Source organism: Schistocerca piceifrons, chromosome 1 (genome assembly GCF_021461385.2).
Source record: "Schistocerca piceifrons isolate TAMUIC-IGC-003096 chromosome 1, iqSchPice1.1, whole genome shotgun sequence".
NCBI classification, from domain to species: Eukaryota; Metazoa; Arthropoda; class Insecta; order Orthoptera; family Acrididae; genus Schistocerca; species Schistocerca piceifrons.
In genome coordinates, this window is record NC_060138.1 from 1,072,958,579 (window position 1) to 1,073,102,757 (window position 144,179).

General features: G+C 40.9%; 1 protein-coding gene across 1 annotated transcript; it reads right to left on the minus strand.

Moving 5' to 3' along the window:
- Positions 1-32,130: 32,130 nt before the first annotated feature.
- LOC124797972 (loricrin-like) lies at positions 32,131-90,779 on the minus strand. The gene is made up of 4 exons (XM_047261145.1): positions 90,676-90,779; positions 59,392-59,487; positions 48,171-48,819; positions 32,131-32,635 (listed from the first exon to the last, which is right to left on the minus strand). Exons 1-4 carry the CDS (start codon positions 90,758-90,760, stop codon positions 32,623-32,625), a joined length of 843 nt encoding a protein of 280 aa, XP_047117101.1. The 5' UTR covers positions 90,761-90,779; the 3' UTR covers positions 32,131-32,622.
- Positions 90,780-144,179: the final 53,400 nt, after the last annotated feature.

The following is a 144,179-nucleotide window of genomic DNA, read 5'->3' on the forward strand; positions in this document are numbered from 1 at the left end:
TTCTTTGGATCTTCTCCATCTCCTCTGTCAACCCGACCTGTTACGGATCCCACTCTGACGAGCAATACTCAAGTATAGGTCGAACGAGTGTTTTGTAAGCCACCTCCTTTGTTGATGGACTACATTTTCTAAGCACTCTCACAATGAATCTCCCAGAAGTGCCGTGCGACATCTGCATGCATGGGGAAAGTTCAAATATCGAGTGTGTGGGTACCGCATGCTCTAAGCCAAAATCACAGAAATCACCAGGTGCATCTCTGCTTGCTTGCCATTAATTGGTTCACAAACATCGACCATTCCTATCCTATATAGTTACTGTTGATGAGAAATGGTGTCTTTATGCTAACCTAAGGAAAAAATTAAGGGTTGAACCGAAACAACGCAGCGACTCCCGGTACGAAGACCTGCAAGCATCGACAAAAAATAATGTTATGCATCTGGTGGAACAGCGACGGTGTTGTGTACTAAAAATTGCTTCCTCGAGGTATAACCATCACTGCTGACATTTATTATCAACAACTGAGACGTCTTGCAGACACAATACAAGAACAACAACCAAGAAGCCTGCGTGAAGTGATACTACTCACGACGACAACCCTCCACAGTACGCTAGACTGACAAAAAACACTACACAGGAGTTGGGTTGTGAAGTCATTCCGCACTCACCTTATTCACCTGACCTTGCGTCATCATATTTTTCACCTTTTCTTCTCTCTATCGAACAACCTCCAAGAAACTTCCTTCCCGAATGAAAATGAGCTCTGAACATGGCTCAATGAGTTCTTCGTCTCAAAACCACGTGATTTCTTCTGTCGCGGGATCAAGAAGTCACCCCAGCGTTGGTACGCTGTTATAAATAGTGAAGGAGACTGTATTATTAACTACTAAAGTCTCTGTCATGTGTATCTGTTGTGCTTATTAATCTTACGGAAAACGTTACGAACTAATGCACCGACCCAATATATGCCGAGCAAAATTGTGGTGGATGGAAAAGACCGGCTGCGGTTCGACAATCGTTTTAGAAAGTTTCCGCAAAACCAAAGAGGGTGTCACTGCGAATTTAGATCTACCTAAAGCGTCAAAGAAAAACAGTAACCAAGCAAAGCCAAAACTAGCGTAAAGAGAGCCTTGTGTGAAGAGTTGAAGGAATTCGAAAGCAAAATTCTAACTACTGACTTGAGAGAATATCCGAAGAAGTTTTAATGAGTTAAATGCGGAAAAAGGTTAAAGCCATTTGTCCAGACATTCTGTGTCAATAAGGCATCGAAACAGAAGATGACAAGGAGAGGGCCGAAATAAGTACTGTCTTTTAAGCAATAGTTTCACCCAGGAAATTCCTACTTTCGTCACTCCTTTAAATTTCTGCACGTAAGTCAAAACTGACATGTATCGAAGTTAATGACCACGGGATGGAAAAGCAGCTGAAATTGCACATTAGAGGAAAGGCCACTAGACCTAGCAAGATACCAATACGATTCCAGACAGAGAAAGCTAAAGAACTTGCTCCTCTTATAACGGCAGTATGCCGTAGGCCACTGGAGCACAATGAAACAAAAAAGCATAGATCATTCCAGTTCTCAGGAAGAGACGTTGAAAAGACCCTCAAATCTGTAGTCCTATTTTTCTGTCTGCTGTACTATTTCGGAACCTTTTTTATGCTCGCATGTTGTGACGTTTATGGAGACTACTGAACTTCATTGTAGGAATAACCACGGGTTGTGAAGACAACGATCGTATGAAACCCAACTCGCTATGTTCGTCCACGAGACCCAGCTAACGGCGGCCAAGCTGATGCCGCGTCCTTGACTTCCGCAAGGCGTTCGATACAGATCCGAACTGCCGCCTAATGAACAAAATAAGACCGGACGGAGTATCAGACTAGCTGCGCTACTGGTTTGCAGAGTTCATAGCAAACAAAACACAGAATATCAATCTCAATGGAGATAAACCTTCAGACGTGAAAGTATCTTTATGCGTGCCCCATGTGAGTTTTAGACAATAATTCGTCTATGGAACTCCTGGTTCACGACATATGTAACTGAATAACTGATGTGGAACGAATGGAAAGGAAACAGGATAGGAAGAGATAGGAAAGAACCAGCCGCACGGGGTATTGCGGGAACGCAGCGGACACAGCAGACGGCGACTCGAACCCTGATGTTCCGCTTGTCTCGAACTGTTGCCTTAACCACCTCAACAATCCGAACCAGGGTCCCGTGCGAATCAAACTGCAACGCACTCCCACTGCAACGATTCCCACTTTTTAACCCCCTACTCGCAGAACTGATTCCTGTAGGAGCTGGGACGTAGGTTGTGCATCCACTCTTAAACATTTTCATCAAACAACTGTCGGGCCCATATAATTATACACTGAAGAGCCAAAGAAACTGGTACACCTGCCTAATATCGTGAGGGCCCTTGCGAGCATGCAGAAGTGTGACAACACGACGAGGCATGCACTCGACTAATGTCTGAAGTAGTGCTGAAGGAACTGACACCACGAACCCTTCAGGACTGTCCATAAACCATAAGAGTACGAGGGGTGGAGATCTCCTCTGAACAGCACGTTCCAAGGCATCTCAAATATGCTCAATAATGTTAATGTCTGGGGAGTTTGGTGGCCAGAAAAAGTGTTTAAACTCAGAATAGGGTTTCTAGAGCAACTCTGTAGCAATTCTGGACGTGGAGGGTGTCGCATTAACCTGCTGGAACTGTCAAAGTCCATCGGAATGCACAATGGACGTGAGTGGACGCAGGTGATGAGACAGGATGCTTATTTTTGTGCCATCTGTCAGAGTCGTATCTAGACATATCAGGATCCCATACCACTCCAACTGCACGCGCCTCACACCATTGCAGTGAATCCACCAGCTTGAGAAATCCCGTGCTGATCTGCAGTATCCATGGATTCATGAGGTTGTTTCCATACTTGTCCATCGGCTCGATACCATTTTAAAGAAGACTCGTCCGATCAGGCAACATATTCCCAGTCCAAAGTCCATTGTCGGTGTTGACGTGCCCAGGCGAGGTGTGTAGCTTTGTGTCACGCAGTCATCAAGGATACACGAATTGACCTTCGGCTCCGGAAGCCCACATCGATGATGTTTCGTTGAATGGTTCGAAGGTTGTCACTTGCTGAAGGTCCAGAATTGAAATCTGCAGCAGTTTGCCGAAGGGTTGCACTTCTGTCACTTTGAACGATTCTCTTCAGTCGCCATTGGTCCGGTTCTTGCAGGATTTTTTCCGACCGCAGCGATGTCGGAGATGTGGTGCTTTACCGGATTCCTAATATTCACGGTACATTCCTTAAATGGTCGTACGGGATAATCAGCTCCTCATCGCTACCTCGGAGATGCTGTGTCCCATCACTCGTTTGCTGACTATAACACCACGTACAAACTCATTTAAATGCTGATAACCTGCCATTGTAGCAGCAGTAACCGATCTAACAACTGCGCTAGACACTTGTTGTCTTCTATACGCGTTGCTGGCCGCAGTGTTGTATTCTGGCTGTTTACATATCTTTGTATTTGAATACGCATGCCTATACCAGTTTCATTGGCGCTTCAGTGTAGATATGAGTGGAGTCTTTTCTGTCTGGACTCCTTGACAGAGGAGACACCACTTATAAGTATATACAGGATGGTCCATTGATAGTGACCGGGCCAAATATCTCACGAAATAAGCATCAAACGAAAAAACTACAAAGAACGAAACTCATCCAGCTTGAAGGGGGAAACCAGATGGCGCTATGGTTGGCCCACTAGATGACGCTGTCATAGGTCAAACGGATATCAACTGCGTTTTTTAAATAGGAACCCCCATTTTTATTACATATTCGTGTAGTACGTAAAGAAATATGAATGTTTTAGTTGGACCACTTTTTTCGCTTTGTGATAGATGGCGCTCTATAGCCACAAACGTATAAGTACGTGGTATCACGTCCATTATCTGAAATGACTTTGCTAACGTGTCCAACTTCATGTAAGAAATTTTTAACAAAGGCGTTGTATACAGACCGTGTAGTGGCTTTACGTAATGGTGTGAAAGAAACAAATTTTGAAGTAAATTCAACAGCGACTAGAACGTACGAAAATCCATTCGATGTTCTGACAAGGGGTCCCAAGAGATCAACAGCAGCAAATTCTTTTAATTTAGAAGGATTGATAGGAGACAACGGAGAACGATGTGAGATGGTAGATGGTTTAGCTATTTACAAAGTTTACAAATAGACAAGACTCTTCGAATTCTCTTTTCCATTTTATTAAAATAACAAGTCGTCCAAAGAATATGATAACATTTTCGTGGACCAAAATGTGCGTAGCTGAAATGAATGTATCAATGAGCTTATTAACAAAATCGTCAGGAATGCAAAGTACCCATAGCTTGTCATCAACAGTGCAGCGTTTGAAGAGTGTGTTGTTTCTAACCAGATGATAATGGCGAATCTGTGTGTGTGTCTATTCATGTCATTTACTTTTAATGTCTTTCCAAATCGGATCTTTATCTTGTTCATGAGCAATGTCCTTTAAAGATATGGTGATGACGTTTTCAAAGGCGACTTTCTGAATGTAAAGAATACTGAATTTTTTTTCGAGGTTGCCACCTTCTGTGTTACTTTTCTCAAGCCCAGCCGGTGCGTGTGACAGTGCGTCCGCAACAATGTTCTCCTTGCCGGGAATGTAGACTATTATGAACTGGAATTCTTGCAGAAACAATGCCCATTGTTTTAACTTGTCATGATTTAATTTTGAAGTCATAAGAAACTGTAATGCACCATGATCACTGTATACGTTACGTGCTTACCAGAAAGAAGGAAAAGGAATTTGTTATATGCCCAAACGATAGCAAAAGCTTCTAATTCAGTAATGGAATAATTTTTTTCAGATTTTGTTAGCACTCGGCTAGCAAAAGCAATGGTTTTCTGAACGGTAGTGTCATTTTCTATGGCTTCTTGAAATAAATTGGCACCTAGACCGACTTTAGAAGAATCCGTGCTAAGGCAGAAATCTTGTGACAGATCTGGATGAGCTAGTACTGGCGCGTTTAAGTAGCGATTCATTCAAAGAACTGAATTCCAACTGTGCTTTTTCGTCCCAGTTCCAAATAGTATTTTTTCCAGTGAGAGAACAAAGTTTTGGTGTAACTAGAATTTGCACATTCAGAAAACGACGGTAAAAATTTACGAGACCTAGAAGACTGCGGACTTGTTTTTTGTGGATGGAACTGGAATGGCTCTGATTGGTTCTAACTTTTCAGGATCCGGCTGAATACCTTCAGAAGAAATAATATGTCCCAAAAACCCCACCTTTGACCTACCGAATTCAAACTTTTCCAAGTTAACTGTAATTCCAGATTCTGCAAAAATACGTGACAAACTGTTGAGGATGCGATTATGTTGTTCCCATTAGGCTTCTGTTATTAGAATATTGTCCACATACAAAGTGATGTGACGTTTCAAGAATATGGAATTTAGCCCGCGAATGAATGCTGCCGAAGAAATGTTCAAACCAAAAGGAAGTTACCGAAACTGATAACAAACGCCGAAACAAAGAAAAGCTGTGTATTTTTTACATTCTGGATGAAGTTCGATGTGATAAAAGCTGGATCTGAGATCAATAGAAGACAACACTTTTACACCATTAAAATTTTGAAGAAGTTCTTCTAACGTTTGCGGCCTGTCTGTTTCAGGAATGATGATACTATTGATTTGTCTCGAATCTAAGACAAGCCTGATCGATCCATTTTTCTTCTCAACAACATGTAATAGATTGTTGTATGAGCTTACTGCAGGCTCAATAATGCCCTCGTCATGCATAGACTGTATTTATGTTCTAACACGGTCCCTATAATGTGCCGGAATTACGTATGGTCTAACACAAAATTTAGTATGCTCACGAACACAAAATTGGTGTTGAAATCCCTTGATTGTTCCTGTTTTGAGAGTAAAAACTGTGGAATGTGCTTGTAAAATCTCAAAAAGGTCCTGCCTATCAGTGTCATTACAATTCTCAATTGCTTGAATTTTATTCTGAATTAACTCATTAGTATCAAATACGCCGTCGATGTCATCCCTGTCAGTACTTGCAGAGTGATTGTTAGTGTCTAGTTCCGTCGAAAATTCCGAACTGTTGTCTAACAGAAGGTAAAGCCGATTAATTTCCTCGTCATGGTTTGAGAGCAAATCTTCAAATTTCAAAGCTATTGACTTACTTTCTTTCTCTAAACTTATTTCAGCATTGTGAAAGTTTAAGATTGCTTTGTATTAATTCAAAAAGTCTACTCCCTATATAATTTCCGTCGACAATAATGGAACAATAAGAAAGTTCGTAGAGAAGCTATGACTTGGACAAAAGAATTATAAGTTGGTTGTTGGCGTACATCTACACTTTTTCCAAAAATTGCACCTTGTCATTTACTTTTACGTAAAGGAAGTGTGGGGCAATCGTTCGATTTGTTGCATTTGCTAAAAGTTGTTTCATTAATTACTGAAATGGGACTGCCAGAGTTAAGTACTGCCGTAAATTTTACGTCATTTACCGTAATGTGAATTACAGGATAAGCAATGTTGTTATGTTTTATGTTGTTTTACTGGAGTAAGATGTCTCTAACGTCTTCCATTTTTACGTAATTACTATCCACGGCAGCTACGTCGTCACCTTCATAAGTACGTTTTGTGGCTGCCAGCGGTGTCAGTCATTGCCTACTGTCTCTTTGTTGGCGCGCATCGTTATTGGGATTTGGAGATCTAACTTCTACAAATTTACCTTGTCGTGAGGGCCCTGCCCTGTCTGAATCCCACCAGTTCTGATGACATTCAGGTCTGTCGTTATGTCGATAGTTTCCGTAGTTTCTTTTTTTGTGGTGGAGAAATTCTCCCGGAATCGTAACTGCGCGGTGGACCGTTGCCTCTGAAGTTATTCTGTCTCCCTTGATAATAATTATTTTGGTTCCCATATTGTCTGTTTCTCTCACTGTCTCTGTCATAGCCATTACCACGGAGAGGTGATCTTTCCTTGTAAGTATTACTACTCTGCCAACGGTTGTCATACGGCTGGTGTCTGTTTTGGTCACGATCCGCGTAGTAAGAATAGCCTTGTCGTGTCCAGTTATTATTTCTTTCGTCGCGAAATTGTGACGGATGTGACCTGTGATTGTTGTGTTCCTGTTTTCGCATACCGCGGTTGTCAATGTCAATTTCCAGTTCTTGTAAGAGTCCCTGAAAAGCTTCAATGTCGTCTTTGCAACGTCCTGCCAAAATAATATGTCGTAAATGTTCAGGTAATTTGATTAAGCAAACGCGGATGAATTCTGAGGGGCTGTATGGGTGTGACAGTTACTGATTCTTGTGCAACATGTCTTCAAAATATTTCACAAGACTGGAAAATTCAGATTGTTCGAAATGTTTCATCATTATGATGCTATGTTTTACTCGTTCTTGTGTAGCTCGAGACCAATATGTTGAGAGGAAGCCATGAAAAATTCTCCTTCACTGTGACAATCGTGAATGATCGATCGCATTCTTATAGCTGGTTCATTCTCTAAGTAGCCACACATAAATTCTAATCTGTGCTCCAATGACCAGTTGGGAAGAAAACAATGAGAGAATTAATGAAGCCACGCTTGTGGATGAATGTCGTTGCCAGAATTCATAAATGTTTTAAATTTGCGTGTAGTAATGAACAGCTAATAGTCAAAGTCATCGTGTCGGCGAGTCGCATATCGGTCACTGTTAGTCGTGTCGGCGGTTCCATCTCAATATTCGGTGCCCCTTGCCAATTTCTTTCATAATTTCGGAAATGCCCTACGTTATTATTTTGTGGCTTTTCCGTATTTCTAAGTCCCTCTTCCCTTGTTGGAGCGCTAGTCTCCTCTGAAGTATGTAATTCTTGTATTACTTGTGCCAACTGATCCTGTACTTCCCGGATTTCTCTTTTGTGTTGCGTATTAATTTGATTCTGATTTTGTTTAAATTTCCTAATTTGATCGTACTCTTCTGTGTCATTAAAGACTACCGGTCTTCTATCATTCAGATTATCATCTACCTTCGTAGATAAATTATTTATCTGATCCGAAAGTTCGACTACTTTCTCTGATAATGAACTAATTTCCCCCATGTGTCTTTCTGAACCAATTTCCAGAGTATCTACTGTGTCCTTTAAGTTTTCCTGAGTTTTTGCAAGTTGCGTAACCGAATCGGTAGATGCAACTGAGTCAGTTTTAACCCTCAAGGTCTCGTGATTTTTATGAACAATAGTTTGCAGTTCTTTTATGGCTGTTTCGTGATTCTGTAATGCATTTTCATGCCGCGAAAAAATAGGTTGAAAATGCTCACAAATTTGTGTTTTTACGTCATTACAGATTTTTTGACATTTCGATTCGATGTTATGTAACTCAGTAGTTAAATCATCATGTGTTTGTTGAAGTGTTTCTTTAATTTGTCTCTGATTTTGTTCCATTTGTTGCTGTGACTGTTTTTGATTTTGTTCCATTGCGTCTGTTGCTGTGTTTGTCTCTGATGTTGTTCCATTGTGTCTAACTTTTGAAGCTTTTGTCCCATTTGTTTCTGATTCTGTTCAAGCGTCGTGTCGAACTACTGCAATACAGCGAGCGCCAATACTGCCAGCTAAATAAAAGATTCTAACTACGGAAGGCACTAACTACTGATAGGCATAGTTAGCAAATGAAAGATTTTTATAGAAAACAAACAATGTATTTACCTTAATAATGTTCAAAAGTTGTCATATATATATATATATATATATATATATATATATATATATATATATATATATATATTAGTTCATGATATCCAGTATTACAAATTTACTCTTTCTGGTGGACATACGTCCAGATCGTCCGCTCTCAAAATTCTGCCATCTCTCTCCGCACATCCACCACTGCTGGCGGCTCACCTCTAACTGCGCAACGCTACGCGTTGTTCACATCTAACTGCCCAACACTACAATAGCAAAAATTCCAACAGTGCAAACCAGCCACAGACTGCACACAGCACAGTCTGTGATTTTCATACAGAGCGCTACGTGGCGTTACCAACATAAAAACCTAAACAGCCTACTTACAAAGTGTTCAGCCACATGTGAAACGTCAACCACAACCTGCAACAAATGATGATGACCAAGTAGGTGTTTTAGCTGCTGTCACGGCTAATCCGCACATCAGTAGCAGACAAATTGCGCGAGAATAGGGAATCTCAAAAACGTCGGTGTTGAGAATGATACATCAACTTCGGTTGCATCCGTACCATATTTCTATGCATCAGGAATTGCATGGCGACGACTCTGAACGTCGTGTACAGTTCTGCCACTGGGCACAAGAGAAATTACGGGACGATTACAGATTTTTTGCACGCGTTCTATTTAGCGACGAAGCGTCATTCACCAACAGCGGTAACGTAAACCGGCGTAATATGTACTATAGGGCAACGGAAAATCCACGATGGCTGCGACAAGTGGAACATTAACGACCTTGGCGGGTTAATGTATGGTGCGGCATTATGGGAGGAAAGATAATTGGCCCCCATTTTGTCGATGGCAGTCTAAATGGTGCAATGTGTGTTGATTTCCTACGTAATGTTCTACCGATGTTACTAGAAGATGTTTCACTGCATGACAGAATGGCGATGTACTTCCAACATGATGGATGTCCGGTACATAGTTCGCGTGCGGTTGCAGCGGTATTGAATAACATATTTCATGACAGGTGGATTGGTCGTCGAAGCACCATACCATGGCCCGCACGTTCACCAGATCTGACGTCCCCGGATTTCTTTCTGAGGGGAAAGTTGAAGGATATTTGCTATCGTGATCCCCCGTCAACGCCTGACAACATGCGTGAGCGCATTGTCAATGCATGTGCGAACATTACGGAAGGCGAACTACTCACTGTTGAGAGGAATGTCGTTACACGTATTGCCAAATGCATTGAGGTTGACGGACATCATTTTGAGTATTTATTGCATTAATGTGGTATTTACAGGTAATAGAGCTGTAACAGCATACGTTCTCAGAAATGATAAGTTCACAAAGGTACAAGTATCACATTGGAACAACCTAAATAAAATGTTCAAACGTATCTGTGTTCTGTATTTTAATTTAAGAAACCTACCTGTTACCAACTGTTCGTCTAAAATTGTGAGCCATATGTTTGTGACTATTACAGATTTAAGTGTCAGGAAGTCCTTTATGAAAGTATTTGTATGAGTGTAGCCATGTATAGAAGTGAAACATGGCCGATAAATAGTTTAGACAAGAAGAGAACAGAAGCTTTCGAAATGTGGTGTTACAGAAGAATTCTGAAGGTTAGATGGGTAGATCACGTAGGTAATGAGGAGGTACTGAATAGAATTTGCGAGAAGAGGAATTTGTGGCACAACTTGACTAGAAGAAGAGCTCGGTTGGTAGGACACGTTCTGAGGCATCAAGGGATCACCGGTGTAGTATTGGAAGGAAGCGTGGAGGGGAAAGATTGCAAAGGGAGACCAAGGAACGGGTACACATTATTTTATAACAGTTCATAACACATGTGGCTCATATAGGAAGCCGTAGTACACGTGAAACTATCGACGTTGAGTAACTGCTGAAGACCACAGGATGACTTAAACAGAATTTCTACTTAGTGTGACGAACGACAGCTTGCTCTAAATATAAAAAATGTAAGTTAATGCAGATAAGTGGGAAAACAATCCTGTGAGATTCGAATAAGTGTTAGTGGTGTGCTGCTTGACACAGTCACGTCAATTAAATATCGCTCCAAAGCGAAATGAAGCGAGCATGAAAGAATGGTACTTGGGAAGACGAAAGGTCAACTTCGGTTTGCAGAGAGAGTTTTCAGAAAGTATTGGTTATCTACAAAGGAGACAGAACATTTGGGGACCCATTCTTGAATATTATTCTTGTGTTTGTGATCCCCACACGATCGGATTAAAATATGACAATGAAGTTATTTAGAATCGTACTGTTAGATTTTTGGTCGGTAAATTCGGTCAACATGGGGGTGTTTTGGAAATGCTTCGAGAACTCAAGTGGGATTCCATGAACAGAAGACGACTTTTGTTCTTTCTTTCCGAACCGCTACTGAGAAAATTTAGAGAACAAGCATTTGCAGATGACTGCAGAACTATTCTACTGTCGCCAATGTATATTTTAGGTAAGCACCGTGACTATCGTGATATATCAGAGGCAGATAGACAATCGTTTTTCCCTCGCTCCATTTGTTACTGGAATAGGATAGATAATGACTAGTACCTGCACATGGTACTCTTTGCCATACACCACACAGTGGTTGCGCGGTATATATTTAGATGTAGAAGTAGGTATGAAATAAAGTTTGCTATGTTTTCAAATATCCACTTTGAATATCTTTTCAAAATCACGCTACTACTCATTTTCAGCTATTCTTCGAGATCACTATCCATAAGAGACATGTAGATTATTGTGAAAAGAAGACCATTTCATTACTTTTCGCACGGTAACGAATAAGAAAACAAATATTCTTGTACTAAATATATTTTGACTTTTTGTTATGCGTTACACACTGAAAAAATTCTTTCTTTTTTGTGATTGGAGTTGATTTAATAATGTCTAGCTTCATTCTTAATTTAACTTTAATGACCCAAGATGGTGGAACTTCCAGTCCTATGATGATGATGTAATTAACATTCTAGTGTACGTGCAGGGTCGTACGATGTGTCTGTTACGTGTCGCAGTGCTGAGGGTTAAGCGATATTGAACTTGATTTTGCACTTGAAGGACAGCCCCACACAGCCTTTTAAATTTAGAGGGCGTAAAAGGAAGTGACACTATGATCACGTAACTGGAAGTGCCGTCATGTTGGTTCTTAAAGTATACAACAAGCCTTGATAGCCGCAAGTGATCTATATTCTGTGGCATTGGGAAGTGTCAGCATGGTTTCCTCCATTATGCTTAAAATCCTTCACCTATTAGGCTAGAAGACGAGACCAAGCGATGAGCACTTAGGTTTGTGTTTATTACTAGAGAACCTGGATAATCTCATCACTGACGTTGGTAACATAAATTACACCGTCAATGGTGCACTTCTTGCCAAGAAGACTTTAAATGTGCTTGCGCCCATTGTAGAACCGTTTTGTGACATGATAACATTAAAAAATGGTTAAGGCTTTCGTGACCACTTGTTGAGAAACTGCCTGTTGGCCTCTGTATGGAGTTCTTCGGCCGACGTTTGTTTGATGATTTTTCTGACGTTTCGCCAGCAAGAATGGCTAGCATTGTCGGAGCTTAATCTTCCATTGCTGGTGGTGGATTGGAGTCGAGCTCGCGACCGCAGATTGTATGTACCTGGCGCGCCAATGTCCAGGGGCTTTTCCGTGGTCGTTTCCGGTGTTGTTCTCTTCTTGTTACCTGCAACGGTCTTTCGATGCAGCATGGGAATGTACGATCCGTTCGCTTTGAGGCTTTCTTCTTTCTTGTTTAAACTTTTCACATGTTTGTGTTCTTGTTTAGCTTCTCTGAACATCCAGGTGTGATAGCTCTTTTCTATAACCAGAACTTCCGCGCCGACGAATTTTACTAGGTCGTCTGCGTCACACAGGATTGATCGTTGTATGTTGGCTTAGGTGGAGAAATCGGCCGTGATAGAGCATGTGCTGTGGGAGTAAAATTCGCCGACACGGAAGTTCTGGCTGTAGAGAAGAGGTACCTCCTGCACTTGTTCAGAGAAACTCTAGAAGTACACAAACATAAGTATAACTTCAACAATGAAGAAGAAGCCTCAAGGTGAACGGAACATGGATTCCCGTGCTGCAGCGAAAGACTGTTGCAGGTAACAAGAGGAGAACCGCACCGGACATGACCACGGAAAAGCCCTTGGACGTTGGCGCGCCAGGTACTTGTAATCTGCGACCGCAAGCCCGACCATAATACACCACCAGTAATGGAGGATGACGCTTTACTTCACCAAATTATAAGGATAATAAAAAATGAAGTAGATGAGCTGATAATGTGTTTAGATGATCTCAAAAATAAGAATGAGATTGATATACTTTGTCTGTTTGACTACCATGTAACTGTGGGGATGGAAAATATCAGTATAAATGGGTATCATTTAGCATCTTACTCTTGTAGATCTAGTATGGATAAAGGAGGAGATGACACTTTTCATAAAACAAGGGTATAAATACAGAAATCTTGAAGTTAGCAAATTTTGTGCATGTGAACTTCAGCTAGATAATGTTGTGTTGATATTAGCAACAATGTACAGGTCTCCAATAGGGGATTGGGAGCTACTCATAAAAACGTTTGACTCCCTATTATACTGTCTGTCAGACAAAAAGAAGAAGTTATTAACCTGTGGTGATTTCAATGTTAACTTTCTAAGCAATTCTGATAGGAAAAGTGAACTAGAAGTGTTGTTAACAACATATAACTTAGAATCAGTGATCAGTTTCCCTACAAGTATAGCTCAGGACAGTAGTACTCTAATAGATAACGTATTTGTACAGCAAGAGCATGTAGAACAAACACATGGTCTCCCTGTGGTAAATGGATTATCTGACCATGATGCACAACTGATTAACTTACAAAACCTAACAGGGTGTACACTTCAGAAACCATTAAGTAAAAGTGTGAAGGTGCTCAACCCAGTATCTATAGATCACTTCAGAGAAAGTTTAGGAAATGGAAACTGGGAAGATATATATAATGAGCCAAATGCTAATGATAAATGCAGCGTATTTCTTCATAAATTTATATCTCATTTTGAACATTGTTTTCCAAAGAAAATTGCTAAATGTAACACCACAAACTTTTCAAAGAAACCTTGGATTACTACAGGTATTATGTAAGTAGGCTGTTTATGTTTTCTCTATGTAAGTAGGCTGTTTATGTTTTCTCTATGTAAGTAGGCTGTTTATGTTTTCTTATTGGCAACGTTACGTAGTGCTCAATATGAAAATCACTGGCTGTGCTGTGTGCAGTCTGTGGCTGCTTTTCATTGTTGTAATACTCGCCATTGTAGTGTTAGGCAGCTGGCTGTGAACAGCGCGTAGCGTTGCGCAGTTGGAGGTGAGCCGCCAGCAGTGGTGGATGTGGGGAGAGAGATGGCGGAGATTTGTAATTTGTCATGAACTGCTATATTTATATATGATGATATCAAGGTAAATACATTGTTTGTTCTCTACTAATATCTTTCATTTGCTAACTATCCCTATCAGTAGTTAGTGCCTTCCATAGTTTGACTCTTTTATTTAGCTGGCAGTAGTGGCGTTCGCTGTATTGCAGTAGCTTGAGCAGCGAAGATTTTTGTGAGGTAAGTGATTTGTGAAAGGTATAGTTTAATGTTAGTCAGGGCCATTCTTTCGTAGGGATTTTTGAAAGTCAGATTGCGTTGCGCTAACAAAATATTGTGTGTCAGTTTAAGCACAGTCTTGTATAAATTGTTCAAAGGGGACGTTTCAATTATAGTGCCTTCAGAAAGAAAAAGAATACAGTATGAGACAGCAAGAACTAATAAAGATCCAGAAGTAGTTTTACACTATAAAAATTATTGTAACATCCTGAGATAAGTTGTAAGGAAATCAGAAATATGTATGTTAGAGAAGAAATTAACAACTCCAGCAATAAAATCAAATCAATATGGAATGTTGTTAGAAGGGAGACAGGAAAATTAACCACTGGGGTAGGTAGTATTACTGTTAAAGAGAATGAGACCATCAGAACCAACAGTACACAGGTAGCCAATGTATGTAACAATCACTTTTTAAGTGTTGGAGAAAAAATTGGTGAGATTAGTTCAAAAGAAAAAGCCAGGCAGTACATTGAAGAGTCAGCTTTGAAAAATTTTAGTCAGATTAAGTTTCATCTAACAACCTGTTGTGAAATAAGGAAAATTATTAAATCTTTGAAAAATAAATGTTCTGTTGGAGTAGATGACATCTCTAACAAGTTCTTAAAATGCATCACTGACTCAGAGTATTTTTCCAGACAGGTTAAAATGTGCCATTGTCAGGCCTCTCTACAAAAAGGGGGAAACCACAGATGTCAATAATTACTGGCCAGTATCCCTGCTTACAGCATTTTCAAAAATCTTTGAGAAAGTAATATACTCAAGAGTGGTTACCCATCTCAACAGTAATGGGATACTTAGTAAATCACACTTCGGATTTCAGAAATGGTGTTCCACTGAGACAGCAATATACAGTTTCATTGTCCACATAATACAGTCTTTAATTAGTAAAATGTCACCAGTAGGAATATTCTGTGACTTATCCAAAGCATTTGACTGTGTGAACCATGACATTATATTAGAGAAATTACAATTCTATAGTATAAATGGAACAGCATATGAGTGGTTTAATTCGTATTTACAGAACAGGAAGCAAAAAGTCTCTTTACATGCTACATGTGATTCAAAGGAGTTTGCCACTTCATCTAACTGGGGTGAAATTACATTAGGTGTTCCACAAGGTTCGATCATGAGTCCCCTCCTGTTCTTGATATATGTGAATGATCTCCCTTCTTATGTGAACAAGATGCTAAACTGACACTGTTTGCTCTTGGTACAAGCATAATTATTAATCCAGTAACAGAAAATCCAATAGAAAATGATACAAATAAGGTATTTGGAAAAGTTATTAATTGGTTTTCTGCGAATGGCCTTGCTCTGAACTTTGAAAAAATACGGTACATCCAATTTTCTGCTGCAAAAAGTATAATTCCTTCAATAAACATAACATATCAAAAGAGATCAGTAGCCAGGGCACATCATACTAAGTTTTTGGGTGTGCATATAGATGAGAATCTTATTTGGAAAATTTATATAGTGGATCTCCTAAAGCGACAATGTGAAACCTACAAGATGAACAGAAAATAGACACATATCATCACAGAGAGAATCTATCCAAGTTTTTATCCCACATTTAAGTTGTTCATCATGGGCGCCTTTCCTGAAGTGGCACTGCGATAGTCACTATCAGTGACCTTTTAAACAGATGCCTACAAGATGTGTGACTATGAACCCCACACATTATTCTAACTACTTTCTTTTGAGCAGTGAATACCTTTTGCCTATGTGTTGAGTTGCCCCAGAATATTATTCTGTATGACATCAGAGAGTGGAAGTATACAACGCATATTAGCTTACTAATTTCTACATTCTAAACACATGTGACATGTAAACAGGTAAGCAAACATCTAATGGGATATGTGGGTGACTGTAAGTCATACTCTCTATAAACAGTTGAAAACTGTCATTTGTGTATGCAATGCAGCTAACGAAATAATAATATTTAACTGTCAAAGATGAGTTTTACTTCAAATTTTATTCTGAAAAACTTCAAAAACGCGGAATAAAATCAACCACTTCTTTAAATTCCTGTTACTTCTCACCACTTGCATGGCGATCATACCACAGTCAGCATGACACAACAGACCTTCAAATTATTTATTTTCCACATGTATGGTACTTGTCAGATGTCATTTCCCTTCCAGTTCAATATATTTGCAAAAATACGTCAGCAACTCGAAAAAGTAAAATATTCATATCGAATATGACAATGTTATTTTCCAAACACATACATTTACCTCAACTTGATGCCTAAAACATTATTGTGAACTGTAAAATAACTACCTCAACACCATTTCCAAAGCTAAAAAGTACAAACAACCTACTAAACTAAGTAATAAGTCAACTTTAGAAGTTAGGTCTAAAAACTGACGTTTTAGAACTAACCTGTCCAGGCCTACAACTGCAGAATACACGTGTTAACTAAAATAGTACGGTAAGTGGGTGATCACATTAATAACCAGGCAGTCACAATTACTGGAAGTATTTCGTTAATTAAGTCTTCCCTTGGTCGCAATACAGTCTTGTATTATCCATTAAACTGGTTAATAATTATTGCTTTTATTACAAATGATTCAGGCCTGCTAGACGTTATCTACAATAACTACTTTTGATGAAGATTACAATATTTACCTATCTGAAGCGTTGTGCCAAGCCGTTCTAGGACAACTAACTGAGAAATCACTATTTAGCAAGAAAGAAAAAAGTGATTTGACGATTTAATTGCCATATAGAACTTGTAACTGCATATTTTACGTAATGCAGAGTCAGAACTTCTCCTAAGTATGCACACAACACACTCAAGGACAATGATGGAGATGAAAGTTCTCCAAAGAACTTAGTTGATCTCTCAAAGGTAGTCTCTCTCATAAAATTATTTATCATTTATTGAGTACATAAAACACATGAAACCTGCTTGTCATAATATATGAGTAAAAATTCATATTTCAAAAAATAAAACTTCGCACCAAAGCAGAAGTGCATAATGTTGTAAGATTTTGCACACTTTGCAAGCACAATGAGCCTTCAGGTTAAATATTTCCACATCTAAGCCGTTTGTATTACTTGAATCATGATTCGTTAAAAGGTCCTGTAAAGTATGTTGTCAAGGAATTAACACATAAATAAATACATTAGTCTTAAAAAGACTTTCCTCTTACCAATCCCCACCTAGACACCAAGGCTTCAATGTCTTCATGAAGTGTCAGTAGGATTTAAGTCCTTTTAACAGTGAACTGTATGTGGGAACATAATGAAAGCAACTATGTATGGAGATAATAGACTAATCTCTGCCCATGAAGGTAATACAGAAGTAGCTTGATTCTCTTATTTTTTGTATTGCATGATTATTTTATTATTTTAATATGGTTGACTTAGGTGAAATTGTTAATGAAACAACAAAAAAGATAAAAGGGGGAAGGGTGTGAGTAATGACACCATATATTCAAGGAACATAATAAAACACAATCAAACATAAACAGTTGGAAGAAACGAATTCCTCCAAGTAAACTTGGTAACAAATGCTGGTAAACATAAGGGAAAGGTTATGTGTGGAAGCATTATTTGGAAATCAAATACCTGAAGAACTAAATAATGTTAGTTAGTGGTAATGTAATGTAAGCTAACAACAGTGTTTATGATATTTCGTTCGCTTGTAGACTGCACTACTTTGTAAAGCTTAAAGAAGAAACGAGTTGGATATGTTAACCCATTTCAACAATGACTTTGCAAACAAGAACACCCAAGATATACATACTGGTGCTGAATAGAAATGACACGTGTTACTCATAAAAGAAAGAGAAAGATAGATAGTAATAAGCAATGGGGTGCTAGTTTCACCTACAATATATGGTGCTATGGTGAAAAATTTAAAGTTTGTCAGACAGCTTTCATAAGTTTACATGGCAATTCAGAAGTGGTTACCCATCTCAACATTGGTTGACTTTTTGAAGGTTCCTCTAATGCAAGGAAAATTACCAAAGGGCCATTGTGGTAGGCATCCAATCCAGAATGGAGCAGTGGTAGCACAACAAAACAAAATACACAACTGTATTACATTGTATCCAGTGAAAGAGAATCATTGTTCAGGAAGAACATCCAGTACCTTGGCGCTTGACTATCAGTCAGAGCTCTGTATGACATGTTTAAAGAAAAAATCCAGAGAGAAGTGTGAAATATCATTATTACAGGCAGTAGTTTCAAGAACATTTCGAACTTTCATTTGGTCATCCTCAGGTCTTGTATAATCTGTGAGGAATTGAAGCTAAAACATAAAAGGTCCCAATTATCCATGTTGCAGAAAGCATGGCCCCAGCTGAGCTTTTAATGCATACAAGAAGAAATTCTACTGCAGTCCAAAAGTGTCTGAGCAGAAGTGTCAGGACAACAAATGGTTCAAATGGCTCTGAGCACTATGGGACTCAACATCTTCAGGTCATAAGTCCCCTAGAACTTAGAACTACTTAAACCTAACTAACCTAAGGACATCACACATACCCATGCCCGAGGCAGGATTCGAACCTGCGACCGTAGCAGTCCCGCAGTTCCAGACTGCAGCGCCAGAACCGCTAGACCACCGCGGCCGGCTTGTCAGGACAACAGTAACACTCACGCCATAGCGATAGATTACATACAAAATCTGTCTTTGCTGCATATATTTCTATACAAACAGTGTTTCATTTACATCAGCTCTGGGTGAAAGTATTTGTGTAGATGACTGAAAACTGAAGAATCTTGTTTTTGTTTATACCATGAAGATATTGCTGAAAAGGTAGCAAATGAATTTCTTCCTTTGTGATGGATTACATCAATATAAACATTCCCTCTCATGTAAAAGAACTACATATATAAAGGATGGGTGTGTGAGAAAAAACAAGAATCATATGGTTATATGTATGTTTCTATCACTCACTAGTAAAGAGCATTTCAATAAAGTCATACACAGATTTCCTATTTGTGGATGAAATGTGGACTCCTATTCAGTACATATCACTAATGTTACGTAGTTCGAAAAGTGTCACCTCTGTGAAAATCATGTAATTACCTGACAAACTGAATTTTAGTACTTGATGGAGACAATTCTGTAAGAAAACAACACTGTCAATGGAAATCATGAAATGTTCTGTGCCCCAATCTGAAGAAGTTACATTTAAACCTTGGGGTTACGTGGAATTTATGCACTCTTCAGTTCTGAAAGGAAGTGTAGTGACTTCACCACACATATACAGCTGTTTGCATCATACGTTTAAGGTTGCATGGCCTAATAATATGAATGGTGTAGCTTTCTGTAACACCTTAGTATATCCAGATGGCAGAGTTCCTAGCAAAACAAAGGGAGTAGTGGGCATTGAGCAATTAGTGTCATATATTCCTCATGGAGAAGAAGAAGAGATTTTTTACCAAGCAGTTGTTAACTGGAACAACATGGCCGAAGCAGATTATGTTATTGAAGAAGAGTGAAAGAACATTGCTAGACAGTGTTCATAAAATCATTGCCTTCATGCCAGGCTTAAAAATAACAGCGTATGTTCTGTTTATTGTGTGTTTGGTTGTTCTAAAATATTAAATAATTTTCCTTCTGGAATATTGTTAGAAACCTGCAAAAATGTGATAGATAAACTGTTTTACCTGAATTGAAAGTCATTCAGGAAAATATATTGTGTCACTATTGACTTCAAGAAAATAATCTTTATCAGACCAGAAAGTATGATTTTAGTTGAGAATAACAATATCAAAAACAGGAAGAATTACTATTTTAGAAATATTTTACAAGGTAATTGTTAAATGGACTTACATCCATGCACTAAAAACACCTTTAAATACTTCTAAATTGCTTCTGAAATTAGATTAGATTAGATTAGATTAGTACTTGTTCCATAGATCATGAATACGACACTACGTAATGATGTGGAACGTGTCAGGTTAATAAAAAGTGTCTATACAAGATATTACATTAGACAAAATATTACATGACACTCAATAATTTTTTTGTGGAGGTTGGGAAATTACCCACTTATTATATCCAAAAATTCATCTAATTATTAGAAGGAGTTACCATTAAGAAATTCTTTTAATTTCGTTTTAAATGCTATACGGCTATCTGTCAGACTTGTGATGCTATTAGACTTTTGTGGCAGCATAATTTACCCCCTTCTGAGCCAAAGTTAGATTTAATCTTGAGTAGTGAAGATCATCCTTTCTCCTAGTGTTGTAGCCATGTACACTGCTATTACTTTTGAATTCGTTCAGATTGTTAATAACAAATTTCATAAGTGAATATATATATTGTGAGATTACAGTGAAGATTTCTAGCTCTTTAAATAAGTGTCTGCAGGATGATCTTGGATGAGCTCCAGCAATTATTCTGATTACACGCTTTTGTGCAATGAACACTCTTTTACTCAATGATGAGCTACCCAAGAATATGGTGCCATACGTAAACAGAGAATGAAAATAGGTGTGGTAAGCTAATTTACTCAGATGTATATCGCCAAAATTTGCAATGGCCCTAATAGCTTCAGCAGGTCCTCAGTGTGTTTTTTCGAGTTCAACCCCTCATCAGTGCATACACCTAGAAATTTTAAATATTCTGCCTTGGCTACCGATTTCTGATCGAAGTCTATATTTATTAATGGGGTCATTCCATTTACTGTGTGGAGCTGTATATACTGTGTTTTGTCAAAGTTTAATGAGAGCCCATTTGCAGAGAACCACTTAATGATTTTCTGAAAAACATCTTTTACAATTTCACCTGTCAATTCTTGTCTGTTGGGTGTGATAGCTATACTTGTATCGTCAGCAAAAAGTACCAGCTTTGCATCTTCATGAATATAGAATGGCAAGTCATTAATATATATTAAGAACAGCAGAGGACCCAAGACCAAACTTTGCGCTACCCCATTCTTGATTGTTCCACAGTTTTAGAAATCACCAGTTTTTTGCATATTATGTGAACTGTTTATCTAAACTTTCTGCACTAATCCGGTTAGGTATGATTTAAACCATTTGAACACTATCCCATTCATACCACAGTACTTGAACGTATATAGAAGTATTCCGTGATTTACACAATCAAAAGCCTTTGATAGATCACAAAGAATCCCAACAGGTAACTTCCGGTTACTCAGAGCATTTAATATTTCATTAGTGAAAGTATATATAGCATTTTCCGCTGAAAAACCCTTCTCGAAACCAAATTGACATTTTGTTAAAACTTTATTTTTACAAAGGTGTGAACCTACTCTACAATACATTAATTTTTCAAGAATTTTGGATAAGACAGTCAGAAGAGAGATTGGGTGGTAGTTCTTGACATCAGACGTATCCCCTTTTTTATGCAGTGGTATAACAATGGCATACTTCAGTCTATCTGTGAAAATATCCTGCTGCAGAGAGCTATTACATATGTGGCTAAGAATCCCACTTATTTCTTGGGAACAAGCTTTTTTATCCTGCTGGAAATGCCATCAATCCCATGTGAGTTTTTATTCTTGAGAGAGTTTATTATCTTCCTAATTTCAGATGGAGAGATGGGTTGAATTTCAATTGTATCAAATGGTGTGGGTAAGGCCTCTTCCATTAACTGCCTTGTTTCTTCTGATGAACATTTAGATCCTATTTTCTCTAAAACTTTAAAAAAATGATTATTCAAAATGTTTTCGACTTCCGGCTTGTTGTTTATCAAGTGTCCATTCACTTTGATGGTGATGCCATCATCCTGTACGTTTCGTTGTCCTATCTCCCTTGTAACAATATTCCAAATTGTTTTGATTTTGTTATCAGAGGTATTAATCTCAGACATGATGCACATGCTTCTGGACTTTTTAATAACGTTTCTTAATTTAGCACAGTAGTTTTTATAATATTTGGCTGTTTCTGGGTCATTACTCTTTCTTGTTGTTAGATACAGTTCCCTTTTGTGGTTACAAGATACTTTTATTCCTTTAGTAAGCCAAGGTTTTTTTGCAAAGTTTCTTACAATTAGATTTAACTACTTTCTTGGGGAAACAGTTTTCAAATTCTCTTACAAGTGTATCATGAAATAAATTACATTTTAAATTAGCATCGAGTTCCTTCTACAGCTCATCCCAGTCTAACTCCCTAAGATTTTCTCTGAAATTTCTAATTGTTGAGTCATTAATTGAGTGCACAACTTTGGAGGGTAGTTTTGAATTACTGAATGGAGCTATATCATATACTGTAACTAGCTGAGCATCATGATCAGAAAGCCCATTCTCAACAGGACAAGAATTTATGTTTTTAAACCTATCTTGGTCTATAAAAGTGTTATCTATCAATGTGCTGCTCTCCTTTACTACCCGAGTAGGAAAATTAATGACAGATGTCAAATTGAAAGAACCGAGCAAGACTTCCAGGTCATTCCTCCTATTACACTCTTTCAATGAATCAACATTGAAGTCCCCCACAAATAATAATTTGCTTTCCCCTGTCTGACAGATAGCACAACAAAGCACCCAAGTTTTCCGGGAATAATTGAAAGTTTCCTGAAGGGGACCTATATACTGTTAGAATTATAATAGTGCCCTCCTTCAGTTTAAGTTGACAGGCACATGCTTCTATATGTTGCTCTAGACAAGACTTTTTTGTATGTAAGCTTTCTACACAGCGATAACTTTTGACATATGTGGCAACTCCTCCTCCCACCTTATCCTCTCTACTCATATGTGCAGCTAGTTTATAACCACTGATATTTACCTTTTCCGTATCAGACACAATGTGATGCTCAGACAGGCATAGTATATCTATTACATTAATAGATTCAACGTCATCTAAACAAACCAGGAGCTCATCTACTTTATTCTTCAATCTCGGAATATTTTGATGAAAAATAATAACATTATATTTTACTTAACTTTTCTGAGAATCTACTTTTTTCTTTAATCCATCAATATTTTGGTTAAATATGGTAAAATTATTAGTATTCTAATAAACAAGTCCAAGAGTAAGAGTAGAAAGAGTTACAGTAGTCTGAACTGACATCACACAGCTGAACTAGGTGGCAAAAAGTGTTCTTTAGTTTTCTCAAAAGTGGTTCAGTGGACTTATGCCCTTTTAACAAGTCACAATTCACTTGTTAAAATACATGCAGCTCTCTTGCTGGCACTACTGAAATAAATTATTGGTTAGCAGATGAGTGTAGGTCGATCTGCAAACTAAGGGTTAAATTCACACAAATACATAACAACTGACTCTAGAAATACACATTTGCACTACTGCTTAAAGGCTACTTGCCAGCCAGAATTAGCAATGTTTATTCTCACTTCACAAATTCTCCTCTCACTACTCACTCAATATTCGTAGTTTTACGCATATTTCGGATACCGAACTTACTAGAGAGATAAACAAAGTTCCTTCTGAATGGACTTTTCAGTCCTTCGTTAATGCATTAGTTTTTGATGAATGGCATTGAGTACAGGCACCCTGAGAGTGTTTTCAATGAAAAAAGATCTCCTTGCAGATATCAGACAAATAGAAGCGTTTTTAAGAAAAAGGTCATCTGTAGAATCACAGATCTGACAACACAAAACTTTAAAAAATTCAAAATACTTGGTCTGGAATCGGTATTAATGTAAAAGTCAGCGTGGAACAAATGCATAAATTCCCTGAATGCATCCCACACAGAGTTCTATTGGATTTTGAGAAGTAACTGAGACATCTTTCACAACTTCATGCTCCATCATGCAAAATATATAGGGAAAACCATTTATTGATTTGGTAATGTATGTGAATTTGAATTGTCACCTTAGGCATCTAAAACCATCTGTGAAATTTTCAAGTGTCACATCAAGTGTACAATACTATTAAATTTTGGAGCAAGCTGATACATTTTCAGGGCAAGTAGACACATTTTCTCTTGTTGAAACACCATTTCCTGCACATTCACTTTTATTTTTTTGTAAATTAGTATCAACATTAATACTCTGATGTATTCAAGGTCACTGACCTCACATGACATCATTAGGGTTCAAGATAAAAAAATATCCCTCACTGGCACATTAAGCCAATACCTCTAGACCTGAAACAAGGGCTGAGGTTATCTTTATGCTTATATTTTGAAACACATTGCTTATTTCCTATTATAAGCTCATAAACAAGCAAATGCACCAATTTTCTGCTGCTGTCTACTATCTTTGATGTTAGCTGCATAGGTGTATGGTGTGAAGCTTTATCATCTAATTTTTTAATTTTTATTTTTATTTTGGGTGTGTTCATTTATCAGGAGAGAGCTGTATCCATTGGCTGAGGCAGTGGTTTTTAATGATATTAACTTCTTTACGTTGTTCGACTGGTTCAGTCGGTATTGTATGCAGGAGTTTCAGTGTGAATCTAAAACATACCATTTTATGATGTGCTGTTTTAGAATAATGTCTATGGTCTTTTTCTGGAGATGTTTAATTCTAAAACGTTAACACTGAAGGCAGTAGGAAACAACAGAAAATGTGTTGCACCTTTCTTTAATAGAACTTATCCTACAAAATAAGCAATATATTCAAAAATATAAACATAAAGAGAAGATTCCACATAACAAGAAACTTTAGCAGATAATCATTTATAATTTAAAGAATAATAATCCTGATTCAAAAGAAATCTGGCATATACGAATTCAGCTGACGTAGTTTTCCTCCTGTTATATGGGAAAAACTGGGAGAATCTTCTAGACTCAGTTCAAAAAGAATTTAGATGCATTACATTTAAACAACATACCGAAATCCTCACATGAAATGAGCACTTCTCTCAACAGACATGGAATAAAAACACTGAACTTGATCTTGATACTCAATCATGCTGAGAAATGTAGCCTTCTAAATCTACTCGAAAAGATAGAAATATATGAACGTAAAAGCAAATCGCCATATCATTTCATCAGTGAAGAGACTGAGTTAGGCAATGCAGCATTTCTACATAATTTCATTTACCTGCTTTCCAATCCGAAGCACACATCAACACTACTCAATTTGACAATAATAACATGCAGGGAGTAACCCAACATGAAACATTTCACTAAAACATAACAGCCCACTTAGTCCTTTGTTAGTAAAATAGTTAAAATTAATTTAAATTACAACTACATATAACATGTTAATATAACATCCACTGCTGCAATATTATTTATTTAGGTACAACTGTTTCCCATCAATTATTTTGTTCCCCATGTATACTACAACAATTACATAATATTATTTCTGTAACATTTGCTAACAAACTGACTACTTTATCTGTTTACTTCATTTCTAAGCAAAGCTCACTAAATGTAAATTATTTGTAATGAATCGTCTGTACTTTGTAAATTTCCTACTGTCGCATCAGTATACAGAGTGTAACAGAGAAACTCTTTGGCACATGGACATTTATATTTGTGGTATCACCATCTTTTAATACAGTCTTCAACGGGGCAAAATCTTTTCGGTGTGGGTATATGTGTGTGTGTGTGTGTGTGTGTGTGTGTGTGTGTGTGTGCCCTACTGTATTTCATGTCAAGGCAAGGCAATCTAGCGAGCAAAAACGATATCTCTCCCGCTGCGAGAATCATACGATTTGCATGTGAACACTATCTATGAGACGTTGACAGTAGAACATATGGACGTTTTATTCTGGTTGTAAGTCGTGCAGAGATAGTCAATGCACTTAAGGCGACCGCTCGTGTGAAGCAGGAGATCTGGGTTCGACTACCGGCACAATACAGATTTTTATATGTTACTAGTAAATAGTAGAGCAGGTGTACAATCGGATTCACAGTTTGGAAATACATTTCGCAATGCGTAAGATGTGTTGTGCTTTGTTCTGCCTCATCTGTATTACTGAAACACTATTCCAGGAACCGGTACCAGTTGCTGCATTGGCACAATAAAAATCCGATTTTGCGTAATTATTGACCGAACTTAAAAATGTAAAATGCTGACATAATCTGCTCATTAAGAGGTATAATGTCATATTAAGATTTTAACACAATAAGACAAGACTTACAGTTAGAAACAGTATGTGTTTTTCTTGAGGCAGCGTAATTGACGGCGTGTCAATGTGCAGTATTTTAGAATGAGAGCGCTTAGTGACTACTAACAAACTTTACACATAATTTTGAACCGATATGAAATTTTTTCTCCCTGAAACCTCTCACAGAATGGTGAAGGAGAAAAGGGCTATCGGTTACTACATTTTCACTGTTCATGCAGTGAAACTTCAGCAATAAGAGTGACGCTATAATTTATTAATTCTTTACTACTAGCTCTATTCAGGAGCAATTTTTAGACAGTACCCACATACGAGTATGTCACTGAACATAACTGCACAATTATATTACTGTGCGACACGTACACTACTGGCCATTAAAATTGCAACACCAAGAAGAAACGCAGATGATAAACGGGTATTCATTGGACAAATATATTATACTAGAACTGACATGTCATTACATTTTCAAGCAATTTAGGTGCATAGATCCTGAATAGTCAGTAACCAGAACAACCACCTCAGGCCGTAATAACGGCCTTGGTACGCCTGGGCATTGAATCAAACAGATCTTGGATGGCGTGTACATGTACAGCTGCCCATGCAGCTTGAACACGATACCATAATTCATCAAGAGTAGTGACTGGCGTATTGTGACGAGCCAGTTGCTCAGCCACCATTGACCAGAAGTTTTCAATTGGTGAGAGATCTGGAGAATGTGCTGGCCACGGCAGTAATCGAACATTTTCTGTATCCAGAAAGGCCCCTACAGGACCTGCAACATGCGGTCGTGCATTATCCTGCTGAAATGTAGGGATTCGCGGGGATCGAATGAAGGGTAGAGCCACGGGTCGTAACACATCTGAAATGTAACGTCCACTGCTCAAAGTGCCGTCAATGCGAACAAGAGGTGACCGAGACGTGTAACCAATGGCGGCCCATACTATCACGCCGGGTGATACGTCAATATGGCGATGACGAATACACGCTTTCAATGTGCGTTCACCTCGATGTCGCCAAACACGGATGCGACCATCAAGATGCTGTAAACAGAACCTGGATAATCCGAAAAAATGACGTTTTGCCATTCGTGCACCCAGGATCGTCGTTGAGTACACCATCGCAGGCGCTCCTGTCTGTGATGCAGCGTCAGGGGTAACTGCACCCATGGTCTCCGAGCTGATAGCCCATGCTGCTGCAAACGTTGTCGAACTGTTCGTGCAGATGGTTGTTGTCTTGCAAACGTCCCTATCTGTTGACTCAGGGATCGAGACGTGGCTGCACGATTCGTTACAGCCATGCGGATAAGATGCCTGTCATCTCGACTGCTAGTGATACGAGGCCGTTGGGATGCAGCACGGTGTTCCGTATTACCCTCCTGAACCCACCGATTCCATATTCTGCTAACAGTCATTGGATCTCGACCAACTCGAGCAGCAATGTCGCGATACGATAAACCGCAATCGCGATGGGATACAATCCGACGTTTATCAAAGTCGGAAACGTGATGGTGCGCATATCTCCTCCTTACACGAGGCATCACAACAATGTTTTACCAGGCAACGCCTGTCAACTGCTGTTTGTGTATGAGAAATCGGTTGGAATCTTTCATCATGTCAGCACGTTGCAGGTGTCGCCACCGGCGCCAACCTCGTGTGAATGTATTGAATAGCTAATCATTTGCATATCACAGCATCTTCTTCCTGTCGGTTAAATTTGGCGTCTGTAGCACGTCGTCTTCGTGGTGTAGCAATTTTAATGGCCAGTGGTGTAGTTCAGGAGATTTGTCGTCATAAACATTCATATGCGTGAAAAACTAGCTTATGTTTGAAATGGCGTGCAGTAAAACTTCAGAATCAGAAATCCAGGTAGATGTAGATGTATATGTAGAATTAATTACTTCTTTACTACTAATTCTGTTCTAAACACATTTTGGATGCAATATCTACATATATCACTCAACGTACCTGCCAAATTTTACAACTGTATGACTCATAGTTCAGGAGATATGACGTCGTAAATATTGACAGGCGTTCGAAATTAGTTATTGCTTAAAATGGAGAGCAAATTTAAGACCTATATTCATCTAGTTTTTCATAAGGAGAGCACTTAGTGACTTCCAACAAACTTCAAGAATAATTTGAAGCTTTTCTTAAACTGTTTGTTGCTTGCATGCTTAAAGGCATGAATTTAACACATTAACTCATTTGTAAAATAATCAGTTGTTTTATACATGGGAGTTCGATTCCTTAAAGAAGCGGTGATTACTGCTATATTATAAATTTTCCGTTCATATTCGATATAGATCTTATTAATGTTTATGTTTGCTTCCACATGTGACTGATGGATTATTCATATGTCACATCCGTTGTTGCGTAGTAATGATTTGTATGTTGCTTGGTATTGATTACACAGTCGAAATTGGCCAATAGCAAATAAAATAAACTGAAAAATGTACAGCCCGTTACAGACAATGCTTTATTTTATTTTTTTTTTTTGAAAAATATGTCTAGGCTGTGGACTGGTGTACAAACAAGATTAGCTTTAGTTTACTTCACTTGCTAACTTATTGTTATGTGTAATATGGAGGTTTCTATCAGAAGGCATTATCCCCACGAAAACATAACATTGTTTTCAACGAAAATATCACAAATGTAACTAGTTATTCATTTACAGTGCTAGGTGTTCTGTTTTTTCTCTAAGCCTGTTAATAATAAAACGTAATTAATATTTCTTTTAAATACAGATCTTTGCTATAGAGCACCACCCATGAGATAAATATCAGCTCAGCTGGAAATAGACAACATCTGAGTCAAAACATGTGGAAATGTGAGATAAACGTGACCAGCTGCATGAAGAGAACCTTTCGGTTCGAATCAAGTTGGTGAGTTATCTTTTTTAGTAAATGGAACCATCAACAGTAGCTGGTTACTCGTTTTACTTTCTGTAATAAATTTGTACGTATAATACAAAGTTTAATCGTGGCACTCAGTCTTAAGAAACTAAATGAATCTTGCTTACATAGGCTATCTGACCAAAATCCCCACACACCCTAACAAATTCACTATTTGTGACGTGAGACTAGCTATAAATTCAGATGTGTGATATGGAAGGACCTCAACCCTGGCACGTATATAGGGACAGAAATATTTACCCAGACAGTAACACTTCAATTGACGTGTTTGTTGTTGTAATGGCCAAAAATACGATGATGACTCAACTCGAAGGCTCTTGTCCGTGAATACAGCCGGTAACAAAACAGTAGAACAGGCAGTCTACGGAACCTGGAAGGATTTATATCGCAACAGGACTTGGAGTTTGCAGACTTACATTTATTAAGCAATACTAAAAAAAAAAAAATGAACGCTTTTAGACACGAAAAATTTGGGCAGGTGAGTGTGTTTCAGCATGGGTGTTACGCGATAGCAACGAAAATTTGATTCGGCAGACAAAGAGTCCAGATGTAATGACACGGACAGAAAATGTTCCGTAGACGTGTGGCACGGTTGCTACTGATGGCTTTACTGCTAGGTCTAATGTATGACGAGTTCTGGTGAAAACTCTCTTGATATTAACTCTGAGTATCAGACAAGACTGTGAGCAAGACGCCCGACCGAGTTCAACCTTCTCACCACCACCACCATAGCTGGAAGATGCCTACACAAAAGTCTCGTGACATCAACTCATAACCATACACCAAGTGGTAATGACTACAGAAGTTCCCTAAAAGTCCACCTGCAAGTATCCTGTTTGTCTTAAAGTAAATCCATATTTCTCTTCTGTCCTCAGGTGTGTCTAGGTATCAACGCATTACAGTTCCTTGGACATCGACGTCTCAAGTAAATAATAATTTCCTCCACTGCTTCATTCAGTAAAGAAAGTATATCAGGACCGATGAACATAACGATAATGTTCTCATAGACCCTCCTGATGAAACTCTACACAGAATAGGAGCGCAGGAGGTTGGATCAACCGATGTACACAATGTAATTAATACTGACGAAAAGTGCCGTCTCAGGTTTGCACATCGACAGCCGGAGAGACTCCTTGTGGGGAGTGGGATCATACGCCATGCTTCCATGAACAATAACTAGTCTAGAGACGCAAAGAAGTCGTCACAGATTAACCACGCTAATAACGAGGATTTGAGATGAGATAGAATATCGCTCATTAAATTTCGAATAAGCTCTTTCGCGAAAAAAATATGCACACTGGACGATAAGTCAATCACCTCCAGCAGACGTCATGCTATTATCGTGTAATACCACCTCTAGCGTTGGTTAATGGCCTACACTGGCGAGGAAGAGGGATCACAAGTTTCTTCAGAGGAATATGTATGCTTTGCACCCCTGCGAACACGGCTGCCGTCATCTTCAAATGGAGGAATGTGCGCAGCAGATTCGTCATGAAAATGTACTCGTAAAAAATTGGGCAAAACATGGTTACCGATAATCTTGAAATAAAGACCCTGGCCCATAGTCATGGCAATCTGAACTGCTGGTTAAACTCCTCATCGAGTTGTCGCTTCACTAAACGATTTGAATCATTTGGAAATAAGCAAAATCGTTCGTTTCTGAGACCACGCCTCCAAAAAGCTACTATGAAGGCTCTGTTTTCTTTGGTCCACTGAAGATATGCAGCTTCTTGTGTCGCTGTGTTGATGGTGGTTTGCAAGGTATCCGAATCTTAATTTTCTCTGCACCCAGTTCTCGGAAACTGGCTGATGTGATCCTACAGACACTGACAGTTGCAATCCCTGTCGTATTTCAAACCGATTGTCATTGACTGGGTGCTATCGGATCCATGTCAGTTACAATATTTTTTTGAACACTGTTCCTACGCCGTGTTAAATGGCTCCGAAGGGTGCAGCATTCCATGTAGACACATTAGAAAGCACACATTCACATGTCAAAACTGGCAGCTTTATTCCCCATGTAGTCATGGAACGTCCAAACACGATAGCCATTTTCTGCCAACCTGTCACGTATCAATCTCGACTTGTCTTCCTCCACTGATTCTATATAACGGAGTGGTGCGCGCACACCACTTTATTCACAAATTTTATCTCAGCCAGGCAGGGTCACATGACCGACTTGTGCAAATTATACACGAATTTCGGAAACTTCGTCGGATCCTTTGCTTCACAACTTCAAGCTGTTGGTAGATATTTGAATCATTTTGATCCAGTCCGAGCCCTTTTTTACTGTTTTCCGCGTTACTCCGCAACTGAACATTATAGGCACGCCCTCCGGATGAGATATTAGTCGCCCCCATAAAAGAGCACACCAGTCACTTTGATAACCCGAGCGCCGACGTGACTTTAAACATGCCACAATAGGTATTTACATTCCAGAATCATCTATTTCGCAGAGTACTATACTTAGGCAAGAATGGCCCAATTCTGATTTTGAAACACACTATTTTTTTTTGCTATTTCTAATTCGATGCTGGTAATTGAGGAAATTACCATAAAAAAAGCAAAATAGTACTACACCTCTGGCTCCCATTTCTTTTTACTTCTGAAAACTTTTGTATTTTTTGCTTAATCACAGCTACAGCACTTAACTCCAGTTTTTTGCTGGTTATTGTGTTTACAATATTGTGGCATAGTGCGAGTTGATGCAGAGGCACAGTATTCACTGAATTCTCATAACATAACCTGCTCACCATTTTCTAATCAGCTAAGCTGAACTATATATTAAATTATGCAAGAAGCAAAAGTATGAGCCGTTTCACGGATGTTAAGCGTCCTTTGAAGGCTATGTGTAGTAGATAGGAAATTTAGTAAATTATCAAATTTTAACGAAATCATACTACTTGTTACACATTTTTAATATTTTTATTCAGTTCTTACACTATTTCGCCTCCAAAATACACAATGCACTACGTGATCCGTTTTACATGTTTCTCAGCAGAATGGAATTTTCAACTTACGTTGGAATATTAACAAATTCATAATTAAGGTCTGAGACGCAGGCAACACTGATAGTTCGGCTGAATCTCTTAGTCTCTGACTCCCTGTCACTCACACAGAAAATATTTTATTATTATTGAGAACGGTAATCAAATATAGTGTCACTGCTAATCGGATGCTGTATAATGGCTGAATAGTTTCTTTTGAGAACACTTTTTGATGTTGTATGTTCGGAGGTCTCTCGAGGGATTACATCAGCTAACAATTTGGCAGTGTACACTTCCAGTCTTCTGGAACGATTCTCTAAGTTGAGTAGTATCTGTTCGGAAAACAGGCAGTGCGTCTTAGAGTCGTCCGGATGTGAAGCATCGTCCATGGTGAAGCTCTCCAGGTGCAGAATATTACTTCTTTCTCCTGAAACAAACAAGCAAATTGCTCATGAAAATATCTTCGTCAGGTCGTGGGTAACAACGCTTCAAATATTTTAGCAAGAATTTATGTTGTAGGAGATACCGTTCTTTGTTCGCATATTGCGTTGTATTTCGTATGAACTCCAACTGTATCTTATTCGATGTGATCTGCAAAGCGATTAGGTCAATTATTTGTTGTTCTCAGAATCACCGCTATGTGTCAAGAGCAACTATCAGAAAATGGTTTCCGAACAAACGACCATGGCTTCATGAAGGATAGAGAAGTATTGTTGATTTATCTTTATTTGCTTCTAAAGTGGGGCTATAAAGTGGTTTGTAGATCCCTGATTCCATTTCTACGAGAGAAAAACAAGTGAAAAGATTTTAGTTCCTCAGAACCATATTTTCTTAGTTGTATTATGTTTTATATGTTGAGTGTCTATGGTGATATTTCGTACATGTATGAGCTGCTGACTTTCGACACCATTTTAGTCTATTTTAGTTTCAACGATATTTTGTTAGTTCTTAGGACTTGTATGTTTACTTTAATAATTGGCATATCATGTATTAGTTTTCATAAGTTTAGGATGTGTTTTAAATAGGGTTACCACATCAGTTTCTCTTATTATTTTCTTTTTCTTACTTCGCTGAATAATGCATTAACTAAAATAACTTTGCACATGAAGAGAATGATAACAGACACATATATTGATATTTATCCAGGTTGGACATTGCCGGAAATCTGATGCACAGTAACGCTGAAAAGGACACACCGTTATAGAAAAACCAGACACTGAGGAAGATGGAAGTGATGAAGGATGAGAGTAAAAGCAAGAGAAAATTAGTTCAACCGCTTGCACCACTGGCCTAAAGATAAGAATGTGCTTTGCAAGTGCCAAAACTGGTTACTCAAAAAGAACAGATCAACATCCAGAGGAGGAAGAATTGGTCAAATATGGCGTATGTACGGTGTACTGAATAGGATATGTTCATTTACTTTACTTCAGCAAGGAATGCTTTTAAGAAGTGTCCTACATAACGACATATCACTATTTTAATATTTATAGTAAATTTGTAATGTCATTTCTTCTTATTTTTAGAGAAATTTTTTGATAACATCGAATGGTACACATTCTTTGAAATTCTGTACGTAGCAATAGTACCTACGACTTTTACACAAATTGGACTGCAGTTACACTGCCGGAAAAAGAATTAGTACACCTGGAAAGACGACGACGATTATATCCGATAATGGAATATGCCACCTGGGGAACAGTAGATGTACTGATAATGGTTTCAGCGTTGCCAGCCAACAGATAGCATAGTGGCGTAGCTATCAGAGCACCGTCTGTATCTACCCTTTAATAGGGAATGCTCACAGCCAGAAGGCTCAGTGTGGTGCAAACGTGTGAAATTACTAGGCAACCATACCACAGAGACGCACTCGTGCCTCATGCAGCCAACTGAGCGAGTTTGAAAGGGGTCAAACTGTGGCCTCCCGAATGGCAGGATAGACATGTTGGACGTGGTGTGTCAGTTGTGCAACGATTATGTCATCAGTTTGTTGTTGTTGTGGTCTTCAGTCTTGAGACTGGTTTGATGCAGCTCTCCATGCTACTCTATCCTGTGCAAGCTTCTTCATCTCCCAGTACCTACTGCAGCCTACATCCTTCCGAATCTGCTTAGTGTACTCATCTCTTGGTATCCCTCTACGATTTTTACCCTCCACATTGCCCTCCAATACTACATTGGTGATCCCTTGATGCCTCAGAACATGTCCTACCAACCGATCCCTTCTTCTGGTCGAGTTGTGCCACAAACTCCTTTTCTCCCCAATTCTATTCAATACCTCCTCATTAGTTATGTGATCTACCCATCTAATATTCAGCATTCTTCTGTAGCACCACATTTCGAAAGCTTCTATTCTCTTCTTGTCTAAACTATTTATCGTCCATGTTTCACTTCCATACATGGCTACACTCCATACAAATACCTTCAGAAACGACTTCCTGACACTTAAATCTATACTCGATGTTAACAAATTTCTCTTCTTCAGAAACGCTTTCCTTGCCATTGCCAGTCTACATTTTATATCCTCTCTACTTCAACCATCATCAGTTATTTTGCTCTCCAAATAACAAAACTCCTTTACTACTTTAAGTGTCTCATTTCCTCATCTAATTCCTTCAGCATCACCCAACTTAATTCGACTACATTCCATTATCCTGGTTTTGCTTTTGTTGATGCTCATCTTATACCCTCCTTTCAAGACACTGTCCATTCCGTTCAACTGCTCTTCCAGTCCTTTGCTGTCTGTGACAGAATTACAATGTCATCGGCGAACCTCAAAGTTTTTATTTCTTCTCCATGTTATCAGTGTCACATGAATATTATCACAACTATAGATGAGGTTCTGGACGTCCACGCAGCACATACGCCCACCAGGATCGTTGTATAGTAAGGGAAATAGTGGTAGATCGTACAGCTACTACAGTACAGATAAGAGGGCTTGTGAGACCAGACGTGTCAACACGAACTGTTGCGAGTCAGTTATTAGCAGTGGGACTACTGGCACGCACGGCTCTCGCCCGTCTTAAACTCACGTCACGGCATCGACGTGCACGCCTCGACTGGTACCGTCAGAGGATCACTTGGAAGATAGAATGGCGCGCTGTGGTCCTCAGCGATGAAAGCAGATTCTGCTTGCACTCAAGTGATGGTGGTTCGGGCATACGACGTAGATCTGGTGAGCGCTGTCTCGTAGAGTACATTCGTCCTAGACTCACTGGCCGCAACCCAGGCGTTAAGGTCTGGGGTACGATAAGCTCCAACTCTCGTTCCCCTTTGGTGTTTTGCAAGGGACGCCCCTCCCACTGCCCATGAAACTCAACGTGCTCTGCAAGACGTGCAGCAACGTCCCTACCGGTAGGATGTTCGGAATTTTCTCCAATCAAGCGCGTGTAGGATATGATGGGATGAGAAGTGGCTCGTGCGACTCGTCAACCAACAGCTCTTATAAAATACGTCAACAGGTCGAGAAAGCGTGGCATAACATATCCCACGACAGTGTTCGCCATTTGTACGAGGCTGCGCCGTATTTCCTGTTTTCAACAGGAATCTTCCTGCACGTCGGTCAGAGGCCTGAAGATGGCGTAGTAAATCGCCGAAACTGGTAGGAAAATAAAATATGTTTGGAAACTAGACGGCTGAAAGGCGTTTGATTTGACATCCTGTATTCTAATATGGGTGTTTGAGCGTGGTTCGATACATGGTAGCTCAAAACCGCTTGTGCTATTGATCTGTAAATGTAATCATTTCATGTACTCCATGTACACTGTTGCAACAATAGATCTTGAATTAATTGGAAAATTTTAAAAGGGAGTATTAGTTTTTTCAGCCCATGTACTCGTAACATCTTGATAATGTTAAATGGGATAAGATGTTTGAGGTACTCAAAAAAGTAGGAATAGACTATAAAGATAGAAAAATGATATGGAACATGTACAAAAACGAGACAGCAGTTATCCGTGGACGGACAAACCAAGAAGAGGTGCAGATACCGAAAGGGGTCCGACAAGGTTGTGCATTATTCCCCGTCATCTTTAATCTGAACATTGAAGAGGCGCTGATAAAAGTAAGGGAAAATTCACCGACCGGAGTAGTAATTCATGGCCAACGAATAGATGTAATAAGATATGCCGATGATATAGCTGTCCTAGCTGAAAGTGAAGAATATTTTGTAGTCCTACTGAATAGAATGGATAAAGTTATGGAGGAAGAATATAATGTGAGAATTAATCAAACAAAAACAAAAGTAATGGAATGCGACAAAAAAGATCAAGTGAAAGTCCAAGTTCATGTAGGCAATGAACTGCTTGAACAAGTTGATGAATTTACTTACCTGGGCAGTGATATTACCAGCGATGGAAGGAGTAAGGCAGAAGTGAGAAGTAGAATTGCTAAAGCAAAGGCTGCTTTTAACAAGAAAAAAAAAACATCTTAACATCTAAGAGCATCAGCCTTGAAATCAGGAAAAGATTTTTGAAATCATATGTGTGGAGTGTGGCATGCTATGGGTGTGAAACATGGACGCCCGGGACAGAGGAAGACCAGAAGCTAAATTCTTTTGAAATGTGGTGCTATAGACGCATGCTCGAAATAAAATGTATCGACAAGGTCACAAACGAAGTGGTTCTGGAAAGAGCAGGTGAGAAGAGAAGCTTCTGGAGTTTCATTGTTAAAAGAAGAGTGCAATTTACAGGCCATCTATTAAGACATAAAGGACTCCTGAACACAATCATAGAGGGACACGTCGAGGGAAAAAGACCAAGGGGAAGACCACGGCTGAGGTACATGAATCAAATCGTGAAAGATGTGGGATGTAACACCTATAAACAAATGAAGACAAAAACTGAAAGACGCACATAATAGAGACAAACTGCCATTGTAGCTGTTGCAAACCAATCCTTGGATTGACCACTACAGAAGAAGACTCGTATAAGGGCCGAAAGCCGTGAAAGGGAGGAGGAGAAGGGGTTAAAACACGATTGTAGCCTCTCGCCGATGTTATTCAATCTGCACTTTGAGCAAGAAGTACAGAAGAACCCGTAGAAGTTTAAAAAGGGAACAAGGCTTCGAAGAGAAAAACAAAACTTTGCAGTTTCTCAATAAGATTCAGTTTCTATCAGAGACAGCAAAGAACTTGTCGAGTCAGCTGAACGAAATGAATAATATCTTCAAAAGAGCTGTAAGACGAACACCCAACAGAATTAAAAAATAGATTTAATCAGGTGATGCTGACAGAATTATAGTAGGAAATGAAATGTAAAATGAGGTATGTGACTTTTGCTATTTCTGATGCCAAGTAACTAATGGTTACTTAGTAAATGAATCGACTTCATTTACTTCCGGTACGATGGACGCGGAAGAATTATGGGCAAATTTTAAACACATTGTAAATCACGCATTGGAGAAGTATGTGGCGAAAAAGTGGGTTACAGACTGAAAAGACCCACCGTGGTTTAACAGCGCAATTCGGAGAATGCTCAGGAAGCAAAGACAGTTGCACTCGCGGTACAAGAAAGATCGGGAGAATGAGGACAGGCAAAAGTTTGTAGAGATTCGTGCTGCTATAAAAAGAGCGATTCGCGAAGCATACAACCACTACCATCGTCATACCTTAGCAAAAGATCTTGCTGAAAACCCAAGGAAATTCTGGTCTTACGTAAAATCGGTAAGCGGGTCGAAGGCTTCCATCCAGTCACTCACTGATCAGTCTGGCCTGGCAACGGAAGACCGCAAAATGAAATCCGAAATTTTAAATTTAGCATTTGAGAAATCTTTCACACAGGTGGATCGTACAAACATACTGCCGTTTGAGTCTCGTACAGATTCCCGTATGGAGGACATAGTGATAGACATCCCTGGGGTTGTGAAGCAGCTGAATGGGTTGAAAGTAAATAAATCGCCAGGTCCTGATGAGATTCCAGTTCGGTTTTACAGAGAGTACTCTACTGCATTGGCTCCTTACTTAGCTTGCATTTATCGCGAGTCTCTTGCCTAACGTAAAGTCCCGAGCGACTGGAAAAAAGCGCAGGTGACGCCTGTATATAAGAAGGGCAGAAGGACGGATCCTCAAAACTACAGACCAATATCCTTAACATCGGTTTGTTGTAGGATTCTCGAACATATTCTCAGTTCGAATATAATGAATTTCATTGAGACAGAGAAGTTGCTGTCCATGCATCAGAACGGCTTTAGAAAGCATCGCTCCTGCGAAACGCAACTCGCCCTTTTTTCACATGATATCTTGCGAGCCATGGATGAAGGGTATCAGACGGATGCCATATTCCTTGACTTCCAGAAAGCGTTTGACTCGGTGCCTCACTGCAGACTCCTAACTAAAGTACGAGCATATGAGATTGGTTCCCAAATATGTGAGTGGCTCGAAGACTTCTTAAGTAATAGAACCCAGTACGTTGTCCTCGATGGTGAGTGTTCATCGGAGGTAAGGGTATCATCTGCATTGCCCCAGGGAAATGTGGTAGGTCCGCTGTTGTTTTCTATCTACATAAATGATCTTTTCGATAGGGTGGATAGCAATGTGCGGCTGTTTGCTGATGATGCTGTGGTGTACTTGAAGGTGTCATCGTTGAGTGACTGTCGAGGATACAAGGTGACTTGGACAGGATTTGTAACTGGTGTAAAGAGTGGCAGCTACTCTAAATATAGATAAATGTAAATTAATGCAGATGAATAGGAAAAATAATCCCATTAGTAGTGTAGCGCTTGACACAGTCACGTCGATTAAATATTTGGGCATAACATTGCAGAGCGATATGAAGTGGGACAAGCATGTAATGGCAGTTGTGGGGAAGGCAAATGGTTCAAATGGCTCTGAGCACTATGGGACTTAACTTCTAAGGTCATCAGTCCCCTAGAACTTAGAACTACTTAAACCTAACTAACCTAAGGACATCACACACATCCATGCCCGAGGCAGGATTCGAACCTGCGACCATAGCGGTCGCGCGGTTCCAGACTGTAGCGCCTTTAACCGCTTGGCTACCACGGCCGGCGTGGGGAAGGCAGATAGTCGCCTTTGGTTCATTGGTAGAATTTGGGGAAGATGTGGTTCATCTGTAAAGGAGACCGCTTATAAAACACTAATACGACCTATTCTTGAGTACTGCTCCAGCGTTTGGGATCCCTATCAGGTCGGATTGAGGGGGGACATAGAAGCAATTCAGAAGCGGGCTGCTAGATTTGTTACTGGGAGATTTGATCATCACGCGAATGTTACGGAAAAGCTTCAGGAACTCGGGTGGGAGTCTCTGGAGGAAAGGAGGCGTTCTTTTCGTGAATCGCTACTGAGGAAATTTAGAGAACCAGCATTTGAGGCTGATTGCAGTACAATTTTACTGCCGCCAACTTATATTTCGCGGAAAGATCACAAAGATAAGATAAGAGAGATTAGGACTCGTACAGAGGTATATAGGCAGTTATTTTTCCCTCGTTCTGTTTGGGAGTGGAACAGGGGGAGAAGATGCTAGTTGTGGTACGAGGTACCCTCCGCCAAGCACCGTGTGGTGGATTGCCGAGTATGTTTGTAGATGTAGATGTTGTCGAAGTACAGAGTAGCAAAAGCAAGAAATTCGATTCCAGTATAGAGAAATTTGTTAACACCGAATGCAAACGCAAACTTTAGAAAGTGTTTTTTGAAGGTACTTGTATGGAGTGTACGCTCGTATGGTAGTGATAAAAGGACGATAAGAAGTTCACACTGGAAGAGTCTTGAGTCTGAATAGTGTTGCTAGAGAAGAATGTTGAAAAGTAGATGGGTAGATCAAGTAACTAATGAGAGGCATTGAATCGCGTTGAGGAAAAATGAAATATGTGGCACAGACTGACTAAAATGAAGAATCGATTGACAGGATACATACTGAGGTATCGAGATCGTCAGTTTGGTAGTGGAAGTAAGAGCTTTTAATACAAACCCCTTTTGGAATCCTGTATCCTATTCTAGTCTCATCTCCACTCTCCCGAAGAGGGCATATATGTAGTATTAGTAAGTTATATCAATTTATACTGTTGCTTTGACTTTGTCTACCTTGTGTCTCACCAATATATGGAATGAAGGAGACACTTTTCTGGTTATCTGGATTCGAATACTGAGAGACACTGAAGATTCTTCGTGCAGCAGCTTAGTAATTTACACTAATTTAAACTGTTGTTTTGACGTTGTTTACATTGGGCGTCACCAGTATTTAGCATGAAGGGAACATATTGGATTAAATACTAATGTACCATCGTAATTTACACACAATAAGAACTACAGGCACATAGTAGGAATAAACTTGCTATTGTAATTATGGAGTAATTAACGATTAAAGTTGCGATACTTCATGTCATCGAGAGAGAGCTATTTTTATGATTTTTTATGTCAGAAATTGTTTATTCTCCTAAAAGAAATATGGTATGACGATTTTTCAGTCAGAACCAAACATGTTTATGTTCTCATTGGTGTTAGTGAAGAGAACTGTAATTACGACCATATAGAAATGTAAAATTTTGCTTATCGAAAATTTTAATTAGTTGAATCTAGGCTTTTCATTCAATAAAACTAATCGCTCTATTCACCTGAACATAATAATATTACTTTAAGGCAGTAAAATAATATATGCAAAATAACGATATATTTTGTTGCAATGATAAAACATGTAATTTATAGCCTTAATAGAAACAGATCCTCTCCTGTCTTTGTATGAAATTATTCACTGTTATTTCATGTAATTTTCTACGTAGTTTGGGAAGACGTATGTAAAAACTTTAATTGTTAATATGCAAAAATTGAATATGTAAAAATGACAGTTGTTTGAAATCATATAAATAGAGGATATTTGTACGCCGCCATAAGTCAGTTTTAGGTCACTCTTAAGTCAGTCTTTAAGTCAGTCTTCGAGCGAATTTTGTATCAACAGCATGCAGCCAGACTTTGTAAGTTCGCCACCGGACATCTAGTGTGCGAAATAAAATGTATGGTGAACATGAAGTACTGAAACGTATTGAATCCATTGCATAGATCCCATGTGGCGATGTAGCAACATCAAAACGAACCTATGTCAGCATCGAGAAGCAGCACCCTGGATTACACAAGATATGTTTTTTTTTGTTTTTTTATGTTTTTGTGGAGAATATCCGTAATAAGACGTGGTATGTTGAACACTGCTTTTCTTGTGTTTAGCAATTATGAATATCCCAAACTTCACGAAAACATTTTCGTCACGTTTTATTACAAGCAGGAATGTGGGAGGAATTGTGGAGGGAGACCAAGCCTTAGAAACAGTAGTCAGGTTCAAATGTATGAAGGTTGCAGTAGTTATGTAGATATGTACAGTCTTGTACATAACAGATCAGCGTCGAGAGGTGCATCAAAAGACCACAACACATTTTGGAATGTGTGTTGACATTTTTTGTTTATATTAATAACAATGCTAGGACAACATTAATCAATCATGTGCACTTTACAGCATGAAAAGATGTTTGTATTTCGTTGGTAAACTACAATTAATAATAATTCTCTTTTCCAAGTGTAGCTTTGTCTTGTTAGCAACCGTATGTATTATGGTGTGATACGTTGGCTGTAACAGTGTGTAAATACAATAAAATATTCATAAATATATTGTTATTAATGGTGTCAGTCGAGGCGATTTCCTTCAATTTACTTTACAAATTTACCAAGCATTTATGTCATGCAAGTGAGACAGAACAAATTTATATATACAGGGTGAGTCACCTAACGTTACCGCTAGATATATTTCGTAAACCACATCAAATACTGACGAACCGATTCCACAGACCGAACGTAAGGAGAGGGGCTAGTGTAATTGTTTAATACAAACCATACAAAAACGCACGCAAGTATGTTTTTTAACACAAACCTACGTTTTTTTTAAATGGAACCCCGTTAGTTTTGTTAGCACATGTGAACATATAAACAAATACGTAATCAGTGCCGTTTGTTGCATTGTAAAATGTTAATTACGTCCGGAGATATTGTAACCTAAAGTTGATGCTTGAAACCCCCGACATTCAGTTGCGTGTTGTAACAAACACGGGCCACGGTCGGCGAGCAGTGTCATGCGCATACTGCATCGTCACCGCTTTCAGCCGTTTCATGTGTCGCTACATCAGCAATTACATGGTGATGACTTTAATCATCGAGTGCAATTCTGTCAATGGGCATTAACAGAGAATGTGTTGCAGTTCTACCTGTTTACCGATGAAGCGGGTTTCACAAACCACGGGGCAGTGAATCTACGGTACATGCATTACTGGTCCGTGGACAATCCTCGCTGGCTCAGACAGGTAGAGCGACAGCGACCGTGGATTGTAAATGTATGGTGCGGAATCATTGGCGACCACCTCATTGGTCCTCACTTCATTGCAGGGGCCCAAACAGCTGCAACATACATCGCGTTTCTACAGAATGATCTGCCAACGTTGCTCGAAAATGTCCCACTGGAAACGCGTCGACGTATGTGGTATCAGTATGATGGTGCACCTGCACATTCCGCAATTAACACTACGCTGACCTTTGACAGGATGTTCGACGGGCGTTTCATAGGACGTGGAGGGCGCATAAATTGGCCAGCCCGTTCTCCTGATCTTACACCTCTGGACTTCTTTCTGTGGGGTACGTTAAAGGAGAATGTGTACCGTGATGTGCCTACAACCGCAGAGGATATGAAACAACGTATTGTGGCAGCCTGCGGCGACATTACACCAGATGTACTGCGGCGTGTACGACATTCTTTACGCCAGAGATTGCAATTGTGTGCAGCAAATGATGGCCACCACATTGAACATCTATTGGCTGACATGTCGGGACACACTCTATTCCACTCCGTAATTGAAAACGGAAACCACGTGTGTACGTGTAACTCACCCCTCATGGTAATGTACATGTGCGTCAGTGAAACCGAGCGAGGTGGCGCAGTGGTTAGCACACTGGACTCGTATTCGGGAGGACGACGGTTCAATCCCGTCTCCAGCCATCCTGATTTAGGTTTTCCGTGATTTCCATAAATCGTTTCAGGCAAATGCCGGGATGGTTCCTTTGAAAGGGCACGGCCGATTTCCTTCCCAATCCTTCCCTAACCCGAGCTTGCGCTCCGTCTCTAATGACCTCGTTGTCGACGGGACGTTAAATACTAACCACCACCACCACCACTGTCAGTGAAAAAGACCAATAGAAAGGTATTAGCATATGGACGTAATGTGCTGTTCCAGTCTGTTCTGTAGCTAAGATCCATCACCGTTCCCTTTGGATGCCTACGTAATTCGGTGCTCTCCGATACACACGATCGAACAGCGGAGGAGTGGTACTCAAGCGTCAACTTTAGGTTACAATATGTCCGGATGTAATTAACATTTTACAATGCAACAAACGGCACTGATTACGTATTTGTTTATATGTTCACATGTGCTAACAAAACTAACGGGGTTCCATTTAAAAAAACTTACGTTTGTGTTAAAAAACATACTTCCGTGAATTTTTTTATGGTTTGTATTAACCAATTACACTAGCCCCTCTCCTCACGTTCGGTCTGTGGAATCGATTCGTCAGTATTTGATGTGGTTTACGAAATATATAATATATCCAGCGGTAACGTTAGGTGACTCACCCTGTATATATATATATATATATATATATATATATATATACATATATTTGTTGTTGTGGTCTTCAGTCCTGAGACTGGTTTGATGCAGCTCTCCATGCTACTCTATCCTGTATATATATATATATATATATATATATATATATATATATATATATATATATACTCTTCTGTAAACTCTCGCGACGGAATGCCGACCGTTGCTTGAAACTGCTCCTGATTCCAGCAGAATAATGCCTTGCCTCAGAAGACAAAGAGTTCCAGATCTCTACAAAAGTGCCCACAGTTCCTTGATAATAACATCCCGCTGTTAGGAACTCAGCTTGTGAGAGATGTGTTTAGGTCAAAAATTATGGTACGGTAGATACCTGTTCCTAACAGACTCCAGTTCGTTTCCTACGTTTTCTACAGTTATACGAGTTTTTGGAACTACTCGTAAGGAATCACTCATCATGTAATTGTTCTGTTAGTTTATTTAGAAATAAATTTATAGGTACAATATTTTTTTACGCAGTTTGCAACGTCACTAAAGCAAGGTGACTTTCAATAAGTGTTCTGCATTAACGGTACAGAAGCTCAGAATGCAAGTATGTGTTTGTCACGATATATTTCGAGAGAATATTGTATAGGATACGGTTTTTGGAAAGGGTGGGATTTAAAAATCTAACTACTTAACTCGAAACTGACGGTAACCCAACAAGTTCTAAAAAGCGGAGACGTGCAAGAGTTTCATATTCAGAAAGTTAATCTGGCAGTACACGGATGTGTAAGTTACGAAGCAGTCGTACTCGACTACACGCGACGAGCCTTGAAGATCAACAGTACTAAATGGATTTCAGGAAAAAAAGTCAAGAAGGATGCTGGCGCAAAGAGGCTGATGAAGCAACAGGTTACGAAAGACGATCGCTAATGACACGTTTAGTTTAATTGGTGGCAGTTGACGTTTTTTATACCGACCGGCAGGAATTGCTGCGGTTACAGCTTTGAGCAGACTACTACTGTTAAGAGGAAGGGCAAGAAGGTATGATGACGTAGACAGTGGTTGGCATTTACTTCGTTTTCGAATGAGAATCATCACTTGGAGATCGGAGTGAACCATCTGAGACAATTTTCTGTATGCATGTACCTACACACAGGGTGACAATTATTGAAATATATGAAAAAAATGTAAAACAGTTACAAACTACGGCGTCCACACATTTTATTCAACATGTAAACGTCACTACAGATATTCGGTTCTAGCTTATGACATGTTCGATATGCCTGCCGTCATTGGCGATGATGTGGCGCAGACGAATACCGAAATTCTGCACGACCCGCCGACGTCTTGGAACATCGTTTCTGTCGATGATCTCCTGAATGGCTGTTTTCAGCTCAGCTGTGGTTTTGGGGTTACTTCTGTACACCTTCTACTCAGACCCGGAGAACATGGCGGACAGAGGAGCCCATACCAGTAGCCTCTGGCTACCCCAGAGCCAAAACGCGACCCCCAAGGTACTCCTCCAGGACATCAAACACTCTTCTGCTTCGATGGGGTCGAGCTCCATCCTGCGTGAGCCACATCTTGTCGAAATCAGGGTCACTTTGAATAATGGGGATGAAATCATCTTCCAAAACCTTCACGCACCGTTCGGTAGCCACCGTGCCATCAAGCAATATCGCTCCGATTGTTCCGTGACTGGAGATTGCACACGACACATTCACCTGTTGAGGGCGAAGAGACTTCTCGATCGCGAAATGCGCATTCTCAGTCCCCAAAATGCTCCAATTTTGCTTATTGACGAACCCATCCAAATGATTGTGGGCTTCGTCGCTGAACCAAACCATGCATGCTCATACTAATTCCCATCATGCTCCGCGGCCAACTGTGAAGTTTTAGCGTCCTAACGCAAGTCGTTCAGAAGTTACGACGATTTTATTTCATATAGTTCAATAATTGTCACCCTGTAAGAAAGACATAGAAATTAATGTAGGATTGGCGTCCTTATATTCAGTCTGATGAAAGTAGATTCGTCCGTAAACTAACTAATCATGTAAAAGATTAATAGGTCAGGCATAATTTCAGGGTATAAATTGTGGTACTCATATCCAACATTCTTACAAGTACCACATTCCATCCCTAAAAGCTTCTCGAAACTCTTCGTCTCACACATCGACAGCCTTGCAGTACGAAATATTTCCTTTCTCATTAGCTCTTTTCATGACTTCGTTCTGTTGCATATATCTACAGCATGCCACGAAGATAATCGCCACTTAAGTTCTTCAGATTTATTAACCTATCAGTTTTCATGCTGTGTCTTCTATTACATTCACAATATCTGTACATAATACGTTCTCTGTCCATAAATGTGCTGTTCCCTCCTGATTATTCTAGTAGAGAACATACCTTCACTTTCCCCTTTTCCATTCCCCGAAAAATCCTTATTTCAACACAATGAATTGCTCCATACTTACTAATTCGGGAACTTTTTCTAAATTATGATTGGTAACAGCAGACTTTAAATGTCAGTGTTTGTTAAAAAAAATCCTATGTTTGATCTCATCATTGCTGCTCTGTTCTTGCATGGTTCTGCTTTCCTGATTGAAAAATTCTTCTGTCATTCTACCGAGCTATCACTGCTTGTAAACCTTCTTCTTAGCAAACTCTTCTTATTTCTACTATTTTTATAGGGTTTTTCAACTTACAATTACAGACTCTGTGAGAAGAAGAAAGCAAATTCCTAGAACTGATAACTCAATAGTAACTATTCCGTACACATCTCCCTTTACCTCATTTCGAGCTCACTAGTATTCACTTAAAGGAGGCGAGAATACTACAATAGGCTGTCCTGCCCTGTTGAGTAGGGAATGAAAGTTCCAGAGACTGAATTCAACATTTCGTCCTAATAACGTTCTTTACTTTCGGTCGGAATGACACCATCATCCAAGAAATCTGGTACTGGTAAGTGTTCAACTTGCACTTGTATTCCTGGCCGGAAATTTTCTATCACTTTTCAGTCTGCTTCTTAGAAATTCAACAGACAATGTGCCTTATGTCCTCCTTGGCAGGAGATTGTCTTTATTGTTCCACTACCATTACTGTCACCTGTGAAGAAAATGAACTCATGTGGCTCACCGGACATGAAATACAGTTTTTATTATTGTGGTATGTGGCTTGTATATCAAGCGCCTTAGGTGTAAATGTCTCGTCCACAGGGTGTAGAATATAATAACACCTGGAAACCAGACGTCATGTCGAATCGAGTAAAATGCTGCAAACAACTGTAACGCACCTTTGTGGAACTACGGCCATATCTACAACTTCATCTACACCTACATGATTGCTCTGCACCTCACACTTAAGTGTTTATCAGAGGGTTTATCGAACCGCCTTGAAGCAATATCGCTACCGTTTCACTCTCCCATGGCACGAGGGAAAAACGAACATATACATCTTTACGTGCGGGCTCTGATTCTCTTATTCTATCACAATTATCGTTTTTTCCAATATATGTGTACATCGACGAAACATTTTCGTATTAGGGAGAGAAAGCTGATGATTGAAATTTCGTGAAAAGCTCTCGCCGCAACGAAAAACGCCTTCATTAAGCGAATGCCAGCATAACTTGTATATCATGCTCTTGGCACCCTCTCCCCTATTAGGCAATAATACAAAACGAGGTACCGTTCATTGAACTTTTTGTATGTCACCTGTCAGTCACATCTGGCAAGGATCCCATATCCGGCAGCAACACTCCAGAAGAGGACTGTTGGCAGTCTCTTTTTTGATAGACCACTTGCAACTTTCAAGTGTTCTGCGATAAAACAACAACTAATCAACAATGAGCAAACGGAAGTTTGTCCGCTAAGACAACGGGTTTGTCCGATTAAACTGCTGCTGTGGTATGCTGTGGATGTTGTTCATTACCGTATTTTCAGCGTAGTTGGTGTAACAGTTAAGCTGTACCCAGCAAACATTGCAGAATATTATCCCCTAGCGTAAGCAACCGCAGGTTTGCGTAGAGTTGAGTGTTAAGCAGGAACCGTTGTATTCAGCTTATTTAGTTAGTCACTGCACTCTTTAGCATATCAGGTGCTAGCTGGGGCGTGTCAGTCCACTCGCACGCACCTCCACGCACTCGTTCTTGATTGGCCGTCGCTTTATGTCCGTAACTGTAAGTCGGTGCATTTTAGAGCTATGGTTGTCTGGAAAATTATTCTCAATTCGACTTCCCTTAGCTTGCGCTGAACTTATATTTTCTTCATGCTCTATAATACTGTAGCGAAACTACCACTTATTTCTTGCGGGAAACTGTAAATATAGTTGTAAGTGGGAAGGGTCTGTGGATAAAAGCCAGTAACAGATGGACGACTTACCAGCCGGAGCTGTAGCTGGAGCTGGACGCTTGGCTGGAGGCCTGGCTGTACGAGTGGCTTCCTCCGCCCCCGCCGCCTCCGCAGGTGGAACAGACCTGGGGCTGCGGGTTGCAGCCGCCACCTCCGCAGCCAGAGGGCGGGTAGTGCACTGGCGGCGGCGCAGGCTGGAAGCAGCCTCCCGTCGGACATCCGCCCCCGCTGGGTGGGTAACGAGGGGGCGGAGGGCGAGGAGGCGGCTGATAACAGCCTCCCGTCGGGCAGCCGCCGCCGCCTCCGCTTGGCACCACAGTGATTTTGACAGGGACCTTCACTTCCACTGGCTGGGTGATCTGCTTGTAATTGCCGCCACCGCCCCCGCAGCCGCCGTATCCACAGCCGCCGCCTCCGCTGGGCACATATCCGCCTCCGCCACCGCAGCCTGGATGGCCGCAGCCGCCGCCGTCACCCCCAGAATAGACGGGAACAGGTACGGCCACAGGGACCGGGACAAAACCACCCCCGCCGCCTCCGCAGCCGCCACCACCGCAACCGCCACCTCCTCCGCCGAAGCCACCAAGTTTCTTCCCCAACAGACACTTGAGGCAAACTGTCCGTTTCTTCCTCTTTCTAGGATCAGGTTGTGCTTCGGTATCTTCTTGGTTGTTGGTAGCTGGAAGGAAAGGGAATGAAATTTGTTAGAATACATCCAGCATCGAACACGTTATCAAAATAGCAGTTGAATAAATGTAATTTGCGCTACTGCACGCCAGAAATCTAATGGGTCTTAAATAGACTGCTCTTCAGCAAAACAAAGAATTTTGAAAAATGGCGATAAAAGTTTTAAAATATACTACTGGCCATTAAAATTGATACACCGCGAAGATGACGTGCTACAGTCGCGATATTTAACCGACAGGAAGAAGATGCTGTGATATACAAATCATTATCTTTTCAGAGCATTCACACAAGGTTGGCGCCGGTGGTGACACCTACAACGTGCTGACATGAGGAACGTTTCCAACCGATTTCTCATACACAAACAGCAGTTGACCGGCGTTGCCTGGTGAAACATTGTTATGATGCCTCGTGTAAGGAGGAGAAATGCGTACCATCACGTTTGCGACTTTGATAAAGGTCTGATTGTAGCCTATCGTGATTGCAGTGTATCGTATCGCGACATTGGTGCTCGCGTTGGTCGAGATCCAATGACTGTTAGCAGAATATGAAATCAGTGGGTTCAGGAGAGTAATACGCAACGCCGTGCTGGATCCCAACAGCCTCGTATCACTAGCGGTCGAGATGACAGGCATCTTACCCGCATGGCTGTAATGGATCGTGCAGCCACGTCTCGATCCTTGAGTCAACAGATGGAGACGTTTGCAAGACAACAACCATCAGCACGAACAGTTCGACGACGTTTGCAGCAGCATGACCTATCAGCTCGGAGACCGTGGCTCCGGTTACCCTTGACGCTGCATCACAGACAGGAGCGCCTGCGATGGTGTACTCGACAACGAACCTGGGTGCACGAATGGCAAAACGTCATTTTTTCGGATTATCCAGGTTCTGTTTACAGCATCTTGATGGTCGCATCCGTGTTTGGCGACATCGCGGTGAACGCACATTGGAAGCGTGTATTCGTCATCGCCAAACTGGCGTATCACCCGGCGTGATGGTATGGGGTGCCATTGATTACACGTCTCGGTCACCTCTTGTTCGTATTGACGGCACTTTGAACAGTGGACGTTACATTTCAGATGTGTTACGACCCGTGGCTCTACCCTTCATTCGATCCCTGTGAATCCCTACATTTCAACAGGATAATGGACGACCGCATGTTGCAGGTCCTGTACGGGCCTTCCTGGATACAGGTAATGTTCGACTGCTGCGCTGGCCAGAACATTCTCCAGATCCCTCACCAATTGAAAACTTCTGGTCAATGGTGGCCGAGCAACTGGCTCGTCACAGTACGCCAGTCACTACTCTTGATGAACTGTGGTATCGTGTTGAAGCTGCATGGGCAGCTGTACCTGTACACGCCATCCAAGCTCTGTTTGACTCATGCCCAGGCGTATCAAGGCCGTTATTACGGCCAGAGGTGGTTGTTCTGGGAACTGATTTCTCAGGATGTATGGACCCAAACTGCGTGAAAATGTAATCACATGTCAGTTCTAGTATAATATATTTGTCCAATGAATACCCGTTTATCATCTGCATTTCTTCTGTATCAAGGCCGTTATTACGGCCAGAGGTGGTTGTTCTGGGTACTGATTTCTCGGGATGTATGCACCCAAATTGCGTGAAAATGTAATCACATGTCAGTTCTAGTATAATATATTTCTCCAATGAATACCCGTTTATCATCTGCATTTCTTCTTGGTGTAGCAATTTTAATGGCCAGTAGTGTAAGATTATTGGAAAGAGATTTAACGGTTTGAAATATTCTTGGATGGTGGGTGGCGTTGATGTTGGAAGGAAAAACGCAGTGAAAAAACTGCAAAATGTATTGGTATGTGATAAGTATAGTAGGGGCATGGAGCTGTTAAAGGAAGGATGTTCGACATGCTGAGAACATAGATTACCAGAGGTAAGCTATTATGCTTATGAGCTCCCTGCGATTGAAGATGAGTGAATGAAAACGATTTTTTTAGGGATGGATTAATCCGTTCAGAGATGAGTGCGCTGTAACATTGTGCTTCAGTGCGCTCATTCGTGTGCCGTTGAGCCGCTCCATGCCGCACTCCCGGCCGTTGTGGGTACGATATGCGCTGAGTACTGCGGTGTCAGCTGCGCTGAGTTATCACCACAGACTTCTCAGCATTCATTCTCACCTATCTGTTTTTAAAATAAAGTATAGTTTGGATATTCTTCATTTCGGAAGTTTCTGAAACTATATAACATTACAAAGAAGCACAAATCGGAAATTTTATTCTTGTGTGATATACACCGACGGGAAAAAATCGCAGCACCAAGAAGGAGTTGTGAGACACAGACGAAATGGCAGGTGTCTTTTACATCTGAAAGAGGACGTCTATTCAAATTTCGCGCCAGTCGATTAATGGTGGCACTAGAAGCGCCACTATGAGACTGCAAATATGGTTTGCTTTAAATACACGGTGTAACGGTCGTGAGCGTTAGTTACCTCAGAGATTGGCCGTGATGAGTTGATGTTAGTCAAGAATGCCTTTATGGCGACAAAGACGCCGGTATCAGCACTTCATGGAGTTTGAACGAGATCGTGTAATAGTGCCGCAAGAAGCTGGATGTTTCTTCTACGATACTGTAGAAACACTTGGCAAGAATGTAGCCACTGTACATGATTTCTGCCAGCGGTGGTCACGAGAGTATACGATCGCAAGAACACCGGGCTCCGGGCAACCACGGGGCACTACTGAGAGAGCAGACCATCGTGTGTGGCGTATGGCTCTGGTACGTCGTACTGCACCTGCAGCAGCAATCTGAGCAACAGTTGTCACCACAGTGACGCAGCGAATGTTACAAATCTGCTACTTCAATGCTTGCTCCGAGCCAGACCCCCTGTAGCGTGTATTCCACTGACCCCAAGACACCGCCGTTTGCTACTTCAGTAGCGTCATTAGAGAGCTGATTGGAGGGTCGGGTGAAGGTCTGTTGTGATTTCTGCATTCAACTTCTTCTTTCTTCTGGTAGACAAAACAAAAGGCACACTAGGAACAAGAGTGCCATAAGGCTGTTTAGCCAACATGTAGTCATGTAGTCTCAGCAATACTCCAAGTCTTACATGTAATAATATTGGCATCTGGAAATGCTTCAAGGCCACCATAATCTGCATGATTGGCCCAAACAACAGCCAGTGACAGCCATGTACTGCCTCCAAACACTGCTTGCACATCACAAGTGAAGTTCAGACGCAGTCCACGAAACACATTGGGACCTCCAAATTAATTGCTGTTTATTAAATTATCCAGCCAAGTCAATATCAATTGCTTTTAAGCTCCGTTACACAGGTACACTGCGCCGCCAGCGATGACGGTAACCTAGACGTCGCAGAGGCATTGCTGAGGCACGTTAACACACAGTGAACGTAGGAAGCCAACGTCCAGCGAGACCCAGTGCTATGCGTCCGCACTCCTCGATGTTCGCAGAGCGAATAACGCTCCGTGCACGTGATGGACATGTCTTGAATAGAAATAGCAGAATCGGGGGTCTGTAACCAACCTGTCTGCGTACTAGGCGCACTGAACCTATACATGGAATTGTGGTCTGGTGATGCAAAACTGTTCGTCAGTCTGATGATTCGACCTATTGTGCTGCCATTCAGAACAGAATTCCAGGGGATGTTTTCCAACAGGATAACGCTCGCCTGCATACCACTGTCGTAAACCAATATGCTACGCGGAGTGACGACATGTTGCCTTAGCGTACGAGACTAGTGTCCAATACAGCGCATAAGGGACATCATCGTGCATCACCTTCATTGTCATCCATAAACTACATTAACCGTCCCTGCATTGACCGACCAGGTGCAACACCATGGAGCTCCGTTCTACAAATGGACATCCGGCACCTGTACAGCTCAATGCATGAACTTTTATACGCTTGCATTCAACATTCTGACTGTTATAACGGTTATTACTGTATTAGAAGTTCACATTTACAGTGGCTTATTTCGGGCCTGCATTAACGTGTGATCTTGCAATATAAATCATGGAAATGTGTTCCCTAGACAAATGTATTCCAGAAATTTCAATACCCTACATTAATAATGTTTTGGTGTTGCGACTTTTTTGCGTCAGTGTATTTCGAAACAAGGCCAAACACACAGCTCCCCTTCACAGTGTTTATAGCAGTCACACTGATTCCTTTTCTTTCTCCTTCTCGCTGCGTTCGATGCGTATTCTTATCCGTCTTGTGTTTTACTGACGATTCAGTAACGCATAGGAAGTTCCTTTCTCGAAGCAGCAGTGGATTTTCCGTGTCTAATCGACGAACTCCGTATGCTTTCATTTCTTGGTGGTCTCTTTCTAAAATCTCCCAATGAAGCTGACACGAAATTCGGAGATTGAAGTATTCTTTCCCGTATGATCTTGTAAACAACGTGGGAATTTAGCACAGATATGTCTAAGCAGTGAAAATAGAGCTATTTGTATCATTTTAGTGTTTTGCCAACACATTCCATTGAGGAAAGTAGCGCGTCGCATTTGTCCAATGCATCCTTAAACTTGTAATTCAGCACAAAATGCGGGAACATGATCTTTATCTTAATTATTTCTGTCAGTTGTACTTCTGGAAGGGGAAGGTATGCAAGTATTTCCAGTCCCAGAGATTTCAAAGATGAGAAACAGGAGGCAGAGTATTCTCAATTTGAGACGAAGGATGAGAAAAGTCATTCTCACTATCATTTCCCATGAGAATATCTTCTCTTTATTCGTCGGACAGCATGGATATACACATTTTCAAATACAATGAAACAATGCTAAGCAAGCCACGAGGTCGACAAACCGCCACTTTTGCGAATCTGAGCCACATCAAGGAACTACTAGTAATTCTTTAAACTGCCCAGTGCACTGTAAGTAATGACGTGTTATTACGCTTACTTTGAAAACCTCGGAACGGATATATCCAACGTTAGCACGCCTGGTATTCTCAGCTCCCGTTTCATATACAACGTGATTCAGCTGCCCCTGCCCACGGGTTTTCTACAACCCGCAACACTTTCAGATACCACTGCCAAGGTCTTCTTATTCTCTCGTACGCTGTGTGCAAATTATTAGAAAAAAATTCTTGTCGCAACTACTGTTTCTTTAAATCAAACTTTTCTAAAATCTAGGCTATAATTATGGTCGTCCTAGAGACACTACTTAATTTTTTGCTACCACCTAACTAAAACAGTGATACACTTTGACTGAAACTAGATTATGAATTAGTCCACCCCCACAACCCACTAACCATTCAGCATTAATAAGTTACAGCAGATGAAGCTGGTGATTAATAAGTTACAGCTGATGAAGCTGGTGATTGTACACCTCAACTACCAGAGGTTGTTGTTTTAGAATTATTCGAGAAAAATGTACAAAAGTGACCTTAAAACGCGTTTTTTAATGACTCGAAAACCGAGGCCTCCAACAAAAAAAAAAAAAAAAAAAAAACAAAAAAAATGCCACTACGACATTTAACTTTATTACATTTCCTGCAAGAAGATCCTGTTAATTTTTTATTTAGAACTAATAGTTTACACGTAGGGAGCGAGAGAATATGAAAATCTCAAATGCGGTTTTTGACGGCGTCGCTGGGTACATAAAACCCAGGGCTTGTGACAACTGAATGCCACTGCATGTACAATATTGGCGATTAAAATTGCTACACCAAGAAGAAATGCAAATGATAAACGGGTATTCATTGGACAAATATATTATACAAGAACTGACATGTGATTACATTTTCACGCAGTTTGGGTGCATAGATCCTGAGAAATAAGTACCCAGAACAACTATCTCTGGCCGTAATAACGGCCTTGATACGCCTGGGCATTGAGCCAAACAGAGCTTGGATGGCGTGTACAGGTACAGCTGCCCATGCAGCTTTAACACGATGCCGCAGTTCATCACGAGTAGTGACTGGCGTCTTGTGAAGAGCCAGTTGCTCGGCCACCATTGACCAGACGTTTTCAGTTGGTGAGAGATCTGGAGAATGTGCTGGCCAGGGTAGCAGTCGAACATTTTCTGTATCCAGAAAGGCCCGTACAGTACCTGCAACATGCGGTCGTGCATTATCCTGCTGAAATGTAGGGATTCGCAGGGATCGAATGAAGGGTAGAGCAACGGCTCGTAACACATGTGAAATATAAAGTACACTGTTCAAAGTGCCGTCAATGCGAACAAGAGGTGACCGAGAAGTGTAACCAATGGCACCCCATGCCATCACGCCGGGTGATACGCCAGTATGGCGATGACGAATTCACGCTTCCAATGTGCGTTCACCGAGATGTCGCCAAACACGGACGCGACCATCATGATGCTGTAAACAGAACCTGGATTCATCCGAAAAATGACGTTTTGCCATTCGTGCACCTAGGTTCGTCGTTGAGTACACCATCGCAGGCGCTCCTGTCTGTGATGCAGCGTCAAGGCTAACCGCAGCCATGGTCTCCGAGCTGATAGTGCATGCTGCTGTAAACGTCGTCGAACTGTTCGTGCAGATGGTTGTTATCTTGCAAACGTCCCCATCTGTTGACTCAGGGATCGAGGCGTGGCTGCACGATCCGTTACAGCCATGCGGATAAGATGCCTGTCATCTCGACCGCTAGTGATACGAGGCCGTTGGGATCCAGCACGGCGTTCCGTATTACCCTTCTGAACTCACCGATTCCATGTTCTGCTAACAGTCATTGGATCTCGCCCAATGGGAACAGAAATGTCACGATACGATAAACCGCAATCGCGATAGGCTAAAATGCGACCTTCAGCAAAGTCGAAAACGTGATGGTACGCATTTCTCCTCCTTACACGAGGCATCACAACAACGTTTCACCAGGCATCGCCGGTCAACTGCTGTTTGTGTATGAGAAATCGTCTGGAAACTTTCCCGATGTCAGCACGTTGTAGGTGTCGCCACCGGCGCCAACCTTGTGTGAATGCTCTGAAAAGCTAAATCATTTGCATATCACAGCATCTTCTTCCTGTCGGTTAAATTTCGCGTCTGTAGCACGTTATCTTCGTGGTGTAGCAATTTTAATGGCCAGTTGTGTATAGTACTGGAGGTACGACTATTTTGTGCTGGTGCGTTAGCTCGTAGCTAGCAGTTAAATGGTCAATAATAGTAAAGTTAAGGACACAGTCCTTTTATATTTTAAGAAAAGGAGGAGGAGAAGGAAAGGAAAGAGGTTAAATGAGAGATGGAACATAAGAGTTTATAGTATAGATGTCAGGATGTAGTTCGGGTTAAGAAAGATGGTCTTTGTCGAAACTGTGTTGGGATACAATGTGAAGTGAGTAAGGTACAGGTTGCCACTGAGCAGAGTTGGGTGAGAATTAGAAATTTAAAAAGTGCGACATCTGGTTTAAATCTTAGATTTGTAAATGTACAGTTGGGACATCTGGTTTAAATCTTAGATTTGTAGATGTACAGTATGAGTGGGAAGGGAGTAAATCTGATGTACTGGTAAGGAAGATTTAACGTGCTCAAAGTTATGTTGACCATATGGCGCACAAGATGATGCCAAGAGTGATGGAATTTCAGGTATACAGAAATACGAACGATAGGGGCAGGTGTCTGAAAAAAGTATATGATATCTGAGAGGTAGAATCACTAGCTTCATTGGCTGTAGCCTATTAATGTTTAATGCTTAGTAGGTCGCGGGGGTGGTGAGGAGTTTGCATACTAGCTCATAATCGAGTTTTACTCCAAGTTCTCAATATAGTAGTTGGATAGGTGGTTGTAAAAAATTAATCAGTGTCTCTGGAACAACTAGAATTATAGTCTATATTTTAGCAAAATTTTGATTAAGAAAAGGACTGGTTGCAACAAGACATGAAATAGGTGTGGTGTAGCAGGAAATATTATTGGAAATTGTGCAGAAGATGATTAGGAATGTGATGCCCTAACTGAACAGGAGAAGACAGATGGGAGGAGACGTTTTGGATATGTTATCGGACCTGAGTTTCGACGGTACAGTTCCGATGGTACTTTTAATTCTGACCTACGATGGGGACTGGGAAAACGAATGGAAAAAGACGGACATGAATACTAAGTGCCGTAGTCTGGAGCGTTAGACGGAGACTGACATGCCATAAATACTTGTAGGCTTCTTTTAAGTCAACAAACACAGAACTGTTGTAACAGGAGATGGGTGTGGCCCAGGAATTCCTGATCAACATAGATGTTGCGAGAATACACATATGATTAACACGGGGATACATGAGCTTGTTAGATTTTTTGTGGATGTATGGATGTGTTGGGCGAGGGCAAATTCGTAAATCTAGCTGAACACTGAGGATGGGGTGCTAGATTGGTTGGAGAAAATTTCGCTGGTAGGTTTTGTGAGATTCACAAAAATCGGGATTCTAGAAGCTTTACACGGTTTAGCAAAATAAACTTCACAGACGTTCATGTTTTGAGGACAGTCACGTGTTACTAAGAAGGCTTCAGTTTGCAATGAATCTGGTCAAGGAACGATTCTGATACATTTCTTTTTAATTTTTATTTTCATTAATTTTTATAGTACTTATTCAGTTTTGTGGTCTAAAGTCAAAGTATGAATCGTTCGGATATAATAAAGTATCGAAGTTCCCTTTGTTAAGGTTGATAGTTAGTACACAGAGGGAATAAGAGAACACGCACTGCAAAGCAGTGGCATGGTTTCTTGTGCTTAAAAGAGCTTATGTACACTGTGTCAGGCACTTTGTTTGGTGCAATTTTCACACCAGTCCCAACGTTTTCCTGCGGCACAGAGATTTATGTGTCATGGTTTTCTTGGTGTGGCACTTTGAGTGGCGAGTCAGCTGTGGCAAAGAAGTAATTATGCAGTTTACAAGAATGTCAGATAATGAGTATAGCTGTTGGGGTGGATGATATCGATAGATTTGATTGGAGTGTGACTCCATACAGTGTCGGACGACTTGTTCTGAAGGAAGAATGCGGGGTGAGGAATATCAGTGAGTTTCTGAGGGCTAGACAACTTGGTACTGATCTAGATGAAAGTATTAGGATCAGGTTTTAATTATCACAGAGTCGAGAGTGGGATCGTTAGAGATGGAATTTAATATCGAATTGGGCAAGGACAGCGAAGGATATTGCCACGCCGTTTCGAAAGAAACAAAATCGAATTTCATCGTTAGCGATTGAAAGTAAACACGAAAAATCTAAAACTCTATAAGTAGGCTATTATATAAATTCCACCCTTACCAAGCGCTTCGGTACTGATCTCTCTGTCTGTGACTACGACAGGTATACCACTCTGGACGAAGTGGTCTTGTATATGTTAAGCAGGAGTTCTGCGGGGTGGGTGTGAGTGTGGATTGGAGTGTAAATGATGTTGAGAAAGGGATGTAGGTAGTCACAACTTCGTTGAGGAGTCATGCAGTGTTATCCCCAAGAAGGAAAACCAAAGCGAAGATGACCTCTGCCTTAGACTTCTCAGAGGTGACTATTCCATGGAATATACTCTATAGTTTCGTACTGCGCATCATTAAATCGACAGCACTCTTATAATTCTGTTTGGGACCAGCTATGTGCGGTAGGGTTTGAGCAAGAAGAGTGGAACTAAGAGGGCTTACGAGACATGATTATTTAGTTGTATATGGTGCACGCTAGATTTAATGTCATGATAACCTCAGAGACTCAGTGGCTCCATGTGCAATTAGTTTTAAACTATACATGAAAGGTAACACTAAGTATGCAATGCCTACTACAAGTCACAGAAATCTCTAAGGAGCCTGTAGCAGTTGAAGAAGCAGAACTGTCACATATATATTATTTCTCAAATCAACACCCCTTTTTCTCAATACGTATTAATCGTACAGGTCTGAATGAGGTATCATTACAAAGGTTTTTTAACCGTCTTCTGACATTGAATACTGATTTTGCGCTGGAACTTACCAACATAAAAGAGGCTTTTAACTGCCAGCTTCATACCTGTATTGTACGAAGCTATTTTATTAAAAAAACTGTTTTGTTTGTTTAGAAGTACTTATTAACTGGTAAATTTGTATGAAGCATTAAAAACAAATAATAACCATGACCACTGCAGTAGTCCATTGTCTCTGCCCGTTGTACCAGCCGGCATAAATATTCAGAATGCAAAACACATTTTTAGACACATAGTAATGTGTATAAAGGGATGTATCATAACTTTATGAGCATTATTTCACATCGTCGGTTCATCTGTAAAGATGTTTTCTCTTCATTCCCACAACTACCCTCGTCGCAACGGCTACACTTATTCAAAATATTATTATTATTATTATTATTATAAAAGTGTGGAAGTTTCTCACTGATTCCCTGATTAATATAATACTAGAACAGCGCTGCAATTATGGGCATCAAAGGTAAATACGTACTTGACAATTTGTAAAATGTGTTTATAGTATTATGGTTTTTGCTAGAAGCTCATTGGCACCACCACGTTAGCGAAAAGTAAGACATCTACGCTGTTGTCTTTGAATTCACTAGTTTGATTTCGTAGATACAGCATATTTACCTATAGGATAGTTTCAAGAAGATGCTTCCTTAATATAACTCACTCACACATAAAAAACATACTTACGAGAAACGGCGTCAGCCCGCGACTTAACGAAATCGGCGACAGTTCCTCGCTGAGGTTCTGGTGGCTGCTGACTAATTACTTCAGCATCATTTCCACCTGAAAAACACCATGTTGTTTATGATGAATTCATTTTTCTTCTAAGCCTATTTATTACGATATACTATCACTATGCCAAGTATTAGGGTTAATCAAGAGAAGAAAGAGCAGTATTGCGTCCGAACGCTTAAATACGCCAAGACGAGCTAGAGATGAGATTTAATATGCATTTTGACTTCTACCAACACCCAAAACAAATATTCATAAAAAAATTTTGAAGACATTTGTGATTGGGAGGGATTTTAACAAGATAAGGAGAATTTTGGTAGCAAACAAAACGTAACTTTTCTTTTCAGAGAACTGTATGGCATATTGGTTAACTTTCTCACACTCAGACGCAGAGAAGTTTAAATATCCATCAAGCCATCTCTTATTTGGTTTATATTTGTTTCCCTAAATCACTGCAGGAATATGCCGGATGGTTCCTTTTATGATATGCAGAAAAGCAGTGATCTGTTTCTTATTCATGTCACCTATAGCTTAGCCGTAATTCAATCCTTTCGTGATTTTTGTAACTCTAAGCTTTAATAATAATATTTTTAGCTTTTAAAAGGAGAAAAATGACAGATAGTGCGTATACCACTCACAGAACGCATGTCGATCCGACCGATGGATCAACCGTCGTAATTCTTCCATATATGCGTTGCTGAAACACGCAAACTGATACGATGTTTCGCGGCTGCGCAGCCATTGCTGTTTACATTACACCAATCGTATTTCGTCAGTCCCATACAATGAAACGTCCTCAGCTATTTGAAGGACATATTCCAATCTCTGTCTTCCCCTACTGGTTTTACTCTCTACAGCTCACTCTAGTATCATGTAAATTATTCCTTGATGTCTTAATACGTGTCCTTACATCCTGTCTCTCATTTTGTCAACGTCTTCCAATTATTCCGCTCCTCGTCAGCTCAGAGTATCTCCCAATTTCTTATTAGTTCACGTAATTTTCAATATCCTTCAACAGCATAACGCCCCTAGCGCTTAGGTCCTCTAATTTTCCGTTTCTTTTTCACAGTACAGCATCCATCTGCATACAATGCTATGTTCCAGACGTACATTATTAGAAATTTCTTCGTCAAATCAATGCCAATGTTTGGTACTAGCTGACTTCTTCTGGTCAAGAATGCTCTCTTGATTTGTGGTAACGTACTTCCTATGTTCCTCTTGATTCGTTTGGCACACATGTAATATGCTCTCATAGGTTGATGAATACGTGTTCACTGATGGAGCTGAGAGTTTAGTCGAAGGTCTTCAACTAGTTCTTCATACCGAGAGAGCAATCATTTCCCTGCGAGAAGCATTTGAGATTTCCTTGTTACGAAAACAATTCTACTGACAGTGAAACTCCGGAATGGGTATATATATCTGAGTTTCTCTTTCTTACTGTTTAATACGTTCACGCCAGTCTGTACTGCTGGTGGCACTCGCTGGAACCTCCCACCTAGCGGCATTTACCACTGGTGGCTCACATTCGACTCTGCTAATGACGCTACCAGCAGCACACTAACGTATGATGTGTTACCTGTCAACCAGGCGCAACGAACAGCTGTGCATATACACTCCTGGAAATTGAAATAAGAACACCGTGAATTCATTGTCCCAGGAAGGGGAAACTTTATTGACACATTCCTGGGGTCAGATACATCACATGATCACACTGACAGAACCACAGGCACATAGACACAGGCAACAGAGCATGCACAATGTCGGCACTAGTACAGTGTATATCCACCTTTCGCAGCAATGCAGGCTGCTATTCTCCCATGGAGACGATCGTAGAGATGCTGGATGTAGTCCTGTGGAACGGCTTGCCATGCCATTTCCACCTGGCGCCTCAGTTGGACCAGCGTTCGTGCCGGACGTGCAGACCGCGTGAGACGACGCTTCATCCAGTCCCAAACATGCTCAATGGGGGACAGATCCGGAGATCTTGCTGGCCAGGGTAGTTGACTTACACCTTCTAGAGCACGTTGGGTGGCACGGGATACATGCGGACGTGCATTGTCCTGTTGGAACAGCAAGTTCCCTTGCCGGTCTAGGAATGGTAGAACGATGGGTTCGATGACGGTTTGGATGTACCGTGCACTATTCAGTGTCCCCTCGACGACCACCAGTGGTGTACGGCCAGTGTAGGAGATCGCTCCCCACACCATGATGCCGGGTGTTGGCCCTGTGTGCCTCGGTCGTATGCAGTCCTGATTGTGGCGCTCACCTGCACGGCGCCAAACACGCATACGACCATCATTGGCACCAAGGCAGAAGCGACTCTCATCGCTGAAGACGACACGTCTCCATTCGTCCCTCCATTCACGCCTGTCGCGACACCACTGGAGGCGGGCTGCACGATGTTGGGGCGTGAGCGGAAGACGGCCTAACGGTGTGCGGGACCGTAGCCCAGCTTCATGGAGACGGTTGCGAATGGTCCTCGCCGATACCCCAGGAGCAACAGTGTCCCTAATTTGCTGGGAAGTGGCGGTGCGGTCCCCTACGGCACTGCGTAGGATCCTACGGCCTTGGCGTGCATCCGTGCGTCGCTGCGGTCCGGTCCCAGGTCGACGGGCACGTGCACCTTCCGCCGACCACTGGCGACAACATCGATGTACTGTGGAGACCTCACGCCCCACGTGTTGAGCAATTCGGCGGTACGTCCACCCGGCCTCCCGCATGCCCACTATACGCCCTCGCTCAAAGTCCGTCAACTGCACATACGGTTCACGTCAACGCTGTCGCGGCATGCTACCAGTGTTAAAGATTGCGATGGAGCTCCGTATGCCACGGCAAACTGGCTGACACTGACGGCGGCGGTGCACAAATGCTGCGCAGCTAGCGCCATTCGACGGCCAACACCGCGGTTCCTGGTGTGTCCGCTGTGCCGTGCGTGTGATCATTGCTTGTACAGCCCTCTCGCAGTGTCCGGAGCAAGTATGGTGGGTCTGACACACCGGTGTCAATGTGTTCTTTTTTCCATTTCCAGGAGTGTAATTTTGTGTGATCGTTCAATGAGGGATCTTTCTGAGCTAATGAGATCACATAACTTTTGATTAATGTAGTGTGAACTTATTTATGTGATCTCCGTCGATTTAAAACAACGGACTTATAACTTATAATGGACTTTTTTTCGTAGGAAAATAGCCAAACAACCGTACGTTTTGATGAGTTATTTTATTTTATTTTAACAAGCAGTTTCCGCATTTAAATATACCATCCTCAGACCCCAATGCATTTCATGTATATGTTGAAACGCTGAAATTGGTTGTTAAAATAAAATAGCTTCTCAAAAGGGTACGGCTCTTTGACGATTTTCCATGTAAATATTTGACCACCCGCTGTCCCGCGTCCACGATGGAACAACAGAGACTCAGAATAAAATATGAATATATTAAAATACGAGGCCTATTGGGAAAATAAGGAAAGATCGGCCGCAACGATGGAGTTTTGCACAAATGTGTTGGGCAGTGACTCTTGTACGCCCGTAGACAGCGTTACGTCGACTTTCTCAGGTCTGATCGCACAGTGAAGGCTAAAAATGCCTCAAAAATAGTGTCTTCCTAGAATATGGGTGCCTACCGAGAGATTTCGCCTGATTTCATGCACCGCTGACCGAAACTTACAGTCACAAAAATAAAGGTTTCTTGCGGCCGGCACTGTTTGTATTCATTTTAAAGATTCATTATGTTCATTCTTTCTCCATATCCTAAACTGATATAGTTTATTTAGAATATACTACGTGAAACGGGGTGTTTAGATCTTTTTGTCGTTTCACTGCGTGAAGTGGCGCACTGGTTAGCACAATTGACTCACATTCGGGAAGAAGACGGTTCAAATACATGTCTAGCCATGCAGATATAGGTTTTCCATGAATTTCCTAGATCACTTCTGGCAAATTCCAGTATGATTTCTTTTAATGGCGCGGCTTATTTCCTTTCGCTTTCCTGAAACATTTCAAGCTTGAGTTCCGTTTATAATGACCTCGATGTTAACGTGACGTTAAACCCTAATATTCATTTTTTTTATCTTTTCCTTCCTTTGCGAAACCGTGCCGGGTCGCGAATGGAATGATACTTCTCAGTTTCGCGGACAATCAACCATACCCTTATATGGGCTATTACTGCGTTGGAGCCTCCACTTGCTAAGGCATTTTAAAAGTGCTGCTAGATTCCGCCCTGGTAGGAATGCGTATTCTCCTTCTGTCGGCATCTAATGTAAACACATTGCCAAATGTGACCCCGCTTTTCAAAGCGATCGCCCATCGTATATGTGAGGCGAAACGTAGTGATCAGCCTGGTATTTACTAGAGATCAGAAATTAACTCTATACACTCGCTCTGAACTCGCCATTGCGTCCCATGATGTTATCTCCGAACTCGCCGACCCCGTGTACCCGTGAGTTCGCAAGAATAGCAGTGGACTCGCGGCATTCCCCTTACATACACAATATTCCTGAAAAAAATTTCTATTAAACTATAAACTACCATTCATTTATTTCACACAGCTGTGATTTTGGCTTTGTAGCCATTCTAAAGAACAATTTCAAACGCCGCAAAATGTCTGACATCTCTAAATCATGAAGCAAGTTACATAACAATACAACGACTCATGATTTTGTCGTGAATATTGTTCTGTTTCCACATATATTTACAAAAAATAAATCTTTTTAGAAGACTGCTTTAAATTTATTTTAATTTTTGATATCTGCTCAGAAAATGTATAACTTCTACGTTGACATATACACCCTTTCGAGGCGCTAGAGAGTCTATAACAAGACTATCAGGAAATATGATATGAGGATGAATTGCAGTCTGTAAATGGGGATTAATAATTAAAATAAATTAGAGAAATGAATAACATGCTCCACAGCTTGCTGTTAGTCCACAAATGGAAACAGTCATGACCAAGTGAGTGCAGAAATAACATGCTTTTTTGGCACAGGGATGTACCAATGACGTCGCTCTGTATCCAGTTTTCGTTTGACGCACCACACACGGTGGAGGAGGAATAAACAGGAAAAGAACCATTTCGTTTGGACTCGATATGGTTTGTATGCTTTTCGTATGAAGCGTGGATTATAGCGTGAAACTTATTCCTGATATCATTCCTCCTTCAAAGGAAAACATTTGCTATTGTGTACTTCGCATCAATCTACTTTCGCCTTACAGCCTCCACAGTCTCACAAAACACAGATTCGTTAACGTCCAGCCTGGTAATCGGTCTTGTCGCTTTGCCAATGCTACTTTGCAGTAGCAAGATTTTGCACTCATCTTCAGTGCTATCAATAAGCCACGACTAGCCTTATATTCCGGCATTCTTCAGTGCCCGTGAACGAGTATACGGGTATGAAGCGAACACAGCGCCAAAGTTCTCAGATTCGTCATACTCGCGGAACTACAGCGGGAATGAAGGAAGAAGCCCTTCAGCACTCACATAATAGGGGCCCCTTGAATTTTTCTTTTGTTTCCTTTACTGTTTGCTCAATATACAGATTGAATAACATCGGGGATTGGCTGCAACCTTTTCTCACTCCCTACCCCAGCCACTGTTTCCCTTTCATGCCCTTCAACTCTTATAAATGCCATCTGATTTCTGTACAAATTGTAAACAGCCTTTCCGTTCTTTGCTTAGAACTAGTGGCTCTCTTTTCTCCAACCCCTGCCACCTCCAGAATTTGAAAGAGAGTATTTAAGTCAACGTTGTCAAATACAAATGCTATAGAAGTAGTTTTGTCTTTCCTTAGTCTATCTTCTAAGATAAGAAACTGATTTTGCCTGATGTCGGCTTCTACCTGTTTTTCCATTCGTCTGTAAAGAACTGGTGTTAGTATTTTGCAACCACGACTTATTCAACTGATAGTTCGCTAATTTTCACACCTGTCAACACCTGCATTCTTGGGGATTGGAATTATTATATTCTTCTTGAAGGGTATTTCGCCTGTCTCATACAACTTACAAGATGGTAGAGCTTTGTCAGGGCTTGAATGAGATCAGAATGAGATTATCACTCTGCAGCGGAGTGTGCGCTGATATGAAACTTCCTGGCAGATTAAAACTGTGTGCCGGACCGAGACTCGAACTCGGGACCTTTGCTATTTGCGGGCAAGAGCTCCACCAACTGAGCTACCCAAGCACGACTCACGCCCCGTCCTCACAGCTTTACTTCTGCCAGGGAGTTTCTTTGTCAGGGCTTGTTTTCTCAAGGCTCTCAGTAGTTCTAATGGAATGCTGTCTACTCCTGGGGCCTTGTTTCGACGTAGGGTTTGCAGAGCTCTGTCAAACTCTTCATGTAGTATCATATCGCCGATTTTATCTTCATCTGTGTCTTCTCCCATTTCCATAATATTGTCCTCAAGGGCATCACCCGTGTATAAAACGCCGCTGTATACTCCTTCCACCTTTCTGCTTTCCTTTCTTTGCTTAGAACTGGTTTTCCATCTGAACTCTTGAAATTCATACAAGGGGCAAGGTCCCTCTAATTTTCCTGCAGGCAGTATCTATCTTACCCTCGTGAAACACGCCTCTACATCCTTACATTTGTCCTCTAGCTATCCCTGCTTAGCCATTTCGCACTTCCCGTGTATCTCATTTTTGAGACGTTTGTAATCCATTTACTGCATTTTTATATTTTCTCCTTTCATGAATTAAATTCAGTATTACTTCTGTTACCCAAGGATTTCTACTAGCCCTCGTCATTTTACCTACCTTATCCTCCCATCATCTCTCAAAGCTACTCACTCTTCTTCTACTGTATTTCTTTCCCCAGTTTTGTCAATCGTTCCCTAATGCTCTCACTGAAAGTCTCTACAACCTCTTTCATTTTATCCAGGTCACATCTCCTTAAAGTCCCACCTTTTTGCAGTTTCTTCAGTTTTAATATACAGTTCATAACCAATAGCTTGGAGCCAGAGTACATAGCTGCCCCTGGAAATGTCTTACAATTTAAAACCTGGTTCCTCTAAATCTCTGTCTTACCATTATGTAATCTGTCTGAAACCTTGCAGTGTCCCCAGGCCTCTTCCACGTACACAACCTTCTTTCATGATTATTGAGCCAAGTGTTAGCTATGATTAAGTTGCGCTCTGTGCAAAATTCTACCAGGCGGCTTCCTCTTTCATTCCTTACCCCCATTCAATATTCAACTACTACTTTTCCTTCTCTTCCTTTTCCTACTATCTAATTCCAGTCCCCCACGACTATTACATTTTCGCCTCCCTTCACTATCTGAATAATTTATTTTATCTTATCATACATTTCTTCGTCATCTGCGGAGCTAGTTGGCGTATAATCTGAGTAGTCGCGAAGATCTGAATGGGGGACTATTTTACCTCCGGAATATTTTACCCAAGATGACGCCATCATCATTTAACCATACAATAAATCTGCGTGCCCTCGGGAAAAATTACAGCTCTAGTTCCCCCTTGCTTTCAGCCATTCGCAGTTCCAGCACAGCAAGGCCGTTTTGGTTAGTGTTACAAGGCCAGATCAGTGAATCATCCAGACTGTTGCCCCTGCAACTACTGAAAAGGCTGCTGCCCTTCTTCAGGAACAACATGTTCGTCTGGCCTTTCATCGGATACCCCTCTGTTCAGTTTGCACCTACGGTAAGGCTATCCGTATCGCTGAGGCACGCAAGCTTCTCCACCGACAGCAAGGTCCATGGTTGGGGGGTTGGGGTTGTTTTGGGGAAGGAGACCAGACAGCGAGGTCATCGGTCTCATCGGATTAGGGAAGGACGGGGAAGGAAGTCGGCCGTGCCCTTTGGAAGGTACCATCCCGGCATTTGCCTGGAGCGATTTAGGGAAATCACGGAAAACCTAAATCAGGATGGCCGGACGCGGGATTGAACCGTCGTCCTACCGAATTCGAGTCCAGTGTTTAACCACTGCGCCACCTCGCTCGGTAAGGTCCATGGTTCATGGGGAGGGGAGGGGGGGGCAGACTACGAAAGGAAACAAATGGTCACTATAACAAACAATCTGGTTTACTGCTAAAAGATATAAACCACCGAGTCAAGAACACAGAAACTTAATAAATGGACAAGGGAATCCGAACGATATAAAGCTGTGTAGCAAATATGATCAATGATTTTGGAAAAGGTTAAGAGCAGAGAGGTCTCAGATAGATATGAATGAACAACAGCGCTCTCGCCTAAGTGCATGGTGGGTGCAACTAGCTGGTTGTGAAAATTAGATCAGCAAAACTAGACCCTGGTTTTAGTTATCTGACTTCGCACTTGCCTCGTCTCAGCCTATGCTAAGATCTCCAAAGCTTACTACTCTAAATATGCGAAAGGGCAGAAGATGGCTAATAATTCGAAGTTCTGTATGGCCTCTGTGTTCTGCTCTAAGACAGAGATGTCTCTCTCCTCAGCTCCCTTCAACGGCCTGGAGCAACTACCTTTTATGATGCCCTCAGGAGAAGTGTTCTCTATAACGTCAGTCCAAGATATGTTCTATGATGCCATGTGGAGAAGTGCTCTATAACTTTCCTCTACCAAATCTGGCTGATTCTGCCAGCGTTGGAATCTCGACGGCCAATTGCAGCAGAGCTTGTGAGTCATGGCCAATGATAATTTAACAAAAAAGCTTAACAATTTCATGTTTATCAGATTTTATCTTGGTTAACCAGTGGGTTATAATTTTCTTGTGGTGCGGGACAGAAGTCAGAAAATCTCCCCAAGTGTGTACCAGCTTTCAGCTAATGGCCAGTGTGAAAACATCCATTAGACAACTGTGGGAACTCTCCATTACTACTACCAAAATAATTACTAAGAGCCAACCAGTGAAGGACCAGTTATTAAAATCTGAACAAATTTTCCAGACGGCTTTCTGTTGACTTAGAAGCTGCTCGCAATTTAGGTAGTGTCGTATCATCTCCTGCATTTCAGATTTTTATCTCTGAGAAAAAGCATTCCTTTCATTTTCTTGCACGATGACATCCTCACTCCATGCCACTGCTGGGCTGGGCTTGTAGACTGCCCTCTCTTGCACTTTACTTGCCCAGAACTGGCTTTCAATACAAACATATGTTCCATTAAATAAATCTTCCCTTTCGATAGACAGTTAAAAGCCCCAAGGCTGATGTTATTCCAGGACTCTCTCATCACACCAAGAGGAAAAGAGATATAGAAATAATTAGAAATGCAATCATTGGCAGTTGTTATTGTTGCCTACAGTGTGCATACTGGATTAAAGATTTGACTTGTCTTACTGTTTTGATCTGCATTTTAAATTATAAATCAGGTTATGGGACAGTTTGGGAATAACCTGCCATGTAACAATTGACTGTGCATTTCATGTTACTCTCTTACAAAAACTTAAGTTTCACTGAATTAATGAAGTTGATAGAATCGTACATAACAAAGAGAATGCAAAATGTTGTCCAGAATAATTCAAACAATGTTGGCAGGAATTTATTGAATAAGTCAGACAATGCCGAAGGGAGATAAAATTTTACAGACTGGAAAGAAAGCATGAAGGGGATCCCTCATGGTACAATTATTACTCCACTCCTGTTCTTTATATACGAATACGTGAATGACTTTCCACTTAACATTCATGAAGCAGAAATGCTATTATTTGTTGACAGTATGGAATTATAATAAATCCTATTAGAAAGAAAGCAAGAGAATAAATGTTTATAGATGTTTTTCAAAGAATTATCAAATGATTTTCTGAAAAGTGTTTCCCCTTTAATTTTGAGAAAACACACTATATTTATTTCTGTGTAAAAAGAGAGTCATTTCAACTGCTGATGTAGCACCATAACAGGAATCAGTAAACAAGGTAGAAATCTCAAAATTTTTGGGCTTACATATTGATGAAAACTTGAACAGGAAGAAGCATATTACTGAGTCGCTCAAAGAGCTCTTTTTGCTCTTCACATAGATGCTAGTTTTCGTAATAAATGAATCACCTTCCTCACATATTTTATATACTTCCACTTAACAATGTCTTACGATATGATTTTCTTGTGCAATGCAATATTTGATTGCATAAAAGAGAGGAGTAAGAATAATATGCGGTGTTCACCTGCCATGATCTTGAAGGTATCTCATCAAGAAGTTTAGCATTTTAATTGTACTCTCAAAAAATATATATTCATTAATGAAATTCGTAATAAATAATTTGTCACCATAATCCATTACGATTTTAAAGAATGATGATTTCCATACCTACAACACGAGAAGGAAAAACGACCTTTTATTACCCACTGTTAAAGCTGTCAGGAGTTCAATATGTATCTACAAAATTTTTTGACCATTCGGTCAATAAGATAAATTGCCTGAAAGGTAACAAAGAATGTTTTAAATCTAAACTAAACCCAGCTTTCTGGGCAACTCTTTCTATTTGAAAGATCAATTAATTTTTGATCATAGTTAAGTAAATAGGCCTGGAAAATATTATGTTCGTTACTGTTAACTACATATAGTGTAAACTAACTCGTTGTACACAATTTCGGTTTAAAAAATTCATTCAAATGATCTATGGGACACGTGACTTTGTAAGAGAGTTGTTTCTTGTATGTACCGTTCAGGTGGACCACTTACGAGTCAGTCGTCTTCGAAAAATTTTCAGACGAACAACATAGAGGACGAAAGAATTCTGACTGTCTATACCTTTCTACTGCCGTGAATATGCTGTTTTTGGTCTTAAAAGGAGATGCTCCGAGTCACCTTTCGACGTTTCTGTACGAAAGCTGTGACTGCTGTTCCACAGGGCTGGATGTTAGGTACCACACTTCAAATTCTGTGCGGTATAGAGGTGCTCTGTATAGGGCAGTATTTAGAAGCGGTAACGACCGTAATTTCTGCAAGACTAACAGGAGGACTTAAAGTATTGTCATAAGTCTCGAAGTAAAAATTTACTCCAGAAGAGTCCTTGCACTTGTTAACTGCAAGCCCCCGACTGTGAAATCCCATTGGAGGCCGAAACTTGGAACGCAATGATACAAGGTCTATTTAGACTTTTAAGTCGATGTGAGATTAATTTCCTGCTGGTATATTAAAAGAGTTTGTAGTAAAAGTTGAATTATCACACAAACACACACACACACACACACACACACACACACACACACACAAAGAAATTCTGCTATCTCTGCAAAGCAAGATCCTATGCACAGTATCATACACTTGCAAATTTCTATCAGCAAGTTTCTATCACCGTATAGGCGGACAGATCCGAAAAAAGCCGCATATACTGTCGCAGTAAGTAAAAAATAAATTTACATCCATATCGACAGATAAGCTATAGTCATGGCGATACATTAAAGTGTGACCCATCTTTCTGCCATAGAACCAGCACCCAGCATTATGCTACTACCAGTAATGATGTAACTTCCCGGATCCTCCCGAAACAATCTGAAGATGAACCTGAAAAGGTTCGAAAACCGGTTCATGTAATAAAGCATTATTATTCAAAAAAAGTGACTGGTTGCAGTTGTGTATAACTTATTTACTTTTAACTATTTAATATTTTAAAACTGAATGTAAGCATATTTAGACAATTTGTTAATAACTGACGTAATATTGTGCCGTTTTTATGATGAGAGGTCCAAAATTATTGTAATAATTTTGGGAATATTTAGCATCATGTGTATAATTGTTATATTTAAATAGTTTTAGTTGCGCGTCACATAATGGAACGCATTTAAGGGCGAGCTGTAGGAAATATGTGTTCGTTTGTTGGCACCCTGTCGTTACTGGCGGTTTTCACTTCTTGCTAGCGGTATTGCATCAGCGGACCTAGAATAATTTTGGTGAGCGCAAGCAGGGAGTATTAGATGGTAGTTTTAAGCGCCCGTACGAATTTTAAGTTTGTTTGTGGGACTTGAGGTAGCTGAGAATTTACACAATTTAACTGCAGTTAATATTGAGAGTCACGTGTGGCGCACTTGTTTGCTACTTATCGCTTTGATTATTTTGTAAAATGAACTTTAGTTATATGTCGCAATGAGTAGTGAGACTTTGTGCTATCAGACGTTGAGTGTTTGTTTAAGATTCCGTGATTAATAGGCTTTCAAAGGAACTTTGCATGTGTTCCATTTATGTTGCTATGCTGAGCTACAACAATTATTATCTGTTTTTGTTTTCACATGAGTGCCCATTTGTGTAAGGCCACCATTCAAAATTGTGTGCATTTGTTGTAGTAAACATTCATTGAATTTTAATGACAGTTATTCTGTTTCGAGAACATAATTAATCCCGTGTAATATACGTACAGATTATCTATTTTGAAATTATTTCGCCAGTCTGCCTTCTACCTTAAAATGACCTAAGGGCTAGATAGTTATTAAACATGTGTGATTTAGAGCGTTGGTGTACGACTGACTATTACTACACTGAAGCGAGCCAACCTAAGAGACTACGTCGTACACTGGTCACACCAAAAGCGGTCTGTAAAACCGATGGAGCTGTCATAATATTATACATCTACATACACAATCCACAAGCCACTGTGAAATCCATGGTGGACAGTACATCGCACCGATATTATCAGTTTTCTTTCGTAATTCATGGACATATTAATGGAGGAAAAAAGTCCATTTGCTAGTGTTCGTGCCCTATTGTCTTTTATCGTATCTCATGACTCCTACGAGAGAGATAAAATGATGGAGGCATAATGGTCGTACAGATTTCTTCGAATATGTTGTTGTTGTGGTCTTCAGTCCTGACACTGGTTTGATGCTGCTCTCCATGTTACTCCATCCTGTGCAAGATTCTTCATCTCCCAGTACCCACTGAATCTGCCTAGTGTATTCATCTCTTCGTCTCCCTCTACGATTTTTACCCTCCACGCTGCCTTCCAATACTAAATTGGTGATGCCTCGATGTCTCAGAATATGTCCTACCAATCGATCCCTTCTTCTAGTCAATTGTGCCACAAGCTCCTCTTCTCCACATTGGGGAGAAGAGGAGCTTCAGCATTCTTCTGTAGCACCACATTTCGAAAGCTTCTATTCTCTTCTTATCTAAACTATTTATCGTCCACATTTCACTTCCATACATGGCTACACTCCATACAAATACTTTCAGAAACGACTTCCTGACATTTAAATCTATACTCGATGTTAACAAATTTCTCTTCTTCAGAAACGCTTTCGTTGCCATTGCCAGTCTACATTTTATATCCTCTCTACTTCGACCATCATCAGTTATTTTGCTCCCCAAATAGCAAAACTCTTTACTACTTTAGGTGTCTCATTTCCTAATCTAATTCCCTCAGCATCACCCGACTTAATTTGACTACATTCCATTATCCTCGTTTTGCTTTTGTTGATGTTCATCTTATATCCTCCTTTCAAGACACTGTCCATTCCGTTCAACTGCTCTTCCAAGTCCTTTGCTGTCTCTGACAGAATTACAATGACATCGGCGAATCTTAAAGTTTTTATTTCTTCTCCATGGATTTTAATACCTACTCCGAGCTTTTCTTTTGTTTTCTTTATTGCTTGCTCAATAGACAGATTGAATAACATCGGGGATAGGCTACAACCCTGTCTCACTCCCTTCCCAACCACTGCTTCCCTTTCATACCCCTCGACTCTTATAACTGCCATCTGGTTTCTGTACAAATTGTAAATAGCCGTTCGCTCCCTGTATTTTACCCCTGCCATCTTCAGAATTTAAAAGAGAGTATTCCAATCAACATTGTCAAAAGCTTTCGCTAAGTCTACAAATGCTAGAAACGTAGGTTTGCCTTTCCTTAATCTTTCATCTAAGACAAATCGTAGGGTCAGTATTGCCTCACGTCTTCCAAGATTTCTACGGACTCCAAACTGATCTTCCCCGAGGTCGGCTTCCATCAGTTTTTCCATTCGTCTGTAAATAATTCGCGTTAGTATTTTGCAGCTGTGACTTATTAAACTGATAGTTCTGTAATTTTCACATCTGTCAACACCTGTTTTCTTTGGGATTGGAGTATAGATCTACTAGATTTCGAAGGATCTACGTTATCTTACATTAAAGGGTTTGCATTTAAAGTTTCTCGATATCCGTCACACAAGAGTTTTGTAAGCGACTTCCGCCGCGCAGGATAGCCGCGCGGTCTGAGGCAGCGCGGCTGTCCCCGTCGGAGGTCCGAGTCCTCCTTCGGGCATGGCTGTGTGTGTTGTCCTTAGCGTAAGTTAATTTAAGTTAGATTCAGTAGTGTGTAAGCTTACGTACCGATGACCTCAGCAATTTGGTCTCATAAGACCTTACCATAAATTTTCAAAGTTGTAAGCGACTTCCCTCACAGATTTATTACATTTACCCAGAACTCTTATAGCAAAGTTGTCTTCCACTCGCCTCCCCAAATACTGATTTTGCGCTATCGTTTCAGTACCTATTCCTTCTTAGTTTTAACCCTAAATACTTACATGTTATGACGTTCGCAAGACGCTCATTATCGGGTACAGCTGGGTTCTTTCTCCATTTGGTAGGCACTGTCTTTCGTGTGCCTGCTTTTAAACAAAAACTGCCTGTCATTACACCAAGTAGAAATTTCGTCCGAGTCTTTCTACGTTTCCATATGACTGTTCAGTTGCGGTATTTTCATATAGGGGACAGGACCGTTAGCTTATAATCTGATACTACCGTTGACGCTATATTATAAATAGTTTACGTACACTGCCGGAAAAAGTGCAACAAGTTCAAGGGAAGTGTTCAGCGGCACCAGTGCACACGTGCATACTGAAGGTTTTTAGTGTTAGTGATTCATTTGTTACGGCCATCGGCGACAGATAGCATTCAGACGGCCTGTCTGCGCACTCACTCTGCAGGCTGTAACTGGGTGGAGCCAACACCGACTCAAAGGAAGGCCTCGACGCTTGTTGGTGACGTCACGTCAGCTAGACACGGCGAACGCCAGGTCTGTTGCAGGCAGAAACGCCAGGGCGTGCTTATCACTATAAAGCTCTTATTTTTGGACAAAATGTTTGGTATTGTTTTGGATTCTGCAGTTTTATTTAGATGAAAGATTTTCTTACTATCGAAAAGCTACAAATGAAGATCATAGTTCTGTATTACTGAGTCCTGTCGAAACAAACGTAGATCAATATGAGAAGATACTTTGCCCCATTGCAAGCTTCGGAAATTTTAGATTCAAGTAACTATATTTACTTGATCCATTTTGTAATCGAAACTTACCCCAACCCCCTTACAATTAACTCGTTTTATTTATTTGTTTATTTATTTACTTTCGTTTGCCATAGTCACTGGTAATGTGAACTAATTTACATGTGTAAATGTCCAACTGTTGCCAGTCATTAGACTACAGTCGTTTTCAACGAAAGGAATTCTAAACAGGAAATAAAATAGCTTCAGACATCGAAAATACTGCTGAGCTTAAACTTTTTTAAACATGCACATTAGAAAAGATAAATATTCCCCTCGCAACTGAAAGGAGGAACCTTATAAGATAAAAAAAAATTATTTTATAAAACAAGTATCTCTCTTTTGCCTCTTCTTCTGTCCCCAACCCCCTTCCCCACCGTGTACAATCGCAAGATATTTCATTAACATTCAGTGCTCCCCACTCCATAGCCAACCAAGATACCTAAAGAAGAGCACCAATATGTTCACAGTTTCTTGTAAAAGCAACCCAGTACAAACGTAACTTCCTCAGATTTACAAATAAGGTAAAGAAGTACGAATTCTGTTGCTGCTGGACCATGAAGTTGTTTTTGTATGTCAGTCCTTAAAACAGGTGGAAATATAAGTTCAGGAGTACACTAATTGTTAAGAAATGTAATGAATTGCACAATTAACTGACGTAGACATTTCTCAGAACAATGTGTGTTGGTCAACTACCGCCAATAGTTTCACATTTTCGTGTGTCAGAGAGAGAGACACCACCATTATGAGTATGCCTGCAACAGACCTGGCGTTCGCCGTACCTAGCTGACGTGACGTCACGAACAAGCGCCGAGGCCCTCCTTTGAGTCGGTGTTGGTTGAGCTCAGAGGTGAACGCTCTTTTTGGCATAAAACAAATGCCCTGGCCAGCGAGATCACCAGATTTCTCGCCAGCTGAACACGTATGGGACATGATGAAACGGGACCTTACTCTTCCTCCAGGGAAGCAACAAAAGGCACAAGATGCTTGGGACAATCTATCGCAGGATGCCATTTGGCACCTCTGTGATCGTTTGCATGCCAAAAGACACGCTTGGCGTTACCGCCACAAGGGGATACATTGTGTAATGATGTGACTGTCCGGGCACCATTTAGAATGATATGTGTGTTTCAGTTGATTAGAATTTGTACCTGATGTGATCATATCTGTCTTCCTGTAGAAACAGTAAACAGCCAACCACTTGCAAATTGGAAGGTTTATTAAAACCAATTTGCCATAGTTTCAACGTTTATAAAAACGAACTCTTCAGACGGAAATATAGACAACTGGATTACTTATTTGGCAGACGTATTTTAAAATGAAGCCGAAAGACATCAGTCAAAATAAAATTTCACCTCCATCACAAATTAAAATTAGCACGTCGTGGTTGTCGTCGTATAGGATTTCCCCACTAATCTACGGCTAGTGTGTTAGCTGTACATTGGTGTGGAAGTACAATGTGACAACAAGGATGTTGTGAATCTTTTTATTTATTCTGAAGGTGAAATTCTGAAATTCTGTATGTGACTAACACCTGTCGACTATATTTGAACGTAGCTCTGTCACAACACGTAATCCAGGTGTCTATATTTCCTTCTGAAGAACGCGTTTATATAAATTTTAAAATCATGGTAAAGGGGTTCTAATAAACATTGCAATTTGTAACTGATTGGCTGTTTACGACTTCTGCAAGAAGATTTCATTCTACTTTTGCCGCTCCATCCATGGACAAAATTTTAATATGATCATATCTGTTTTACTATGGTACAGTCTCGAAAGACTTTCGGAAATCTAGGAAGAGGACTCTGTCTGTGCAACTGCATTTCTTGCTTGCAAGATGTCGCATAAGAATAAGGCAAACTGCACGTCACTCCCGTTCGAATTTCCTGAAACCACTCTGGTTCTCTGAAGGCAGACTGTTTTCATGCAGGAACAGAGTAGTGTTGGAGTTCAAAATATGCTCTAGCATCCTTCAACAATTGGACGTGAGAGATATTCGTCTGCGCATCCCATCTTTTATCCTTTTTGTAAACAGAAATAAATATGGCCTTTTCCAGCCAAATGGGACTGAATGTTGTGCAAGATTTTCCCTATAAATATGAAATAGGAAAGCAGCTACTTCCTTGGAATGTTCGATGTAAAATCCAAGCCCAAACCTAAGTTTAAACTTAGATGCCATGTTAAGTGTTTGGTCAAAATACATGATTCACGACACCAAATAAACTTAACTGTGTAAATTTATGTTCGTTTCCATTATTTCTCATCTAAAGATTCCGTTCAGGTTCTAACATGCTAGTGAAATTGAGATTCACGCTATATCAGGCATCCCGTGCAGTTACTTTTTGCACTCTTCCATAGTAGCTTTATGAACATTTCTATGGGTGCTAGAGAGACAGCTTTATTTAATGAGCTTCGGCATTTGAACTGATTTTTATTTTAGTCTGCGCAACTATCGCTCCAAAACACAATGTTTAATTACAGCACTACATTCACTATCGTCCACACCACACTGAACACTTTAAAGGCCTACAACAGTTTTAGACTTTCATAAAAAGTGATACAGTCGTGACCTTTGTAAGTAGTGAACGTGGTTATCAAAATATCTGTAAGTTCCACAGAAATTTTTTTATGTTACAGAAATTTCTAGGTTCATACCCTTTAAATAGATGGTATGAAATTCGTTAGTGAAACACAATGGTGGTGAAGGTCAAAAGCCAACACTATTTTTAAAAAAACGCAGGTAGAGTGGATACGGTTAGATGTTATTAGGAACTGTTTACCAGCTCAGGTAGAATTGTGACGGAATTTTGAAGTGTCTTTATTGCATTAACTATCGCAGAGGTTAGTTGAAAGGATCTATTGAATCAATGAGACTCTCAAATGAGGGCAGATGGGAGGAAATCTGAACCTTGCAATATCCGATTTCGAGTCCAGACTCTGAACCACAGCGTCATCCCGGTATGTACAACGCACGCTGCAGAGTGATTTGGTTGGTTGTGTCATTTTGATGCAAAGGGCAATGAATCAAATGATATTATTTTATTTTGTTCGAAATGAAGAACACTGAGATGGTTTAGTCAAAAATAAGCACTAGCCTGAAGAATTGCATTGTTAGTGTCTGTTTGTTCACAGGCCTTTCTTGAGTGCTGTCTTTACCACAGGAACTAACTACGTATAGCAGGTATAATAAAGGTAAACGTAAGCCTGCATTACCATTGCAGTTCATTAGAACGAGCTTGAGATGTGAATAAACAATTCCGTTGATAAAGAAAGTGACTGTATCTGCAGTTTCAGGTAATATATGTGACAGAAAAACATTCCAATAACGTTATTCTTATGCTCAATTGAGCATTAAAAACGATATAAGATGAAATAAACACATTCACCTTTTTATTGGGAATTCGGGGCATTACACTGTAGTTAATGATAAGGGATTTGGAAGGTATGTTTTCTCTGTGAGAGGAGTAGGTTAAGAAAGACTCGAGACGATTCCTTCCTCTGAATGAAGAACGCTTGTAGTTTAAAGTGTCTCGGTGATTCAATAGTTACAGAGGAAACAGTAGCTCATATCGGCAAGAAAGGGTGAACGAAGCGGAAATATCCTGTTCGACCCGTCGTATTCCTACACTGACTTTGGGCGACCTGCGAAACACAAAATCTATGTGACCGAAATTGGATCTGAATTCTCCACCAGAAAAAGGGACCTGAGTCTCATCCATTGCATTACCTATCTCTGTCGTCCCACCCAATTGTGCCCGTATGTCTGGGAAACATATCAAGAATATCAGATTGAGGCAACTCAAACATGGTCGAACTCACTGATTGTTTGATAACGTGTGTAAATGGTCTGCACGTCAGCATAAAGAAAAATACTAATTTCAGTTTAGAGTTGTCATACATATCAAGTACCGATAGTTTTATGATTCGAAGGGGCTACCTTCACAGTAGATTTTAAGAAGGTACTACTTCTTCCTGGTACACGGTGCGAGAATCATAGCGATCACACCAGAGTGAATGGCGTACGTATCCTATTTGCAGGAGGATTCATGGAAACACCTGGGGTGTTAAAGTGACTCACGTATCATGCTAAAACAGTACTCGAAATTGAATATGGCGTCATGGGTAATACCAGGTGCACTTCGTTTAGTGTCGTCGTTGCTTAATGGGAAATGATAGGTTCGCGCAAGGAGTTGCGAAACGTTTCTGACGCCCTCGTCTGCACGTAGCATCTGCCGCCATAAAGCGAATATCTGCTGGGAGATTTCCTACCTGCCTTGAACCCGACGAGACCCGTGTGAGCGCACGTGCGTGCAACTCGTTCCACGTCATACTGCGACGTTTTGTTGTTACACTGGAGCGGTTGTGCTTTTTTTCTGTAGTGGCTCTTCTCTTTTGCGTCCCTATCAGAGGATTATGTGCGACAAACAAGGAAAGAGGCAAGACTTGGTATGCAAGACGTTCTGGATTTCGAATTGCGTGTTGGTACCACTTTAGTATTCAGTGCAGCCCTTGAATATACGACTGCAAGAATCAAGCACTTACGTCTATAAGGAAAAGAAATTAGTATAGGTAGTCATTTATCAACATCCTCTGGTAAGTATAGGTGTAGGCGTTTTCCAACGTTGAGTTACCACGGGTGCCCGATATACCGATACCACTAACGCAAAGAGATAACCTGCGCTTTCCATCACTTTGTCTGGCAATATACACTGGGATGACAAAAAATCATGGGATTGTGATGCGAAAATATACAGAAGGCGATAGTATCGCCGACACAGAATATACAGGGTGTTTCAAAAATGACCGGTATATTTGAAACGGCAATAAAAACTAAACGAGCAGCGATAGAAATACACCGTTTGTTGCAATATGCTTGGGACAACAGTACATTTTCAGGCAGACAAACTTTCGAAATTACAGTAGTTACAATTTTCAACAACAGATGGCGCTGCAAGTGATGTGAAAGATACAGAAGGCAACGCAGTCTGTGGGTGCGCCATTCTGTACGTCGTCTTTCTGCTGTAAGCGTGTGCTGTTCACAACGTGCAAGTGTGCTGTAGACAACATGGTTTATTCTTTAGAACAGAGGATTTTTCTGGTGTTGGAATTCCACCGCCTAGAACACAGTGTTGTTGCAACAAGACGAAGTTTTCAACGGAGGTTTAATGTAACCAAAGGACCGAAAAGCGATACAATAAAGGATCTGTTTGAAAAATTTCAACGGACTGGGAACGTGACGTATGAACGTGCTGGAAAGGTAGGGCGACCACGTACGGCAACCACAGAGGGCAACGCGCAGCTAGTGCAGCAGGTGATCCAACAGCGGCCTCGGGTTTCCGTTCGCCGTGTTGCAGCTGCGGTCCAAATGACGCCAACGTCCACGTATCGTCTCATGCGCCAGAGTTTACACCTCTATCCATACAAAATTAAAACGCGGCAACCCCTCAGCGCCGCTACCATTGCTGCGCGAGAGACATTCGCTAACGATATAGTGCACAGGATTGATGACGGCGATATGCATGTGGGCAGCATTTGGTTTACTGACGAAGCTTATTTTTACCTGGATGGCTTCGTCAATAAACAGAACTGGCGCATATGGGGAACCGAAAAGCCCCATGTTGCAGTCCCATCGTCCCTGCATCCTCAAAAAGTACTGGTCTGGGCCGCCATTTCTTCCAAAGGAATCATTGGCCCATTTTTCAGATCAGAAACGATTACTGCATCACGCCATCTGGACATTCTTCGTGAATTTGTGGCGGTACAAACTGCCTTAGACGACATTGCGAACACCTCGTGGTTTATGCAAGATGGTGCCCGGCCACATCGCACGGCCGACGTCTTTAATTTCCTGAATGAATAATTCGATGATCGTGTGATTGCTTTGGGCTATCCGAAACATACAGGAGGCGGCGTGGATTGGCCTCCCTATTCGCCAGACAAGAACCCCTGTGACTTCTTTCTGTGGGGACACGTGAAAGACCAGGTGTATCGCCAGAATCCAGAAACAATTGAACAGCTGAAGCAGTACATCTCATCTGATTGTGAAGCCATTCCCCCAGACACGTTGTCAAAGGTTTCGGGTAGTTTCATTCAGAGACTACGCCATATTATTGCTACGCATGGTGGATATTTGGAAAATATCGTACTATAGAGTTTCCCAGACCGCAGCGCCATCTGTTGTTGAAAATTGTAACTACTGTAATTTCGAAAGTTTGTCTGCCTGAAAATGTACTGTTGTCCCAAGCATATTGCAACAAACGGTGTATTTCTATCGCTGCTCGTTTAGTTTTTATTGCCGTTTCAAATATACCGGTCATTTTTGAAACACCCTGTAAAAGCGCAGTGAATTTCCTGAGCTGTCACTTGCACGTAGGTGATTCAAGAGAACAGGTTTCCGACGTGATGATGGCTCCACGACGGGAATTAACAGACTTTGAACGCGGAGTGGTAGCTGGAGCTAGACACATGGGACATAACATTTCGGAAAGCGTTATGGAACTCAATATTCCGAGATCCACAGTGTCAAGAGTGCGCCGAATATAACAAATTTCAGGCATTACCTCTCACCACAGACAACGCAGTGTACAACGGCCTTCACGTAACGGCCGAGAGCAGCGGCGTTTGCGAAGAATTTGCTGTGCTAACAGACAAACAACAGTTAGTGCAAAAATCAATGTAGGACGTACGACGAACGTATCAGTTAGGACAATTCGGCGAAATTTGGTGTTAATGGGCTATGGCTTCAGACGACCGACGCTTTGTTAGCAGCACGACATCGCCTGCTGAACCTCTGCTGGGATCGTGAACATATCGTTTGGAGCCTAGACGACTGGAAAAACCGTGGCCTGGTCAGATGAGCCCCGATTTCAGCGAGTAAGAGCTGATGGTAGGGTTCGAGTGTGGCACAGCTCCACAGAAGCCATGGACGCAAGTTGACACCAAGGCACTGTGCAAACTGGTGGTGGTTGTATAATGGTGTGCGCTGTGCTTAAATGGAATGGGCTGAGTCCTCCGCTCCAGCCGAAATGACCATTGACTGGAAATGGTTATTTTCAGCTACTTGGATACCATTTTCAGTCATTCAGGGACTTCATGTCCCCATACAACGATGGCATTTTTATTGATGACAATATGCCATGTCACCGTGCCACGATTGTTCGCGACTGGTCTGAAGAACGTTCTGGACAGTTCAAGCGAATGGTTTGGCCACCTATCTAACATTTATTGGATCGAGAGGTCAGTTCGTGCACAAAAACCTGCACCTTCTACATACTCGCAATTATGGACGGCTATAGAAGCAGCGTGGCTCAATACTTCTGTAGGGGATTCCAACGAACTGTTGAATCTAAGCCACATAGAGTTGGTGCACTATGATGGGTAAACGGAGCTCCGACGCGATATTAGGGTTCCATCCCCACCACAGTGAAATTACGCAGACATGCCATCTTATTCACGTATCACCCATAGAGGATGTATGTAAGCATGTCTGTACGGAAAAATGTCAGTACCACGATATATTTGACAGAACAACTGTACCAGATGTCCCACATGTCCAGACTGAAACTACCAAGGATTTAATGGTCTATGGACCATTACTTAAAATCGTAAAATATGCTTACCAACACACATCCAAACCTAATTCACCTCCTAAGGATACGTATTGTTGTGCTGGAATAACTCATCGCTTTGAAAAACAAATAGGAAGCTACAGAAGTAGATTTCAAGTAGTCTTTAACGACGAATGATATTAGTTGAGCTGAACAGGATAAGCACGAAACATGCACCACATGGAAATGGAGATGCCGTGTGGCTAGGGCCTCCCGTTGGGTAGACCGTTCGCCTGGTGCAAGTCTATCGAGTTGACGCCACTTCGGCGACTTGCGTGTCGATGAGGATTAAATGATGGTGATAAGGGGATCGAACCCGGGCCGTTAGGTTTGACATTCCGTCACGCTGACCACTCAGCTACCAGGGGCGGACGTACAGCACATAATGGACAGTGTTCTACTTGAAAACCAAAATCTATGGTTTCGTGTGCGAGAGGTCATATTTAGATCCGACAATCACTTCGGAATGAGTACCTCGACTCATCTGATCGAACCACAAGTACTGAATTTTCTGTGGTTTACAGAGAGAACTGACGTGTTGCGATATACGTAAGTGCCATTTATTCTGAGCGCTCTTTGCAGTACCAGGTGTAAGAGTTTTCGATCCTTAAAGCTGTTCAACTGTTATTTATATGTAAATGTGATAAAATTGATTGAGAGTTGATGAATATCAGTACTAAATCATGAATGGAGTGCTTACCAAATTAGCTCCTTTTGTCAAGCCTGTGCTATAATTACTAGAATTTCATAACATCGTATTCTCAAATGCATGTTCACCTTTCTTCAACCGATGTAAAGAGATGGATGGCACAGGCATTTACATCAGCATCTCACTATTATTTTTGAATATTTGGAAGAATTTTTCCGCTAGTAACTAACGACTATTTAGGTGAAATGTAATTAACGTTATCTCTGTCAGGGAAGGATCATTGAAACCCGTTATACACTCACTTTTTTGCGTTCCCTATTGTTTTCTCAAATCGCTACTGATTATTAAATAGTTAATTTCCAACTGAAATGTACATCTTATGCAAACGTCTTATTGTTACTATTCATTATTTTTAATTGTTATTCACTTGATGTTGTAACATGTTTTATAATTACGGAGCTATGCTGAAGTAGTCATAAAGAGTTAAGAAAAGTAAAAAGGATCACTTCCCAGCGTTCAGTTATTAAAAGATGAATACAGACTCTGGAAAGCAGAACCCTAAGGATCACTGAAGATGAGATAGAAAATTAAGTTCGAGTTATACGAATTTTTCCAGAAAGGTAGCTATCGGGATAATACACTTGTTATACAGCCGTTTATATAGCACCCTGTTGTAAGATATATGAGTTTTCTCGCATTAATAAGAAACTGTTCCGACGTTGATCTTTATCCTTACATTGTGATAGGTTACATCAACTCCTGGCAGAGGAAGAGCCGTTTAGTGAACATATGTGCGTGCACTGTGTGGAAAAGTTCCGTATGCGGTGTGACAGGACAGGAATGAGACTGACGCTGGAGATCTGCCTACTGCGGAGCGGAAGAACACATTTTCAGCAAACAGGTCGATCAATTCAACGGAGTCTATCGATGTTGATGAAACTTGTCACGCTGAGAGGACGCAGCTGAAGGTCGACTGGCAGACGCACACTAACTGCTACGACAAATCTTTCGTCAGTAGTACAAGCAGTCATCTTTATGTGATGTTGATATGCCATCATTGTAACACACTGTAGACGGTTAACGATAGGTATATACGACGAAACAACAGCACTATCAGGAATGATCGATCGGAATGGCACATTTGTGAAGCACTGGAATTTTGAAGAATCGGGGCTTAGTTCCCCGTCTGGCCGTACCAGAGTCGTGTTTCTGTTCTTTCCATAAATCGCTGTAGGTAAATTCAGGGGTGGTTCCGTTGGAAGAGACAATGCTGATTTCCTCCTCAAGCCGACTTCATGCTCCGTCTCTAATGACCTCACGTCGACAGGATGTCAGCATTAATCTTCCGTCTTTCCTTCCTTCTTTTCCTAATAGAAGGGGTACACTCAGAGAATATCTATCCGTTAACGACAATTATCAGCCTACTGACTAATTTGTGAGGAAACCTCTCATTCTGGGACAATTTTAATGCCCATTCTGGAGCCCCTCAGAATCGTGGGGCAAAGTCACGCCTTCCCTTTCAACTTTAGCAGCTGAACAATTGCATCGTTGGATATGTTTTCCTTACCACGGAGGAAGTGACATTAAAATGTATTATTTTCTTTGGAGAATCATGCTGCAGTTACTTATGGCTATTCAAAGAGTTTAGACCGTAGATGACTAACAATGACCCTACACCGTTTAGTAACTCTTATTTCCAAGACAAAACGGGTTGGGATATGATCATCTCCCGTGAATACTTGAAGATTGGCGAGGAGCACAAAGTCCAGTAACATTTAGCAGTAAAAGTCTGCACGTATGTCTTAAGTTAGCACTCTCCATAAGGTTAACCCAGTTATGACGTATGAGGAACGGCTTTAGACTACGATAAATGTCAATCAATCAGCCTTTCGGTAGGACACTGGCTTCATTTGAAGTGGCAAAGTAAACACAATTTGATTCTATTTTATGTTTCTCTCGTGTGAACCTGAGTTGCAGATACGCCTAGCATTCCTTTTATGGTGCTGCATATAACTGCTTCACTTGTCCTAATTGATTTTGTAGTCCGGTAGATGGTACACCCATATCCGTAATTTCTGAGATTTGCGTTTTTGCGAATACCATCACGCAACACTTAAGCGTCATCGTTCAAATTATGGAACATTATTTGTTGTAAAACCTTTGCAGTATGTGAGCTCTTAATAGCACAGATACTCGAAAGAAACTATTTTGGTTTGGGTTCACGGTAGTAGGGGCGAAGAAGTGAAGCGAACAAGATGCATTCCAAGAGATACCGGTTCATGATATATTTGCTCAGCAAAGCAGTACCCTAACCAGGGATCTTCGTCATCAAAAATGCAGTAAGCAATAATTGTCCTTCAAGTCAGGAGACAACAGTACTAAATGCATCTTACATTGATTGTAATCATACGAATAATTCCGTAGTTCTGGAAACAGACTTAGGGTTCTTCGAGTTACGCTATTTTTAAGCGACTGTTTTATAAACTGCACCGTAGTGCGATGTTGTAGGACCCTCTGTAACTGGCTGGGTAAATCAGCCAGAAGCTCGCAAGTAGGCAAGTACAACCTATATGCATCAGGGCCACGCCCACGAAAGCACCGTGGTGTTTAAACCGGCCTTGGGGTCGAGAAGAGCTTTACAACAAGTTGTTTTCGAACAGTTATGAAAAGAAATCTGAAAGTATTTGTATGGAGTGTAGCATTGTACGGAAGTGAAACGTGGACGATAAATAGTTTAGACAAAAAGAGAATAGAAGCTTTCGAAATGTGGTGCTACAGAAGGATGCTGAAGATTAGACGGGTAGATCACATAACTAATGATGAGGTATTGAATATAACTGGGGAGAAGAGAAATTTGTGGCACAATTTGACTAGAAGAAGGGATCGGTTGGTAGGACATATTCTGATGCATAAAGGGATGACCAATTTAGTATTGGAGGGCAGCACGGAGGGTAAAAATCGTAGAGGGAGCCCAAGAGATGAATACACTAAATAGATTCAGAATGATGTAGGTTGCAGTAGGTACTGGGAGATGAAGAAGCTTGCACAGGATAGAGTAGCGTGGAGAGCTGCATCAAACCAGTCTCTGGACTGAAGACCACAACAACAACAACAACAACATGAAAAGAAAAGAGGTGATTCTTCAAGATGAATAGAAGGAACTGGAACCCTGTCAGAAGTGTGAATTTTTTAAATTCGAACGACTGTGCTAAGAGGAACAACAGCTCACGAATCCCAGATACCCGACACATCGAGCTTAAAAACCACGTCCTATGCCTGAAAATCATATTGCTTACAAGCAGAAGCAGAGCAGAGTCAGCCAAGCTGTGAGAAATGCTAAACTTGGATATGACCATACATTAACTAACAACAGAAATAGACCAGCTGTGCTATGGAAAAATGTGCATGGGTGTGGTGGAGGCAAAGTGGAAGTTGCATTGTCCCAGCCGAAGAACTGAACCGGTACTTCACATTACCTACGACCACAGTTAAAACAGAAACAAAATATAGACTCATTCATTAGAGGTAAACGACTATAATCCCGAAGAATTGTATCTACAGCACGTTACTTGCAATATCGTCAATAAAGGCATCACGTGTATCAGATCAACATCTACTGGACACGATAGCATCACAGTCCAAATGATGAAGCTTACTGTTGATCCACTACTGTCTACTAAAACAGATATCCTCAACCACTGCTTAACCACAAGTGTTTTCCCTAAGGCCTGGGAACAGGGATATTTATGCAATTTTCTAAAAAGGACGTTGCCACAGCATCCTCTGGTTAGCGACCTACTTGCATTCTTCCTGCACTGACGAAGGCCTTGGAATATATAGACCACGACCAGCTAACAAACAACCTAACCATAAACAGCCTACTAGAAGAATACTACTCAGGTTTCCATCAACATCGCAGCACAACATAAAGGTAACAGATGACCTGGAATTTGTCATGGATGCACAAGAGGCGACTATCATGTGCTACTTAGACTTCAGTAAAGCCTCTGACGCCGACCACTTCGACATTTTAGCAGCAAAATCTAGCATCCTAAGTGTCTCTCCAAGCGCTGTGCAGTGGTTTCGCTCATACCTGACGTCTCGCCAGCAATGCTGAAAGTTTGGCATCATAAGGTCACAATGTAGGCATGTGGTATTAGATGTCACCTACGGTTGGGTATTAGAAACTATACTATTTTCATTGTATGTCAATGATGTGCTATCAATTTGTTCTGATGCAAATACCATAGGTGTGCTGAGGACCTCCAGTTGTCTCTAAGTCCAGAACCAATAAAGCTGAAGACAGCTATCGAGAATCTTAATATTGATCTGTGCACCCTATCAAAATAGGCGCAGAATATGGGGTTAGAGCTCCATTCATCCAAAACCCAAGTGGCACTGGATGATCATTCCAGGCTCATTAGCCCAAAATATCGGGAGTCTCTACCATCTTTAATCCTAAATGGGACAAATATCAACTGCTCTCCCTCAGAAAAGAGTCTAGGAGTAATAATGAAAGCGTAAATTGGATTGAGCACTTAACTGCAATGTGCAAGAAGGTATCAGTATCCCTCCACGCCCTAAAAAAATTTAAAAGGTTCTTCCTTCTTGACCTGAAGGGACTTATGCTTCCAGATATTGCTTATATCGATGTTATCCTGCAAGGTCTTTCTCAGGAAGGCTAACGGCTCCCGGTACTAGTTGTGAATGTGATCATACTTCACCACATATGCACAGCTATCCTGGCTGCAGGTAGTCACGAGCAGAGGTTTCCATACCTTCTGTCTTCTCTACTGTATTATTGACGTACACTGTCCCTCACATCTCTCCTCGACCTTAACGCTCTTGTCTGGATAACACGGTGGAAACACCCGTTCCCATCAGAGCAAAATCATTTCCGTCCCATTCCATCGTTCAGGCAGATTCTCTAAGTACTTCTCAGTAGCAGGAACCCGACTCTAGAATAACCTCTCGCATTATATTCGAAAAGTGAATGATACACTGAGGCACGAAAGAAACTGGTGTAAGGATGCGTATTCAAATACATAGATACGTAAACAGGCAGAATACTGCGCTGCGGTGGCAACACCTATATAAGACAAGTGCCTGGCGCAGTTGTTAGCTCGGTTACTGCTGCTACAACGGTAGGTTATCAAAATGTGAGTGAGTCTGAACGTCGGAGCACGAGCGATGGGACACAGCACCTCCGAGATAGCAATGAAGTGGAGATTTTCCCATACGACAATATCACGAGCGTACCGTGAATAACAAGATTCCCGTGAAAAGATCAAATCTGCGACATCGCTGCGACCGGAAAAAGACCCTGCAAGAACGGGGCCAACGACGACTGAAGAGAATCGTTCAGCTTGACAGAAGTGAACCCCTTCTGCAAACTGCAGCAGATTTCAGTACTGTACCATCAAGTATCAGCGTGTGAATTATTCAACGAAACACCAACGATATGGACTTTCGGAGCTGAAGGCCCACTCGTGTGCCCTTGATGACTGCACGAGGCAAAGCTTTACACCGCCTGGGCCGGTCAACATCGAAATTGGACTATTGATGACTGGAAGCATGTTGCCTGGTCGAACGAGTCTTGTTTCAAGTTGTATCTAGCGGATGGACGTGTATGGGTATAGTGACAATCTCATGAATCCGTGGACATTGCATGTCAGCAGGGGACTGTTCAAGCTGGTGAGGCTCTGTAATAGTGTGGGTCGTGTGCAGTTAGATTGATATGGAACCACTAATACGTCTAGATACGACTCTGGCAGATGACACGTACGTAAGCATCCTATCTGATCTCCTGCATCCCTTCATATCCATTGTGCATTCCGACGTACTTGGGCAATTAGATGAGGACAATGCGACACCCCACAAGTTCAGAATTCCTCATAGTGGCTTCAGGAACACTCTTCTGAGTTCAAGCACTTCCGCTGGCCACCAAACTCCCCAGACATGAATGTTACTGAGCATATTTGTGATGGCTTGCCACGTGCTGTTCAGAAGACATCTGCACCCCCTCGTACTCTTACGGATTTATGGGCAGCCCTGCAAGATTCATAGTGTCAATTCTCTGCAGCACTACTTCAGACATTAGTCGTGATGGGGCATTTCTGCATGCTCGCGGGGTTCCTACACGATATTAGGCAGGTGTACCAGTTTATTTGGCTCTTCAGCGTATCCCCAGGTTCAGAAGACAGTTAATGAGATATCTACTGAAGGAACAATAATGACAAACACAGTTCCTGTACGCACTCGTTATCCCTGTACGTCCTTCTTCCCACCAGGTCTTCCTCGTTTCCCAGTATTTTTAGCTGGTGCAAACGCCTTAAATTTCTTTTCCCAAATCTCTTTGTCTCTGAAAACATCTGTTTTGCACACCTATAAAATCTTTCTACAGCCACCACTCCTTTCATTATTGTTGTTATTATTAATATTAGTCGTAGCGGCAGGATTGGTAGAATTACGGCAGTACTAACTTTGCTAGTCAGAATTATTTAATCACGTTGCTTCTATGGACACACAAATCATTTCAATACTGTTTATCACATTAAAACTATAATTTCTTAGCTGACTATGATATAAAAAGGGACCGCATGAGTAAGACCACGGTCCGATGTAAGAGAGGGTCTGAAGACCCTAATCAGATGAAGTTAAATTAATAAATAAGTAAAAATAAAAGAAATATTCTACTGTACTGTATCAGATCGATGACATTGTAATACGGTTCACTTATTTGGTTTTTAAACGAGTTCAGCGGATTCATTTGGAGATACGTGGTAGCTTCTTTCATGTGGAGGCACCTTACCAACAGTTAAGGTAACCGACGAAACAGTCTGCTAAGGCAGCAGGTGACCGATACGATTGCCTTGACAGCACTATGTCTCCTGCAGCGCCTCTCCTGGGCACTTGACCATATCGGTTGGACCCTAGACAACTGGAAAATCGTGGCCTGATCAAACGAGTCCAGATTCAAGTGAGTACGGGCTGATCGTAGCGTTCGAGTGTGACCCAGAGGCCACGAACCCATGGACGCAAGTTGTCGACGAGGCACTGTGGAAGCTATTGTCGGCTCCAAAATGGTGTGGGCTGTGTTTAAATGGAATTGACTGAGTCCTCTGGTCCAACTGAAACGACCATTTACTGGAAATGAGTGTTTTTGGCTGCTTGGAGACCATTTGCAGCCATCCATGGACTTCATGTTCCCATACAACGATGGAATTTTTATGGATGACAATGCGCCATGTCGCCGTGCAACTACTGTTCGCGATTGGTCTGAAGAACACTCTGGATAATTCGAGCGAATGGTTTGGTCACCCATCGAACATTTATGGCATCGAGAGTTCAGTTCGTGCACAAAAACCTGCACCTTCAACACTTTCGCATTTATGGGCGGCTACAGATGCAGCATGGCTTAATATTTCTGCAGGGACTTCTAATGACTTGTTGAGTCCATGTGACGTCAAGCAGCTGCCATACACCTGGCAAAAGGAGGCTCGACACGATGTTCGATGGTAACAGATGACTTTTGTCACCTAAGTGTTCATTGCTCCACGGAGATATAAAAAAAGCAGCGCGTGAGACATATTATGAAATACTATTGCACTTGCTGCACCGAACTTCCTGGAAACCTGGCACACCAACACTAGATTGTCTCTAGTGAGATTAAGAGGTCCAGATTAGTGGATGTACACAAATTATGCACCGCAGTAGGTTGTGTTGCACCTCAGACAAGTATCTACACCACAAATAAATAACGAACAATGAGGTGGCCAGCTTGTGGCTCAAGCTCTGCCATAGCTACGTCAGTGTTGCCTCCGGGTGTGCGGAGACGGCTCACCTGGCTGTGCGACGACGCCGACGCCGCCCCCGCAGACAGCAGCGACGGCGAGAGACGCCAGCAGGGCGAGCGTCCGCGGATGCATGTCGGCTGGAGGCGGCCGGCACCCACGCCTCTATTTGTAGGCTCGCAGACACCGCCGCCGCTGCCACTGGGGTTACGTAAGCCCGCAGCCTCTGGGGCGCGCGACGGCCATCCGGAGGCCACTGGTTGTCCTCTTCCCCTACTTCCCCTCCACTTCCCGCTGCTGCCGTACCTTATGGAGAGAGAATGAACATTTCAATGAAGCTGGGGAAACACAGGATTCAGCCAGCGTTAAATATCAACCCAAGCACCTCCTTAAAAAAACGAGTACAGACCGCAGTTCGCAGTGCGTATCCTCGCCTCGACAGAGCCTGACTCGGTACACCGGAACTACGGGAAATTTTTCTTGTCATAATGTGGGGTCGGGTGAGATTAGCGAATCCCCTCTGGAAATTTGTGGTGTGTATCTTGTTCACACAACACATTCCCTCGCTTTTCCTTCTTACATGCATGATAACCACGGTAGAAATTGGCCAAAAAATAGCAACGCATTTCAGTGTATATCCTTGGTCCCAGGAGAGGAAATGCTACCGTACCTTTTGGAGAATGGTTAATTTTTAAAAAGGTAACATTCTCTGCAAACAATTTCGGCGTCATTTATTGTCGTGAGGGTCCCACTGGTGTCCTATCATGTGCTTTATCCAGGAGATGCGAATATTGTCAGGCAACCAGAGTTCTCAGCTCTTTAGCTTTATCCAAAGTCCACCACGTGGCGATGAGATGACGTTGCACTCCAGTCCCACATTATTGTAGGCAATTAAAGACGTTCCGCCTTCCTGCAAGAAAACTTGTTTTCTTTAATACATAAACATGTTTCACCACAGTTGTGACTCTTCAGTGGCTTCTTTTTCCTTTTTTCTTTCTGAAATATATACTCGAAAATTTTATGTTCGTCAGGAATACTCTGTTATCAGATTTCGTAGCTGTTTAGATTACATATGTACTTTACCTTTTGCATTATGTATGCGCTGATGCTGCCAAAAGAAATCAGTCACAAGCCTAAATTACTACAGCGTGTCATCTGCAATGTAGAGATATTAGGGAATCGTCTGAATTGAATTTTTATTTAGAATATTTGCTTTAAGCTGTATTTTCTGGTTAGACTTGGCGTGAGTCCCTCTTTTCGCGCCTGCCGTCTGTGCCGTTGAGCTGTCCTCAGCTGTACATAATTTAAATGCCAGAAAAATGTTTTGGTCTTACGTTTAAAATGAGCTACAATTTGTTGAGCTTGCTTTGAAAAAGTATTTTGGTGTCGTTTGCCACTTACAGATTGTGTTTCAGATTTTTAACCGCATTTAGCCAGATTTTCTATTCCTGATTAGTGAATTCTGGATGTTACTACGTTGTTACGGCACACTGTTCGCTTCATTATTGGTGAGTTGCCACGAAATTTTAATTTGCCCCATTTCGTTTCATTCTGGTTCTGTGTGTTTGTTTTATTGAGTTTTCTCGTGAAATTCTTGATAGTTCACTTAGAGTGATGAATAATGGAAACAGGAAATTTTTGGTAAGGTCTTATGGGAACAAACTGCTGAGGTCATCGGTCCCTAAGCTTACGCACTACCTAACCTAACTTAAACTAAATTACGCTAAGGACAACACTCATACTTATGCCCGAGGGAGGGATCGAATCCCCGACGGGGGGGGGGGCCGTGTGGGCCGTGACAAAGCACAGCTACCCCTCGCGGTGGTGAATAATGTTTTGTTGCGCAGTTCTATTTGCTCATTGATAACTGTTTTGGCCTGTAGGATAGATTTTTGGATTTAGTAATATTCTTTTATTGTTAATATGTGGTGCAGATGATAACTTGCGAATACTTTACGATTAATTAATCGATACCGTCTGTAACATCCCTTGCATGTTCCTAACGCAGCCCATAGCTGATTACTTGATCTAAATGAAAAGAACACCTGATTCTCGGCTGGTAATAATTTGCAGTAATGAAGTCAGATTAACTAACATAATTAGGAAACGGCGAGAGGTCGTCGCAGTAGAAAGACCAACTACTGTATAATTGCATGACTGAAGGACAATCACCGAAAGCAGTCACGTCAGTAAAATACATGGGGATAGTTATACGTAGCGATTTAAAGTGAAACGACTGCATAAAACTGAAGACACAAGACAGACTGGGACTCAATAGAAGGATCCGTAACAAATGTAGTAAACTCACAAAGGAAGCAGCCTACAAAATCATCGTTGGGTAGTAACTAATGATTGTTCGTCAGTATTGATAGAAAAAACAGAGCAGGACCAAAGAAGAGCAGCGCATTCCGTTTTAGGTTCATTCAGGAAGCGTGAAAGCGACGCGGAGATGCTCTGTCAACTCCAGTGGCAAACACTGCAAGAGAAATATCCTGCATAACGTGGGGTCTGACTGCGTACTTCCTACATGAGTGCACCAATATATTGCGTTCTTCGTCCGTTCAGGGTTCGTACCAGATTATATTGATAATAAAAACACAGCTGATCCAAAGAAGAACAGCGCATTTCGTTTCAGGTTCATTCAGAAAGCGTGAAAGCGACGCGGATATGCTCTGTCAACTCCAGTGGCAAACACTGCAAGAGAAATATCCTGCATAACGTGGGGTCTGACTGCGTACTTCCTACATGAGTGCACCAATATATTGCATTGTTCGTCCGTTCAGGGTTCGTACCAGATTATATTGATAATAAAAACACAGCAGATCCAAAGAAGAGCAGCGCATCTCGTTTCAGGGTCATTCAGGAAGCGTGAAAGCGACGCGGAGATGCAATGTCAACTCCAGTGGCAAACATTGCAAGAGAAATATCCTGCATAACGTGGGGTCTGAGTGCGTACTTCCAACAAGAGTGTACCAATATATTGCGTTGTTCGTCCGTTCAGGGTTCGTACCAGATTGTATTGATAATAAAAACACAGCAGATCCAAGGAAGAGCAGCGCATTTCGTTTCAGGTTCGTTCAGGAAGCGTGAAAGCGATGCGGAGATGCAATGCCAACTCCAGTGGCAAACACTGCAAGAGAAGCATCCTGGATAACGTAGGGTCCGACAGCATATGTCCTACAGGAGTCCACCAATATATTGCGTTGTTCGTCAGTTCAAGGTCCGTTCCAGATTGTAATGATAGAAGAAACAGAGCATATCGAAAGAAGAGCAGCGCATTTCGTTTCAGGTTCATTCAGGAAGCGTGAAAGTGACGCGGAGATGCAATGTCAACTCCAGTGGCAAACACTGCAAGAGAAGTATCCTGCATAATGTAGGGTCAGACTGCATATGTCCTACACGAGTGCACCAATATATTGCGTTGTTCGTTAGTTCAGTGTCCGTACCAGATTGTATTGACAGAAAAAACAGAGCAGATCCAAAGAAGAGCAGCGCATTTCGTTTCAGGTTCATTCAGGAAGCGTGAAAGCGACGAGGAGATGCAATGTCAACTGTAGTGGCAAACACTGCAAGAGAAATATCCTGCATAACGTGGGGTCCAACCGCATATGTCCTACAGGAGTGCACCAATATATTGCATTGTTCGTCCGTTCAGGATTCGTACCAAATTGTATTGATAGAAAAAACAGAGCAGATCCAAAGAAGAGCAGCGCATTTCGTTTGAGGTTCATTCAGGAAGCGTGAAAGCGACGCGGAGATGCAATGTCAACTGTAGTGGCAAACACTGCAAGAGAAATATCCTGCATAATGTGGGATCCGACTGCATACGTCCTACAAGAGTGCACCAATATATTGCGTTGTTCGTCCGTTCAGGGTTCGTATCAGATTGTATTGATAATAAAAACACAGCAGATCCAAAGAAGAGCAGCGCATTTCGTTTCAGGTTCATTCAGGAAGCGTGAAAGCGACGCGGAGATGCAATGTCAACTCCAGTGCCAAACACTGCAAGAGAAATATTCTGCATAACGTGGGGTCTGAGTGCATACTTCCTACAAGAGTGCACCAATATATTGCGTTGTTCGTCAGTTCAAGGTCCGCACCAGATTGTAATGATAGAAGAAACAGGGCAGATCGAAAGAAGAGCAGCGCATTTCGTTTGAGGTTCATTCAGGAAGCGTGAAAGCGACGCGGAGATGCTCTGTCAACTCCAGTGGCAAACACTGCAAGAGAAGTATCCTGCATAACGTGGGGTCTGAGTGCGTACTTCCTACAAGAGTGCACCAATATATTGCGTTGTTCGTCCGTTCAGGGTTCGTACCAGATTGTATTGATAATAAAAACACAGCAGATCCAAAGAAGAGAAGCGTATTTCGTTTCAGGTTCATTCAGGAAGCGTGAAAGCGACGCGGAGATGCTCTGTCAACTCCAGTGGCAAACACTGCAAGAGAAATATCCTGCATAACGTGGAGTCTGAGTGCGTACTTCCTACAAGAGTGCACCAATATATTGCGTTGTTCGTCCGTTCAGGGTTCGTACGAGATTGTATTGATAATAAAACACAGCAGATCCAAAGAAGAGCAGCGCATTTCGTTTCAGGTTCATTCAGGAAGCGTGAAAGCGACGCGGAGATGCAATGTCAACTGTAGTGGCAATCACTGCAAGAGAAATATCCTGCATAATGTGGGATCCGACTGCATATGTCCTACAAGAGTGCGCCTATATATTGCGTTGTTCGTTAGTTCAGTGTCCGTATCAGATTGTATTGACAGAAAAAACAGAGCAGATCCAAAGAAGAGCAGCGCATTTCGTTTGAGGTTCATTCAGGAAGCGTGAAAGCGACGCGGAGATGCAATGTCAACTGTAGTGGCAAACACTGCAAGAGAAATATCCTGCATAACGTGGGGTCTGAGTGCGTACTTCCTACAAGAGTGCACCAATATATTGCGTTGTTCGTCCGTTCATGGTTCGTACCAGATTGTATTGATAATAAAAACACAGCAGATCCAAAGAAGAGCAGCGTATTTCGTTTCAGGTTCATTCAGGAAGCGTGAAAGTGACGCGGAGATGCATTGTCAACTGTAGTGGCAAACACTGCAAGAGAAATATCCTGCATAACGTGGGGTCTGAGTGCGTACCTCCTACAAGAGTGCACCAATATATTGCGTTGTTTGTCCGTTCAGGGTTCGTACCAGATTGTATTGATAATGAAAACACAACAGATCCAAAGAAGAGCAGCGCATTTCGTTTCAGGTTCATTCAGGATGCGTGTTAGCGACGCGGAGATGGAATGTCAACTCCAGTGGCAAACACTGCAAGGGAAGTATCCTGCATAACGTGGAGTCCGACTGCATATGTCCTACAAGAGTGTACCAATATATTGCGTTGTTCGTCAGTTCAAGGTCCGTACCAGATTGTAATGACAGAAAAAAACAGAGCAGATCGAAAGAAGAGCAGCGCATTTCGTTTCAGGTTCATTCAGGAAGCGTGAAAGCGACGCGGAGATGCGATGTCAACTCCAGTCACAAACACTGCAAAAGAAGTATCATGTATAACGTAGGGTCTGAGTGCATAGTTCCTACAAGAGTGCACCAATATATTGCGTTGTTCGTCTGTTCAGGGATCGTACCAGACAGTATTGATAGAAAAAACAGAGCAGATCGAAAGAAGTGCAGCGCATTTCGTTTGAGGTTCATTCAGGAAGCGTGAAAGCGACGCAGAGATGCAATGTCAACTCCAGTCACAAACACTGCAAGAGAAATATCCCGCATAACTTCGGGTCTGAGTGCGTACATCCTACAAGAGTGCACCAATATATTGCGTCATCCTACATATGTATCGTGAGAAGGTAGTGAAGGCAAAACGAGAAGATTCGATCTAACACTGAGGCCCACCAGTAATCGTTCTTCCTGCGGACCTTCCACGACTGTTACAGGAAAAGGCAGTGTGAAAGAGTACCTACCTGGGAATTCTATTCCAGTCTCCATACCTCACAGAAAAAATTTCATAGCATTGTTGCAATACTGTCTTTATGGAAAGTGATCCAATAATACATTCTACACAACTTGTAGTTAACATGACTTGTTCCACGTTTATTTTGACTACTGACCCTACTTGAATACTTTCAGCTTTCACTTGAGATGTTTTCCACAGGCAGGTATTTTTAATATCTTACTAACCAAGTGAAAGTGGAAAATACAATGTACTATCAGACATGAGGTTTAACAGCTGAATATTTCAGTGTTCACACCAAAATGTTTACTTAGTTGGCAGAGACAATTTCACGACGACTGATAATAATGAATGGAAATGAATATAGTTGGCACTGAACAATTAACATCACATCTTGTTTTCTGTTTTCAGTCATCAGTCTTCTGACAGTTTGACGCGGCTCGCCAAGAATTCCTTTCATGTGCGAACCTGTTCATCTCACAGTAGCACTTGCAACATACGTCGTCAATTTTCTTGATGTATTCCATTCTCTCTCTTACTGGACAGTTTTTCGCGTCTACAGCTCCTTGTCCCGTGTAAGTTCATCTAACTTCCTAACAAGTGTCCTATCATCCTGTCCCTTCTTCTTGTCAGTGTTTTCCATATATTTCTTTCCTTGCCGATTCTGCGGAGAACTTCCTCATTTCACCTAATTTTCAAAGTTCTTCTGTTGCACCACATCTCAAATGCTCCTACTCTCTCCTGTTCCGGTTTTCCACAGTATTTGTCTCTCTGCCATACAAAGCTGCGCTCCAAACATCCATTCAAGGAATATCTTCCTCAAATTAAGATCTCTGTTTGATGCCATAGATTTCTTCCGGCCAGGAATACCCGTTTTGTCCGTGAACTCTGCTTTTTTTGTCCTTGTCCCGTCCATCATGGATTATTTTGTTGCCTAGATAGCAGAATTCTTTAACTTCATTCGCTTCTCGATCACCAATTACGATGCTACGTTTGTCGCTGTTCTCATTTCTCCTGTTTCTCATTACTTACTTCTTTCTTCGATTTACTCTCAGCCCATATTCTGTAGGTCATTAGACTGTCCATTCCATCCAAAATATCCTGTAATGCTTCTTCGCTTTCACTGAGGACAGCAGCGTCATCATCGAATCTTACCGTTGATATTCTTTCATCTCGAATTTTGGTCCTAGCCTTGAAACTTTCTTTTTTTCCGTCAAAGGTTTTTTGGCACATAGATTGAACAGCAGGAGCGAACGACTACATCCCGGTCTTATACCCTTTGTAATCCGAGCACTTCGTTCTTCATCTTGCACTCTTGTTTATCACCCTTGTTTCTTGTTCATATTGCATATTGCCCGTCTTTTCCTATAGCTCACCCCTATATTACTTAGGATTTCGAAAATATTACACCATTTGACATCGTCGGACGCTCTCCCCATCCTACCAAATCCTATGAACAACTCTTGATTTTTCTTCAGTCTTGGTTCCATTATCAACCGCAACGTCACAATTGCCTCTCTGGTACCTTTTCATCTACCCATATCTTCACACACTTTTTCTATCTCTTCATCTTCAGCTAGCGGCGTCGGCATGTATAGCTGGACAATTGATGTCGATGTTGGTTTGCTGTCGATTCTGATGAGAACAACCTCATCACTGAACTGTTCACAGTAACACAGTCTCTGTCTGCCTTCCTACTCATAACGAATCGTACCCCGTTTTACCATGTTCTGCTACTGTTGATATTGCCTTAAAAACCTTCTGACGAGAAATCCTTTTCTTCTTTTCATTTCACGCCCACTTCACTGTGGCGACAGAATTCAAGGAATACTACCTAATATCGCGTGAGACCTCCTTTTGTCCGTCGCAGTGCAGCAGCTCGGCGTGGCATAAACTCATGAAGTCGTTCGAAGTCCCCTGCAGGAATATTGAGCCTTGCTGCCACTGTAGCAGTCAATAATTACGAATGTGTTTCCGGTGTAGGATTTTGTCTAAGAACAGATCCCTCGATTACGTCCCACAAATGTTCGATAGGATTCATGTCCGGCGATCTGGGTGGCCAAATCATTCGCTCGAATGCCCTCAAACCAATCGCGAACAACTGTGGACCGGTGAAAGGCGCATTGTCAGCCATAAAAATTCCATTGTTGTTTGGAAACATGAAGCCCATGAATGGCTGAAAATGGTCTCCAAGGCTCGGAACGTAACCATTTCCAGTCAAAGGCTGGTTCAATTGGACCAGAGGACCCAATCCATTCCATATAAAAACAGCCCACACTGTACTGAGCCACCACCAGTTTTCACAGAGCCTTGTTGAGAAATTTGGACCATGGCTTCGTGGGGTCTGCGTCATACTCGAACCCTACCATCAGCTCGTACCTACTGAAATTGGACTTATTTGCCCACGCCACAGTTTTACAGTCGTTAGGATACAACCAATACTATCACGAGCCCAGGACAGGTGCTGCAGACGATGTAGTGCTGTTAGCAAAGGTTTTCGCGTCTATCGTCTGCTACCATAGTCCATTAATGTCAAATGGCACCGCACTGTCCTAACGGATACTATCGTTGTACGTCCAACATTGATTTATGAGGTTATTTCACGCAGTGTTGTTTGTTTGTCAACTCTATGCAAACGCCGCTGTTCTCGGTCCTTCAGTGAAGGTCATCACCAAAGCGACGTCCATGGTGAGGGATAATGCCTGTTCTCAGCACACTGTGAATCTGGGAACACTGAATTCTCTAACTAATTCCGAAATGGAATGTCCCATGCACCTAGCCCCAATTGTCGATTCCGCGTTCTAAGTTTGTTAATTGACGTCGTGCGGCCATAATCACGTTGAAAACTCTTTCACATGAGTTACAGCTCCGCTAATGCACTGTCCTTTTATACCTTGTGCACGCGATACTACCATCATCTTTAAAAGTGAATATCGCTATGCCATACCTTTTGTCGCCCCAGTGTATATCCAGATTGTCCCTTAACATTTCCCTCTACAGATTTTATAGGTTCCCTACCACGTTCATACTTCTGACGTTCCACTCCCCAACTCGTAGAACGTTATCCTTTCGTTGGTTATACCTTTTCTATCTTTCTCTCAAGGTCATGTCCCCCTTAGCAGCCCCCCCCCCCCCCCCTGGAATACCGTATGGAAGATAGTCTGGAATTTTTTGTCAACGGAGGGATAATACTTACACTTTTTCAATTTCAGGCCATATGTCCTGTGGATATGCGTTATATGTTCTTAAAGCAGTGGTTTCCAATGCCTTCTTTCCAATGGCCTGACCTTCAGTACACTCCTCCGCCCTCTTTGACATGGCTGCTGGCAGAAAGAGGGTGACTTCTTCTGCCGGGATCTTCGGTTTCATTGGCAATGATTTTTACACTCAGAATTAAGCAGTGGAACCCCTCTACACAGGTCTATTGTAATACAAAAGAAGCAGGCAATCACGTTCAAGTAGAGAGTGGTCAATGTTATAGCTCGAACAGAATTTTATCCATGCTGATTTGGAAAGATACGGCAAAGGAGATGACTTGTTACCACATTATCTACTGGCCTCCTGGTATGAATACTGCCGGCAGACTTGTTGCATGGTTCTTGCTCATGTGCTAGCGTGTGCAATACAGTAGATTTTGGGATATAAGAGCATATTAGTAATTCTGAAGTTACATGGTGGTTTGAATAGCTGATAGGCTAGATTTTACTAATTCTCCTGAGTTATAATTTGATTTGTATAATATTCGTAATTTGGTTTACGTAATTTATATTTATATAAATCTAGAACTGAACTATATTCCGTCCAAACAGGCCTCGTAAGACCCAACCTCGCCGACCAACCGCCGTGTCATCCTCAGCCGAGGGTATCACCGGACGCGGCTATGGAGTGGCATGTGGTCATCACACCGCTCTCCCAATCGTTGTCAGCTTTCGTGACCGGAACCGCTTCTTCTCAGTCAAGTATTTCCTTAATTTGTTTCACAAGGGCTGAGTGCACCCCGCTTGCCAACTGCGCTCGGGAGACCTGAACGGTCACCCATTCAAGTGCTAGCCAAGCCCGACAGCGCTTAACTTCGGTGATCCGACGGGAACCAGTGTTACCACTGCGCAAGGCCGTTGGCTCTTATGTAAATCTATATATTTTTTATTTATAATTTTATTTGCATGATAAAAGATTAGTTAACAAAATGAAAGAAATGATGGAACTACTTAGTGTGTCTATGCTGTGATTTCCATAATTACAAGTACGGCTGCCATATTTAGATGTATAATAATTTACGATAATTTATGCAAATTCTCTATTAGTCGCTCAATTAATTAGCGAATGGTGTAATTTAGTCTAGAAATCGTAGAGCGACAAAAGTGTAGAGTCATATTTAGGAAAGTAACAGTGCAATGACATACAGAGGAACAGTAGTGTTAGGTGTTCCAAAGATTCAGAACCAATTACCTTTTAAATTAGATTGTTCCAGGAAAATTAGAAGACAATCTAACGTCAGGAACTTTAGCTTTCTACTAGTAGGTGCCAACACGTACAACATGACTGTTTACCTCACGTCAGTCAAAATCTATCCTTGCATGTCCTTGTCATAAGTTCAGTTACTCATTACTTTTAACAAATACAGTTTCCTACGAAACTAAATATCCTATTGCAATCAGTGGATCAATAATTGTCGTAGAAATGCTGAATTGGCAGGAAATATAGTATGAATAATGTTTTGGCAGATTTAGGTACACACTGCTCCTACACGAAATAAATGGCCATATTTGAGTGAAAATTAAGAACAAAAAATTATTAACTAGAGTGTAATCATAGCAGGTGGGGTGGTTCCCGGTTTCTGTATTATAATTAGTATGCGAACTACTCTCCACCACACCCCGTATTGTGGTTTTCGGAACATAGGTGTAGAACGCAGAAACAGATGTAGTACTACTACTACTAAGAATCAGTGTGGGGTGTGAAGGCATTGAGCACTCTGTAGACAGAGCACTTTTCGTTTAAGCGGTGACATCATACAGCTGTTTGACGTAAAGGAATGCTGATCTTGTGTAAATAGTACTGTTCTGGCTCAGGTGGACATATTAAGGCCCCTCGCCAACTCGATGTTGTGTGTAATACTGCTGCTCCGGCTTGGGTGGACATGGCATCTCGTACACTTAATTGTGACACTCATGATTTTTAAAGACACACAGCGTATTCTTGAAAATTCCGATATATCTTTGGTCTTGGAAGTAGAGGACGTTGACTAAGAAGATGCAAGCAAAATATAGGGGAAATTACTGTTCTAGGCGAAATAGCTTTCTCTAAAAAGAAACAGCTGCGAATGTGAAATACAAACTTTAAAATCAGTAAAATATTCGTGAAATCTTATGCTCAGAGCACAAATCTGTGCGAGTGAAACATGGACGATGTTGAGGACATAAATAATCGATCAGGACCTGAGATATGCGTAGTCGCAAGAATCAGTTTGTTGGGTGGATCGATCGAGTAAGGAATAAACTCCCCTATCATGAAGTCAGCGAGGAAAAGTGATAATAAAGTACGCCGACAGTCCAAGAATTGGGCAAGCATTACGACGTTGGCCGCTGGTAAAAACTGTAATTACACAAGGAAGAAATTGCTGCGGCAAACCTTACATGAGCATATAAAGCAGATCGTTATGGACAATTGCCTTGTTACGTTTTCTCCCAGTTCGAGTAATGACATCTAATATAAATATGAAGCAGTAAAAAAAGGAGTCAAAAGCTATAAATGTTTACTTATATGGAGAAGAACAAGAAACAACTGGGTAAGATTAGCATATAAGATGGAGGAAAGAAGACAAAAACAGAAAGGGATGAACAAAGCATGATTAATGTTGACAATATAGCAGAAATACTTGTTCGCTTTTGGACAGATATAACGTAGTTGCGATACGCTGAGAGAAAGTCTACGTCGATGGTCACAGGTAAAGCCTTAATATTCTTCGATAAGACACAGGTTAGTGGTTAATTTGTTCCATAGTCCTATGGCTGACATGCAGAAGAAGGTGGCGAAAAATTTAGTGTTATGCAGAGGTGCAGCCAAGATACTAGATGTTTCAATTTGCATGCTGCAGTTATGGAATGATGATAGGTGTCTGGTATGTGAGAAGACATGTTGAGGCCACCTGTGGCTTAGAAACCAGTATGTGAAAATCAAATCGTCTATCCAGTAGCGTCCACTATAGCTGAGCGGAGGCTGGACTGAAGCAATCAAACAACCGAAGCTAATGTGCATATTTTCGTATACATTCATGGCTACCTTGTGCCTTCTAGTGTTATCACTATCTGTAGTCCGTTGAAGCCAATCACAGTAGTAAAGATTATACCCCAATAAAGAATGTACACGTTTCTGTTTTGTAGTTGATGGAAACACTTTTCTAAATTTATGGGTTGTACATAGGTAAAACAGAAATGTACTGTGTGTTGTGATGCTTTGTTCTTCTGGATTTAAACGCTCATCAAAGATTGCAGCAGGATCTTTTACTGGTTTTAGAGAGAATACGGTGATACATTCAAGGTGTGTATGGGGAATAATTTAATAAAAATCTTTACTGACAATTTTTCGATGTGATATGAGGATGATTACTAATCAAGACGTCCTCTGTCCCGGGTTAGAAAACCACCACAGCTTAAATTTTGATCAATAATCAGCACTGACGGCCGAAGACTTCCGGCATAAGATGTCAACGGCCTTGTCAAAGAGGGTGGAGGGGTGGACAGAGGTTGAGGGCACTCTCTTGTTCTTGTAGTGGAAAACTGCACCTAAAGGCGGAAGAATCAGCAATGATCAACGGCATGAGGATGCATTAAAGACACATATCGTGTATCCACGGGACATGTGGTCTGTGACTGGAAAAGTGTCATGATGATCTCTCCATGGCAAAATATTGCGGAATAGTCTCCCATTCGGATCCTCTGGAGGGGACTGCCAAGGGGGAGGTGACCATGAAAAAAAAAGAAAACAAAACCAACGAATGGATCACGTTCTATGAGTCGGGGCGTGGAATGTCAGAAGCTTGAACGACGTAAGAAAGCTAGAAAATCTGAAAAGGGAAATGCAAAGACTCAATATAGATATAGTTGGGGTCAGTGAATATTCGTCAGATGAATATAGGGTAATATCAACAGCAGCAGAAATAGGTACAATGGGAAGGTAGGGCAAAGAGAGTGTTACTGTGAGCAGTTCAGTGATAGGCTTGTTCTTGTCAGAATCAAGAGCAAACCAACATCGACAGCAATAGTTGAAGTATACATGCCGATGTCGCAATCTGAAGTTGAAGAAATAGAAAAAGTATATGAGGATATTGGAAAGGTAATACAGTACGTAATGGGAGATGAAAATCTAATAGTCATGGGGGACAGGAATGCAGTTGTAGGGGAAGGAGTACAAGAAAAGGTTATAGGGGAATATGGGCTTGGGACAACGAATGAGAGAGGAGAAAAACTAATTGAGTTCTGTAATAAATTTCAGCTAGTAATAGCGAATTCTCTGTTCAAGAATCACAAGAGGAGGAGATACACTTGGAAAAAGCCAGGCGATACGGGAAGATTTCAGTTAGATTTCATCATGGCCAGACGGGGATTCCGAAGTTAGATACTGGATTTTAAGACATCCAGGAGCAGATTAGAGACTCAGATCACAATGTAGTACTGATGAAAAGTAGGCTGAAGTTTAAGAGATTAGTCAAGAAGAATCAATACACAAAGAAGTGGGATACGGAAATACTAAGAAATGACGAGATACACTTGAAGTTCTCTAAGGCTATAGATACAGCAATAGGGAATAGCTCACAATTGAAAAGGAATGGTCATCTGTAAAAAGGGCAACCACAGAAGTTGGAAAGAAAAAGATACATACAAAGAAGGTAACTGCAAAGAAACCATGGGTAACAGAAGAAATAATTCAGTTGATCGATGAAAGAAGGAAGCACAAAAACGTTCAGGAAAAATCGGGAATACAGAAATACAAGTCGCTGAGGAATGAAATAAATAGGAAATACAGGGAAGCTAGACGAAATGGCCGCACGAAAAATGTGAACAAATCGACAAAGAAATGGTTGACGGAGGGACTCAGCGTATAAGAAAGAAAAAACAAACTTCGATGACATTAAAAGCAGTGTTGGTAACATTAAGAATGCAACAAGAATTCCATTGTTAAACGGAGAAAAGCGAGCGGACAGGTAGAAAGAGTACACTGAAGGCTTCTATGACGGGGAAGATTTGTCGGATGTGATAGAAGAAGAAACAAGGGTCGATTTAGAGGAGATACGGGATCCAGTACTAGAATCAGAACTTAAGAGAGTTTTGGAGGACTTTAGAACAAATAAGGCATAAGGAATAGACAACATTCTATCAGAATTTCTAAAGTCATTGGGGGAAGTGTGAACAAAACGACTATTCTCTTCAGAGTGTAGAATGTATGAGTCTGACGACGTACCATCTGACTTTCGGAAAAATATCATTCACGCAGTTCCGAAGACTGCAAGAGCTGAAAGGTGTGAGAATTATCGCACAGTCAGCTTAATAGCTCATGCATCCAAATTGTTGACTAGAATAATATACAGAAGAATGGAAAAGAAAATTGAGGATGTGCTAGCTGACAAATAGTTTGACTTTAAGAAAGATAAAGGTACGATTGAGGCAATTCTGACGTTGCGGTTGATAATGGAAGCAAGACTAAAGAAAAACCAAGACACGTTCATCTGATTTTTCGACCTTGAAAAAGCGTTCTAAAATGTAAAATGGTGAAAGACGTTAGAAATTCTGAGAATAATAGGTGTAAGCTGTAAGGAAAGACGGGTAATATACTATATGTTGTATGTAGGCTGTTTATGTTTTCTTATTGGCAACGTTACGTAGCGCTCTGTATGAAAATCACTGGCTGTGCTGTGTGCAGTCTGTGGCTAGTTTGCATTGTTGTCTGCCATTGTAGTGTTGGGCAGCTGCAGCTGGATGTGAACAGCGCGTAGTGTTGCGCAGTTTGAGGTGAGCCGCCAGCAGTGGTGGATGTGGGGAGAGAGATGGCGGGGTTTTGAAATTTGTAAGACTGGATGTCATGAACTGCTATATATATTATGACTATTAAGGTAAATACATTGTTTCTTCTCTATTGAAATCTTTCATTTGCTAACTATGCCTATCAGTAGTTAGCGCCTTCCGTAGTTTGAATCTTTTATTTAGCTGGCAGTAGTGGCGCTCGCTGTATTGCAGTAGTTCGAGTAACGAAGATTTTTGTGAGGTAAGTGATTTGTGAAAGGTATAGGTTAATCTTAGTCAGGGCCATTCTTTTGTAGGGATTTTTGAAAGTCAGATTGCGTTGCGCTAAAAATATTGTGTATCAGTTTAAGCACAGTTATATATATAATTGTTCAAAGGGGACGTTTCATATGTCGACCCTTAGCCGAGGATACCTCACTGGAATCTTCTGATTTCTTCTTGTAGTTTGTGTAATTAGTGTAGCTTTAGTTTATTGCTAGTGCGTAATTGTAGAGAGAATCTCCTTTGTAGTTGCAGTCTTTCGTTGTTGTACAGTAAAACAGTTGTGGCATGCATGTAAATTTGCACCAAGTATTTCGCAGCTGCGCTTGCAATTAACTAGATATTTTTTTCAGTGCTATGTTAATGTGTTCTCTTATTTTTGCTCTTCAAATCGTGCTTTTCTGTGTTATCGTGTGAAATATTGTGACAATAATGGCGTGTGAAAAACGTAACACTAGGCTCCAAAATAAACTGAGAAATAATAGTGACGACGAGCGTAGCTTATCAGCACCACTGTGTAGTGAATTAACATACTGGGTGTTTCAAAAATTACCGGTATATTTGAAACGGTAATAAAAACTAAACGAGCAGCGATAGAAATACACCGTTTGTTGCAATATGCTTGGGACAACAGTACACTTTCAGGCAGACAAACTTTCGAAATTACAGTAGTTACAATTGTCAACAACAGATGGCGCTCTATAGTACTCTATAGTACGATATTTTCCACATATCCACCATGCGTAGCAATAATATGGCGTAGTCTCTGAATGAAATTACCCGACACCTTTGACAACGTGTCTGGCGGAATGGCTTCACATGCAGATGAGATGTACTGCTTCAGCTGTTCAATTGTTTCTGGATTCTGGCGGTACACCTGGTCTTTCAAGTGTCCCCACAGAAAGAAGTCACAGGGGTTCATGTCTGGCGAATAGGGAGGCCAATCCACGCCGCCTCCTGTATGGTTCGGATAGCCCAAAGCAATCACACGATCATCGAAATATTCATTCAGGAAATTAAAGACGTCGGCCGTGCAATGTGGCCAGGCACCATCTTGCATAAACCACGAGGTGTTCGCAGTGTCGTCTAAGGCAGTTTGTACCACCACAAATTCACGAAGAATGTCCAGATAGCGTGATGCAGTAATCGTTTCGGATCTGAAAAATGGGCCAATGATTCCTTTGGAAGAAATGGCGGCCCAGACCAGTACTTTTTGAGGATGCAGGGACGATGGGACTGCAACATGGGGCTTTTCGGTTCCCTATATGCGCCAGTTCTGTTTATTGACGAAGCCGTCCAGGTAAAAATAAACTTCGTCAGTAAACCAAATGCTGCCCACATGCATATCGCCGTCATCAATCCTGTGCACTATATCGTTAGCGAATGTCTCTCGTGCAGCAATGGTAGCGGCGCTGAGGGGTTGCCGCGTTTGAATTTTGTATGGATAGAGGTGTAAACTCTGGCGCATGAGACGATACGTGGACGTTGGTGTCATTTGGACCGCAGCTGCAACACGGCGAACGGAAACCCGAGGCCGCTGTTGGATCACCTGCTGCACTAGCTGCACGTTGCCCTCTGTGGTTGCCGTATGCGGTCGCCCTACCTTTCCAGCACGTTCATCTGTCACGTTCCCAGTCCGTTGAAATTTTTGAAACAGATCCTTTATTGTATCGCTTTTCGGTCCTTTGCTTACATTAAACCTCCGTTGAAAACTTCGTCTTGTTGCAACAACACTGTGTTCTAGGCGGTGGAATTCCAACACCAGAAAAATCCTCTGTTCTAAGGAATAAACCATGTTGTCCACAGCACACTTGCACGTTGTGAACAGCACAAGCTTACAGCAGAAAGACGACGTACAGAATGGCGCACCCACAGACTGCGTTGTCTTCTATATCTTTCACATCACTTGCAGCGCCATCTGTTGTTGAAAATTGTAACTACTGTAATTTCGAAAGTTTGTCCGCCTGAAAATGTACTGTTGTCCCAAGCATATTGCAACAAACGGTGTATTTCTATCGCTGCTCGTTTAGTTTTTATTGCCGTTTCAAATATACCGGTCATTTTTGAATCACCCTGTACGTTCAAAGTAGTAATTTGGTAACTGTGCATAGGGAAATGGAGCGGGCGTCAAATAATGGTGTAGACAGTGAAACAGGTAGTGAACAGGGAAGCATTATCGATGGATCGGATGGCAACAGCTCGCCTCAGGAATCGGGAATGACAGAAAACAGTATTGCAAATACCGTTGACTCAGGTTTTGGGTTCTCACCGTTCTCTCAAATAAGTCAAGACACATTTTCTGCTTGACAAAATGTAAATGTTGACTGTGCAACTTCACTGCCGAAAAGCACTGAGGAACATGTTTCAGACACCAGTGCATTGTTACTACAGTTAATGCAACAAATGGGACAAAGGCTACATAAGTTAGACACAACGCTTGAACAAAATCAGAAACAAATGGGACAAAATCTTCAAAAGTTAGACACAATGGAACAACACCAGAGACAAACACAGCAACAGTTAGTCACAATGGAACAAATTCAGAGACAAACACACCAAAAACTTCAAAAGTTAGACACCACACTTGAACAATCACGTGAAGATTTAACTACTGAGCTACATAACATTGAATCGAAACGTCAAAAAGTCTGTAATGACGTAAAAACACAAATTTGTGAGCATTTCTAACCTATTTTTTCGCCTCATGAAAATGCATTACAGAATCACGAAGCAGCCATAAAAGAACTGCAAACTATTGTTCATGAAAATCACGACACCTTGCAAGCTAAAATTGACTCAGTTGCATCTACCGATTCGGTTACGCAACTTGCAATAACTCAGGAAAACTTAAAGGACACAGTAGATACGATTTCAACACAAATGGACACTGAAACTTGGTTCAGAAAAACACACATAGGAAATAATTTCACTGTCGGATAAAGTAGCCGAACTTTCAGATCAGTTCACTAACTTATCTACAAAGGTAGATGATGATGATCTGAATGACACAAGACCTGTAGCCTTCACGGACACTGAAGAGTATGAACAAATTAGAAAATTCAAACAAAATCAAAATGAAATCAATACACATTACAAAAGAGAAATTCGGGAAGTACAAGATCAGTTGGCACAAGTAATACAAGAATTATATATTTCAGAGGACACTCGCGTTCCAGTACGGGAAGAGAGACATAGAAATACGGAACAACCACAAAATAATAACACAGGACACTTCGGAAATTATGAAAGAAATTGGCAAGGCGCATTGGATTTTGATATGGAACCGCCGAAACGAAGTAACAATGAGCGATGTGCGACTCGCCGACACGATGATTTTGACTATAAGCTGTTCATTACTACACGTAAATTCAAAACATTTAAGAATTCTGACAACGACATTCATCCACAAGCATGGCTTCATCAATTCTCTCATTGTTTTCCTCCCAACTGGTCATTGGAGCACAGGTTAGAATTTATGTGTGACTACTTGGAGAATGAACCAGCTGTAAGAATGCGATCGGTCATTCACGATTGTCACAGTGAAGGAGAATTTTATCATGCCTTCCTCTCAGCATATTGGTCTCAAGCTACACAAGACCTAGTAAAACATAGCATCATAATGATGAAACGTTTCGAACAATCTGAATTTTCCAGTCTTATCAAATATTTTGAAGACATGTTGCATAAGAACCAGTATCTTTCAAACCCATACAGCCCCTCAGAACTCATCCGCATTTGCTTAATCAAACTGCCTGAACATTTACGACATATTATTTTAGCAGGACGTTGCAAAGACGACATTGAAGCTTTTCAGGGACTGTTACAAGAACTGTAAATTGACACTGAAAATCGCGGAACGCGAAAACAGGAGCACAACAATTACAGGTTACATCTGTCACAATTCCGCGATGACAGAAATAATACACGACAAGGCTATTCTTACAACGTAAATCGTGACCAAAACAGACACCACCCATATGACAACCGTTGGCAGAGTAGTAATAATTACAGGGAAAGATCACCTCTCCGCGGTAATGACTATCACAGAGACAATCAGAGAAACAGACAATATGGGAACCAAAATAATTATTATCAAGAGAGATAGAATAACTTTAGACGCAATGGTCCAGCGCGCAGTTACGATTCAGGGAGAAATTCTCCACCACGTGACCGACAAGAAAGAAACTATGGAATCTACCGACATGACGACAGACGATATGATCGTAACGACAGACCTGAATTGCATCCGAACTGGCGGGATTCAAACAAAGCAGAGCCCTCTCGACAAGGTGGATTTGTAGAAGTTAGGTCTCCAAATCCCAATAACGACGCGCAACAACAAAGACACAATAGGCAATGACTCATACCGCTGGCAGCCACAAAACGTACTTATGAAACTGACGACGCAGCTGCCGTAGCTAGTAATTACGTAAAAATGGAAGACATTAGGGACATCTTACTCCAGGAACACGACGTAAAACATAACAACATTGCATATCGTGTGATTCAAATTACTGTAAATGACGTAAAATTTACGGAAGTACTTGACTCTGGCAGTCCCATTTCAGTAATTAGTGAAACAGCTTTTAGCAAATGCAACAAATCGAACGATTGCCCCACACTTCCGTTACGTAAGATTAAATTACAAGGTGCAATTTTTGGAAAAAGTGTAGATGTACGCCAACAAACCAACTTAGAATTCTTTTGTCAAAGCCGCAGCTTCTCTATGAACTTTCTTATTGTTCCATTATTGTCAACGGAAATTATATTGGGAGTAGACTTTTTGAATGAATACAAAGCAATCTTAAACTTTCACGATGCTGAAATAAGTTTAGAGGAAGAAGGTAAGTCAATAGCTTTGAAATTTGAAGATTGGCTCTCAAACCATGACGAGGAAATTAGTCAGCTTTACCTTCTGTTAGACAACAGTTCGGAATTTTCTACGGAACTAGACACTAACAATCACTCTGCAAGTACTGACAGGGATGATATCGATGGCATATTTGAAACTAATGAGTTAATTCAGAATAAAATTCAAACAATTGAGAATTGTAATGACACTGATAGGCAGCACCTTGTTGAGATTTTACAAGCACGTTCTACACTTTTTACTCACAAAACAGGAACAATCAAGGGATCTCAATACCAATTTCGTGTTCGTGAGCCTACTAAATTTTGTGTTAGACCATACGTAATTCCAGCACATTATAGGGACCGTGTTAGAACAGAAATACAATCTATGCTTGACAAGGGCATTACTGAGCCTGCAGTAAGCTCATACAACAATCCATTACATGTTGTTGAGAAGAAAAATGGATCGATCAGGCTTGTCTTAGATTCGAGACAAATCAATACTATCATTATTCCTGAAACAGACAGACCGCAAACGTTGGAAGAACTTCTTCAAAATTTTAATGGTGTAAAAGTGTTGTCTTCTATTGATCTCAGATCCAGCTTTTATCAGACCGAACTTCATCCAGAATGTAGAAAATTCACAGCTTTCCTTTGTTTCGGCGTTTGTTATAAATTTCGCAAACTTCCTTTTGGTTTGAACATTTCTTTGGCAGCGTTCATTCGCGGGCTAAATTCCATCTTACCTGAGTTCTTAAAACGTCACATCACCTTATATGTGGACGATATTCTGATAGCAGAAGCCTCATGGGAACAACATAATCGCATCCTCAACAGCGTGTTACATATTTTTGCAGAATCTGGAATTACAGTTAACTTGGAAATATCTGAGTTTGGTAGGACAAAGGTGAAGTTTTTGGGACATATTATTTCTTCTGAAGGCATTCAGCCAGATCCTGAAAAGTTAGAAGCAATCACAGCCATTCCAGTTCCATCCACAAAATAACAAGTCCGCAGTTTTCTAGGTCTCGTAAATTATTACCGTCGTTTTCTGAATATGCAAATTCTTGTTACACCGGAACTTTGTTCTCTCACTGGAAAAAAATACTATTTGGAACTGGAACGAACAAGCACAGTTGGAATTCAATTCTTTGAAAGAATCGCTCTTTAACGCGCCAATACTAGCTTATCCAGATCTGTCACAAGATTTCTGCCTTAGTACAGATTCTTCTAAAGTCGGTCTTGGTGTCCATTTATTTCAAGAAGCCATAGAAAATGACACTACCGTTCAGAAAACTAATGCTTTTGCTAGCCGAGTGCTAACAAAATCTGAAAAAAATTATTCCGTTACTGAACTAGAAGCTTTAGCTATTGTTTGGGCATTTAACAAATTCCGTTTCTTTCTTACTGGTAAGCACGTAAAAGTATACAGTGATCATCGTGCATTACAATTTCTTATGTCTTCAAAATTAAATCGTAACAGGTTAAAACGTTGGGCATTATTTCTGCAAGAATTCCACTTTACAATAGTCTACATTCCCGGCAAGGAAAACATTGTTGCGGATGCACTGTCACGCGCACCGGCTGGACTTGAGAAAGGTAACACAGAAGGCAACCTTGAGAAAAATTTCAGTATTCTTTACATTCAGAAAGTCGCCTTTGAAGACGTCATCACCACATCTTTAAAGGACATTGCTCATGGACAAGATAAAGATCCGATTCGGAAAGACATCAAAAGTAAATGGCATGAAAAGACACACACACAGATTCGGCATCATTATCTGGTTAGAAACAACAAACTGTTCAAACGCTGCACTGTTGATGACAAGCTATGGGTACTTTGCATTCCTGACGATTTTGTTAATATGCTCATTTGGTACATTCATTTCAGCTATGCACATTTTGGTCCACGAAAAGTTATCATATTCTTCAGACGACTTGTTATTTTAACGATATGGAAAAGAGAATTCGAAGAGTCTTGTCTATTTGTAAACTTTGTCAAAAGGCGAAACCGTCTACTATGTCACATCGTGATCCATTGTTTCCTATCATTCCTTCTAAATTAAAAGAATTTGCTGCTGTTAATCTCTAGGGACCGCTTGTCAGAACATCTAATGGATTTTCGTTCGTTCTAGTCGCTGTTGAACTTACTTCAAAATTTGTTTCTTTCACACCGTTACGTAAAGCCACTGGACGGTCTGTATCCAACGCCTTTGTTAAAAAATTTCTTACATATAGTTGGACACGTTAGTAAAGTCATTTCAGATAACGGACCGCAATTCAGATCTGCTGTTTGGTCACACATGCTATGGAACCATAAAATCAAACCTGTTTTTATTTCATTGTACTCGCCACATTGTAACCCGTCTGAACGGATTATGAAAGAAATCAATAAGCTTTGCAGACTTTATTGTCACAGAAAGCATCAGCATTGGGACAGATATTTACACTTATTTCAAAATGTGCTGAATGAAATGCCTCATGACTCCACTGCTTTACCACCTACTCTTGTACTGAAGAATGAAGAACCACCGAAGAGAATCAGAGAGCTTGTACCTTTCCCGAATACACGTAAACTTCGACACAAGGACATAATTGATTTGGCTATTAAAAATATAAAATCTGCAGCAGACAAAAGGAGAAAACTTCACAGTAAAGCAAATGCAAAGAAATTATACATTGGTCAGAAAGTTCTCATTAAAGCTCATTCTTTGTCATATAAGAAGAAACACTTGAGTCACAAATTATTTCTAGTTTACAATGGACCTTACAGAATCCGACGTATACCACATGATAATTGTGTTGAAGTTGAAACTCTGCGTACTAGGAAGAGTAAAGGATTGCACCACATTTCACATGTAAAACCGTTTATTGAAAGATAATCTGCTTTTTAACTTAGTCTTTGCCATAAAACTTTTCACTTTACATTACTAATATGCTTTGTCAGACTTAGAATCTGTTAACATGCAACAATGTTCGAAGTTAAATATCCAGTCAAGAACCAAGAGAACTTATTTCAACAGAAATTACGAATGCATTGTTATAGTGAACAGATGACACAGTGTTGTTATTTGTACATTCTTGCTTGTTAGTTGCACAATTACGTAACGACTATAAGACTTACATACTTAGAACATATACTGGTACTGCTAATGAGATTTTAATGCAACATTTTGGTTTACTTGAAAATACATTCTGGATTTAAAGTACTTTCTGTGAGATACCACATGACACAGTGGTTAGTTTATGTGACAGCTACACGATTTTATCACGACACTACTAATGAGTGACAATTTACAATGTTGCATTTGCAGTGTTTCTGTTTTATATCTGCAGAGTTTTTCTGAATTACTCTGGAAAGAAAAACATGTTTTAGTAGTAACTTTTGTGGTATAGCTACAATGAGACAGCCTTTTCTGTGGCACAACAATACGTTACATTATAGTACTTTCTTAATCACGGTAAGGTACGTAATAACTACGATAACTACGATATCTATACGCAAAGCATTTCACTTTCGTTTGTGATGAGGTAAGTACATTGACTTCAGCAGAACTTTGCTTACAGAGGACGATAACTACGACACTTCCACAAAGATTATCTTACAACAAGACGCACAGTTTAGCGCTACAGTACATGTATTTGAGTGATTAATTTTGTACTTAAAACATTTATTTTTAAAGATTTTGGAATTACATAGATACAAAGGTTTTCCGTGATACATTTCATTCCATTGCTGTAATCTGTAACACCTGAGGGTATATTTACATTAATGCTCAGGGGGGTACACGTTTACTTTGCACAAGGAGCAAGCACAAGGAGCCCTAGCTAATATGGTATTTGCTTATACAACTTTACACATCGGTGCCATATTTCTCTAAAACACAAATTACACAGCTATCTGATCATTTAACTGAGAGATAAATATTTTTTTACTACATCAGTGACACATGTTTACACAATTACACAGTTGGGTAACTTCACACTTATGAAATTGTATTTTGTTTGTACTTTGTGAACTGTTCATATTTTTTCGGAACCATTGTGATACTATGAGAGCTTTGAATGATATATTTGGTATGGGATCACGATTTTTAAAGTACGTTTGAGGTAAATGACACTATTGAAATGAGCAGAGAATGTTTTTTAGGTTTTGACATTATTGCAGAAAGCTACGACGTTTTTGGGATTTGACTGAGGCGTTATGATGTTATTTTTACGACGACGATGTGTGTTATGCTGTTGAGGTATGTTTATGATCAATAAGATGATGATACCGTATGCTACATATTTCTTATGATGAAATATTGAAGAAGTGTCGACGAATATCTATATATATAAAACAAAGTCGGGTTTGTTACAACACTTATAACTCGAGATCTGCTGGACCAATATTCATGGTTTTTGATTTGTTGGATTTGTGTCCGCCCCGAATAGCAGAATATGTCTTAAAAATAATGAAAAATTGACGAATAAAAATTTTCATGGTTTTTGATTTGTTGGCTTTGTCTCCGCCCCGAATAGCAGAATACATCTTAAAAATAATGAAAAATTGACGACTACTTGAAAAATGTGTTATTTTCCCTAAACGTTCTTTAGTTTCTGAGCTGTCAAATTTTTTTGTGAAAATCTGTAAGTAATGATTGACATTTATGCATGCGTTCATAAACTATTTAGAATGGATGGATAAACTATTATGTGTATTTTTTTTAAAAAAAGATTGAAAAATATTATGCATGCGTTCAGAAATGTGGAATGAATACTTAATCATTTCAATAAATGCTCATTTGTTTATTACATGTCAAACATTTGTTGTCCAATCCTGTCAAATACTGAAACAACTATTTATGTGTGCGTTCAGAAATTTATTTTGTGTAAAATGTCTCGAAAGTTCAGGTAGGTACTGTTATATTTGTTTGTTTTAGACATTAATTTGTGTAAATTATTTATTAAATTAATTAAAGATTTATTCTACAGGTTAACAAAAGTGTAAATGTCTTTTCATAGGTTGTCTATGATTTTTCTTGATAAGCTATTGTCTATGTCTCGATTGTTTTATGTGGTTTTGTGCGAGTGCATATTCAGTATTACTATTAATAAAAATGCCGCGTCCTAAAAGATCTAATCTTTCCCAGCGGAGCCGTAATGCAATTAGGCAACGGAATATCACGAGTCAATTATCTGACGAAGAACGAGAAATTGCCCGAGAACAGCGCCGCGTTAGGATGGAGCAAATAAGGGCCTTAATTCGTGCTTCTCAAACACAAGAGCAAAGAGAGGCAGCCCGTGAAACGGCTAGATTAGAAACGAGAAATCGTCGAGCTTATCATACAGATGAACAGAGGAATAATCTTCGAAGTGCAAGAAGAAACGGTTCAAGTATTGATTTGAATCGAGCAGCGTTTCGATATGATTGCACCATCGACTACAGCTTGCATCGTTTAGTTTGCATTGGTCCAATGGACGTTGTTTGCCAGCATTGTGGCGCATTGAAGTTTGCTGGTTGTAACGCCGGAAATGCATATACTCCTATTTCCATCTATTGTACTATTATTTTTTTTCCTTGTTTTGTTACCTCAAGATATGACATTTCTGTCTCTTTATATATTGTAATTGTTTTACTATTTGTATATATATATTTATGTATTTATGTCGATGTATAATTGGTTTGTTTCGTAAATATTATTTGTATTTTACGCTGGGTCTTGCCTAGGGAAAACTGCTATCGAACGATTACATCGATAGGTCGTGTGAAGAATCAAAGTGTGTAGGATCTTTGGTAGTGTTAACTCTGCCGCGTGAAGCGCGGGCAGAACAGTGAGAGTCTGGCGGGAGTAGCGAGTGGAGCAGGTGTCGTGTGACGCTCCCGCGAGTTGCCGCGCTTTCGGGGTTTGGCAGCAAGTAATTGCGCTCGACTCGCGATAATAGTTTCTGACATGGTGTCGCGGACGGGAAGCATTAGCTGGCGCACATCAAGAGCCCGTTTCGCCTGGTGACCGTGTCGAGAAGAAGGCGCGCCAACATCCAGCTTCTGCAACAGCGACGGCCGACAATGAGTGACTGTCGCCACCTCCTCGATCGACGGCTTCAAACCATCAATCAACCAACAAGGAAGACTAAAAGCACGTAAAGTTTCAGAACTGTATGGCAGACCTCAGCTTTTCAAATTGTTCCGTTTGCCTCGCAAAATTACAGCAACTTAGCATGAACCTTTGTTGCTCATTGTCCCAATTGCATTGCCAAGCAGGGTCCCATCCTTTTCCGAAATGAACCCGAGTGCCGTTGAAATTCAAACGCCAGCATTAAAATAATATAATTAGATTTCACTGCTTTAATTTCAAAGTTCAGTAGCTGGCTACAATATTTAGGTTACACGAGCACAAATTTAGAGTGCGAGTTTTGTTAGCATATTTTAGCTTACCTGTGACTGCAGCTCAGCTTGGTACGTACTAAATTTTACTATTGTTAATAGTTCAGAATCATTTAATTCAAGTTCAAAGTTAAATCTCTTGTTTCTAAATTGCGTAGAGTCAAGTTGCTTTTGAAATGATTGTTGAGGTAGTCCAAGACTAACCGTATTTTACTGGATTTCGATGTGCTTCAGAAAGAAAGCTCACTATTAACTTCAGTCACTAAATTAACTTTCGATTTTCCGGTTTTATTAATTCTTTTGCTAAATTAAGTCAGAGTGTAGCGAAATTTATTACTTCTGACAAACTTTCAGTTTTCACACTACACGTGTCAACCTTCAGTTGCCACGCTTCTAGTGTTAATTATATGTGTAATAACCTTTCTTTTTCAGTTACTATAGTAATTGTCCTTAGGACTGGCGACCGTGATTTCCCCCAAATCTCAAATATCTAATTACCGCTAGTTAATTGTTAACGTAACGGCCGCACATTTACTTTCTTTATTAACTTTACCCCTTTTCAAAATTAATTTCCACCAGTTTCATTTGCATTTTTCCTTTCATTAAGATGTAACCCTTTCCTCCCTCTTTACCGACAGATTAACTTCGGTGACGATTGCTTTTCCCAAATTTCCATTAGGTACACGCGGTTTAATTTTTCACTGTCATTAAGGTCGATAAGTGAGGGGGGAGGTTACATGTGGCGACCTGGTGACAGGACAATCTTCAAATTTGAGGTTGTTCTGGACACGAATTTTGCATTGTGCAAATCTCGTAACAAAGTACTGGTTACGAAATGGTCGATACGTCAGCGAGAATATTCGTGTGAGGAATCCTAATTAGAGTTGAGATTTTGCGTTTATATTGAAAATTATTAAAATGAGTGAAGGCAACAATTACCAAAATTTGGTAGACTTAGATACGGAACAATCGGTCGAACAGTGGGAAACGCGCGCAGCGGTACCCATTGTTCCGGGGCAGGCGGCTAGCATGAAAGATGCGACCGCCGAAACGCAACAAAGAGCAGAAATGGAATTCCAGACTTTAGAAAATGTTTCGGAATCGGAAGTGAAAATCAAATCTGAATCCCTTGATGACGAATACGGGGGGACAATGAAAGAGGAAGCCGCTACGGACGTAAAACCGGTGGTTTCCGGGAATTTAACTGATTTATTGAATGTTTTGATTAACGAAATCAAGAGTCAATCGGCAGAAATTAAAGATCTGGCTGCCAAGCAAGAAGCTCAGGCTGCCGAGCAAGCAGCTCAGGCTGCCAAGCAAGTAGCTCTGTCTGAAAAAATTGAACGAATGCTGGACAATCAGAACAAAGCTATTAATGTTGTTAACAACAATGTTGAAGTTGTTAACACAAAAGTTGATAATATCAAAGACGATATTGTCGTGATTAATACCGAAATCGGTAACCTTAAACAGGAAATGATAGGCGTTCAGGCAGAAATTGCGAGCATAAATACTCGTTTTGATTCCGAAATTAGCAGAATCGAGAAAAGTGTAGGAGACGCAGTTGCTCCGATCATCGAGAATAAGGTGACGGAACAAATTCAATTAGTCAGAAAAGAGGATCATCAGAAGGTGGAAACTTCAAAGGCTTTAGTATCCGAAGTAGATACCAAAGTGACGAAGCAGGCTAACACCTGCGAAGAGAAAAAGAGGGAAGTGGAAACGCTTGCGACAACCACTTGCCAAGTGATTACGAGGGTGTCGGAATTAGAAAGGAAACTTGACGAAAAACAGAGCTATGTGCCAATCTGTGCACATAGTTCGGAGTTGTTGACGAAAGAGGAGCGGTTCGACCCCTTGAAAAAAGGCGGTATACACCCGACGGATTTCATTAAAAATTGTGAAAGAGTTTTACCCAGATCATGGACTAATGAGAGAAAAATTAATGCGGTTATTGATGTGTTGGCTGGTGATGCCAAGCGTTGGGGCCTAAACCTCAACATTACGAACCTGACTTTTGACGAGTTTAAAAATTTGTTTCTGGCTGAATATTGGTCAGAGCAAAAACAGCAAAGTGTCTGGCGCGAATTTGTCGTATCGAGGCCTTTCGATGCGAATTCGCGCGGCTCGATGAAGGAGTTTTGTGAGGGCTGGATCCGCAAGTTGGAATATTTGCGTGATCGCCGCACGGAATCCGAAATAGTCTGGGAACTCTACAAAAAGCTTCCAGATGATACAAAACGCTACGTAGGAAGCAATTACAGGACAATAAATGATTTCCTGGAAAGAGTGGAGGACGAGGACAATTGGCGCAATAATCGCGACAGTGGCAGAGGCCGTGGTAACAACAACGGGTACCACAGCAACCACAACAACGATAACCACGGGAATAATGCATACCGCAACCATGGCAGCAATAACAATAATGGTTCGGACCGTAATAACAATCGGTACAATGCAAATAATAACCGGAATGACGGAAACCAGTATCATACTAGCGTGATACGGGCTGCGCAGAATAGTAATAACGCCAGAGGGTGTGACCAGCCGCCTCAGCAGTATCCGGGGAGCGTATCTGCTGGGACGAGACAGGGAAACCATTAGCCGCGCCGGTGAGGGGCCGACCGGGCGTGAAGAAATTTTGGCGGCCCAATAACAGGAGAAAACCCAGGTGTCGTCGTTATGAAAATTCCGTATGGAATAATCAACGGCGGGAGAGTGTGCTAGTGTTAGGAGAAAGGAGTGCGCCCACAAGTAGTAGATCAGCTGTAGACACGGCAGTAGGAAGTACATTCACTGTCAGTGAGAACAATTTAAGTAGTGTTCCGGAAATCGATTATAAAGTGGCAGCTGTAATACCCACAGGGGAACTGGAGATTGAGTTTAAGAATGATTCGCAAGTGTTGAAAGAAGATCAGATGTCGGATAAAACGTCCGTCATCGAGCGAGGAGATGTAGAGAGGGATGAGGTCTGGTTAAGGCAGTTCGGTCGCTTATACGACGAACTAAGAGATTATAGGGGCCTGTACGGGAGAAGTGTTTATGGGGAGCGCGGGCAGGATTTGCCGCGTCTCGTCCAGCAGGAAGATAGTGATTGTGAAGTGATAGAAAGTTCTGGCCCTAACCGGCAGACTTTACTAGAAATAGTTGATGTTAATGGGGAGCACGAGCAAGATGCGTCGTGTTTCGTCCCGCAGGAGTTGAATGTTGAAGTAGTAACGGAAAGTTCTGGCCCTAACCGGCAGACTTTACCGAAAGTTGTAATAGTAGAAGTAGCCGACCCATCCGACGCGAACATCCAGTTTAAACATTGCGAGAGTATTAAGGAGAAAGATTACGAAAATTTTAGTGATAGCCGGACACGATTGGTAGAAAACCACATAGATTACAGTGTGTATGAGGTTAGAGCTGACGTTATGCGGTCAGACGGTAGCAGTGTGGGTTGCGCAGATCCAGAGGAAGTAATTTCAGATGCGACTGGGCACATTCCTCCAGGTAGATTGGCGGATGAGATTAATCTGACCAAAGTGGAATCAACGAAGGTGACGATTAATGAATTGATAGCAAAGCAACACTCACTAGTTGACGAGTTAGAGGAAAAGGTTTCGGTATTGGAGGCGAAGCTACAGACTAAGCCTCAGGACAAACGTGTTGAAATTAAAACTGTATTTGAACAGAGGCTGAAAAAGCCGCCAGATAAGCCGGATTTAGGATCAAAGCCGGATGGTTTTTTCTGGAATGACCTGGATGTAGACGAGGATTTACTGTGGCAAAATAAAGAAACAATTGAGGACAAGTGCAGACAGATAGTAGTGTCTGTTAATATGCACGACCTACAACTAAACGTGTTGACTGACACCGGTGCAGAATTGAGTGCTGTATCTGGGAAAATATTTGAGTTACTGAAAGACAGACCTGGCATCGTAGTTATGCCAGTAAGAGGAGTGAAAATTATCGGTGCTACTGGGAAGGCCAGTAAACCGGTCACAAAACAGATTTTTGTCAACTTCGAGATATGTGGTGCACGATTTGAACAAGAGTTTGTCGTCGTACCAGACTTAACTACGGAAGTAATTATCGGGTTAGATTGGCTATTAAAGTACCGTGCAGTGATTAACTGCGAAAGCAAAACTTTGACATGTATGTCACTAGATAAAACAATGATAGTTAGTTTTGACGAGGCAGGAGACGGTGTGCATAGGCAATACCAGCCTATACACATTGTTAACTGGCCGAATGACATTGACGTAGGAAAGGGTTTGAACTGCCGTAACATGAGGAATTTCGGCATTGACAAAAGTGTAGAAAGTGAATTGGAAGAGATAATCAAATTCCCTCCACGAATTAACATTAGTATTGGTGTGAAAAAAGATCGTTTGCGAGAAGTAATGAAGCTTAAAGCCGATGCTCGCATACGTCGTCATGACGCTAAAGCGCGTTTTGCTAAGTTTGCAATCGGAGACTTAGTACTTGTAAAAGCTCATGAGAAATCGAGCGAGTTAGAAGATTTAAGGATGTGCCATGTTGCGATGCTTTTGCCTGACCTAGAGATCATTAAAGAACTTGTAATTAACAAGTAATTAATTTTGATTAGACGTTTAACCAACTGAAAAATCCAAGCTGCTAGTTTAAGTTTTCAGCTGAGTCACAGTAGATTAAGGAATGTAAATATGCTTTTGTAACTAGCTGTCAGATTTCATGAATGTGTGTTTTATTAGTCATTGCCGATGTACTTAGACGCTGTTTTAAGTTTCAGGCTAGTACATGCGTGTGATGATGGACAGTGTTGAGTTATCCACTGTGATAGTATTAAGGGACTCCTTGAGATTACTCGGGAGTGAGTTTTTCCGAAAGAATTCAGTGAAACGGACGTTCTGGAAATGCCGTTACAGGGGCGAGAGGGATCAAGCGTGCCGCACACGCGGGCGCAACAATACTGGCGAGGCGAGCCGCTGTCGGCTCTTGTGCCGCTGTTGGCTCTTGTGCCGCTGTCGGCATTCTTTGTACTTGCGAGTACGAAAGGCGGAATAGTTTTTCTTCCCGGACAGCTGATGTGAAAGAATTCTGCTGTCAATATTTATGTTTTTTTCGATCTACTGAATATTATTTTCTTGTTTAGCGTTAAGTGGAATCTCATGACGAGATATTAATTATGAAAAGGTTATGTAAAAATGTGTATTCTATGTAATTAATTATTAATTTGCATATTTTGATCTACCTGTTTTTATGACCATGTACTCTGATTAATTTTGCAAATAGTATTCCATTTCTCATAGTGTTACGAATTTTAATGATTTTGGAATAGCTAAACCATTTTCTATATCTTCTATGAATTTTAATAAGTTGTCAACCTGTTTTATTTTGTGCAAGATGACAGAGTGGAATAAGATTAGGAGTGTCCCCACTCAATTATTATGGTCTAAAAATTGATTTATGATTAATTAGACGAATGCTAAATTTTGTTGATGTTTTGAGCATATGCATTTCCGCTGTTTCTTTTTTGGGACATTTTCTGAGTCTGTTTACGTTACACGAACATCCTCAGACAATGTGGGGCACGTGTAACGCCGGAAATGCATATACTCCTATTTCCATCTATTGTACTATTATTTTTTTTCCTTGTTTTGTTACCTCAAGATATGACATTTCTGTCTCTTTATATATTGTAATTGTTTTACTATTTGTATATATATATTTATGTATTTATGTCGATGTATAATTGGTTTGTTTCGTAAATATTATTTGTATTTTACGCTGGGTCTTGCCTAGGGAAAACTGCTATCGAACGATTACATCGATAGGTCGTGTGAAGAATCAAAGTGTGTAGGATCTTTGGTAGTGTTAACTCTGCCGCGTGAAGCGCGGGCAGAACAGTGAGAGTCTGGCGGGAGTAGCGAGTGGAGCAGGTGTCGTGTGACGCTCCCGCGAGTTGCCGCGCTTTCGGGGTTTGGCAGCAAGTAATTGCGCTCGACTCGCGATAATAGTTTCTGACATGGTGTCGCGGACGGGAAGCATTAGCTGGCGCACATCAAGAGCCCGTTTCGCCTGGTGACCGTGTCGAGAAGAAGGCGCGCCAACATTCAGCTTCTGCAACAGCGACGGCCGACAATGAGTGACTGTCGCCACCTCCTCGATCGACGGCTTCAAACCATCAATCAACCAACAAGGAAGACTAAAAGCACGTAAAGTTTCAGAACTGTATGGCAGACCTCAGCTTTTCAAATTGTTCCGTTTGCCTCGCAAAATTACAGCAACTTAGCATGAACCTTTGTTGCTCATTGTCCCAATTGCATTGCCAAGCAGGGTCCCATCCTTTTCCGAAATGAACCCGAGTGCCGTTGAAATTCAAACGCCAGCATTAAAATAATATAATTAGATTTCACTGCTTTAATTTCAAAGTTCAGTAGCTGGCTACAATATTTAGGTTACACGAGCACAAATTTAGAGTGCGAGTTTTGTTAGCATATTTTAGCTTACCTGTGACTGCAGCTCAGCTTGGTACGTACTAAATTTTACTATTGTTAATAGTTCAGAATCATTTAATTCAAGTTCAAAGTTAAATCTCTTGTTTCTAAATTGCGTAGAGTCAAGTTGCTTTTGAAATGATTGTTGAGGTAGTCCAAGACTAACCGTATTTTACTGGATTTCGATGTGCTTCAGAAAGAAAGCTCACTATTAACTTCAGTCACTAAATTAACTTTCGATTTTCCGGTTTTATTAATTCTTTTGCTAAATTAAGTCAGAGTGTAGCGAAATTTATTACTTCTGACAAACTTTCAGTTTTCACACTACACGTGTCAACCTTCAGTTGCCACGCTTCTAGTGTTAATTATATGTGTAATAACCTTTCTTTTTCAGTTACTATAGTAATTGTCCTTAGGACTGGCGACCGTGATTTCCCCCAAATCTCAAATATCTAATTACCGCTAGTTAATTGTTAACGTAACGGCCGCACATTTACTTTCTTTATTAACTTTACCCCTTTTCAAAATTAATTTCCACCAGTTTCATTTGCATTTTTCCTTTCATTTAGATGTAACCCTTTCCTCCCTCTTTACCGATAGATTAACTTCGGTGACGATTGCTTTTCCCAAATTTCCATTAGGTACACGCGGTTTAATTTTTCACTGTCATTAAGGTCGATAAGTGAGGGGGGAGGTTACATGGTGAAACGCCTGGTTTGTGCGGCCTTAGTGGTAAAGTGACATTTCCATTAGTGGTCCCGCCACCAGAGCCATTGCGTTCCCTGCTTTATGGCGAAACACTAGAATCACGACATTTTCTAGCGAACACTCAAAAATACAATGTCTGTTTCCAAATGACTTCATTTGGGGCGGAAATTATCGAAGAACATGGATATAATCCGACGTTTAAGGTAATTTACGTTTAAAACTTTATTTTCTATGATTGTAAAAAAAATTTGGAATGTAGTTTGTTAGATTTCTGTATTTGTCTCTAAAATAAAAATGGTATGTTATTATTTGAAAAAAAAGTGTTTGTAAATCTAACTATAACTATGGCTTTGAATTTACAGATTCAAGGCCAGATTTGCCATCGCATTGGATCATTGCAACCTATTGAAGGTGCACAGCACAAATTCTTGCAAATATACTTCATGGGCAATATGGAAGAACAACTTGACCGGCGTCAAGGGATCAACACAGCTACGAAAAGAGCAATTCTCCAAGATTTGCACCAAATGCTTCATGAACATCATGCATTGGTCAGGCTGTTCAAGACTGCTTTAGAGCGCATGCCAAGTGATGACTATAAAGTTGTAATCAGAGCAGATAAAAGACCAGCTGGAACACATGAATGCACATTTAATGCTCCAACAATCGATGAAGTGGCAATCCTGATTGTTGGTGAAAACTTGGAAACACGTGATATTGTGCTTACACGACGCAATACTGGGCAACTACAAAGAATATATGAAACACGCCGTTCATATGACGCGTTACAATACCCGCTGATGTTTTGGCAAGGAGACGATGGATATCACTTTAATATCAAAATGATTAATCCATTGAATGGTAAGATCAATATCATTGTTTTCATTTTAACTTGATATACATTTTATTCTGTTTGCTTTTGGTACACAAAAAAAGTTGTCACTCCTAATTTAGTAGAGAGTAGCTGTAAGAGTCGTTAATCTATTAGGGGTTCTAAAATACAATTTTTACGGTATTTGTTTCAGGTGAGGAAACTACCAAGAAGGTTAGTTCGATGAATTATTATGCATATCGTTTGATGATTCGTGAAAATTCTGAGAATTATTTGTTGCGATTTCGTCGACTGCTTCAACAATACTGTGTTGACATGTACGTTAAAATCGAAACGGAGCACCTGACTTTCATCCGGTTGAATCAAGATAAATTGCGTTCGGAAGAGTATATTCATTTACGCGATGCAATAAGCACAGAAGGAGATTCAGAAAATGTTGGTCGATTGACTATTTTACCAGCGACATACACAGGTAGCCCGCGTCATATGCATGAATATGCGCAAGATGCAATGACATATGTTCGTCATTATGGTCGGCCAGATCTATTCATTACATTTACATGTAATCCGAAATGGATGGAAATTATTCAATTGCTGCTTCCCGGACAAACATCAAGTGATCGACACGACATCACCGCATGGGTTTTCAAGCAAAAATCTTCGTCACTAATAAATTACATTGTTAAGCAACACGTCTTTGGGATTACTCGATGCTGGATGTATTCAGTCGAATGGCAAAAACGAGGCCTACCGCATGCTCACATTTTAATTTGGTTAGTAGACAGAATTCGGCCAGATCAAATAGATGACATCATATGTGCGGAGATTCCTGCTCCTGAAACCGATCCAAACCTACATGATGTTGTAATCACGAATATGATTCATGGACCATGTGGCACTATCAACCGCCAATCACCGTGCATGGTCGACGGCAAGTGTTCCAAACGGTATCCGCGAAAATTCACGGCAGAGACCATTACAGGCAACGATGGTTATCCATTGTATCGGCGTTGATCGCCCGATGATAATGGTAGAACTATCACAACTAAAGTGAAAGGAAACGATTTCATAGTTGACAACAGTTGGATTGTTCCATATTCGCCACTTCTTTCCAAAACATTTAAGGCACATTGTAATGTTGAGTATTGCAATTCGGTCAAATCTATTAAATACATTTGCAAATATGTCACGAAAGGGAGCGACATGGCGGTTTTTGGTATCCAAACATCCAATATCAACGATGAAATCACGCGCTATCAAGTTGGTAGATATATGAACTGCAATGAAGCAATTTGGCGTATATTCTCATTCCCTATTCACGAACGTTATCCCACTGTTGTACATTTGGGGGTGCACCTAGAGAACGGTCAGAGAGTATATTTCACAGCGTCGAATGCTGCTCAACGTGCCGAAACACCTCCAGCGACAACACTGACCAGTTTCTTTGCGATTTGTCAAAACGATCCGTTCGCACGAACGTTGCTTTACTCGGAAATGCCACGTTATTACACTTGGAACGCTACATCGAAGAAATTTCAACGTCGGAAGCAAGGCGATGCAGTTCCTGGTCATCCAGATATGCGTTCTGCTGATGCTCTTGGTCGTATTTACACGGTTCATCCGAAGAATGATGAATGTTTCTATTTGCGGTTGTTGCTGGTACATGTTCGAGGGCCAACATCATTTGAATCACTACGGACTGTTAATGGTATAGTGTGCCCCACATTTCATGCAGCATGTCAAGAGCTGAATTTGCTTGAAAACGATACTCATTGGGACACGACAATCGCTGAAGCAATTATTTCTGCATCTCCAAGTCAGATACGCACATTATTTGCTATCATCATTTCGACATGCTTCCCATCGAACCCACGTGACCTGTGGAACAAATACAAAGATAACATGTCAGAAGACATTTTATATCGAATTCGTGTCAGCTCAAGAAATCCTGATCTTGAGGCGAATGAGGAGATGCATAACCAGTCTTTGCTCTTGATCGAAGATATGTGTTACCTCATGTGCGGCAGTTTGTTAGTTAGGTTAGGAATGCCAGCGCCAGATCGCGGAATGAATGACGCATTTAGTAGAGAATTGGAACGTGAACGTGAATATGATCCACATGAACTAATCCAATCAGTTCAAACGAATGTACCACTGTTGAATCCTAAGCAGAAGGAAGTCTATGATACACTGATTAATGCAATTGATGATGGAAATGGTGGCTTATTTTTTTTGGATGGCCCCGGTGGAACTGGGAAGACATTCCTCATGTCATTGATTTTGGCCACTGTACGTGCGAGATCCGAAATTGCGGTAGCAATTGCTTCTTCTGGAATAGCGGCCACATTGTTAGACGGATGCCGTACGGCTCACTCAGCGTTAAAATCGCCATTAAACCTTCAAACTACAGAACCACCGACGTGTAACATTTCGAAACACTCCGCAATGGCCAAAGTTTTAGTAGCATCAAAAATCATCATATGGGACGAATGCACAATGGCGCACAAACGCGCATTGGAAGCACTAGACCGAACATTAAAAGATCTGCGCAATGACTCGAGATGTTTTGGTGGTTCAATGACTTTATTATCTGGCGATTTCCGACAAACACTACCAGTAATTCCAAGATCTATTGCTGCCGACGAAATAAACGCTTGCCTCAAAGCATCAAATCTGTGGCGATATGTAAACAAACTTCAACTGTCTGTAAATATGAGGGTTGCATTGTTGAGCGATCTATCTGCTGATGATTTCTCGAAGCAATTGCTGACTATCGGTAATGGCCGTGTTCCTGTTGACGAATCGAGCTGTTTGATTTCATTTCCTCCAAATTTTTGCAATTTCGTCTCATCAAAAGACGAGCTTATCAACAAAGTATTTCCGGATATCATTGCTAACCACAAAAATACTAAATGGTTAAGTGAGCGAGCAATTTTGGCGGCTAAAAATAAAGATGTAGATGACCTCAATTTTATAATTCAAAATCAAATCGTAGGTACTCTGTATTCATTCAAATCTATCGACTGTGTAACAAACGAAGAAGAAGCCACTAATTATCGAACTGAATTTTTGAACTCCTTGGATGTGCCTGGTTTACCACCGCACAATGTACAACTGAAGGTTGGCTTGGTAGTCATCATGCTTAGAAATTATACCAACCAAAACTGTGCAATGGAACGCGTTTGGTGATAAGAAAACTGATGAGCAATGTGATTCACGCGTCGATACTTAAAGGAAAATTTAAAGATGAGGAAGTTCTTATTCCAAGGATTCCGATGATCCCAACAGATATGCCCTTTGAGTTTAAACGAATTCAATTCCCCATTCGTCTTGCCTTCGCCATGACAATCAACAAACCACAGGGCCAATCCTTGACTATTTGTGGCCTCAATCTAGAAAATGCGTGTTTTTCTCATGGTCAATTGTACGTGACATGCTCACATGTCGGCAAACCATCCGCATTATTTGTTCTTGCACCTGACCAAAAAACAAAGAATGTCGTTTACCACAAGGTGCTTGAATGAAAATCCGATTAATGAATTAATCAGAGTGTATCCCAACCTGCCCAATATAGTTTTCAATGATTTTTTTCTGACATGTGTTTGAAATAATTATTATTATTTTTTAATTTTTATTCTCATTCTGTATGTATTCATCATCATTCATCAAAATAAAATACTTTTATATTTCTATCTATATTAATATTATTTTGTATCATTGTATTACGTTCATCAAAGTCTAAATTAGTTCAGCTAAAAGGTAACACGACATTCATTGACTGTTAGGCGGTACGAAGTTCGCTGGGTCAGCTAGTGTATAATAAGGTAAGGAATAATGAGTAGTGGTTAGGGACTCTGATTTGTGGAAAAGGATGTTGGAAACCAAGAATCGTACTTTAAGAGTTATGAAATGTGTGTAAATGCGCGAATGTATCACAATGCCGACGCAAACTTTTTGAACACTGTTATATTCATAGGATTTTGTTTCTACACATTTGCAACGCAAATTCTCGACCTGTGAATTTTTTTATATGAGACTGTCACTGTAATGCAAACTGGTGTCGTAAATATTTCAGTAAGAAAGTTAAGTGACCACCTTCACGTAATGAGTCGTGGGCACCCAGCTGCACGATAGTCGCCTGTGAAAAAGCCATTAGTGTGTGCCTTTCAGACGCACAGGTGGAGGAAAAAAAAAGGAGTCCATTATCCTCGCTATTGACATTCCTTTGTAGAAAGCATCGCAAATACGACACGCTCGAACTTGAAAACATATGATTATCCTGTGGAGCTCTTAATTTATGATATTTACTAAAATGCCTAATGAAACAATGAGAAACATTTCATGGCTATTGTCTTGCTAGTTGAGAGAAATGCCTTATGACTTGCTTTATGTATTTATTTACTCATTTTGTTTAATATCTAGTTTCTAGCTGCACTGCAGCATTGGTTAAAATAAAATTTAATAGATGTACTAATATAGTTATTTTATGCCTATGGATCCAGTCAATAAGAAATTTATGATCTACTTCCAAGAAAACTAGGGCACATAAATAGACATTTCCCTTCACAGGAATTGCATAGATAATTTTTTTACGATTTGGTAACTTATCTGCTAGTGTAAGTTCTCGTGATGCATCTCTCTAGTGTTAAGATGTGACATAGGTATTAAACATGGCCATTTTTACTGTAATATTTTTTCTGCTTGAGATTTGTCATGTTTAGATATAAGTTATTGCATTTGCCGCTGCTTGCTTTGCCAGTTTCCATTTTTTTTGGTCATTGCTGTTTGTGTTAATTGTTCTGTGCTGCTGCATTGCCTCGTCCCTTAGTTTAGCATCTGAGCTCAGTAGATTTAGCTTAAGATGGGGTAGGCTATATAAGTGATCGAGAAGTGATGAATTTGAAGAAATGCATTGAGAAGCTATAAGAAATGGTTTGGCCAAAAAAAAGTATTTTGAAAGAGGATATGAACAAAAAAGTAGGGTTTAGGAACAACGGGTTTAGGTAGGATTTTCTTGTAAATAAATGATGAGGTAAGATAATGGAAAATAAATAATGAGGTAAGAAATATGTGAACATATAAATACAGAAAGCATGCTTGGTTACGATTTTTTTGGTGGAAACAAATGTTGAAATAAGACGAAAGATATATGCAATGAAGTTTTGGGTTGGACTGCAGTACCAAATATTACACTGAAAACGAACCCTGTCTTTCCTTTTGTATTATTCCGCTATGTGTTTATGTGCCCTTGTGTATTTGTCTTTTTCCTGTCTTTATGTGTTTAGCTAATAAGATTTATGTTGTAGAATTTTTCAAATACTATGTTATTTTCTTTGCAAAGATGTTTAGACATTAATTATTCTGTTCTGTTTTAATGCTCATCTGTGAAATTAATGTTTCGAAAACTATTCTCATTATTTTGTATATTTACTTATGTCATAATTCCTGTAACACTGATGTATATGTTATTTCGATTCTTTTGTAAAACCTGTATTACTACAAATGTTGCCGGCCGCAGTGGTCTAGCGGTTCTAGGCGCTCAGTCTGGAACCGCACGGCTGCTACAGTCGCAGTTCCGAATCCTGCCTCAGGCATGATGTGTGTGATGTCCTTAGGTTGGTTAGGTTTAAGTAGTTCTAAGTTCTAGGGGACTGATGACCACAGATGTCAAGTCCCATAGTGCTCAGAGCCATTTGAACCATTTTTTTTAACTACAAATGTTATCTGTATTGTTATGTTCTTTAATGATGTATTTTGTACCTTTGTAATTGTATTCTTATGTTATAAAATTGTAATTGACACCAGTTCATCATATTATTAACTTGTAAGTTCCATTTCACTGCACACGTTTCTGTTGGTCATAGTACATGGACAATATGTGAGAAGTAGGGACTGTTAGTGTTTGCACGTGTGTTAATAATTCAGCAAGGGACTGGATAACAGCATTGCTGGTTCTAAGGACAATTCCAAAAACTTTGTGAGTGCACAAGTGGTGGTTATGGACTTGCTATATTATCCGCAAGACTCTTCAATGGTGATTGTGCACCTGCACAGTCACAACAGATGGCTGCTGGCCATCTCTACAAGGACTACAGTGGGTCTGCATCTTTGATGACCCACCAATACCATTATTTGTACAAGGACTGCAGTGGGTCTGCACCTCTGGTGGCCCACCAATACCACAATCTCTACCAGGACTACAGTGGGTCTACCAATATGACCTGCCTACCAATATTCTTCAAAACTTCGAATGACTCTGCTGTGGGTTTGCTCTGTTGTGACCCATTACTCGTCTGCATGTCTAGAGTCAGCACTGTCTTTCCGTTGGAAGGACAACACTACTTCTTCAAGACTGCATGGAAATCCACTACTTTCGTGCGCATTTTCTTTTACTGCTCAGGCTTTGAGAAAAACACTGCAATTTTACTGTGATGAATGATCAGGACTGTCTTTATGATGGACTGTGAGAAAAGTTTAGCTTTTGACCAACATTGTATCAATACGTGTGTGCATTTGATATCTTTGTTATTGTAATTATGAAAAATTTTATCAAATCATTATTGGCCATCGCCCAAAATAATTTGTAAAATTTTTGTGGGGTGCATGGGGGCTATGTAAGCAGGCTGTTTATGTTTTCTTATTGACAACGTTACGTAGCGCTCTGTATGAAAATCACTGGCTGTGAGAACGTTCTGCACAGAATAGGAGAGGAAAGAAATATGTGGAAAACATTGACAAGGAGAAGGGACAGGGTGATAGGACATCTGTTCACACATGAGGAAATTACTTCCATGCTACTACAGGGAGCTGTAGATGGCGAAAACTGTAGAGGAAGACAGAGACTAGAATACTTCCAGCAAATAATTGAGGATGAGGTTTCAAGTGCTACTCTGAAATGAAGAGGTTGACACAGGAGAGGAAGTCGTGGCGGGCCGCATCAAACCGGTCAGAAGACTTATGAGGGTGACCTGTGACTTGTTTAGGTTATCTTAAGGCTGGCTTAGATACGACTGTATGTCATTAGTATATGAGTGACATTACAATAATTTTGTGCCGATGAAATGTCGTTTATACACGGCGAGAAGACCAATGGACCAAGGACTGAAGTCTGGAGAACTTCTGGGAAGACATGTTCCCACGATGAGGTCTCCAACCCACAGACGACACTTTGATGCCTGTTTTTAGGGTATATATCGAAGTATAATATTTCACTGTTTAAAAAGTACAGTTGTTTCATTTTCATAAGCAATTTATCTACCTCAAGAGTATTAAAAACTTGCCGAAATCAGATATTGTTAAAATGGTAGATTTACGTATGTCAGTGTCATCAGTCACGTAAAGGATTGTAGCTGCTATGCTTTGGTGGTTACAAAATGCAACTGATATTTATCGCTGATGTTATAGATGTAAAGTTATTCTGTGAGTTTTCCATAAACAGTTTCTTTTTTGTGACCCCTGTTTGGTGTTGATTAGAACAGGATATGCTGTCGTGCGTGTCCGTGCTATATAAGGAAAGGTCGAGAACACCATACACATTATATCTCATTAGCTGTGTTTCGGAGTAACCGCGAATCAGATGCATCATACCTGCTGCCTTTACTAGTAAGATAAAACTACTAGACGAAGTAAGGGCGGATGTAACATGTTATACGAAGTGACTAACCATTTCTGGCCTACACTGATGGAAAAAAATCGCGACACTAAGAAGGAGTTGTGCGACGTAAACTTGTAACTCTGGTGCATCGTATTGCATATTCAGCAGCAGTTGGCACCACAGTAACACAACGAACTGTTACGAATAGGTTATTTCAAGAATTGATCTGAGCCAGACGCCCTATAGCGTCCATTCCACTGAGCCCAAACCAACGTCATTTGCGACTACAGTGATGTCAAACGAGAGCTCATTAGAGGGCAGGGTGGAGGCCTGTGGAGTTTTATGATGAAAGCAGGCTCTATCTTGGTGGCAGTGACGACTGTGTGTTGGACAGATGGACGCCAGTTGAGGGCCTGCAACCAACCTGCCTCCGTGCTAGACACATTGGACCTACTCCTGGAGTTGTAGTTTGGGATGCGGTTTCGTATGACAGCAAGAGCACTCTCGTGGTTACCCCTTGAACCCTGAAGCAAACTTGGTCGTTAATCAGGTAATTCGTCCTGTTATTGCTGACATTCGTCAACAACATTCCAGGGGAGTTTTCCAAGAGGATAACGCTTGCCTACATACCAGTGTTGTAACCCAACATGCTCTATAGTGTGTCGACATGTTGCCTTGGCCTGCTCGATCACCAGACCTGTCTCCAGTCGGGCACACATGGGACATCATCGGATGACAACTCCAGCGTCATCCAGAAACATCATGAACGGTGCACGTTTTGACTGACCAAGTGCAGTAGCTATGGAGCTCCGTGTCTTAAACTGACGTCCGGCACCTGTGCAACTCAGCACATGCACATCTGCATGCTTACATTCAACATTCTACATCTACATCTACATGCTTACTCTGCAATTCACACTTAAGTGCCTGGCAGAGGGTTCATCGAACCATTTTCATACTACTTCTCTACCATTCCACTCTCGAATGGCGCGTGGGAAAAAGGAACACCTAAATCTTTCCGTTCGAGCTCTGATTTCTCTTATTTTATTATGATGATCATTTCTCCCTATGTAGGTGGATGTCAACAAAATATTTTTGCATTCGGAAGAGAAAGTTGGCGACTGAAATTTCGTAAATAGATCTCGCCGCAAAGAAAACCGCCTTTGTGTCAGTGACTACCACCCCAACTCGCGTATCGTATCAGTGACACTCTCACCCCTATTGCGCGATAACACGAAACGAGCTGCCCTCCTTTGCACATTTTCGATGTCCTCCGTCAATCCTACCTGGTAAGCATCCAGTACCGCGCAGCAGTATTCCACCAGAGGACGGATAAATGTAATGTAAGCTGTCCCTTTAGTGGGTTTTGCATCTTCTAAGTGTTCTGCCAACAAATCGCAGTCTTTGTTTCGCCTTTCCCACAATATTATCGTGTGGTCTTTCCAATTTAAGTTGCTCGTAATTGTAATTCCTAGGTATTTAGTCGAACTGACAGCCCTTAGATTTTGGAGATTTAGCGTATACCCAAAATTTATCGGATTTCTTTTAGTACCCATGTGAGTGACCTGTTTAGTGTCACTTGTCACACCATACAGAAATTCTCTCTAGATCATTTTGTAATTGGAATTGATCGTCTGATGATTTTACTAGACGGTAAATTACAGCGTCATGTGCAAACAATCTAAGGGGGCTGCTCAGATTATCACCTAGATCATTTATGTAAATCAGGAACAGCAGAGGGCCTATGACACTACCTTGCGGAACGCCAGGAATCACTTCTGTTCTACTCCATGATTTACCGTCTACGAACTGTGACCTGTCTGAGAGGAAATCACGAATCCAGTCACGTAACTGACACGATACTCCATATGCACGCAATTTGATTAATAGCCGCTTGTGAGGAACGGTATCAAAAGCCTTCTGGAAATCTAGGAATATGGAATCGATGTGTCCGTGTCGACAGCACTCATTACTTCATGGGAATAAAGAGCTAGTGGTGTTGCAAAAGAACGATATTTTCTGAAACCGTGTTGGTTATGTATCAATAAGTCATTTTCTTCATGGTGATTCACAATGTTCGAGTACAGTATATGCTCCAAAATCCTACTTCAAATTGAGGTTAGTGATATGGGTCTGTAATTCAATGGGTTACTCCTATTCCATTTCTTGAATATTGGTGTGATTTGTGCTACTTTCCAGTCTTTAAGAAGAGACCTTCCGTCAAGTGAGCGGTTGTATATGATTGCTAAGAAAGGCGCTATTGTGTCTGCATACTCTGAAAGGAATCTGATTTGTATGCCATCTGGACCGTAAGACTTGCCTTTCTTAAGTGATATGAGTTGTTTCGCAATACCTAAGATACCTACTTTTATGTCACTAACGCTAAAAGCTGTTCTGGTTTCGAAACTATTCTGGCGGTTACAGCTGTTATTAATGTACCAGCATTTTATATTTGCAATGGCTTATCTCGCGCTTACATTAAACTGTGATATTACAACGTTAATCAGTTAAGTATGCTAGCTAGACAAACGTATTCCCGAAATTTCATTACTGTACATTAATTATTTTTTGGTGTTGCTGTTTCTCCCGTCAGTGTATCAGCTGACACACGTCATATCCAGGCAAAACACGGAGATAAATGATTTTATTGAATAAACTGTCATACAGTGCAATGACCATCTATTACACATGATGTAATATCCGGCTGTTGAAGAAACAGTGTGCTGGAAACTTACGTTGCATTCAGGGACTTACCCGTGACTATTGTCAGATAGTGTGAGAGACCAGGATTTGGAAATGAACAGTTCGGTGTATAATACTTGACCGTAGTAACGAGAAGAATCGTATGCCGCGTAATATTAGGTGGGGTGTATGTGCAGTTTAACATGAGAGAGAAATGGAGAAGATTTCAAGAAACTTTGAAAAGTCGATATCTTCTGCTTTTCTGTCCGACTTTAACTACTACATTTATTTGCCTCATTGCTAGCGTGGAAGAAAGTAGTTAAAATAATGAACGAGGTTGTCTTTGTGAACATAGGTACTGGGAATGCTGAGAGATAATTAAGGGGTGCCTTTATTGCTTCTGTTGCTTCTGCTTGACGCATGACAATTCAGAGGAACATCGTGTTTACACCAGGAGATGCCGCGGTTACAACAGGTTCCAGGGTATGCCACACGTTTCCAGAAGCAACTCATTATCTGGGTACACTCGTAGGCAAGCGACAACTGCATATTTCAGGGTTACTGTATCTCACGGTTTATCGGCTGATGTTAGTGTGCTATGAAAAAGATAGCGCAATTACAAGTCAACTTTTCACATTTTCACCTTACAATCAGCATTTGTTACCTTTTTGTGTCTTGTGAAATAGTGTGGTAATAAACTTTTTCCACCGTCTAATAATTTAACAACAGCCTTTTGTTTTGTATATGTGGCTCCAAAATCGCGCAGATTTCTTAGGTGTTTTATTTATTTATTTATTGGAAGTAAGCATTTTAATTCATGATTGTGCGGTATTAGCTAATTTTACCACTTAGACATTTTCAAGCTAGCTAGCAGTCAAACAAATGTCAAACGTTACACCAGCTTCAAGAATGGAAAACTATGAATAAAATGTGCATGAAGTATATAAAACATATATAGAAACCTTTCACACAGCTCTGTCACAGTGCAAAATAGTAGTTACATTTTTTACTTCCATACATTATTGTTAAGGAATCCCTTTCTAATGGTATCTTTAATAAAGGTTACTTTTGAGCGTGGTGGTAACGGGTACAATGTGCATTTACATCACTAATTAGCACATTCATATAAAAAACGTAAAAATATGAATTACATTTGATATTACCGTCAAATGACTTTATAGCTTGTGTAGTGTGTATTGTGTATTGAACTGAGGACCTAGAAACGATGGAGAAACTTCGCCCCGACGTAGCCCTCAGTGGTTCTCAACCCCCACAACAGGGTACAGCAGTCCACTCACCCCACCGCCGCCCCACACCGAACCCAGGGCTATTGTGCGGTTTGGCCCCCAACGGACCCCACCGGAAACGCCTCATACCAGACGAGTCTAGCCCCAAATGTTTGGGTGGTAGAGTAATTATGGTGTATGCGTACGTGGAGAAAGTGTTTAAGCAGCAATCGCCGACATAGTGTAACTGAGGCGGAATAAGGGGAACCAGCCCGTATTCGCCGAGGCAGACAGAAAACCGCCGTAAAAACAATCCACAGGCTGGCCGGCACACCGAACCTCGACACCCGATGGGAGGATTCCTGCTGGGGACCAGCTCGCCTTCCCGCTCGGAAGCAGCGCGTTAGACCGCGCGGCTAGCCGGGCGAAGTATTTCACCTACCATTTGTTTATAACAGACAACAGCAATAATAATAATAATAATAATAATAATAACAATAACATTAATATGTAAAATAATATTTCTGTTGTTTTCAGTTCCAAAAATAGAAAAGGAACATGGAGAAAAAGCCATTTAGATTACTTCGGAAGTGGCCAGCAGAAATAAATTGTAGACAGTTCTATGTCCAATGGAGTATAGTGCCAGGAATGTAATTACTGAGCTGTCAGCATATGGATTATTTTTTATGGAACCCAACATACTCCAAAATATTTTGAAGTAGACCAACAAAGAAAGTAACATTTCTTTCACGAACAAACGGATAGATATAGATCCAGAGGAATTTGACTGGTTTCATGGCCTGTTTTCAATTGTAGGAGTATAGAGACGTCACAGTGCCGTCATTGAAAATTGTGAACATAGAGCATGTTCGACTTATTTTCAATAGTCTGTGGGATAGGAACTGAGTTACACAAATACCACACTGTATTCAGTTTGATGATACACAGCAGCGACGACAAAATCGTAGCTCTGATAAATTAGCTCCTACAAGTGATATAGTTGAACAGTGGGTAACCACATTACATAATGCATACGATCCACATGAGAGTATACAGTTGATGATCAGCTGGTAAATTTTAGCAGCAGTTGTATTTTCGCCCATATATAGTCTAAAAACTTGTGGACTATTGTATCAAGATATGGACTGCATGTGACAGCACTAATTAATGACACAAGCCTGTTCGCGCACAAAGGAAGGGCAACAATCCAATCAAGAGAAATAAACCAGGAAAAGATTAGTGAGAACTGCAGCTTCAAGTCTCGTCGGATTGCAGGAGTCAGCTACAGTTGTCTCCTGCTGCCCAAAAAAACTCGGAAAACGCGGGTAAGACTTGAGCTCGGATGGTTTCATACAGACTTAGTTATGCACATAGATAATAAATATAATAATAACAATAATAAATCCCGGGGAGGCCCGGGAAAAGAATAGGCCTCCGGTATGCTCTGCCAGTCGTAAAAGGCGACGAAAAGAACAAACCACTAATAGGGGTAACCCCCCTTTTAGTGTGATTAGTTGGTTCAGGACAGAATTGATGAAGCCTCGGACAAGCGCAGTCATGGTCGAGGATGACGCTTGAACCCTATGCCCGTCCACAATGGTAACGACACTGCTAGCCACACGGAAAATGATTTAAATCCAAATAGCGGTGTTTTGCAGGATATGCTTCCTGCAACCACTCTAGAAGGAAAACAAAGACAGAGGATGAGATAGTCAGATGAAGTTAACCGACACCTCATGTTCTGTTATAACAGATATTACCAAGCAACAAACTTAGGAACAAACACAACTGGATACAGATCACAAGTATACACTACATTTATTACCAGATACCCAGAATTAAGATTTTTAGCAGAAAAACGACTAGCTGATCAGATCCGTGTAATAAAAATAACAAGATACCCCAGTCAGAATTAGAAAACATCAAACAACAAGTACAACAAATACTAGAACAAAATAATGTGCAATCAGAAGAAGAAGAAAATACAGTAACGGATTGAAACATCCCAGAGCAAACAAACAAAGAACAACACGCATCAATTAAACAATCAGAGGAAAACGAAATCTTAAGACAACCACCAGAACAAGCACAAACAGAACATGAAGTGACATACATGTTAGATATAGAAGAAAAATTTCAGCTGACATATATAGAATACAAAGACACAAATACAGACATTACACCATTCTAGCATAGACCACCAAATAAGCCACAAGTCGAAACAACAATGACAACTATCAACACAATCATACACAACAAAATAAATGAAAATACAACTATGGAAGAGTTACAACTACTGTTTTATACAGGAGCACTCACTACGCTAAATATACACACTAGGCAGAGATCAGAACCAACCAAGACACAGAAGAAACCCACAAAACCAGCATGGCAACACAGGCTACAGATCAGAACAGAAAAGCTGAGAAAAGACATCGGACAGCTAACACAATTTATAAGAAATGAAATATGAGACAAAAAACGAAAAAGGTTAGGTAAAAGCTCACAACAAGAAGCGATAGAGCAGTTAGATGAAAAGAAGCAGGAATTACAAGCATTGGCCAAACGACCTAAAAGATACAAAAAAAATTGAAAATAGGAGGAAACAAAACCAAACATTCAACACAAACCAAAAGAAATTTTATCAGACAATAGATAACACACACATTAAAATAGACAACCCACCAAACATAACAGACATGGAACACTTCTGGAGCAACATATGGTCAAACCCGGTACAGCCTAACAGGCATGCATGGTGGATACCAGCAGAAACAGACACATACAAGATGATACGACAAATGCCTGAATTTATAATTTTGCAACATGAAGTCACCCAAGGAATTAATTCTACTCACAACTGGAAAGCCCCTGGAAAAGATAAAATAGCAAATTTATGGCTAAAGAAGTTCACCTCAACACATTCACATCTAACTAAATTATTTAACAGTTACATTGCAGACCCATACACATTCCCTGATACACTTACACATGGAATAATTTATCTAAAACCTAAAAATCAAGCAGACACAGCAAACCCAGCTAAATATCGCCCCATAACATGCCTACTAACAGTATACAAAATATTAACTTCAGTCATTACACAGAAATTAATGACACATACAACACAGAACAAAATTATAAATGAAGAACAAAAAGGCTGTTGCAAAGGAGCACGAGGATGTGAAGAGCAACTGATAATAGATGCAGAGGTGACATATCAAGCTAAAACTAAACAAAGGTCGCCACACTACGCATACATTGATTACCGAAAAGCTTTTAATAGTGTACCCCACTCATGGTTACTACAAATATTGGAAATATACAAAGTAGATCCTAAATTGATACAGTTCCTAAACATAGTAATGAAAAAGTGGAAAACCACACTTAATATCCAAACAAATTCAAATAATATCACATCATAGCCAATACAGATTAAGTGTGGAATATACCAAGGAGACTCATTAAGTCCTTTCTGGTTGTGCCTTGCTCTGAACCCACTATCCAACATGCTAAAGACTACAAATTATGGATACAATATTACTGGAACATACCAACACAAAATCACACATTTGCTATACATGGATGATCTAAAACTACTGGCAGCAACAAATCAACAACTCAACCAATTACTAAAGATAACAGAAGTATTCAGCAATGATATAAATATGGCTTTTGGAACAGACAAATGTAAGAAAAATAGCATAGTCAAGGGAAAACACACTAAACAAGAAGATTACATATTGGATAACCACAGCGACTGCATAGATGCGATGGAAAAAACAGATGCCTATAAATATCTAGGATACAGACAAAAAATAGGAATAGATAATACGAATATTAAAGAAGAACTAAAAGAAAAATATAGACAAAGACTAACAAAAATACTGAAAACAGAATTGACAGCAAGAAACAAGACAAAAGCTATAAATACTTATGCTATACCAATATTAACCTACTCATTTAGAGTAGTGAAATGGAGTACCACAGACCTAGAAGCACTCAATACACTTACACGATCACAATGCCACAAATATAGAATACATCACATACATTCAGCAACAGAAAGATTCACATTAAGCAGAAAGGAAGGAGGAAGGGGATTTATCGCCACAAAAAACCTACATTATGGACAGGTAGACAATTTGAGAAAATTCTTTATAGAACGAGCAGAAACTAGCAAAATACACAAAGCAATCACTCATATAAATGCATCGGCTACACCACTACAATTTCATAACCACCTCTACAACCCTTTAGATCACATAACATCAACAGATACGAAGAAAGTAAATGGAAAAAGAAAACACTACATGGCAAGCACCTGTATCATCTAACACAGCCGCACATAGATCAAGACGCATCCAACACATGGCTAAGAAAAGGCAATATATACAGTGAGACGGAAGGATTCATGATTGCAATACAGGATCAAACAATAAACACCAGATATTACAGCAAGCATATTATTAGAGATCCCAGTACCACAACAGATAAATGCAGACTTTGCAAACAACAAATAGAAACAGTAGATCACATCACAAGCGGATGTACAATACTAGCAAATACAGAATACCCCAGAAGACATGACAATGTAGCAAAAATAATACATCAACAACTTGCCTTACAACATAAACTAATAAAACAACGCGTTCCCACTTACAAGTATGCACCACAAAATGTACTGGAGAATGATGAATACAAATTATATTGGAACAGAACCATTATAACAGATAAAACAACACCACATAACAAACCTGACATCATACTCACCAATAAAAAGAAGAAATTAACACAACTACTCGGAATATCGATACCCAATACAACAAATATACAGAAGAAAACAGGAGAAAAAATTGAAAAATTCATCCAACTGGCTGAGGAAGTCAAGGACATGTGGCATCAGGATAAAGTTGACATTATACCGATTACACTATCAACTACAGGAGTCATACCACACAATATCCACCAGTACATCAACGCAATACAGCTACATACAAACTTATATATACAACTACAGAAATCTGTAATTATTGATACTTGTTCAATTACCCGAAAGTTCCTAAATGCAATGTAACATATACCGTACAGTTAAAAGGAAGTCACGCTTGATCAAGATCCGCGTCACTTTCCATTTTTAAGCAGACATAACGTCTGAGAAAGGAAAGAAACAATAATAATAATGATAACAATAGTAATATAATATTAGTAATAATTTCGTGCGGCTGAATGGCCTGCTGCAAGTCTTTCTACTGAACAATACTTCGACGCCTTTCGTATCCCTAACCTACCACAGTTATCCATGCTGGAAATAGGAGCTACAGTCACATCTCTGAGAGCCGGAGGATAGGTTTAAATGATGACTGAAAACTCTGTGGTCCGACTGAGATTCGATCCGGCACACTCTCGTTCATCAGACGCGCCCTTTACTGCTAGAACGCCACGTCCGATATGTGATCAACAAATCGATCCTATAAGGGTTCCGTTTTCATGGACTGAGATACGTAAACGAAAACGGATAACTGCTGAGTACTCTGTCTTTCAAGGAGGAAGCAAGTGGACGTGAAACAGAAAAAACTATATAACCCTAGACGATGATGCAAATAAGGCATATGTTAGACATAAGGTATAAATTAGTCAGGTCCAACACTGTAAAACCTGAGACAAGGTGGTCGCGCATGGTTATACACTCCTGGAAATGGAAAAAAGAACACATTGACACCGGTGTGTCAGACCCACCATACTTGCTCCGGACACTGCGAGAGGGCTGTACAAGCAATGATCACACGCACGGCACAGCGGACACACCAGGAACCGCGGTGTTGGCTGTCGAATGGCGCTAGCTGCGCAGCATTTGTGCACCGCCGCCGTCAGTGTCAGCCAGTTTGCCGTGGCATACGGAGCTCCATCGCAGTCTTTAACACTGGTAGCATGCCGCGACAGCGTGGACGTGAACCGTATGTGCAGTTGACGGACTTTGAGCGAGAGCGTATAGTGGGCATGCGGGAGGCCGGGTGGACGTACCGCCGAATTGCTCAACACGTGGGGCGTGAGGTCTCCACAGTACATCGATGTTGTCGCCAGTGGTCGGCGGAAGGTGCACGTGCCCGTCGACCTGGGACCAGACCGCAGCGACGCACGGATGCACGCCAAGACCGTAGGATCCTACGCAGTGCCGTAGGGGACCGCACCGCCACTTCCCAGCAAATTAGGGACACTGTTGCTCCTGGGGTATCGGCGAGGACCATTCGCAACCGTCTCCATGAAGCTGGGCTACGGTCCCGCACACCGTTAGGCCGTCTTCCGCTCACGCCCCAACATCGTGCAGCCCGCCTCCAGTGGTGTCGCGACAGGCGTGAATGGAGGGACGAATGGAGACGTGTCGTCTTCAGCGATGAGAGTCGCTTCTGCCTTGGTGCCAATGATGGTCGTATGCGTGTTTGGCGCCGTGCAGGTGAGCGCCACAATCAGGACTGCATACGACCGAGGCACACAGGGCCAACACCCGGCATCATGGTGTGGGGAGCGATCTCCTACACTGGCCGTACACCACTGGTGATCGTCGAGGGGACACTGAATAGTGCACGGTACATCCAAACCGTCATCGAACCCATCGTTCTACCATTCCTAGACCGGCAAGGGAACTTGCTGTTCCAACAGGACAATGCACGTCCGCATGTATCCCGTGCCACCCAACGTGCTCTAGAAGGTGTAAGTCAACTACCCTGGCCAGCAAGATCTCCGGATCTGTCCCCCATTGAGCATGTTTGGGACTGGATGAAGCGTCGTCTCACGCGGTCTGCACGTCCAGCACGAACGCTGGTCCAACTGAGGCGCCAGGTGGAAATGGCATGGCAAGCCGTACCACAGGACTACATCCAGGATCTCTACGATCGTCTCCATGGGAGAATAGCAGCCTGCATTGCTGCGAAAGGTGGATATACACTGTACTAGTGCCGACATTGTGCATGCTCTGTTGCCTGTGTCTATGTGCCTGTGGTTCTGTCAGTGTGATCATGTGATGTATCTGACCCCAGGAATGTGTCAATAAAGTTTCCCCTTCCTGGGATAATGAATTCACGGTGTTCTTATTTCAATTTCCAGGAGTGTATTTTATAATTGTTTTTTTTTTTTTTACATTAGTGACCTCATTGCTTTCATATGTTGGCTGGACTTAAATCGTTACTGGAAGAAAGAAACCAATTGCAAAAGAGGAGAGTTTTTTCTCGAACTGGTAACCCCCTTAGTACAGTTAAACAAAAGTCGGCACAGTAAGCCTCCTCTTCTACCTCCTTCTTGAGCACAAGTGTAGGGAGGACAAACCGTGGACGGTGCTCCCTATGCAAACGTTCCGTGCATAGAAAATGCGGATGGTATTTCGCTTTCATCTGCAAACAACATTCAGAGCGGCTTTGTTTGAAAGGTAAGGATGTTTAAGTTAAAGGACGAAGACAGTATCAGCAAGTGTTGTTTTGAATCCTGTAATGTACATTTTTATGTTAGCTTATTAAAATAAATGAAACACTGCCATTGCAGCCCCTGTAAATTATTTAGGGTCTTTATAACCCCTGTGATACTCTATGAAACAAAAAAGTCC

Bases quoted from the DNA above. Each gene is read 5' to 3' on its own strand.
- LOC124797972 (XM_047261145.1), bottom strand. From the start codon at position 90,760: ATGCATCCGCGGACGCTCGCCCTGCTGGCGTCTCTCGCCGTCGCTGCT. The intron at 59,488-90,675 runs GTGAGCCGTCTC...GGTGTTTTTCAG, and splicing joins CGGCGTCGTCGCACAGCCAG to GTGGAAATGATGCTGAAGTA. The intron at 48,820-59,391 runs GTAAGTATGTTT...CTTTCCTTCCAG, and splicing joins GCGGGCTGACGCCGTTTCTC to CTACCAACAACCAAGAAGAT.